The sequence below is a fragment of the Channa argus genome, chromosome 16 (assembly GCF_033026475.1).
Source record: "Channa argus isolate prfri chromosome 16, Channa argus male v1.0, whole genome shotgun sequence".
In the NCBI taxonomy this organism is placed as follows: Eukaryota; Metazoa; Chordata; class Actinopteri; order Anabantiformes; family Channidae; genus Channa; species Channa argus.
In genome coordinates, this window is record NC_090212.1 from 6902416 (window position 1) to 7046594 (window position 144179).

The following is a 144179-nucleotide window of genomic DNA, read 5'->3' on the forward strand; positions in this document are numbered from 1 at the left end:
GCTACTGGCCCTTAAAGTATCAGTGACAATACATCAAGACAGAGAGATATTTGAAGTGTGAGAATAGATGGAGTCAGTGGTTTGACACATGGAAAAAAAACACAATCTGGTAGTAATCACTGGGACATGCAGCCCTTCCTGTTCTGTTGTAAACTATCAGTCTCAATGATTGAGGCAAACAGCACTGAGCTGGGTGAAAATGAGGTAACATTAGGCTTCTTTCTCACACACAGTTTTAGGGTTCCAATTACAGTCAAGTGCTTTACTTGCGTCTTTATGTGGCCCAGGCGAGGCAGGGCACCCGTAGGTGCAACAACCGTTGCACCTGTACCTCCTGGTGAGGTTCCATTATGCTGGCCTCTCCTAAGCAGGGCTGAGCAGCAGGGGAGACAGATGGGAGGAGGGTCAGGTTACCCCTGCTGCTGCTGTTGCTAGCATGACCAGGTCAGGGTCAGAAAGCCCATGGAAACAACACACACACACACACACACACAACACAAAAATCAGAGTTGATGTGGGACTAAAAAGAAAAACCAACAAAGAGACATGTCGAATTTCAAATTGATTTAATGAAATGTTTCAATTTTCACATTTCTAATAAAGATAGCAGGACTCCGGTCATTAAAAACAGTTTGATATGTTGACAAGTAATAATGAAATCTTCAAGCCCCCCCCCCACTCTCTCTCTTATACAAAGATTATATTACAGGCATATATTTATACTCAGAGGTTTCTGAAGCCCTCAAAATTTGACACAATGTACAAAGATTTCTAGTATGAGAAGAAAAAAAATAACACACTAGGACTAACACTAGCTCATTTTCTTCACATATATAAGATACACAATCCTTATCTTGGTCCAAACTAATACCTCGAATGACTAAGCCACCAAAACAGGAGCAAAGACCCCTTATACAGACATCATCTATAAAATACAATCTTTAGATCAACTTCCTGGGTGGTACCTTCAAGTGGCTTTGGGGGGAATAAAAGCAATAGATGTGGTCCCGGTCTACTGTATATACATTCTTAAAAAAACAAACAAACAAACAAAAAAAACACAAACATGGATTTAACTCTCTCAGCCTCCACTTCCCTATTTGGGTTTCCTGTTTTTGTTTAGAGAATAAACAAACAAACAAAGGCAAGGTATAAGAGAAGGAGGAAAAAAATAACAGGAGAGCATGGGGAAAGTAAGGCATAGTAGTGCACCAGATGGGGATAGTGTTGCAGCCTGGGTGGAGCCCTCAGAGGGTGTGAGTGTATAGTGTATGTGTGTGGGGAACACCTGGCTACCATGACAACCCGAGCATGGGAGGTTGAGGAAATGAGAGCACCAGTCTGGCTGTTGCTAGGAGGGCTGTAAAAGAGTCCAGCTCTGGCATGCCACATAAACCGAGCCCCTCCTTCCAACCCTCCCACAAACACTATCCCTCCGTGTGGCCCCAGGAGGGCACACAGGATGAGGATCATGGGAAAGAGAAGGAGGCTGTGCCACTTGATTCCATTCACAGATAAAGATGGAGCAATGCATTACCTATTTTAAAAGACTAAAAACAAGAGAACCCCACAATTCCAAATCCATCTGGTGTTGTTGTTGTGGAAGCACAAGACGCTGACCTTTAGCGACACACGGGAGGAAAGCACTTTGTTTTAGACAGATAATGAGGAGACGTGATGCAGGTCACATGATGAAGAGGAAAAATAAAAATTTGATAACTGGAGGCAGAGGTGGTAGGAGACAGCATCATAGAGGACAGACATTACACAGGCACTATGAGAAGCTCGGTCAGAAACTTGCACACTCTCTCACACTCACGCACAGACCCACACCAGTGCATGCAGTTAAGATTCACTTGAGGCTCTGGCGGTATTTTTCTTTAAATAGCACACTAATACATGAAACATCACAACAGCAAAATAATCCAAACAGTACTATCTGTATACATTTAGCAAACAGACATCAGCAAATCAAACTTAAAGCAATTTACATCGAAGAAGAAAAGAGAAACAATATAGTTAACCAATAACAGCGAGTGCAAAAATGTTGGAATGTTGATGTCTTAGCTTTACAGGACAGTGAAACTGACAGCAGAGGAAAGAGACAGGGACTTATTCAATTACTGGACACAAGCCTATGTTAACAACATCAGAAAACAATTACAAATGCAGTCTTTTCTCATTCCAGGAGTTGCATAAATCAAATCTTGACACAATCCATCAGTATTCATTTAAAAAGGAAAATTAGAGTGATACAAATACAGTCTTTCCATTGTAGGAGGATGGTCCACAAACATGGTCAAAACTGGTGCTATAAGCAGGACAAAAACTTCTGTCACTAACTGGTGTTTTTGACACAGAAAGGTTGTGGTGGGTGCAAAAGGAAGTAAAAACGCAGACGTGTTTATAAATGGAAACCAATTTCTTGTGCAGCTTTAGAATGGTGCCACTTTCGATTGTGTCATTCAGTGCTTTCTTACATTAAGTGTTGACATTGATGAGATAGAGATGCCTCCCATTCCCTTACTACAGTAAAAAGGTTTGTTTCTCAAGTGCATTAAAATTACCAGCAAATTTGAATAAAAATTGAAGTTTCATCACAGGCTGCTTTAAGACTTCAAGTCTTCCTATTTTGCTGATTCTTGAGCTGAAACCACTGGGATGAACATAAATAGCTTAATATGGCGTTAATTTCGATAAACGCAAACACAAATGGAAATGTGTCAATGAAATCATGGACTGCCACTTATATTAAAAATTGCAATATTCTCCAGTTTATATGACACTAAATAAAACACAGCAAAAACAAAATAACTCTTGCAGTCATGGCTGGGTGTGTGAGGTTCTTCAAGAAAAGATTAAAGGCTGCCCTGTGGGTGTGGGTGAGGTGGGTTGAAGAGCTCAGCTGGAGGATTTGCTTATAGCGCTGGCTGATCGACGGAGTTTTCCAGAAACTCTGTTCCTTGTGGCACGGGGCATGTTGGGAGAGACCTGGTCGACAGAGTCCGTCGTTCCTGTTGAAGCACTGATATCTGTGCTCATGCTGCCAGTGAAGGAGCCTGGGACAGAGATGGAGGAATTGTTTGAAGACAGAGAGGGAAGAAAAAGACAAAGTTATGGAGAAAGACAGAGCCGATCATACAAGGAAGAGGTTCATCGGGGTTTGTTTTACTATCGTATATCCCAGCTTGCTGTGTCATGCATGTTGCTGCTCCCCAAACCAAAATTACCCAGGTCATTGATTTTTCACCAACATTGACAAAACTAACAATGCAAACTATATAATAATGAATACAATTGTTAGGATTTGAGTTTGTTCTACCCTTTAAGCCATTAGAATAATAAAGATGAGTGAAAGCGAATAAAATATTTCAGAAATTACATGCTTTTTTCACATGCTGCAGAAAAGCAAAGATTGTTAAAAGACAAGCTGACTTTCTTCCCAGCAAGTGTTCCCAGATGCTTATAATGTATGAAAAAAAGAAGGCTAACCTCCGTAGCTATGGGTAAGAAAATGTATTAAGTTCGCAGTATGAGAGCAGAATGCTTTGAATGAAAATAAAATTACACATTATGCTCTTGTTGGGAACACTGTGGATGCTTCCCATTGTCAAACATTGTCCCTTTTTCAAAAAAACTTCACATCCATCATTACAGGATGGCAAACGGCAATAAGCTGGGAGGTGTGCACGAAATGCTGCTGAGGACAATCAAGTATTGTCAACGCTGCCACTGACTTCCTCAGTGTACCCCTGAACAAGCCCAAACTGCGTGCCCCCCACCCGCCTTTGCCTCATGCCTCGAGTTTAAACAACTTTTCTGCTTTGTCGAGATGGCATCTGGTTGCCTATTTTCTTTCCTATCCTTTTATTTCTTGCCATTTTTCAGAGGCATCTCAAGTTGCAGTGGCTAAAAGGAATGGCAGATGGCTGGAGTAACAGACACTCAGCAGCACAGTGGACACAGGCAGCATCCAGGGCCATGGCTCACTGGGAGACAAGGGCTGGGCTATTGATGAAACATTGGATATGTGCATTGTGAAGGGCTAGGTGGGAGGTGAGGGGGTCCGAACATGCGTTCTCAAATCTGCATATGAATATAAAAAGGATCAAAATGTGGGTTGGCCTTTCTGGGAGAACAAATCCTGCATTCCCGTATTGTTCGACTCATTCCTGCAGTAAACATGTTGTTTTACAAACTGAAATGCATTTGCTGCAAAGCCCAATGATAGACGTGGACGGCAACCACCTATTAAAGCTAATATACACAAACAATAATGTTGTTCAGTTCACCACCCACTCAACATCCCTTTTCGTTTAGCACCCATTAAAACATGCTGCTCTAAACAGTCATAACTCCCACTGTGACACTTGATGACTGTGGCTGCATCAGCTTCTGAAGGATGTTCTTCACTGTATGGCCTTATGTAAGAATTAATTTTCATAGTAAGGTAGACAGAGAAAAAATATCACCAATTCAGAAGAGGCTAATGTGTCATCATTATAACCCAGCATTTCCGCTCCTCACTCAGACCAAGCTGCATTACAGTGTGGTTTGTTTCAGATGGAAAGAAGAAGGGAGAGACCCAGAGAGAAAGAAAAAAAAAAAAAAAAAAAAAGAGTCTTTAAATGCCCCTGCTATCCCATTGGTCCCCTCTGCAGCAGTTCAAACAAGGCTTTAGATGACAAAGACGTCTTCCAGTGCGGCAGGTGTTAGTCTCAAAGTCTGCCCCAGGCAAACAGGCACACTCCAACAGGAGGAAATGAGGGGGGTGGAGGGATTGAGGGAAAAAAGGAAAGACAGAAAAAAAGAGAAGTGTTTGCTGGGGGAAGAGATAAAGGCACGCCACATGCAGAAGCGAGGGCCAGAAGTATAACCGTATTGTACATGCTGCTACTTAGTCAGGTGCTAATTGTCCCCATCGTGCATCACTCTCAATTACCAGCCTGGTCTAAACAGTAAGGCACCCCCCAAATAAACAGTCTGGTTTCTCTGTCCCTTTCCCTTTGTCAGAGCACTCAGTAAATAAAGCTTGGTTAGTACTGAATGAAAGGAGGAGGTGTGTGGCGGGGGAAAACAGCCAGGATGAGTGAAGGGTAGGTAGGCCGCTGGACGGAAACAAGCTTCTGGTCTGACTTAGGGCTTACCTTCGCCATAAACAGTTTTTGGACCTTTAAGATATTTTTAATCTAAAAGGGAAAAACAGAGTAGAGCATCACATGAGAGAGCAGTGAACATACAGTCCGACACCTACCATAACACACTGTAACAGAACAAAAAACAACCCTGCAGAAATGTAGTGGAGTGTGGGGATACTCTCAGGCGGTGTGTGTGCCGTCGTGGTTGGTTTTTACCGGAGAGTTTAGAAGTCAAACAAGGCTAACAGGTTTGGATGATGGGTTAATCTACAAGTTTTTCTGGAGATACACCGAAGGCTATAATGTCTGATGGTACATGATGAATCTCTCCAATTCACAGATTTCAAAAGTAATTATGACAATTTTGAAATCCAAAGCACAAATGGCCAGTTCACATGGCAACCACAGGCTGAGAAACATTTACCACCAATGTTACAAGAGAAGAGGGTTTGGATGAGAGAGTAAAAGATTTTGGGGTCATGGGAGCTTTTGAGTTGTTTTATCCACTAGAGAGAAGTATTGGCTTTCTCATGTGCAGTTATGCATTTGATAAAAAAAGGAACAGACAATAACATAAACATTACAAACTGAGCACAGCAGTGCACGGTAACAGGCAACGCACTGAGGATGAGGGTCCACATGACATAAGGACTAGTTCATGCAGGAAGCCGTGAGGCTGGACTGAGGTTACATGATAAAAGTGAGGTTGCATTAGAGATCATGGAGGATGAGGCTGGGGAGGATACTAACAAGGCAAAAATGTAAATAGATGCATGACTGACAGCAGAGGGTTAAATGCCTTGCAGCAAACTGATGAAACACTGCAGGAGCGCTTCATTTAGCAATTACCATGCAGGATCACCAGCTTAATTCGAGAGCTTTTTGTTTTAACAAAAGGGCTAAATCAAGCGCAACCTTTAGTTTTTTGATGACGGTTGGGTTCACAGTGACCTAAATGAATGAATAATTGGATGCTGGTGGGCTGTTGCTGGGCATCATGCCTAGTGTGAAGGAAGCAGGCAGAATCTTACAGTCCAGTTTGGCCCAGGGGTACTCCATGTCCCAAACCATCCCCGGCCAACGCCTGCACGCTGTCATGAAGCATGGATGACATGTTAGTGGCAGCAATGGGAGCCAGAGCAGGATGCACAGACAGACAAGATAGATAGACAAACTCTCACTCTCTCACACACACACACACACGCACACACACAGACACACACACACACAAACATGAGAGGCCAGTAGCACATTTCACAAAGGTGAGAATGAGGAGCAGTGTCAGCCAGCCATCACTGCCATACTAAAGCTAGTTGATGGGACACAGAGAATCAGGCCGATTACAGTGATAGGCTTATTCAGGTACATTAAATGGAGCCATGTCATGCATATGATCCTAAGAAAAAAATAAAAACAACACTTTGCACAAACTAGCAAGAATACATGAAAACAAATACAACCAGCTATGGTAGTTGAAAGATGTTGTTAGAGAGAAAACATTTAGTCGAGTAATCGATCAGCAGAAAAGTCTGGACAAAAATCTGCAACAATAAGAATAAAAACAAACAAACAAAAAACATGAATGCAAAAATAAATACTGCCTTTTTCCAAATTATTTATTCTGGATACATTCTACATTTTGCCACATTACTTATACTAAAGCTAAACTAGCTATACTAAAGCTTTCTTTATAGCCAGTGTAAACACAAAGAAAGAAACAAGGAATAACTTTTGTTAAAAAAAAAGCCACTAATTATATTATAATATGATACTCCTTCTTTAGGAAACGGCTCGGCAACTTCAAGAAATAATTCACTGTTATAATAGCTAAATGAGTACCATACAATATCCTGTGGGGCAGACCAGTCTAGAGACAAAATGTGAATGGATAGAGCTACACATACACGCTTGGTTTTATTAGTCGAATAATCTATTTACATTTGTAGATTCCGGAGAAATACAAATTGCCATTCAGAAAGAGTTTCCGCAGCAGCGAGGGTGACATAGCAGCCTCACAGACTTCATTATGTTACGACCTCTCACATTAGCCATAGTGTATGTCTCATGCTGTGAAACATTATTCTAAAACCTGGATAACATCTCCATGCCCAGCCACAAAGGAAACCTTCTTCAGACACAAAGCTTTGAGCGCATACAATATTTTTAATCCTCTTAATGCCTCTATATCTTTATCTTTTTTTTTTACTCAGTATTTCTCTATAAAGGATAAAGTCTTTCTATATTATTAATACTTTTAACAATACCCATACAGAGACAAGAACCAAAAAGAATAAGCCTCTATTCGTTGTTAGTGTCTGTCTCTGACCTGGATTAGTTTATTTGTGTGTGGCACAGACCTCCGCTGTTACCTAAATATTACTGAAGACACATAACCCAGGCACAATACTGTACTCGGTCATGTTTCTTTATTATAAAAGGTGTGATCTGAATATCTTTAAAACTGCTGCCCTAAACCTAAGGATTGCCTAACCTTTTTACAGCCTATGAGGTAAGAAATGTGTGCATGTGTAACATTCTCTTCGTTTATAGACTGCTAGCTAAACAATGAAATCTTGAAAAGGGGAAAATCCCAAGACGTATCCGTAAACCTGGCTGGTGGTGATGCTGACAGGAGTTGAGAAGGTCAGTCCTGGTAGACTTTAACAATATGGGAACATAGTTGACCGCCTCATCGTACTGAATATTCCTAACTGCCATTTGCAGACCATATAGTTTTGAAAAATCTGATGGGCAATTTCACATAATAACATATTATTATAATATTACATACATTTTAAAATAAAAGATAATCATCGAAAATTTGGAAAATGGCTAGATATCTATGGTGTGGTATTGTAGAGTGCTTTCCTTGTCAAAACAGAACGTGTCGGGATCCAATAGAGTGGAAAAGTGCAATCCCGTATTGATTTCAGTCTTGTTGCAGATCGATCAAAGCTGGTAAAAGTAGGAAGAACAAGATAAGACACATTTTCCATTCTATTCATCATGGACTTATAAGAGTACTGTGCTGACATCCGTTAGCTGCTGTTTGTCGGTTGGATTGCTTAAGTGTTGGTGAATGAGCTTATGAAGACAACCACACAGATGCGTGCAAGCAAACACACACACTCTCGCACACTCACACACACACACACGCTCAGCAACTGCCATTTAACAAGGCTGCTTATATTCATAGGAAAGTAATTGCATGAAAAGATGCTGTTTGAAACAAGAGATGAACAGTGGTAGTATGAGTGGGGCTTCAAGAAGTCGAGAAGCAGACTGTTTGAAGTCAGACAGATAGTGGGAAGAGCTGAGGGATTGTCGTTTGATATTCATCAGTGAGTGTAGGCGTGGAAGAAGAGTGAGGGATCTGGGGGGTGGAGGAGGAGGCAACAGGGGCAAACAGGTGTTTTTAGAGGAAGAGGAGAGATTGATATGGAGGGAAAAAAAGGTTAGAAATGCCAAAGAAGCATGACGTGGAAAGTGGGGAACTGATGAAGCAGTAGTGAGATGGAAAGACAGAAGGAAATGAAGCGGAAAGAAGATAAAGAAAAAGTGAGGTGCAGTGTGCTTCATTTCTCACCTGTCCCACTCACTGGGTAGCCAGGAGACGGAGAAAAGACCTGAGAGGCAAAGTCTTCAAAGGTCATGACCTCTCTGTGGTTTTGAACAATGGCCTCCAAGTAAAGCGCCCGCTCTTCATAGCTGGTTGGCTGTTGTTAGGGGAAATAATGGCATGATGGAGAAGAAAAACAAGGCAACAAGGTAGATGGCCTTCACTGTACAGTTACCCATCCTAAAACAAAATAATTCAAAATACAATATATCCACAATTTCAAAATACTATAAAAACATCAATTTATGTATGGCACAGGTCAGGTTTTTCCATTCGAGCTTTATAGATTCATAGTACTATGAGAGTGAGAGGGGAAAGTGAGATGGAGCTTTACTGGGCAGGGTGACTCCACCATCAGCAACCCAGCCAGAAGCAAAGATGGAACAATCAGCCATGCCACACTGCCTCAAATAAGAAAGCCGTCTCCAAAACAATCATAAAAAAAGAAAGAAAGAACACATCCATTCTGGCATGATGCTCCAAACCTCTCCTCTCCCCCTTTCTCATCCCTCTTTTTGCTCTAATAGAACCCCTGCTGCAGGCAGCATGTCTAGGACCACCCTCCCCGATGTGCTGCCTACCACTTCTCCGTGCCATCAGGGGGAAAATTGGAGCCATTTGAAATTCAGAGTGACAAGCAGTGACTGCAGCCTGGGCAGCGAGCATGCAGGATGGATGGCCGGGTTTGAAACAGAAAAGCTCAAATAAATAAATATATAAATAAATAAGCCTGCAAAATGGCTGCTGGGTGAGGGTGAAAAACATTCTGATGGCCATTATCATATCATTATGAAAGATATATCGTGCTGTGTCGGTTGTGGAACGGAGACTAGTGCTAGATAAAATATGGTGAAGGGACTATTGGAGTAAAAAGGTCTATCCGATGGCATGCTAGTAAGTGCTCTGAAATTTAACAATGCGTGTGCCTGTTTGACAATGAGTCTGATTATTCTCACTGCTGTCTGTTGTGACCATGTTTCCTTGATTGATGACCCCCTAGAAATTGCTTGACAAACACATGCACTCTCAAACATATACAGATCTAGTCCCTAAATAGTCCCCCCCCTCCCCTCCCCTCCCCCCGATTCCCCCACAACCTCATCTCATTCAGACTGCCAAGGTGGAGTGGCACTGGGCTGTTGCTGAAGCCAAGGCTGAACCAGGACTAGCTGAGATAGACTGGACTGGGCTGAGAGCCTCTGGTCTGGGTTAGATAGATAGGACGAGACAGTCACTGGGCAGGGGGCCTGCTGTGGGCACATGCCGCCACAGCAGGGGCCAAGGCAGCCATGACCAATGGCTTTGAGTGGAAGTGTGGCAAAGTGGGGGTGACGGGCACCTGAGCCGGGACACAACAGAGGGTACAACAACAAATCTGCTCACAGGGACAGACAGAGATGGACAGAGGGCAGAACAAGACAAAGAATAGGGTAAAAGAAAACAATAGGCAGCGTTATGGGTTTTGCTTTGTTCAGTTCCAATTATTCAGTCAGTCTAATATTAGAATTTAATTTATTACTGTAAATGCTATTTTAACATGGAAAGGAAAAAGATGGAGACAAATACTACATACAACATATGAAATAAAAAATGAAAGGTGTCCTTTAAACACTTGACTAGTTTAGTCAAAAATAAATAAATAAAAAGATTGGTCTACTCTCCTCAGTTATTTTGTGACATTTTACTGCAAAAGACGAGTCTTGAATAAACACAGACTTGTCAGGGCAGAACATAAGGAAATCCATTAAAATAAAAGCTCATACTTCCCCCATCACCAAGGAATGGAAAAAAAAAAAAAGGAATTTAAGTAGACCAAAAGAACTGTCAGGTAGTATACGGTATCTAATTCACTATTCTTTACAGGCCCAACATCTCCATTTAAAAGATGCGTAGAAGCATGACTACAAGCAAATATAAGCACTTTTCCATGTGCTCTATATCTGTTTTCTAGTCATAGCCAGACATGCAACGTCACTGTTTTCTGTCACTTGCTGGAAACAGTGTTGGACAAAGAGTGGGCATCCCAGGCTCTGCTGCCATGGTAACTTGGGTCACACCTTTGTGTGGTGGGTCATATCCAGGGTTTTTATGGATAAAAAACATAGAGAAAGATCATTTGTAAAAATAAGAAAAAGTTTCCATATAGGTGACAAATAAAAGACAAAGTATAGGAGAACGAAACACTTGATGAAAAGAAATGAAGGCGGTTGGAAGGAAGCAGATAAATGAAAGACAAGGTTGGGGAGAGGGAATGAGAACCTCGGCACAGCGTGGGTCAACAGAGCCATATGGCTGTCCATTATCCGAGATGCAGATGACTGGAGGCCTGTTATTGAGATTCCTAAAGCAAATATTGACTCCAGCTGGAGCAGACGCTCTCTCTGACTCTGACACACGCCTCTCCTCCACTACTTCCTTCCGCTGCTCTCTATCCAAGTTAGACAAATGGATTGTAGTGGGTGAGAAAAAACTTTAAAGAATAAAATTAAGGTAGATGGTGTAGAATCATCAACAGATGATGGAAAATATATGACAGGCAGTGGAGGAGATGAACATGAGATTGGGGGGGGAACTAATAAACGCTATTTTGCAGATGACTGAAAGCGAGAGGTATAATTAGCTCACGTAAGTAAATGTACGATGCTATCTGTGTGTAAAAAAAAATTGCTGCACAGTAATCAGACCTGATGTACATGAGGGGTAATCTTGCCTTTCTCTCTCTCTTCCACTCCCTCGTCTTTCTGCCTGTCTCTAATTACTAAGCCATGGGCACAGCTTGTTCCCCTGCATATCCCCAGATGCTACTGCCTCCATGCAGTAACTTAATCAAGGGACATGTCCACAACAGTGACGCAAAGACCAACTCTGTGAAATGGACGCCAAATCCGCTGACAATGAGCTACTTTTGCGGAAAAATTAAGCTACCCACTGAACATGGATGCCTGGCAATACTTCATGCTCATTGTAAACTTGTCTGGAAATGTGCAGCACAAAATACAACATTTTACACTTTATGAAAATGGTCTGCGTTATCAAAGACCTTGTGATGAAATCTATCACATAAGGCTCCATTATATTTTGTGCTTTAAAAACATCTCATAAAACAAGGATTGAAATCTAAAAAGAAAAATGCACAGAGATCTACATTTCCACAGATGGACTGCAACCCAAGTCACCCGTGACATAACTGTCATTTACAGCTGAACTAGGTAGACAACCACGACAAGCCAATCAGTGGGAGAAGTGTGTATCACACCACTTTGGGAATTTCCAAGTAACCCCTACGTTCCAAGAGGCTGCATTCCTATTAGGAAGAATAGAGGAAAGCCAATGTAATGTCTATAAAGCGTGGCACCCATTGGATAGTAATACGAAAAATCTCCCAGGTCTGAGTTAATGTAAAACGACTTCAGTTAGTAGACTGATATCTGGTGGTATGGAGGTTGTGGTTAGGGCGTTATGAGAGTGCAGGAATAGTAGCAATAAAGAGAAAAGCACCAATCTTATCTATTAACTGCAAAATTCACACATTTGTGATAATGTGTTTTTCTGGATAACATCCTTATCCACCCCGCCCTCTGCTTGCCCTCTCTTTCTTTTTCACTAGTGGTGAGAAAGACTTACAGCTAGCATGTGGCATATCTGGATAGATGTGTATCCCAAACAAACACAGTATATAGTATAATGAAAATGTACAGATAATTTATACAAAAAAGACATTAAAATGCTTACATGCCAAAAAAATACATGGAGGTGCTGATCAACTGCATAATCTAACAATTTCATACTTGTGAAGGCATATGTGCAAGTATATATATGTGTACATGCATATTTATACGTGGGTGTGTGCACGTACATATGCATGTGTGCTGTCCAGATGGCAGAGGGGTAGCTATGGGGGAATGGTGGGGGTCAAGCATCTTTGTGGATCAAAGCCAAGGTCAGGGCAGCAGCAGTGGCCCATGGTCAAGGTGAATAGAAACCTCAGATGGCTCTTCATTAGCAGGCTGCCCCATCCCTGCTGGACCCCATCGGCAGGCCGCCACCAACCCTCGTCATCATCTTCCTCACTCTGTCCATAGGGACTGGTTCTGAAAATGCTTGTCCACTGGGATCTATTTTGGGCTGTGTCTAACTCCACCCAACACTTGCAGCCATATACACATGCTCACACATAGGAGTGTGTGCATTAAGTACCTGAACACAGACACACTAAATCCGGAAGGAAGGCAGGCAGGCAGGCAGGCAGGCAGGCAGGCAGGCAGGCAGGCAGGCAGGCAGGCAGGCAGGCAGGCGCGCGCATGCGGGCGCACATGCGCACACGCGCACACGCGCACACGCACACACACACACAGTACTCCCTAAAAGAGCCAGTGTTGACCTCTGAACTGGTATCTCTCTGGAGAGCCGCATCCTGACTATCCAATCTCAGTCATTGTGTTCCTCAGTCCCTCTGCTGACAAAAGGCCTCATGCCGACACTGGCCTCTGACACACACTCAACATCTTTTAAACACACAGAGCCAGAAGGGACATCACGACTTCAGAAATCATTCTGTAAACACTTTACATTCAGTGTTGTTTTTTGCCACCTGTATAAGGCCTTTATATGAAATTCAAGTGTTTTAAGCAAACCTGTCTTAAACCTATAAGACAGAAGAGTGATGAGCAAAAAGGTATTATTAGGTTTATTTAAGAACTAGAGAATTACAAGAGCCATGTACGTTCCATCGTAGTGAGATGCATGAAGATTCTTTCTAGACTCTAACTGGTCTTAACAATCAAATATAAAGGCTCATCTGGAGTTTATTGAATGGTGGTTTAAACAAGAGAAAACATTATCTGTCACATATATATTTATATGTGGTAAATAAGATAATGGTAACCTGCACTGGCTGGTGGATTCGGGCAAATTATCTGTATCCTGGCCAAAACTCCAGACCAGTCTTGTTTTCCACTTTTATCATAGACAGCAACTCTACTTTCATTCTTCCTTTAATTTAGCTGCGTGCATCTTATTGTCTGCAGCCTGTTGTTGCACACATGCACAGTTGGAGAAAGCTGTTTAGAAACCAGTTTTCCCCATATACATGGCACTTAAATAACCAGGTTACGGTCGGTTTCTCAGAACACCCGATTTCTTAAGACCATGTAAACGCAGTCAGTCTAAATTTTCTATATTTGAAGCAAATCCAAAACTAAATAAAATGACTGACACAAACAGGGGCAGACCCATAGAGTGCGTTTAAATAGACTTAAGTAACTAATGTCATGTAAACAGTAAAGCTGGTTTCCAAAATGGGGGGGATAAAGGAAACCTGGTTTCCTCAGGTAGATTTCTGTAGGAGAACTTAGAAATCTTTGCCATGTATAAGGGTAACCAGGTTTCTAATCGACTCTCTCCATCTTGGCATGTGTGTAACAAAAGGCTGCAGACAGCAATTTGCAACTGAGTGGAAGGCTGACTGAGGGAAAGATCATTAAGGGGGTGATGCTGCCCTGTTTTTAAAACAAAGTCTGCCTGAAGTCAGAGACAGAACATCTGCCTCTAGTCTAAATAAGCCATTTCCCCCTTAAGGATTTCTTACATTTTGACATTTCCATTGAGGATTAGCTGCATCTCTCCTTTTGTTTCTTTTTTCTCCCCCAGCGCTGTCAATCTGCTGCAATACAGACATACACACACATAAACCCAGGCAAACAAGAAGAAAAGTCAGAAAGCAGCATTTCCTGTCACTATACAGTCGAAATCTGGGAACCAGGCTTCCAAAAAAAGTCTGACATGGAGGAGAAATTAGGTTACTTTTCTGCTGCATGCATACGCAAATTTCCGGTAACCAGGTTTCTTAAGTGCATGTAAACTCCATTTTCCGCTTACCCCAAAAAGCTCATTTCTCAGAGTACCCCGGTTTTAAGTCCCAAATGTTGGAAAACGGGTTCAATGAGGGTATTTGATTGATTTAACTTTCACTTTTGTCAAAGACATCCCTTATCAAGTTGCATGTTAAACTGATCGATTTTAAACCGTTATTTTAAACATGGTAGACAACAGAACTGCATATTTGTTCTTAGTCAGAAAATTGTGACTTGTCTCCTTCTAAATCTTCACAAACTACCACTTTGAGAAAGAAGGAAAACTGATGTCAGTTAAACACGGGTTTTCATTTAACCAGTCCATAAAGCTTTGCATAAACTAGTCTTAGTCATGATGTACTGTAGATGTACATTCTACTGTTAGTGTTCTTATGTTGAGAACAATTCCTCAGGACTCCATGGCAGTAACCAAGGTTAATCCTGTTTGTAGAAGCGCTGGTGGTATAAGGGGGTCTTATAGTGAAGAGGGATAGTTTAGAGATGAGGTGGAGGGTGCCTCAAGGTGCTTGACCCCCTCATCTATTAGCCCCCACATCTTCCCATTAACCTGGGCCAATCAGCTTGACCTTGGTGAGGAGAGAAGCTCAGGAGTAGCTCACAGCACCATTGACTCTGAGCAGTCACATAATTGGCCTGTTAAGGGGAAGGTACTGGGAGTGCTTGGTTTTGCTGGGGTGCCACAGCAATCTGGATAAAAAAGGAGATTTGGTCATTATTACGTTATTACGAGACACTACTCCACCTCATCATACCACGAATGAACTCAAAGCAGTTTCGCTAAATGTCAATGATACTGCTGGTCCATATGATTACATTGGGGGTTAAGTCTCCTACTTAAATGGTGAAGTAAGAAAAAAAACTTTTCAGAATTTAAAATCATGGGTCAAAAAGCCAGGCTACAGAGATCTTCAAATAGCATTCAGGGTTGTTTCCAGCATTATATTAGGTATAAAATAAGGTATGAAAGCTCGTGGGACATGTTTAAGTCAACAGGAAATTGCAGTGCCATCTCCAGGAGCCATTGGTATGGAGAAATGGATTGGACTGGATGAACTGTTACTCATTACAGAAAAGGAGATAAGCAGTAGAAAAATGGCAGACAGGCAGGGAAATGTCTACGGGATACACAGGCAAACATCAAAGGACACAACTATGAAGAAAGAACGGGGACATGGGAAGGAGGGAGGGGATACAATGGAAAAGATAAAGAAAAGAAAGAGGGGTAAAGCAGAGCAGGTGTTGATTGGAGAGAGGCCGGGCGGTGAGTGCCAGTGGTACCTGTTGTCACACTGAGGACTGAGGTGTAAAGCTCGTCTCAGCAGAGGCCCTCAGAGGTGTGAGGTGATTATGGGAAAACGGGGATGAAGACAGAGGCATTTAGATGGAATAAAATGGGAAGGAAAGGAGAGATGGGGACAGAGGGACTGAATGCAGAAATAAAGCTGGCCACAGGAATGATAGCAGAGTGGGAATGAACAACAGATTGAGATGGATAAAGTGATAGCATGCATGACAGAAACTAGCCAGTAGGTTGACTGTATAGTGTCTGTATGTGTGTGTCCCATTTTATGTGGCAGGTACTCAAACTTTGGTGTCTCATTAAACAGCTTTTTGCTGTAGACACAGCAGCAGGACAGAAAACATCTCAATGTGTCAAAGATGCATTATGATGAGTGGAGGTGTTTGCAGGTCTCATTTTCTAGGTGAGCATAGACATACACAACATCCGATGCTCTAGAGAACCGACTGGTTTCAGAGAGTTTTAATAACTAGCCTAATTAGCAGCAGGTCCCAGAAACTGGAACTCAAGAGCCCCAAAGGAGTCGGGTCAAACTGTAAGCCCAGGTTAATGACTCCTCCTGAGGCGTGAGTTTCCCACAGCAAGAGCTTTCTAAGCTCCAACCTCCACACCTCTGTATCGTCCATCTGGCATTCAGACAGCGTGAAGGGAAGTTATGGTTCTGACATTATTCCTAACCTGTGACATCATCACTGCCTATCAGTGACTTCACATGGGTTTGCCACAGCTGCAGACAAAATCTGATGTCTGCTAGCCGACATGACCAGGTTATTTATGAGAGGACTGGAGAAGGTAGTCACCCATTTTCTCAAGTCTCTGGAAGCCCACCATTTCTCCAAGGGACACTAAAAATCGATTTTTGCTCCACAGCAAATCATAAGACCAGCACCTATATCTATGTAAACGTTGACCCTTAACATATGTGAAACTTACTGATTGTTAGGGGTTCTCAGCGAATAAATAATAAAACAAATCATCCTCACACATGCACACCAGAGTCTAAGGATAGCACCAAGATACCTGATGACCTCATAATTTGTTGTTCATCACAACATAACTGTCATAAAAGCCTTCTCAGCTTGTGTATTCAAATAAGCTGAGTCTGTAACCAATCTCATTTTCAAAGGATCCTGGTCTCCATTGATGAGTCCTAACACAGCAGCCTTAGATGTGAAACACAATGGATCGACATGATTAATCAAACACAGGCCCATTATAGTCACACAGACCTCCACCGTGCATTAACAGAAAGTCATAATAAGATGAGCTACAAAAGCGTGATAGGGATGAAGATTACCAGATACAGTTCTGTGACTGGCTGGGTGAGAGTTCTCTCTGAAGGTCTCCTTTGTCACTGCCGATGGCCAGAGTGACATGAATGCCTCAGCCTTCTGGAAACATTATTAGGTTGGGACAAAGGTGGGCATCTTATGAGCTATCTAAGGTGAATATACGTTGCATTTTGCTTTCAGTTCCTGCTATTTTAATTTTTCAGGATCGAGACAGGGAACGAGAGCATCTATCTGATCTCAATTTGAACTTTTAATAAAAAGTCAAAGATGAAACCAGGAAGGGCACGCTGCAGATAGACTTTGACTGAAGTATTATCAGGCTACTGCCTCAAAGTTCTGCTCTGCTCACCTGTACCAATCTCAGAACACAGCATCAATCAAAGTACACCGACATTCTATAATCTACTCTAACTATCTAGACCATCAGTCTGTTCAACCAGTGTGACACTTAAATTGCAAGAGAAGTTTGCCATCTTGGGGTTATGCCAAAGGGCTCTTATTTTAACCCTACAGTAACACTGTTCAGACAAGCATGGATTAAAAATTAAAATGAACAGAAAATTGCTTTTGCAATTTTAATGATGCTTGTGGCATGTGCAATAGAATAACTGTGATGCGTTAATGTTATGCATCTTTGTCTGCTTTCCCGCCAAGAAATGCTGCACATGAAATCTCTTGTTCCTTCTATTCTCCTATCTGTGAAAGGTTCATCAAGCCAATTAGGCTGTTTGGCCTTATGCAAAATGCCAGTTATTTAGCGGGAATGATAATGATTTGTGCTAGGTTACATATGATTACAACTGAGGTGAATGCATAGAGAAAAGGGTTAGTTACTAGGGGACAAGCGTGTATTTCATTTGCCCTCATGTTTTTATTGTAGGCATATTTCAATCAATGCCATTGAGATAACAATGAAATACAAAATTGTCTCTAAAAACTAAATATGCTGTCGTGGGCCCCTCAGATGAATTTGGTTATATCACTTTATCCAAATGGTGATAATAATGATGACTGAATATGTTGTTGTTGAAGGGCTATACTTAAGATGTAAAAATTATTTGCAAGGCAATTACAGTTGCCAAACTTCGCCCTTACTTCCACTCAAATAAGTATGTAATAGTCCTTTTAAGGAAAGAAAACTGTGTATTCGAGTAGGTCTAAAATCCTGACTACATAAAGTCAGATTTAGAAATTGTTTAGCCTCCTTCACAATCTGAAGGCAAGAAGGTGGTATGTCTGGATCTAATGTGCTGGGTAGGTAAGGGGCTGGGCAATAGCCAGAAATTGGGACTGAGCCTTCAATCCAATATAACCGTATGAATGAGTAGGGTGGCAAAGGGAGATATATGTATATGCACACACACACACACACACACAAAAAAAAAACCTTGGGCAAAAAAGAAAATGGACTTCTGTGTTGGCAACAGCTTTTTCCTAATCCTCGCCCCTGGGCTATATTGTGCAGTCAAGCAGGCTATTACATGGCAACAATTAGGGGGGCTGGAGCCCAACACCTGGTCATCTCCTATTCTGGCCCTTCAGTGGCAGCTGACTGTACAGTCTCACAGCCAGGTGGCCCTCCTTCAATGACATTAGCTAGTCACTCCAGGGTTAATCAGGAGCCTGCCATCATCCAGTGGGCATGCATAGAGCTCCATTCAGAGTGTAAGCCTTTATAGGGAAAGGGGTGATAGAGACAATGTTAAAAAAACTTGTTCAACGGAAGACCTCAAATAGAGAGCCCAGATAATTAAATTTAACTTTAGGGAGGGGCTAGGCCCACTTAGATACATGGCCTAAGTTTGGTGCACTGCCTTGATTGGCTCAAGCAGAGCTTGCGGCACGTCAACTGTGCATCCTGCAGATTATAATGGACCCTTTCATGGGTGGGGAAAAACAGATGGAGGAGTGGGAAGTGCTATATATCCACGCAGACGGACGGTGATGTGGGGGGGGGGGGGGGGGAACTGGATTTTGTCAAAGTCGGCATACACAAAAACAAGTGGGCGTAGTTAGAGCGGCCCCCGGTCATATCTGCCGGCACAAAACAGCCCCATTCCAAAGCCCTCTAGCTTGAAGATCTAAGGGTAAACAGCACTCATCAGAATAACAAAGGCTATAGATTTGTACCCAAATCAGCTAGAGTCTCATTAATAGTAATTAGAAGCTATACATAACAAATGAAGATGTGTACACTACATTAAACAAAAGGTACTGTGTGGTGCTGAGTATCTACACACTGTTGGATAAGTGGATGTCTGCAACACAAAGCTTTTCTTACGGTTCATTCACAACAACAGGAATGAACAGTTGAAATAAAACAGAAGTAAGCACCATATGTTGACTGAATTTTCATGCTAACATTATACAAAATGATAAATATACATATCTTTTAATGACCTCACTACTTGAATGTGTTGTGCCTGCCTGAACACCCAACAAAGCTTTGTTTGGCATCAAACAAATATTATTACAGCCTGTTGTACTGAACAGACAGAGAAAGACTACGCCAATATTCCTCGCTGTTTCTCTTTAGCAACAACCACTACTTGACAATGAAACAGAGACTATCAGTATTAACACATCAAAAGACTGCTTTCTGTAGGAAAAGGCAGACAATGCACTGTGACGCATAGTTAAATGTTTTGTTTTTTTATATGGCTTTGTTTGTCTTGCCTTGTCTGTTAATGCAGAAAATTCCATTTAGTGCAAAAATGCAAATGCTGTGAGGCATAAGGACATCCTCTAAAATAGAACAATGGCCAAGAGGCCAGCAGAGGAGCAGACCCTTCCTTTGAACCATTTAAAGAGGCATTAATGTGCAACTTATAAATAATCAACTAATTCCTTCTTAAAAACAGCCAATTAAGACTGTGAAATTAAAAGCAACACGGCCTTATGTAAAGGAAAAAAAGAGCAAGCCTTGTTCAGATCAAAAAAAAAAAAAAGAATTGAAAATCTTATGGACATTTAGGGACAAAGAAACCCAATAATGTCACAAGGTGTCCTCACAAGACTCCCAAAATACCCAAGGCCACAATCAGAGACCAAGAGATTCCAGCAAAGAACGACAATGACATTTCACTGACATTTCCCAGCAGCATTGAATGCAGGGCTGTCTTAAGACGGTAAGAAATATCTATGGATATGCTTGAATGTGACACAGGCGTTGAGGGATGCAGGTTCTTTCAGGGGATGGCCTCAGCTCTGGGGCTTGTGATGAGGAGCCTGGACCCTGGGAGATTGAATGGTAATCACTGGAGCACAGATAATGGATGATTGAAGGCTCTTTCTGCGCCGCTGTTGGATTTCAATATCAGAGAGGCCCTAGAATTGGGATTCTTATCAGGGGCGGTGTGTCAAACAAAGGAGAGCTGAGCGTGAAATATGGGGTCCAACTCAGGCACACGACCCTGGCGATTAGCACAAGGATAAAAAAGGCCGCACAAACAAAAGAGGGCAGCTTGTGATGGACAAAGGGCTGTCCACTGTCTTGTAACAAGAGACATTGAAGGAAGAGGGGACATAAAAGAAGGGAAAGAGTACTTGGTGGTAGAAGGAGGACAAGACAAGAGTTTTGCTGAGATGGCTGGAAGATGAATAGTGACAGAGCCAACTGTTAAAGATTGTTCCAGACTCCCTGCTTCTGATGAGTAATAATGGGCCAGCAGGGATGAAATGCAATATAACCCGCCTCAAACCCATTCATACGCATCCAAACAAACACACATTATCATTCACATACACATTCAAACGCACTAACTCACATGGTGGCACGAGGCTTCACATCTCTGCCAAAACCATCACAAAAAAACAAAACAAAAAAAATAAAAAAATAAAATACAACAAAATTATTTCCATTTATTCCCAGATTTGGAGCGCTCCAGCTTGCCAGGAAAGCTCATTAACCCTCCCTTCAAGAACCCTGAGACAAAAAAAAAAAGGGGAAAACAAAACATAACTAATCAATGAGAATGCACCCATTGAGGAGGGGGGTGGACAAGAGCACGCATTCATTTGGATAACCTGAGAGGGCTAACAGCTTTTGCTTTAGTGTTGTTCTGGCTGGCTACAGGGCGGAGAAAGAAAGTTCATTAATTAAACAAGGCTAGGGGGGAACAGATGGAATTGGTAGCTGGATGCTAATCACTTAAAACAGACAGACAGGTTTTACACTTGAGCTAGAAGCACCACCATCAAACATCAATCACAAAGAACATGTTTTCTTAAAACAGGAATGCAGTCACTGCTAGTCCAATAGTGACACTGGGGTCAGGGTATTCCATCTGATGGACAGAGACCAATGACCTATTAGCAACTTAGTCTTTAGAGCCATTTCATTTGTTGTTGATATTTAGTGGGAACCATTTTTTGGACAATGGTCCACGGCTTAATTGGCAATGTGTCATTAACACCAAAACCAACACAGACAGTTACTTAACAACATATTAGTATCTAATTTGGGATGGTTACTCACTGTAAGAGCTACATATTCAAGTGTATGAGAAACACATTTGAATATGAAAAAAATAAATAAATAAATAAAAATAAACACGATGAAAGCCACGGTAACCTCTGCCCTTTTTAATCTGCAGGAATTTACTCTACTGAGCGTTTGGTGACAGAATATCTCTCTCTTTTGCAGCAGTAAAACAATAGAGCACCATTATTTTGAACACTGACAAAGTAGAGAATTTGAGCAATTGATAATCAATAGCATTATCATCAATTTGTTGTTTCATATATCAAAGTAAAACTACCAATTAAAATTAATTACCCACATAGCATGTATTTAATACTGCATTTGTAAAATGCACATTTTGTGAACTTTATTTTGAAATATACATTTGTGTCAGCAGAAAATGATGCCCAAACAATTTCTCATTTTTACTTCTCATTTTTTGCCAACCACCATTGGCAATTAAAACTTAATTTTTCTATTTACTTTGAATATATTAACTTTTGTGAACTTGTAAATCTTGAAACAATGGTATATTTCAATGAAAATTCTTCAGGAATTTAGATAGGTAGTTAATAAGTTTACAACATAGTGGAAATTAAGTATATCCAATTGCATAAAATATTTACATATCTAATACGGATATGGGTCTAACAACAGTGATAGTGGTGTTTATGGAATTCTACTTGATACACTTAGCCTGAGTTGGGACACAGAATGCAATCCCACACAAAACTGGTGGTGCGGCTGACTTTCAAATTGCCGGTCACAAACAGACAGATGTCAGACACGAAGGCATAACAGACGGAGAAAAGTAAGGGAGGGGCATGAGAGCGGGGGATCAAGTTTAAAAGTACACAGAGCATAACATTCTATGGTTTACAGTGCTATTTGAAAAAAACATAGTATGTTAATGTTTTTGATAATTTCTAAAACTGGCTTGCTTACAATCATGTTTCATGGGTTATTATTGAAACATAATCAAATGTTAGAACACAAATCAAAATTAGAAAAAAATTATATTACCCCGCTGCACTGGGAGGAAGCATTTTGCATAATTAGTCACAAATTAAAAACTAAGACAATCCTTATTTTTTGGAAATGATGTAATACAAACAGAACACATGGTGAACACATAGGTATAAAACACGTGTAAAAAAAACAAATCATAGTATGTTGTCATACCAGAGGCCCAACAAATTAAAGGCAGTTCCTGTCAACATACAAACGGCAACAGGAACAACAGTTTGACACCAGCAGTGTGTGTATGCTTTCCCAGGCGGGGCTCTGGGTCCCTGCTGTTGGCCGTCTGGTTCAACGCCTGCTCTACCTGTGTTTAAAAGGGGCCGCCCCCCATGATGCACAGACCTCAGAGTGCAGGCTAGGTTAGGCAGGGCTGTGCAAGGCTAGGCTGGGCCCCCAGGGGTTTCAGGGTGTGGGTGACATGCAGCGGACGCCTTTTGTTGCGGGGGGGGGGGGGGGGGGGGGGGGAGGAGTAATGCTATGAGTCATTCTACATTACCAGCAGGGGAGAGAGACAGGGAGAGGTGGGGGTGAAGATGGAGAATACTTTTGCATGTTGTATGAAGCTAGACGCCATATGCCATTCGAGCTGGGCAGCCTCCTGAGTCAGGGCTTCTAGTTTGACAGGCCTGTGCTTGCCCCTCTGCACCCCCAAAGCTACCCTTTCTCCCCTAACTAAAACACCCTCCTCCTTCTAACCCTTCCTAGGCTGCAGCGGTAAGTTAGGCAATTGCTTTGGTGCGTGCACTGTGTCTGTGTATTTGTGTGTGTGTGTGTGTGTGTGTGTGTGTGTGTGTGTGTGTGTGTGTGTGTGTGTGTGTGTGTTTTTGGGGGAGGTACTCAGTGATCTAGACACATCGGACATTGTCGTGAGTCCCGGCAGGAACAGCTGGTCAGCTGGAGAATAGAGTGGGAGGGAATAGGGATAAGGAGGGGGAAGAAATGGGAGGCAGTGCGCTACACTGATAATGGGATTAGGTTAAAACATTCAGTGGGGGAAGAGAGCCCTCCTCTCTCTGTAGTACCCCAAAAACTGCGTAAACTCCCAACCGCCCTGGCAAAGCCAATGCCAGCCTCCTCCCAAACCACTCTGGCCAACTCCAAGCAAGACCCTAATCCAATCCTCTGCTACCTTTCAATGCAAGACTTATTTCCAAATAGAAAGACCACTCCCAGCAATTCAAATGCACCACTAAACAGTTATTATATTTTATGTGAAATATAAAGGTACATTTTAAATTTCAAAAGACCAGAAACATGTTTTTAACACCTTTGAGTAGGTCAACCCTGTTTTCCATAAACAGGAAGTTGGCTAGTTATTTTTATATCAGCTCAGACCATTACATGAATCCAGCAAATAATGACTGGCTTGGCATCTCACTGTGCCCAGTCAAGCATTCTGTTCCAGTGATATAGACTGCTGAGTATTATCCATGAGACTGCCGGCAGTTATGGCACAACAGCTGGCAAATTAGACCTATCAACGATGTTAAATAATTCATGTGAGACAACACTAACATGGCAGATCCTATTCATCCCTTGCATGCATGCGGGCGAACTTTTCACTCCTCTAGGTGAGGAACTTACTGTAAATAAAAGAAAAATGTTGATTCAGACAAAGACACAGTAAGGGTGGAGCAATAACTTGCTCAGAAGGGGTGTGAGAATAAGTCACTGTCAATGCACTGACTGTAATAAATAAAATATTGTCTGTAGGGTGCAGCAAATGCATCCAAATTCAGTGGATTCATGATATGCCAAGTATAATACATTTCAGTATACATCCACTGAAATTATGTTCAACTCCTTTTGGCTTTCAGTGAAGCTGGGGTACTGTAGATATGCTCACATGAGCCTCTGAGGGAAACATGACAGACTTCAGCGGGTTTCTGGGTTTTGCTGAAAGGATCAAGCCTCCCTCTCTTCTTTCAGCTACTGCACACAGACAGAGACACACACACACACACAAACACACACACAACCTAAAAGCCTGGCTCGCATGATTGGCGATGGGCAGAAACAGATTATGGCTATTGATCGCTGCCTGGAGATGGATCTGTGTGTATGTGTGTGTGTGTCAGTCAGAGGATGGGACTAAGGGTAGTGTGCAAAAGCTATTGATTCTGTCCAGTAGGGAGGCTATGTCTCCGAATCAAGGTCAGTTCTGCACTGTCTCACCTATCAGAAACATGCTCTCTCTTTCTCTCTCTCACACGCACACACCCACACTTTATCCTCTAACGACATGCCCATCAGAAAGAGTGATGGACAGCACATGAAACTCAAGGGCTTGTTGAAGAGAGAAGTGAATCCCAGCTTTTTGATAAAGACATTATTCTACAGTGACAGTCTGATTTTCATCATACAGTAAATGACAGCAGACACTAAGGCCATGCAGTTACAGACTGGGTCCAGGTGACACAAACAAACTAATCATCTCTTTCCAAAATGACATTATCTTAAACTACTCCGTTGCCTTTCAATCAATAAAAAACCAAGAGTGGTTTAAAAATACTTAACATCTTTTAGATAGAACATTTAGTGGTAGCATACAATCAAAATGCAATTGTGTCACATGGACTAACTATAGACAACACACTTAGAACACACAAAACCATACCAGCTGCACTTTCCATCCAACATATAAATAATAGATGATACATTATGAATTGTCTATGAGAGGCTTGATCAATGTCTATGAGGTCAGAAGAGGCTGACACTAATTCTGACTGACATTGAGATCTGGCCATAGATTTCTCAATCTTTACCAATAAAAGAGGAAGGAAAGGACAAAGGGGGAGCCAAGCAATGTGATGCAGAGAAACACAGAAAGATGGCAAGAAGGGCAGTATGTATAAGAAAATCACTCCTGAAGCCCTATCTATGTGTGTATTTTCTGAAAATGTTGCTGGTGGTCATTTTTCAATATCAAATCCTATTAGCCTGAGAGATCCTGTAAGCGCTGCAGCAGACTGCTGGAGTCCTCTTGAGCCTTGTGACGGAGCGAGAGAGGGGGCCGCAGTGCCACACTGGCCTTTTATCTGGACACACAGGGGTCACATAGCTTCTCTTTGAAGAAATATTCAACTAATTACCTTGGAGAGTGGCCTCACAGGCAGATAGCAGACTGTGGATTGTTAGGGCATTGTGAAGGGGTAAACTAAGGATGAGGATTTTCATCTTGCACAAAAAACACATCCATGAAAAAAGGCTGGGTCATTGTTCCAACCTGTGAAAGATAAAGAGCCACATATCCTGAGAAGATGGAAGAATGATGACTGGAGAGTGGAAGTGCAAAAGGCTGCTATACAACGATAAATCTGTGATGAAAGCATATAAAAGAGTAGGCGTAAAGAGTAAAAACTGTTTTGTTTATTGTCCATGTCTATGCTGGACATTGTATCAGGACATTCTATGATGCCAGTTCTCCTAAAATCTAGCAACTTGATAACCCATTTCACATGGTATACACCAAACTCATTGCTGTGATGACTCAGTTCATACATTGCCTATGTCCTCATAAGCCCCACAAGCTAGATAGATAAACAGCAGACAGACAAACATGCAGATACTCATACTGGCAATGTGCTTTGCCTGGCACTTTCATTCATCTCTTCTCTTGGAGTGCATAAGGCCTGGCTGCTATCAGTGCCAGAACTCCAGAGGCAGTGCTTATCTCCTCTCATAGATCATGCCTTTGTGCTGTCTGCTTCTCTGCTAAGGAATGCCAGGTAAAGCTATTGTAGCTCACCCCCACAGCCCCCCCCCCCCACAACAAACAAACAAACAAAACAAAAACAACACACACACACACACACACAGAAGCTCACAGACGAAGGCAGGCCTGCGGCTGGCCCCCCTCTGGCACTGACAGTCACACACTGGGCTAATTCACTTGGCGTCATGTAACGGACATCTGTCACTCAGGATGCCCTCAGGGACACACAGACCATCCTGATATAGGGGTGGGCCAGGAGATGTGATGCGCTGTGAAATGCATACTGGCTGACACATACTTACACACAACCAACTGTAAACATTCTACGCACATTGTGTTGTAGAATAAGGAGCAAAAGCCTTTGTTGTAACATAAAATCACACAGAGTTGATAATGGCTCAAAAACAACTTTAGAAAGCGTCAGTGTCCTAAACAATAGTTGCATCCAACTTCCATCCAAAATAAAACATCCCTGGGGGGAGGTTTCTATAGCAACTGCCAGAGGGGCAGCCTAGTTCTGGTAAGACGGCACTGTATATGTTGTCTGAAGAGGAATGGGGTATTGGGGGAGATCAGGTTTCCCCCTCCAGGGGCCATTCCGACTCTGCCCCTTTCACCCCCTAACTCTGTGCTGCTGGCATTCACATGCTAATTCATTTCCATTCGTGATCACACTTCCTTTAAACCAACTGACAACTACAGCTGGAGTAAGGCTCTTAACGGCACACTGTTCGATGGATGGTTGAAGGGATGACAGCGAGTGTGTGTGTGTATGTACTAGAATGCATTTATTGATAGTGCTCTTATTTGAGCTCTCCTTGTGCTTCATAAAATGGTAGTGATAGATAATGACACATTATCTGTGCTCCTACCCAAAACAATCTCCCATGTTGCTCCAGGCTGTGAAACAGCCTCGACCTAATAGCTATATGTAAATCAGCCAGCCCATAAAGATCAATGTCAGAACTCAGCTGTGTACGCTGTCTGACGTGACAAGCACGCCACATGTCTCTATGAATTTACCCAAATGAGCTGCTGGTGGTGCTTAAAATTTAAGCTCAGTGGAGTTAAAAATCTTATGAAATCATCATAAAAACATTACTAAATGTATGCTCATAACAGTAATAATCTCAGCTATATGGGTAATCAAAGTCAGAGTTTTTTTTTTTAAATGTTGCATTCCTCTGAGGAGCCATTACTGAATGGGATGGTAAACAATAAATGAAGCAGAAGACACAAACAGTAAAGGATACAAGCTCTGGTAGAGAGTCAGCCGGGACTTGACCGCTCTGCTGGCATTGATACAGGTGGCCCGCACCAAGCTTGGCAGTAGTGTCCCTGTGATGATTGCGCCATTAAACAGAGGCCCAAAGAAAGGAACCTGATGAAGTTAAAGGAGAATAAAGGAAAAGTAGGTATTACTAATCCAAAGTGTAATTTAGTTAATCACCTGAATGCAAATGCTTAAAATGATTTGATTGCATTAAAAATGTTCTTCTTTTAACCGTTTCTCCATCTGTTTTGGGCCCGGGTTCAAGTTGAAACAGGATTTTACTTTTGCATGACAACCACACATACCTAATGGGAATCAATGTTAGGTAAATGAAATTAAAATGACAATCAATACTTAACAATACCCTCGTATTGAGCCGCCGAACAAATACAAAGGGCCAATATGCATTTTAGTAGCAGCAAGAGAGTGTGTGGTTACACGTGTCTGCTCATGCATATTGGAAGGGGGCCCTTAATCACTGAAGCTCAATGGTAGTTGACCTGGAAGCTGACATGAATGTCAAAGTCTCTTCAAAAGGCCCTGCTGTCTACAAATAGACAGTCCAGCAAGTATAATAACTTGACAAATTAAAAAATAAATGGAATTTAAACTGACCAATTAACTTAATCACAAGCTAGAAATTAAGCTAGCATTTGATATCAGGAACCTGACTAGGTTTCTTAGTAGTTTCTTAAGCCTGTTTCACATATGAACTCCTGACAATGTCAGGAGAAAACAGCTTAGGACATCGACATCAGTGTGCACAGGAGGCACAACATAATAGAAAAACTTGTAACTGTGGGAAACAGTGTTTTGTTTACAGCACTTCGGAGCCATGCATCTAACAAAAAAAAAAAAAAGGTTCCTACACTCGACTGGAACCCCAATGGAGTGACAAAAACGTCATCAACATGCCCATTCGCTCAGTTTAAATCCTCCCGAGAATTTTGGACAGAACTGCATGCTATATGCACAAGCTCACGCACATACAGTAATTCCGACATTGTATAAGGGGGCTCGAAGTATAAAGTCTGGATAATTTCGATAGCGTCTCACTAGGACCTTTACGTTAAACAAACCCCAACCTGACAAAGTCAGGAGAAGGTCAAAATTCCAGTGCCTTTTCAGGACTTTATGCTTGTAACGAAATCGTGTAAACACTTCCCGCGACCGCTGTGTGTTACACATGTATATCAAGGCTAATTTTTCCTAACATTGTTCGGAGTTCATATTTGAAACAGGCTTAAGTTATAGTGTATGCATAACAGTACAATGATTAACTATCATCATTAAAAATAAATAGATGGATGAAGAGGAAATATTGTAATATAGATTGAACAAAGTACTCATTTTAAAAACATAGGAAACACTGTGGGAACACAACAGTCCTTACTCAACATGGATCATAGGTCTTTGAGGACCTACTATGTGTTTTTCACCAACGTTACCCCATGTCATTTGAAACTTATTTATCTCGGGAAACACGATGACAATTAACTCTAACTGCCCATTCCCATCCTCAGCTGTAGAGTGCCGGTCCAAGCCCGATAGAAATTGGGGAGGGTTGTGTCAGGAAGGGCATCTGGCATAAAAACTGCGCCAAATCAACATGCGGACAATGATCCGCTGTGGCGACCCTGAACTCACGGGATAAGCCGAAAGAACAACTGTCCAGTCCATCCAGTCATCTCGCCATATTGGACCATGAGTTGGTGCTGGTACTGGTGAGATGACTCGATTGCACTATGTTGATTGCAGTGATCTGCTGTGCTTTTATACATGTGGTTCGTAATTTGTTGCTGTTGCCGTTTACACTGTTTACACTGTAGACTGGACTCATAATGGCTGCTCTTCTAATAAATGTGGCTTGCCAAGTGGTGCGGTTGTTGTGCCAGTATTAACCCAAACCTGTTTCACCCAAGATGTGTTTCCTGATACATAATGGAAATTGTATTTGTATTCCAAAGTGGGCAAAAAAAAAAAAAAAATGTAGATCTGTGAAAGTCATTATTCATAACTACTATAATATCGTCTAACCAACATTGGCAACACCTTTCTATGAACTTAAATCATAAACATAATAAATTAAAAGCACTGGCATCAGTTAATGGAAAGCCTCTATATTCAAATTTTGGCAGTTATGAACAATAGTTATAAACCTGCATTCTTGTGTTAACCTTTTTAGATATCCTTCTAAACCACTACTCAGCATTTAAAAGCATTCTTAGTGTGTTTTTAAAAGCAAAACATAGGGGAAGCATCTCAATAGTGGAACAGACTTTCAGAACAAACAGAACAGGCCATGTTTACATGGACTTAAGTAACGGGGTTACAGTCGGCTTTTTCAGGAAAGCTGATTTCTAAACTGTATACCTCAAACCTGGTTACCGAAATCGTAGTAGGAATAGGAGAGATATATTTCTCTGCCCCTTTATTTGCGTATTTGGTTTCTATCTCCCACTGCGCATGTGTGTAACAATAGTAAGTTGCACGCAGCTGACTGAAAGAAAGCTACACAGTAAATACCCACTTTCTTTAATGCAATTGTAGACTGTTATGCACAGATCAGGGTAAGGCAAAAGAAAACTCATCTATGTCCATAAGTTTGTCTTAAAATGTATGTATTAGAATATCAAACCACAGCAGCCTCATGGCAGAGGTTGTTTGTCCCTGCCATATATAGTAGAGCCAAAAAGTGACATATCCAACATGGCCAAACCAAGCTGTGCTTAATCCCTGAAAAACAACTTCAATATTTCAAAAGATCAATGGCTTTCGGCTTGTACCTTTAGGTGGAACATGTACCACTGCATGTACCACTGCACGTTGATTTGGCATGACCTTTTACGCCAGATGCCCTTCCTGCCACATATTTATATTATTTATATTTTTTATTTGGCATCGGGAATGGGGCCAAAGTGGCTGTGGTGGCTGGGCAAGGCCACACCTGGTGGGGTGTGCTGGTAGATCAGTCTTAGAGCATGGGGTTGGGATTAACCTGTGGCCTCCTGCATGCAAACTAAATGCTCTACCACTGATCTACCCCCCCCAGAACTTCAATAATTAAAACTAAGAATAAAAAACAAAACAAAACTAAATTGTAGAATTCTTTTAAATCTGAATGTTTATTAGAAATAATGGAAGGTATTGTGACTATAGCTGAATATCTGAAGCCAGCTATCTTGGGGAGGAAGAGATAAATCACTATCCCGTAAAAGCCTTCACATGGAGCGCAGTACTATGGAGTATCCAAGATTAAAGTCAGCCAAGAAAGGTTAGTAACCATCTCTGAGAGCACATACCCACAGTGTGGGTAATAATGCACTGCTGGAGTACAAGCTTTCTGAAAGAAACCACAACAGAGGAAAGAACCTAGAAAACACCCAGCAAAGTCTTAATACGAAGCAAGCACATGGGACTTCGTTAAGTTGTGAATGGAGACTGTTGTCATCTTAGTATAAAAAAGCAGCTAATTAAATGCAGTTATATGCAATACAATGTGTATTGTTGACAATGGTCATTGACTGTAGCTGGTTACCTGTGGTTTCTTCATGATCTGTATGAAAAACATTTGGTTCTTCATTGGGTAGATAATAATGAGCACGTCTCCAAAGTCAGTTGGGATGATGCCACGTCTGTAATCCCTGGTGTGCTCTGACCAGACTATGTGCACCTCATCATTTCCCAGGTGACGCAGCTGCCAAAGAAACAAAATCAGTCTAATCAAGTGCCTGGTGAGGGTAGGTAATTTTCATCCCTATGGTGATGAGAGCAGAGCACAAAGATAGTGAGATTAGGGCATGTCACTGGGTTTATCTAGTTGACACCTTATGTTCACTTCAGCTCAAGAAGGCAGGAGTGAACTGAGGGTATGAATGATAATAAAACGTTATTTAGTGGTTTAGGTCAGCAGAGGTTACATAAACAAAGAGCTGTAACAACCTTTTACCAATGTATAAAGCAATAATTAATGTAATGATTTATTCCATTAGGAACTAGAACAGTTAAAAAATGGTAAAATGGTATAACCTAAACATACAAACAAAAATGTAGCAGGTGCAAGAGCAAGGTGACCACTTACAGCTAATTCACAAACTTTGTTTGAAAACAATGGTTTAAATAGGGGTCTGGGCTATGGTTTTGACTTTTTATAGCTTTTCTTTTTATTACAAATTCAAATTGCAAACACAAAATGCACAAAATTGAGCATTTTAAAGCCAAATAATTCAAATCCAATTAACTTTCTCCATCAGAGATTAAATTGCTTCCCATTTCCACTCTATTCACAAACACAAATGAAAACTGGGCTGGACGAAAACATACACTTAAATGTCAGGAAATTGACCAATGTTAGTTTGAAAGAGGTAAACTGTTTTCCCCTTTCCAAAGCAAAACAGAAAGACACAGCTACATTATCTTTTCTGACAAGTGTAGATGACTTATTAGCTGGTAGTCCAGTGATGTTGGATCAAGCTGTCCTTACCCCATTCTAAGGTATCATGGACACAGAAAAGTGAGACTCTGCTTAGAAGAAAACATCTGCCAATGTACTGTAGGCCTAATGAGCCATTAAGAAACATGCCCTTGCCACCAAAAATGCAATTAGCACATTCTATTATAAGCCCTTAATTATGCTAATATGGTAATCTTAAACAAATCCACGGCATGCTGATTACTGGAGCTTGCCAGTTCAGTCTGTCTCTCCAAGGATCAGCAGGTACCAACCAGGTCAGTCACTGGGACAATTTCAGAGAAAATGTTGAATATGCATTTGCAATAGACAATCAACACTGAGATGTTAATTTGGGTTAAGATATTAGCATTTGGATGAGTTGAATCACAACTTTAATGAGGATGCTTATGGTCTAGTCAATCGTTTTCTGCAGCAATCTATTTACTCCCTTGTTAATCATATCCAAATGTTTGAGACTTCTTTAATGAAATGTGATTTGAGTCAAAGGCTCTTGTCCAATTAGCCCTCTTTGACCTCCCACCCAGCCAATGGGCTTCACACACATGGAGGCAGCCGACCAGTGGACCTCAGAACACAAGGGGCTCCTTATAAAAACAACCTGCAGCAGTCTAGTTAAGCTGCAGTGCCTCAGGGTGAGAGTAATAGCAAAGGCACTTGTCTGTCTCCCTCTGTTACACACAGACCCCCCCACCCCAACCACATACACACACAGAACATGGCCTGACCCCAACCCTGCAGGTCACTTCTATAACCACATTACTGAAGCCAGCTGCTGCTGCCTGCACGGCCCTAAAACCGACAATTGGATTGAGGAATTCATGGTTTTCTCTCTTTCCTTTTTTGCTTTAGCTGTTTCCCCCCCTCCATTGTCTTCAAACAGGCGATCTGCCCATCATACGCTTTGCCCACAGTATGCCTGTACATTCACAACCAGTAAAGTGGGTGACTGTTGGACTGTTATTTTTAAATTGACAGGGAAACATCCTACTTGGAAACAGACAAAACCTGTTTCTCATTCCAATTCTTCATACCACTTTCTCTCTCTCTGCCCCCATCATCTTTTTCTAAAGCATCCGCACATTGAGGCAGCTTGCCAATTTCTGCTGGGCCTGCGGCTGGTGTGGAGGGACCTGTGCAAGGTGAACACTTGAACACACGCAATTACACAAGTTCCTGGTGAAATGAATGGAAGTGACAGTGGCAGCAACATCCACTCTGGGAACAGCCGCGCTTCCAGCGCCTCACTCTGGCCAGCTAAACTCAAAATCTTTACTCAGTCCTAACTAATATCTTTGGTCACTAAGCACAGGTTCAGGATGGGTTTGAAATGGGTAGGGGGTTATTTGTGAAACTGAGAGGGGGAGCTCTGTGGAAGACTAGAGGAGGGTTGGATATAAGAAGAGCCTGATGAATTTCCCTTCTCAGCAGGGTACTGTATGAGAAGATTGGCAGCACGGGCAGGGGCCTTGCGGCTCATTTCTTTGTGCTAACTGCTACTGGCGCACTACAACTCAGAATCCCACTGCAGAACCCAATCGATCGCTCCTGTGGCGGCAGCAGGAATTGGATAAAAGGATCCTGCCGGCATCCGGCCGGCGCCTGCCCTAGCAGGGAGAGCTAATGGCTGAATCCAGGCCCTGGTCACACCACACAGGGAGGGGGGCAGGGGCTAGCAGAATCATAGTCATTACCACAGCGGCACATGCCCTCTCACTCACGCGCCTATGACTTTCTACTCCTCAGGCCTGCCTGGCCAGGGTCACTAATCAATGCCCGCACTCTGGAGTCACACCTCCTGATCACAGCTTAACACAGAGCTGAAGGCTACAACAACATATTGCTCTGCTCTGGGCATGAAGGACTGTGTAGCCATTTCACTGTATCAGAAGAGAAAAGCCCTAAATCTTCTTTTTTCTTAACATACTCTGGTGGCACATAAATTAAATATATGTTAATACAAGACAATTTAAATGTCACATGAAGGACTTAATGTTTACCTGTGTTGTGATAAATATAAGAGGACTCATTACCTTTTTTGTTAAGCAGTCATCAGAATCAGATGGCATACGTGTGGAGACATGGAAGATGGCCTCCACAGTGGAGGTGGCATAGTAAGGAGCTGTTAGACCTGTACTGCCATTCCTCTGCAGGCCACCCATAAAGCCACAATGTGTGGCCAGGTCCACCTAGAAGATATATGTTCAGTTTAAAGTTTCAAGTGTGCTTGTACATCTCCCTGTATATATTTTGGCTATATCTATGGATACAGTAGATGTGTCGATTTAAAAGGTGTGGTTATCTGCACCTCCCATCCCAGTCCAGACACAAAGTCTTCATAGGCCTGACTGCCTGCGCAGTTTGACAAGATGGAGCACTTGTCTTCTTGGCCCTCACCAATGTAGAACACAGCAATCTTGTGTGTCTCTCGACTATAGAACAAAACATATAGTAGCCAATATTGAAAGAACTACATAATAGGCAAATTTTACTAATGCAACAGAACTTGAAAAACTACTCCAGCCACTTCAGGTGAAAATACTTTGAAATGAGAATCCAGTGACTTACACTCTCAACATTGCTTATCAAGGCAAATGATGTGTCTATGTCTAATTGAATTTTTGAATAAAATCAGCACGGGAGAAAAAAAAAAAAAAAAGATAAAAAATAAATAAAGACACAAATAAAGACAAGCTAATCGGCAAATTCTTTGCCACTATCACTAACTGTGGTGGCAGAGCCCCTTCACTACTTTCCCTGTTGTCATGGTACTATGATTTGCTGTGGTGAATTTAGGGCATTTTGCATGCCTGCACACAGGTTGTTATTGCCCAACCAAAGCTGGCATTTGGGCAAATGAGGTCCAATCCTGAGGGCATTCTTTAATAAGCGCCTATCATTAGCAATGTGTGAAGTACTTATTGATTGAACTAAGGGGGACACTGAAGCAAGATTGGTAGTGGGAGACTTCCAGGGTTGTGATCAGCAGGAGAAGGTACAAATTTAGAAAGTCATGGGAAAGGGTGAGGACACAATTAAGCTGCTTTTACCAACTTAATTATTTATTATAAGAGTGTTCATTTGACTTATGTATAGACTAGTTTAGTAGTTTTGCTGTGGGGTAGTTACATGATTGACTGGGGACACTAAATAGTAAGTAATTACTTGTGTTCATCTGAGCCTAGTTTCAACAAGATACGTCATTCAATTAATTTTTCTTACCACTGCCTGGAATCCAAGTTCTTCAGTTCCCTTAAGAGCTTTGAATTTTTCTTCAGCAAATGGAAGCTTTTCCTGTTTGGTAAAGGCATAGTTGATGAGATATGACATTTTAAATTTTATATAAAAGCACCATTCAGAAACCTGCCATGATAGCACTGTTTTGCACTCAAGATTAACAAAGGCAAAAAAGGCACAGGTGCAAACAGAAATCTCCTACTAGCTGTGTGCACGCTGCACCATCACCATTAAGAGGTGTAAGCTTTTAATTTACGAGGAAGGACTGCAAATATGTGGCTCTGCAAGGTAGTCCTTAGTGAAAACAGCTGGGCACTTTTACCCTGTGGAGAGGAGATTAAAACACTGCAGACTCCAGTGTGCTTTTAACTTTGTGCTTTCTCTCTTGAGTAACGAGCCAACAGCTGAGTGACTTTGATGATAAAGGAAGTGACTGAGGTAAAAAAATATATATTATTCAACTGTCGAGGTTATACTTAACATAGTTTTTTGTTTAATTTCTAAATGCATATATTTAAGCTGTATTTTGTAGACTTATTGACAAAGAAATAAGAGAAATAGCAGACCCCTATGTGTCTTCTTATAAGCCCTTTTTCTTCGATTTTCTTATTTCTTCCTCTAATACAGCGTAAAGTAGCCAAATGATTATACCCACTTTTAAGTGGTAGTATACCTGCGATCCCAAGAGTTCATGCCAAGGTCATTAAGCAGCAGTCGGCAGAAGTAGAAGGGAGCTTTAGGTTCCTGATGGGATGGTTCCCTCTGGCATGTGGCCCGAAAGCTTACATCAGCATCCCACCTCCTCACTTGTTTCTCCTCCTGCTGAGTCTGACGGAGAATGGCCTCCAAAATGGCATTCTCTTGCTCTAGGTTCATGCCATGGGGTGGGGGAGCAGGTTGGTTGAGTTGGAGTTGTGGTTGGGGAAGGCATTCAGGGCTGCTGTAGCCAAGGTCCTCCAACAGCTTATTCAGAACATCTACCTCCTCCTCCTCCTCCTCCTCCTCACAAAAGTCAGAGAGAGACTCAGATACTGAGCAATGATTTTTGTATGGTCCCTGTATTGGTGAGGATGAATTATTTCTTCTGTAACTGACTGTAGTGGTACTAGAAAGACAATGATCCATGGTGTTAAAAACACCCCCATTAGCACAGTCGTCCTGGCTGGTGCAGTAGAGGATTGCGCCATCCCACGAGTATTTGCCCGAGATGTCCCGTACAATGACTCGCACTTGTGAGGAAGGTTGAGGGGGCTGTCCAGCTGTGGGAGTCTCTGCAGGAATCTGCAGGTAGGACACCAGCGTGCTTTCATTAAAGACAAAGAGCTGCAGGTTTGGACTTTTAAAGACCTCAGAGGACAGCTCGGACGACTCCACGTACGGATTGTCATGATTTTCGCTCACTAGGCTGTGCAGAAGAGCAGGGCCACCGCTTAGTGGATGATGGCCCAGATGGTTGACCAAGTGTGTCATGACCATCCGTGCTGTCAGAGGTATCAGCTCCATGTTTCGTCTTCGCTTTTCTGGTGAGAGAATTAGGAGAGAAGGATAAACATACTGAGACCACCTCTTTAGAAAGATTTGATGAATGGCAGAAAGCCGCAGATGGGCTTAGAATAAAGCTCATAAATCATTATTAATATGTCCAAAACAGACCTTTCTAACAATATTTCAAAAGCCCCACATTTGTGTGCAGACATGCTATCATCTGTGTTAGCTCTTTTACACAAAGCCAAATCTCATTTATGATTACTAATAGGGGTATTTTATTCGTTTCTCACAATAGCTTAGACAGCACACCTCTAAGTAGGCAGCATCTAATCATGAGAGACAACTTTGAAAAGCCCATTGAGTCTTCTTACAATGGACAAGCGTTGATACTGGTCGAGTGCTAATGAGAACTACCGTCTTTGCAGGCTGCTGAATAGGCCTCTACTTAGTGAATTGCATTTATGTAAATGCACAGGTTTTTACTCCCAAGTGAAAGGCATGCCATCCTTTATTCTACAGTGATGTGGGAAAAACAAGAAGATGCACTCTTGCATTGTGACAGTGCTATCAATACCATCACCCCTCCATCAAAGTGGAGAAAGCTCTTTAGAAAGCAGGACAAGCTGCATTAGAGATGCACTGGCCCCTTTGATGTGACTTGATCAATATGATGTGGGGGCATGAATATAACTAGGCCGGCACTCTTTGGTTTGCCCTTTTGATAGTGTTTTGTTATTTCTACTAAGACACAGTGTAGTTGAGATGTATCTGAAAAAGATGAGGTGTGGTGAAATTTTTGCTATTTGTTCAAATTTCTTACATTGTTTCAGTAGATATATGCCATGTGTATTTTTGATTAAAGGACTTTTTCAAAGTTGAGGACATGCTGGAAAGAGACAAATACTTTGCCTAATGGAATCACAAGGTCACAAAGAAGAAGAAAAAAAAAATCACATTTTTATCTAAACCCCATAATGGGTCTTCTCTCTAGGGCTGAGCACTAATGCGGACATTCCATTCCCTGTGATGGTTGATTTCCTTTTCATACTTTTAATAAGATATTGACATTTAATGGAGAGGTTTCCAAATGGATGGTCTACTCAGAGTTTTCTTTTCACTGTAATCTTGGATTTTTGGGGAAAAGAATATAGGTCTCTGTGGTCTCTAAGAATTACAGCATGGCACTGAAGGGAAGTAGTGTGTACAACGTGATTACAGACAGCCATACACACATACTATACATTCAATCGATTCTGCTGACTTCTTAAAACACAGCCAGTAGCCCTAAAGGGCATGAGGGTGGCTTCGACCTCACCACTGTTGGTACAGACACACCACGCCTATGAGTCCTTACCTTCAGCTACGGTGAGCAGGTTGCTGACTTCGGTGGCAGTAGTCTGGGAGGGTGGCGGTTCAAAGTTCTTTACCTGACCCAACATGAGGTCATAATCAGGGGGCAAGTCTGACAGACTGAGGAGGTAGTGGCTCTGTTGGGTGTACAGGTTGGATCCGGAAACACAGCAGTGCAGCACCTTCAGAATAGGAGAAAATGGGTTAGAGGAAGTGTGCATCCTTACAAATTCTATAGTAGGACAGTGAGATGCACTTTGATTAACTTTAACTTTGTAAAACTTTGTGTACATTCACTGTCCTATTAGATTTGATGGCATTTGACAGGATGTTGTAATGTGAAGTTCCTGCAGAACTGCTCTAGATGATCCAGGAGCATATGAAGGTGGAATGTATAGTCAATTTACATCATAAAGCAATAATGGGAGGCAGGGACAGAGGGCGAGAAAGGAGGGTCTTTATTGCCACTAATCCATTTCTCTGGTGATGCGAGTGTATCGATCTACATAACAGATGGCAGAGCATCCGTTGGTAGGGCTAGATAAGGCGCACTGGGGCAGTTGATTACAGCCATTGGACAGGTTTACACTGTTTGATTTAATTAAGACGTTATCCTTGAGCTCAGCTCCCACCACAAACATGCACACTAAGCTACACACTTATGCACATTAACACACAAATACACCTGTATACTGTATAATCTGAGAGAAGGTAAGGCGGTGCATATGAGGGAATAAACCATATGCCTAATGTATGTAAATGAGGGGGCCTCTCATTCAGAATGGTGCAACTTGTGTAAAGCCATGCAAAGGCTAATCCCATTCAGCACACGCATACGCTCACACTTGGCTGAGAGACGCTCAGAGAGGCAGGCTGGCCCTGCCATCTGAAACAGTATTGTGTGAGGCAATGAAGACAGTATGTGGATGATTCTACAGAGCAGACCTCTGGGTGCATGGGGGAGGGATTGGAGGCTTGATGCTGAAAAGACCTGAACCAAACAGCTGCTACACTAAAGCCCCAAAGAGCTTCCTCTGAGGAGAGGTGGAGAGACAGAAAAAAAAAAAAAGGGGGGGGGGGTGCTGCTGGCTGTACTTGACAACTAAGTGACTACACCTCACATAGCAACAGTTCCTGGAAGATAACACATAGTGAAACAAGCATACTGTTGTCAAAGGCACATATAGATGAGAATACCACAATACATACATAAACCAAATAACAAAAATGCAAACCGATACATACAGGTGTGAATATGCTGTATATACCTAACCCTACTCTCTCCCTAATTAAACACAGACACAGACACAGACACACACACAGGGGGTGCAGCTGGCTGCTGAGGCTGAGAGAGCAGATGGAGAGGCTTGAGCAGAACTCCAATAAGAACCAATAAGGTCTAGTGCAATGTTGCTTTTTACATCGATCTGCATGCTGTCAGTGACCAGAAACTTTTTCACAGTTTTCTCTTGATCTCATGATGAAGAGTGTGTCAAGCTTTTCATTATCGGTGTAAATGCACTGTGCTAGTATTTCATGGCTTAGGTAAAGAAATGATTTTAGGCTTTTCAAAATATTAAACATTAATTAAAAGATTGTGAAGCATGAAAAATAAATTAGATACTCAACTACATTGTCAATGTCACATTCTGGTCAGTGATAGAATAAAAGGCAGGTGTTTATTATTAGGGAAGCTATTTTGTGCTTGGTATAGAGAATAATTAGCAGCAAGCGTGTCTATGGAAATGTATAGATTACATTCTTGATATTGCATTAATATTGTCAAACCTTGTGACGCCTTATTTAATATATTATTTCCAATGAAACCCAGAGGGGCCATGTCTTTTGTGCGCTGATGGACAACCAATCATGCCTAATTGTCTTTGCTTTCATAGCAGCTGCAGTCGCTCTCATATTAAGACATATTCCATTCAAATCTCCAGGACAAGCGTTTATAGCCTGTGCTTATCAAGTGGACAAAGGGTCCTGTTTGAATAATTGGACCATTTCTTATCAGGGGTGACATCCTTACAAAGATCTGCCGTTGACCGCATCTGCCCAGACAGGAGGGAATGAATAATATCTCATTCATTTGTGCATGAAGCCTGGCCCTCATCCTCAGGGTCAGACCATAAAATTAGGGGTTAGAGGCACAAATACTGAAAAATAGATTGAAAACTGAAAATTTTGCCTATTTAAAGAAATGCAGAATATGCTGCCGCAAAAGAAAAGTGTTCCTGCATAAGATAAATACTACCTGCATACATCAGCTATAGTGGGTGCTTATATAATGTTAAATGAGGCATAGTCATATGGTCAAAGACAAGCCCATGTGGGGGGGGTTAGTTGTTGTGTCCCTGGACAAATGGTATAAGTGGTCCACAAGAAGTTACTGGAGAGTTGTTAGTGGTAAAGTCCCTTCTGATGACTAGTGAGGCTACCCACCCTGTAGATATAATCCAGCAGTGGGGCCTCGTGAGATGCGCGGCCCTCCATGGAAGGCAAGATGATAGGTTCCAGCAGCAGACTTAAGGGAACAGCCATGCACCAGTCCAACAGGCAAAGGAGCAATGACACCATCAACTGAGGAAGGAAAAAGGGATGAGTTTATTTTTAAGTTTGGTCAACAACCCCAAAAATAAAAGAATATGATATTATTGAAGCACAAATCTGTTTCAGGAAAAAAAAGATAACAGAATAGAGCTGCAAAGGGAAAAAAGACAGAGAGGTAAAGAAAACAAATCACATCAGTCAAAACATTCCTCTGCAAATGCACCATTCCAACATGATAGATCAAGGGCCTTTAGATCTCAGCCATTTCATGTCCCCTCCTCTCCAACGTGTACCTTTTTGTCTGCTTCCACTGTTGAGTGCTCTGCGCTCGGCAACAAAAAGGCTATTGTGGCCACAAAGATCTGTGTTGGGGCAAAACAAGGAGAAAGATAATTGGATGACACACTCCCATTCATCAGTTGTCCGCTAAAATGGATGTGATGCCACAGGATAGATGTAGAGTATGCATATGCATTAGTAATGCTAAGACATGCATTTTGAAAGCAAAAGTGACTTGACAGGAATTTTTTATAGTATTTACAATAAGTTTTAATTAATCACTAATTGCTACACTAAATTTAACTGTGTGTGCATAGTCTGTACCTCAATGATTTTCTTCGGCAGAGAGGGCTCCAACCTTTGGAGATGTTCCCAATGAGAAATTAACAGCTGAAACACATCACAGGCTACTTGAGCCACTGCTTTGTTCCCAAACTGGATAAACAAACAGGAGAACAGAACAAGACCTGATTAAAAATGTAGAGGACCTGGCTACTCTACAAACAAGCAACAGCATCTTGGAAAAAAGTGTAGATACAGTAAGAAGCCAAAATTATTTAGTTATAAATGTACAATTTTGAACTAGAAAAATGTTTTCTTTTTCATTACCTGAACATTTTTGCACATTGTGAGCAAAAGAACAATTCACTGGAAATCCATTCATGCCAGTTGGCTGAGTGAAGATATTCCTTACTCAACTTTCTGTGGTTACACTGAAAATAAATTTGATTCAACAGATCTAACATGTCCATGTCTTCCGTGTTGAATCAGTGCGAGCGAAATACCTACAGTAAATTTCCAAAAGTCAGAGGGAAATTGCTGGTTGAAGATGGATTTGGAAAAGTTTAGGCAAACACACTGACTGAGGCAGAATCCAGAGTAATTTCCCTTAAATTTAGCTTTTCACATACTCTTCAGATAATCAGCATAATTTCATTTCCACTTCAAACCATGGCTCATTTTCTCCAGACTCACTGAAGGAAAGAACTGAGCTGTTGACAATTTTCTTTCAAATGTGGATTTCTTCAGTGATTTGAAATTCTTTGTGGCGAAATAGAATTTCCCATTTCTTCCAGCTGAATGCCTCTCAACATGTAACAAGGGCAGACAATGTGGGGAGTGCAGAAATGGCCAAACACAAAAAGGGGTCCTGAGAGTTCAGCACCTGCTTTTAGAATAGAGACTCTCAGTGGCACTCTTCCCCCTAGATCCCCCACCCAGCATATACCCGCTATTTTGGGGCTGGCTGAGCCTCTGTGTCAAGTTGTACAGGGGAGTGATTACTGCTCCATTAGAGAAGGGGGGAGGGGGGGGGGGTTGCTTGAACAGGAAGCTGGGAGATGTAGCTGCTTAAATTGGCCCACATCTACTGAGAGCGAGCAGCCTGGAAATTACACCACCGCCCAAACCCTTTTCCATGGAAAAATAAATAAATAAATAAAAAAACAGCCTCTACTTGTTCTCTGAATCTCTTTACTCAGAGAGAAAGAGGGCTCTTCCAAAATATACCCATGAGTCACATCACTGCACAGGTTTTATTTTCACACTTTTTCTCCCCTCGCTATGGTGAAATTGTTCTGCAGTACTTTTATGTAATCACATATCATTTCTGTTAGAACTAAACACGGTAGGGCCTAAAACAAAAAAGTGTGTTGAAATCCTGCCATCATTTTGATTTATTCTGTATTATCACTGGTTATGATGGTTAATGCCGCCTATAATGCACTTGTATAGTATACATCAGATTGTACACCTAATTAGGTATGAAACCTACAAAGCTTATTCTGTGTCTCACTGACCTTTAGTGTTACTCCCAAGATGTTGATGGCACCTTTGACTTGCTCGTGAATGTTTTCTCGCATTAGCTCCTCACACACCCACACACCCAGACTGCACACAGCAATACACCTAAAGACAGGAACAGAGAAACACTTTAGGTAAATTTAATCTGAGGTTCGAAATGGGTTCTAAAAGTGTTGCATAGAATGATGTAAAAGATCTATGTAAAAGCACTTTCTAGATTACTAATCCTACCTGGCACTTTCACAGTGTTCCTTCGTTGCAGTTTCAAGCAAGATGTGGACTAGATAATCCTAAACAGCAAAAACAATAAATCTGATCACTACATGCTCTCAAGCACAATCTTATCTATTCTCTTTATTTAATGTTTGGAACAATCTAATGCCATTTATAGAAACAACAGACTGGAAATTGAAATGAATCATTTATGTTCCCATTTTAGGTGATATGTGTAAAACTCTGTTTTAATAATAATAATAATGATGATAACAGCATTGTGAGATTTATCTTCATGCTGCAGATGACCAACTGACATACACTACAGTATGTTTTTGTTTTAATATGCAATTAGTGTAGTTCCAGTATGACACATTACTATTTACCTTAACATCCTCATGGACCACAACAAAGTCTTCAGAGCCAGACAGATGCTGCAGTACAGGAATCTGGTGATAAAGGTTGGGGAAACACACAAGGGAGCCCAGGATTGTCTGAGCTTCCATCCTCGGAGCCTGGCAGTAATGAGACATGCTATCATTAATTCCCTAAAGCTACATGAAAACGACTTACTTCCAGCAAAACAGGAAATGTGCTACCTGGGGAAAAAGGATTGAAGAGATCCAACATAATTAATTTTGTCTTTATTCAGGACTCTGCTGAACACCAGCAGAATCTCTTGACACATGGTAGGTGTTGGATAACAAAATGACTGATTAAATGCACCATGGATGCAGCTCTACAATAGACTGTACATGTTGTTGGACCTAATCCTGTGTCATTACCCTGAAAACAGATTGATCTGAAAACCAAAGCCACAAAAACAAAGTAAAACACATGATCAAAAAAAACAATCTTTTTTAAAAATCTCATGGACAGTCTGTCTTACTTGTCTGTCAACAAAGTCTCAAATTATTGCCCTTAATCAAGTAACAATCATGGGTATTCGCCAGTACACACGTCTAAAAGATGGAGTATAGGATTTCCTTCAATCACCTATTTGCATTTGATGGCCAGAAGCAACACATTTGCTTTTTATGGTAACTTGTTAAGTAATAATGTCCAAACAATCTCCAAATAATCATGCAGGCTTTTGATTCAAACATTTCACAAACACAAACAACATTTTGTTCTCAAAGATAAATAAAAAGGGCATTGTGGTGCTGGACTGGATAGGGCTAGTGCTATGCAGCTAGAAGGTCCCGGGCAAACCATGGAGTTTGTATGTTCTCCCCATGCTTGGGTGGGTTTTCTCTGGGTAGTCTGGTTTCCTTCCACATTCCAGAGACATGCATGTAAGGTTAACTGGTGACTCTAAATTGCCCGTAGGTGTGAATGTCAGTGTTAAGGGATGTCTGACTGTGTATGTCTTTCTGTGTTGGTCCTGAAATAGACTGGCAACCTGTCCACGGAGTACCATGCCTCTTGCCCAGTGACAGCTGGGAGAGGCTTCAGCCTCCTGTAACTCTGAACAGGATAAACTGTTACAGATAATGGATGGATGGAAGATTTTCCAGAAGAAATGGAAGAATTCCCAATGACTAATTAAAATAAAATAAAATAAAATGGCAAAATTGAGCGCAGTTTTTTTTTGTTTTGAATGCGATCGCCCAGTCCTACAATAGGTAAAGGAGGCATGAAGCTTGGTAAGATTTTCCCGACTTGAAGACTGCATTTACGTCAAACAAATGAAAGAAATTTCAAACATCGTATTTTTCGTATTTTTTAAATTCCCTAGATATTGTTTTATGACAACTAGAATTCAGAAGCAATTTGAACTCTTTAATGTCAAAAAGCCAGAAAAGTGAAGAAAATTGTTAGAGGGACACCTTGTTATTTATAGAGCTGTGAGTCGTAAGAGAATGAAACAATGTGAGTTACTAAAAAACAGCAGACATGAGATGGAACGAATGTTGTCGAAGTTTCTGCTATTCTGTGCTCCACAAGTTCTATGCATCTTTAAACACTGGTTCTGAAAGATTTGTAACCTTCCTAAGTTGTTTTCAAGGTGTACAACACTGGAAACATTTCAAGATACCAGTTTGACTCACATAATATCTCTTAATGTTGTGTGTTTGTACCTCTGAGGAGTCATTGCTGAGAATGCGGGCAGCAGCAGTGATGAAATCTCCCACCAGCATGGTGAAGCCCGGGAGGCCGAGGAAGAAGAATCTAGGTGAGCAGCAGCGGATGATGGTGTTTAAAACATCCTGATGATAAACAAGCACATAGACAAATAAATAAATTAAAAATATATTGGATAGAAGAGATGTCCACAATATTTCTTCTTTACTGCACAACAACAATAACAGACTTCATCCGATGTAGCAATAAACCAATCAGCAGTTCTAAAACTGATTTTCTTAACATTTCTCTAGTATGTTTATATATTCAGTGGCTTCAGAGAGTACCCACTCCTCTTGTTGCCCAATCAATCAATCTACACTTATTAGGCAACACTGACAAAGTGAAAACAAAAATCCTAAACTGAAATGTATAATTTACAACAATATTCAGTGTTTTACTTCATTCCTAGGATAAACCTCTTTTGAGCAATTACAGCTTTGAGCCTTTTCAGCTTAAGGACAGCCAGAGACTTATCCCAAAGTCACTCTGGCTTTGACCGTATGGTTTGGACCATTGTAGAACCTTCATCTCAGGTCTCATGCATTCTGGAGCAAGTTTTATTCAAGGACCTGTCTGTATTAAGCTTCATTTAGCCTTCTCTTAACTCTGACCAGTCTCCCTGTTACTGCCACTGAGATGCCCTTATAGTATGATGCTGACACCACCAAGTACACAGTACTGACAGAATTCGGCAGGCGATAGCCAGGCAATAACTGGTGTTTAATAGACCATGCTTAAGTTCTGGCTATAGACTTCAATTTTTCATGAATTTAAAGAATATTCCCCTCTTGCCCTCAGAGTCCTTTAAATGCTGTTTGGCAAGCTCTAAGATTTCATAAGTCCTTTAACTCAAAGTGAGTCCATCAGGCCTGACTGATGGAGTGCTGGTGAGATGGTCGTCGTTTCAGCAGGTTCTCCCATCTCTGCAGAGGACTTCTGAAGCATTACAGGAGTGACAGCTGGAAACAAAATTTACAACAGAGCCATGTATGAAAAAAGTGAAAGGGTCTGAATACTTTCTGAAGCTACTGTAGATGGGATTTTTGCATTTAGTATGAGTGTGGGGGAGTGGTAACAGACATATTTTGTAAATGGGCCAACATAAGAGAGACATGGCAGGGAGAAAGCTTTTTCCTCCAACAGGTAGGCTAAGCATTTTATGTGTGTTGAGGAGAGTAGGGCACTAAACAACACATGTCACTAAAAGACAGAAAAAAAACGAACTGAAATACAGAGGAGAGAGAGGTAGCAGATGGATTGTTCACAGAGGATAAAAGGGAGAACAAAAGACCTCAACTTTCATGAGTCACATATATATATACACACTCACACAAACCTGTAATTAAAGCCAGAGACCAGGCATTGTTTTGGGAGGTACAGGCAGCTTATTGGTAGATGCATGCTCTTTCAACACTAGCATACACTGTACTGCAGAGACCCCTGTGCAAACTGCTCAAGTATGTACAAAATAATACCATTCTAGACAAGAGCATACAAAGCCTTTCACCAGTTATCTATGCTATGTTTATACAGTAAATCAGGAGCAAAGAGGTTAATATAGTTACACTTTACTAGTAGAAGGAAATACGCATTCTGAGGAACAACAGAAAGGACAAACAAACAAACATAAACACACACACACAGCTATGAGAATCCAGCATCTTAATAAGGCAGAAAAATCATTGTGCTTCTTATCTAATACCTGCGCGTGTCTATTTGTATGCTAAGGCAAGGTCCAGGCTGAAAACACCTGGCTTCTTGGCCATAAACTTGTGTAAATCGTACAGTTCAAACAACAGCCTGTTTCTGGCTGAAACAAAGGGCACTTTAGCAAACACGCAACCACACAATCTAGCAAGCAAACACACACGCACGAACACACACACACTCTCTATGACATTAATCACCTAAAGCTTTGGTAAACAGTAAATGCAGGTGAACAAAAGAGGAGTAGAATAAGAGGCAATAAGAAGAAGTCAAACCAACACGATGCACTGCATGCAGAAAATTGGTGGGAGGGGCTTAAGGATTGAGGGCCCATTTTACCCTCATTTTGTTGGTAATTGACCTCTGAAACATAATGTGCAGTGCAGTCAAAGGTAATTAGCATGCAACAAACTGTTGCTTGATTGCCTGAAATGAGCATTTTAGAGGAAGCCACAAAAGTAGAATGCAAAGTGTTTTCCATTGTATGTGTAAGTAGAGGGAACCTCATTTGAGCTGTGTGCGTAGAAATGGGAATTGAGCTCCGCATGTGGCTCTGGAATGGCCGCTACATCAACAAAAGGTGCATTAATGTAACTCTGAATAGGCCAACCTCCTGCCTTTTCATTTGGCCTCGTCTCCAGGAAAGCACACGCTGTCCACCTGCTGGTCCCTGGGGTGACAGGGTTCACTCTAGCATTACATCACTTTGCACAACATTGGGAAATTTTTGTCTCATTTACTTACCATTGACATTTATAGTGTAGTATGGGAACAATTCAATGATGCATTTCAAAACCAATATCATTACTACTGTGTATGGGGTTTTCCCATCACCTACTGCATAACTATTAGGTGAGAGGGTTCAAAACAGGGCACGTTTGTGGCTCTTGGATCAATTGGCACATTTCAATTTGGCAGAACAGAAACCTACAACACTGCTTTTTATCAGTTGTAAGGAAAATTAAGATATGCTGCTGTGAACGCACAAGAAGAGCAAAAAGAATAAAAGAAGAAAAAATGAATATTAAGGAAAAAAGCAATATTTGTGTGCACTTCACTTTACAAAAAATACTGTTGAACACCGCACTCCAGGGAGACCTATTAGATGGATTACTGCCATTGTGCCATGGTGCTATGTGGTGCATCGTTGTGACACCAGAAGACCAGAGAATGACAGACAATCAGGACAAATGGGCCTGAATTTGTCACCTGGAAAAAGAATCGCTTTTTAAAGATTTAGCGGTTTTAACTGTGAGTTGATTTACACTGGGATTCCTGAGAAGATTGCTGTTTAAGACAGATTTTATAACCCTGCAGTTTAATGAAGATGTCCGGTAAGCTGAGGGGTATCTTAAATTGCATATGTACAGTATGTTATCTGTAGGTGTTGGTGTATGCACTGCACAATTATATTAGATGATTTAGTAGACTGGTGTGTAATGATGACTATTTTAATGATGTAACCAAAACTGGACAAAACATACATATTTAGATTTAATACGTTTATGTTTTTTGCCATTGTTTTTTAAAAGAGTGGGGTGAAGACAGGAGGAAGGAAAGGGTGTGGGGCTGTAAGAGCCACTTTCTTATGTTAAGCAGGCGTGCGGCTGTCCCCTATTGTGTGGCGTGAGGACTCTTTTCTCTGGCCAATTTGAGCATGCTTCAGTGGCCAGCCTGGCTCTGGACCCCTGACGCATTATACAGAGCCACAACAAAAGCTGGAGAATGTTGCCTCATCCCTCTGTGTGCCCCCCTCATTGCTTTACTCTACACTACGTTCCCCAGGCTCCTCTCCCGCTCCTTTACACACACTTGCATACACACAGACAGGCACGCCAGCCTACTCTGGGCCCCTGGCTGACATGTCAGTCTAACGGAGCGAGACAGACGTCAATCCTTAATTAATCACGTATACACGGCAGGGGCTCAAAACATTATTTAACGACATGTAAAACATTCTAATAAGCTTGTCGCACTGCCAGGGCACAACAGAAACCCAGCCAGGAGGGCATATATACACATACACATATGCACACAATCTAGCAGCCAAAATACCCCACGTTCACACAGACTTTTGTTCGTGCCTGTCCTTTGTTTTAAGGGACTCCATTCATCTCGACTCAGCTTCATCTGGAAGTAATGGAGCAAGGCCAGATTTAAATGTGAGAAAGGGTGTGGCTACATGATGTGAAAGATGCCAAAACACAGCAGCATTCTTCATCTCCACAACAATATACTCACTCCTGTTTGTAACAGTCCTCAGTACTGAAACATGATTTGGCATAGACACGCAATGATAAGTCTAGTGTTTGCCCGAATAACACAAAAATACAACAGGTATACAAGAATCACTGAGTCATGATAAAATGACACATCACATAGGGGAAAGTAGATGGCAAATGGAAACTTCATACAATTTTTATTCAGGGTATGACAGGAGTTTGACTGGTGTGCCATCTAGTGCTGAATACAAAAAACAAAAAACAAACCCCCCCAAAAAAAACTGTACAGTAGTTCCACCTACTGGCCATACCTGGTCACTGCTTGTGAAGCCCTTGTGCATGATGTGGTACAGGTGCATCAAGAAATCACTGCTGGGGAGGACATCCTGATGCCTGGTCATTATCTCACAGATCAGCTTGTAGGCTTGCAACTTGCCAGCCTTGTACTCTGCCGGCAGCATTGTAGCCTGAAAAATAGAAAGATATACTGATGTCCGTACACCTAAGATAAGTAAAAGATTTTGCAATGTTTAAAATCTATCGTAATGCAGTTGTAATCCACAGCTACAGGAAGCACTTACTTTATGTTATTGCTATCAAATGTGGTTTAACCAGTTCTTAAAACACTGTTGTAATTACTTTTTAGAGCTTGTAATTACTTTTTTTGGTTTGTGTTTTGCCAGCTGAAAATGTGCGCTTGTCGATCATTGTGTTTTCTGTGAAGATCAGATCACATTCATGCAGAAAACCAGGAATTTGCAAACAATGTCATTACTTTGTCTTATGACTATAATTTGTTGTAACATGTCAGATGATTAAACTGGGAAATTTTACCATTTCATGGAAATTATTAGCTCATTTTAGATTTGATGGCAGCAACACATCTCTAAAAAGTTGGAACATGGGCAACAAAAGGGTGGAAAAGTTATTGCCGCAAAAATGTGGAGGAGCATTTGACAACTAATTAGGTTAATTAGCAACAGGTCAGTAACTTGACTGGGTATAAAAGGAGCATTTTAGAGAGGGAGAGCCTCTCGAATGTAATGATGCGCAGTGGTTCACCAATCTGTGAAAAACTGGGTCTATAATTTGTAGAACAATTTCAGAAAAGTTTTCGTCAATGCAAAATTAGCCTGAAGACTGAAGATTCCACCATCTACAGTATATAATATCATCAAAAGATTCAGAGAATCAGGAGGAACCAAGGCCGAAGGTAAAAAATGGATGTGCATGATCTTCAGGCCCTCACTGCATCAAGAACAAGTCTGATTCTCTACTGGACATCACTGCATAGGCTGAGGAACACTTCCAGAAATCACTGTCTGTAAACACAGTTTGACATGCAATCTACAAATGTAAGTTTATGTGAAAATGATCCAGATAAATTGTCGTGTTCTCTGGGTCAAAGCTCATTTAAAATGGTCTGAGGCAAAATGGAAAGTTTCGAAATGTGATATGTTGTTTATGTTCTATTATGAATAAAATATGGGTTGATGAGATTTACAAATCATTGCATTCTGTTTTTATTTCGGTTTTACACATCAACCTAACTTCTTTGGAATTGATTGGAATGATTAAATTGTCTCCTGAACATTTGAGGATTCTCTTGAGGAAATGTTAACCAGATATTGTTTGCATCAGCTGATCAATTTTGGTGAAATTGTGATAATTACAAGCTGTTATTATTTTGAAGACACAACATATTCTGCATATGATGTACCTACTGGAAGATAACAATACACTTCTTGCTGCTCATGTTTTGTTTTAAAGTAACAAATAAATGTGTTTTATAAATGCTATTTTGTAAATGTTGTCTACTGTTGTTGATACCCTGAAAAGCCAAGAGGCAAGCATTCGAAGAGGAGGGATGAAGGCAGGTTGGGGAGGAGATTTCTGGTTGTCCACACTGATCCCAAGATTGTCCCGAATCTGTAAACACACACAAATCTAACTTTAGTCTCATTTAACAAAACTGTGATATGTATTGGTCTTAGAATTCATAGAATGGCAAGAGTACAGGATAAAGTGTACGTGAGGGTAAAGTTCATTAAGAAAGTTGTCAGACCCCATTTACATTGCAGCCTGATAATACAATCAGTCAAATGAATTTTTTTTCTCATTGATCTACACTCAGTACCCCACAGTAAAGTGATAACAGAATTTTAAAAATGTCTGTAAAATTAGTATTCAGACCCTTTGCAACAAAAGGAAATTAATAACTCAGGTGCCTCCTATTTCGCTTGATAATTGCTAAGATGTTTCTACACCTTGAGTGGAGTTCATTTGAGGTAAATTAAAATGATTAGACATGATTTTGAAAGAAACACCATCATAGAAGGTCTCACAGCTGAAAATGCAAACTGTATCAGAACAAAAGACATGAGGTCAAAGAAAGTGCCTGCAGTGCAGCAGAACTTTTTGTAGCCTTTCCCAGATCTGTGTCTTACAATAATCCTGTTTCTGAACTCTGCTGGTGCTTCCTTCGACCTCATGGCTTTTGTTCTGATACAGGATTATTGTAAGGCACAGATCTGGGAAAGAATCCAAAAAAGGTTCTGCTGCACTGCAGGCTCCCAAGAGTATATTGGTCTCCATAATTCTCAAATGGAAGAAGTTTGGCAAAATCTAGACTCTTCCAAGAGCTGATCAACCAGCTAAACTGAACAATATGGGGAGCAGGGCCTCAGTAAAAGAGGTGACCAAGAACTCAATAGTCACTCTGGATGAGCTCTAGAGATCCTGTGTGGAGATAGGACATCATTACAGAAGGACAACCATCACTGCAAAGTTCTAGGATTTATGGCATTGGCTAGAGGGAAGCCTCTCCTCACTGCAATAAACACAAAAGCCTGCGTGGAGTTTGCAAAAAAAGCTCCTGAAGGACTCTCACAATGTGAGGAACAAGATACCATGGTCTGATGAAACCAAGATTGAACTTTGAGGCCGCAATTCTGAATGTTATATTTGGATGAAACCTGGCAGTGGTCATCACTTGCCCAAAACCATCCCTACAGTGAAGCATGGTGGTGAAAGCATCATGCTGTGGAGGTGTTTTTCTTTAGCAGGGACTGGGAGACTGGTGGGTTGATGAAAAGCCGAATGGAATAAAGAACAGAGATATCCTCAATGAAAACCTGCGCCACAGCGCTCAGGACCTCAATTGTAGTATTGGGATGCAACATAACAAAATTGAAAAAGTGAAGCGGCTTTGAAAACTTTCTGAATGTACTGTATCTGCTCATAAATGCTACACTAAGTAAGATTCTGATGACTTAAATAAAAAGGCAATATTTCATCAACATACGTAGATTCCCAAATCTGTTGTTATGCAAAGAGCACTTAAAATCAATTAAGATTTTAGAGTAAGGTATTGCATATTTTGATATAATCCAATTATCTCTTTGGGTAAGTGGGTACATGTCTATTTTTTTTGCCTAATAATCTTACCTTGGCCAGCTTGTGCCAGAGCTCATATAGATAAGAGAAAACCTTGGCATGGATTTTGGGACAGCAGATGTTGTTGACATCTCCTAGGATACCCAATATCCTCCTCCAAAGGACGAAAGCCGAATCAGGATGCCAACCAGTCAGGGTCCCACCAGCAATGATGCTGACATCATCAGCCAAACACTCATTGCTATCTGCATGGTCAGAGGGAGAATTGGGAGTTTCATTAAAAAAATAAAAAAAAATAAACAATTTTTAAGTAACCACCATATGTGCAGCTGCTGGTACCTAATAAGTTAACCTAGTTTAATTTTCCTGAGGATGTGGGATTCAGTCAACAAATGCATAACCTTTTTTAAAAAGCTATTTACATTTTGAGATGTGTTTACAGTATAAAACATTAACAACAAAAAATATCAATAAACCAGAAAAGCAGGTCTGTCACAGAGCAATTGTTGACCAAATCCTTAGTCACTGTTTTCCCAAATGCATCAAAGCACAAAAATCTCTGTCCAATACAACTGATCTAAGTACTGAGCTACTTTTGGGAAAAGACACAAGGTACATGCATCATCCAATTGACGTCAGGTTGAGGACAGTGCCACCTAGTGGGCAGCGGAAGAAGAAGTAAAGGCCTAGAAAAGAAAATGAAATGATTTGTGTAGTAGAGCTGAGGTAATTTTGACCTATTTCAGCGTGATGTTAAAATTAAAATAAAAAAGAACGGGAATGTGTAAATGTGAGACTGAAAAAAGTTGTGGAAATATAGATGGGACTATAAGTATAGAGAAATATTGAACATGGAGAGTCAATGGTAAATGAGAAATCTACTTAATGAGCAGCAGCTAAGTAGCAGTACCCAAGTGGTGTGGCATGTGTAAGACAGACTGATGCATGGTGTCATCCAGGGGGTAGTCCCGTGGGCACTCTGTGTGCACCAGCAGGGCTGGTGAAGCAGGGGGGTTCTGGGGATAGTGGTAGTGGTTGTGGTAGGACAGGTGTGCTGAGTGGTAAGGGAGGGCACACTCAGGACCTAAAAATGACAAGGGATAAGGGATAAAACTGGGTTTGAAGAAGGGGAAGCACAGGGACAAAGGAAAAGTGGACACAATGTAGGACATTACAAACAAAGGTTTATGTGCAAGGGTGGGAGGAAAATAAGGGCAACAACAATCTCACCATTGACGGTGATGGAGGGGGAGAAAGTAGGTAAATAACAATCTGAAGGGTCAAAAGCTGAAGAAATGTTTCTATTTTTTTGTAATGATGTACAGTGTTTAACTGCCTCTAACAAAGGTTACATTTCAGTCTGAATGAAACTTTGGACTTTCTCTAAATTCCCAATTCAAACACACAAGCCGTCAAGCAGCTTTAAAAAGATTAACTGGCTTAGCTAAAAAGATGCTGTGGCAGATATAGACAAGCAGGTTGAGCTTCCTGACAGAGTCATTCTACCTGCCCATGACTAATCCATTAAGGTTGAGGTTATTGCAGAAACCAAAACCCCATCTGGACAAGGGACACACAAAACCAGGAGAAGTGCTGAAATCTTGCAACTCAAATTTCCTCTGTGCTGAATGTTTACATAAGATTTTCTTGCACAATTCAGCACCTTTAAAAAGAAGACAACTCCAGACAGCCTATAGTTACCACAGACACACACACAGACATTTAAATATTATATCTGGAAGAAATACAAGGTGGTATTAGGTGCTCAAGGTGAAATTATAGCAGATACAGTACCTGCTAGAGCCTCATTGTGGCTGAGTAACAGACTCCCCTGGTTCTGGGGGTCAGTTGTTACATCCATGTGGGCCGACTGTGTGGACTGAGTGTCAGTCTCCTCATCAAACACCTGCCAGGTTATCTCAGCTTCATTGAGGTAGCCGTTGGACATATCGCTGCTTATACTCTCGCCTAAGTAGGGTGGTTGAGGTGAATAAAGTATATAAAAAGTGTAAGAATTTTATACAGAGAAGTATGAAAAACCCAATGTGGCATCTACATTACATTTTCACATTATAGTAATAATTTAAAATTAATAATTTGCAAATAATTTCTAACTTTTTTCTCTGATCTTAGGCCTGGTGTAGTGTGTGTGTCCCTCAGCACTGCATTCCGTCTCAGTTGGACTGCTGCTCTGCCGGATGAGAATCTAGGAACAAAGGAATATGCGTTAGAGAAGAGACACTTGTATGAGTAAAATCTATTACATTAACTTGACATAATACTAATGTATAAGATATTTCTTCTCACCACTGGTGGTTCACTGCCCTCTCTCCTCCCCTCAGATGTCTTGCTATCAGAACCACAGGAAGTAGGGGAGTGCTCTCTCTTCTGGGCTGCAGTGCAACACGGGATGTCAGAAATAGGCAGAGAGACCAAAATGTAATTATATTAAAAAGCTTTCAGTGTTTAACTACTGCATTTCTGTCCTTTAGTATAATAAGATTTTTTTTTTTAAGGTTCCCTTTCAATATCCGGCCAGTGACAGTGAATCAGAGTTATTGCATAGTTGAGCAATGTATGCAATAATGAGCAATGTCCGTCACAAATACTAATGGTACAGATATAGTAATGCACCTCAAATGCCTGCTAACCCCATATTTTCTATTATGCCTCATTGTTTTTACACTAAATCTTTGTAGCGTTTAAGTAATACAGGGAAGTACTATGTAGCGTGAACCAGATGTGGATCATTAGACATTGCCCGCTGAGTCTTATTTATTACACAAAGTGTAGCACACACACCTCGTGATGATTTCTTAGTATGTAAAATAAAATACCTTGTGGGCAATAACATCTCTCGTGTTTGTATACCTGGTAAAGCATCAGCGAGTTGTTGGGTGATGTCTGATGTGCTGCTGCTACGTGGCAGAGGGCTGTCCTCACCTCCCAGCTCCTCCTCTACCCCACATTCTGACAACTGACATTCCTCCACATCTACCAAGAAAAAAGGAAATATAGTTAGGGAGAGCCACAAGCGGTCAAACACAGGTGCGTGCTTTGTTATTTTAAGGATTCTTTAGACACTGTATAGATAAAGATTCACAAGGACACTGCAAGACATTAGGACATGTGCACATGAAGTGGTGATGCAGACATATGCTTGTTACTGTGTGACTAAGCCACTATAGAGGGTTTCTCATTTTTAAACTATCAGGCACAAAATACTTCATACATAACTACTTGCTGTAAATACTGCCAGAGACTGGTAGTGTATGACAGATAGACAGATGGATGGCAGAGTGATGATAGAGGTCACAAACACACAAATGCATGCACCTCTCAGCATACACTTTACCTGAGAGTCTGTGAGAGCAAGCAGAGTTACCAGAAGAGATACCAGGCAAGAAAGAGCTCACAGTGTGAAGCAGTAGAGGAACACTTTTAGTAGTGGGCAAAGCCTCGTATAGATGGACACAGTTGCTGATGGACTGACTTCGCTTAGCTTCCATCACGGAGAGCGAAAGAAGTAGTAAAGGAACAGAGAAAGAGACAGTGGAAACAGAAAAGAGGTAAAGACAAGAAGATAGTATTCAGAATTCTAGATAGGTGCATATATTAACACATCAATTATCAATCAGGAGCGCAGAGAAAATGAAGCACTACATCAATGCTCGTCTGTCTCACTGGGTCCCTTTGATAGACTGGTAAAAGACTGGCAATCAGCTGTTTACATAAACACTGCAGCGGTCAAGCCAAAGTGGTTTTATAGAAACCTGAAATGTGCTATGCCCTGCTTACCTTGAGTACTCTACATGGGAGAACCATATTTACCATGTCTTAACACAAAATATGTGTAAAGGTGCACATAATTACCATCCCAGCAATGGCAGTGTGAGAGCTGGGATAATAATAAATAATAATAATAAAACATCCACTTTTTTCCGTCTCTCATGAAAACAAGATCTCAGAACAGAATTAGTTTGTATTTGGATAAGTATAGTTTTGACTGTTGTCAATGCTGAGGCATTGCCATTGTGTATGGATAGCACTTAAGGCCTAATTTCAAGGAGAGCAATCAAAGTGGACTGTTCTATTCTCTGCTTTCAGCACACTTTAATTATTCTTTTCAGTTCAGAGAGCTACATCGTCTCTGCGACAGCCCACAATGGCTTCCCATTTATGCATATTAATAAGCATTAATTACACTCTTAATGAAACTATCAACAAAAAAAATGCTGTGCAATTGATGTGTGGACCTTCTCTTGAGGAGCAGGGAGGAGGGCTGTTTGGCCTTTGAAAATCAATGTGGGAGAAATCCAATTAGGCCAAAGAAAGGGAAGAGAATTTGAAGCGGTAGTGTTTTATGTCCATCTTTGCTTGCATGCAGAACATACTAACAGAAAAGGTGCATCAACATGCTCGTGATACACACATAATAGACGTGTCTGTGTACACGCCATCACACAACGTCCAATACTTCATCCTTAAGGCACAAATACATCTGTTGCTAGCTGAACAAGCTCATCATTTCTGTACACGGATGGTAATTGGGGAAGCAGAAGGCCAGGAGATGAAAAAGGATCATCTCTGTCTTTTGTCCTCCACATTAAGATTCCGTCTAGACAAAATTAACAAACGTAAGACGGGCACTGCAGCTAGTTACTGCTCTACTGCCTTTCAGCTTAACTTATAATTAGCCTGCCACATTCCTATCAGATAGGAGTGTTTGCTCTGTCTGAATTGAGCTAATGACAATGAGTGTCCAAAACTGGCCTTTGACATGCCATCGGGGGGACTGTGTTGGATGTCTGCAATTAAGCTGACATGTACACGTTTACATTGGCCAGTGACATGTGAGGGGAACAATGAGGGCCATCTGTTGGCCTCTTTGTCTTTGGTGTTGGGCCTTTCAACGGCACCTGGGCTGGTATACACATGCACCTGCCTAGAGGCTTTTACACGCAGTAAATACATTTGATAAACCCTATGGTCTGAGGTTAGGGTTCAGAAGCTTATCAGTATTGTGTTGTTGGCCCACACAAAGCCAAATGAATAGTACAGCATAGTCTAAGAATAGCGTATACATGCAGAGGGGGCTTACAACAAGTTCCCCTTTGTGTTTTAGTTTTGCCTGCTTTGATGGATTAGTAATATACAGCTACTATAACAATACTGTTATCACTAGTATTAAGAGTACTTACCAGAGGCCTTCTGTCGGACATTGTTCCGGGCCTTCTCTACACCAGGTGCTCCTGACGTAGTTGCAGAGCGAATCCTCATGGGCTCCTGAACGCCTGATCCCCCTTGCTCCGCCTGGTTCCTCCAACTCAGTGAGAACGAGCGTGCCACAGCTGCTTTCTGGGAGTCCTGGATAGCTCCTTACATACAAAATACAAATATCTGTTAAAATCTGAGGTGTCAATGTACGATTAATTATCAGCCTTATGTTAGGATACTTCTCTGTGGCTTTAGGCAATACAGTGTTTAGACCATGATGGTATTTCAGACCTTAAAAAACCTTTTGAAAACTTTGAATATACCACCCCCAACTATTATGCACCTTTCCTAAAACCTGCAGGTAGTAAGTATTATCTCAACTGATCGACACCCAGATGATAGATAGGAGCTGGGTGGTGCTTACAGTAGGTGCAGCTTTTATTTCTCTATTTATGCATAAAGTACATATGACCTAAATCTTGATTTGATTTTTAAAATCAAGATTTACTAAAACTAGATAAAGGAAACATAATTAAACAAGACAAAAGAGAGTTTAGAGTTTGAAGTCCAGATTATGATTATGTAAAAATGGAGAAGATTCACCATTGACCAATAAAGACCACACCAGAAGCAAGTCATGTAAAAATGAGGGAGGTCACAAGGAACCCCAAAGTATCACTAATCAGAAAAACAGTGAACAAAAATACTTTGCACGGCTGAACTGCGAGGAGGAAGTCACTACTCTCCAAAAACGATCAAAAAAAATTTTCATTTATAGTTTGCTAACTGCCAACTGGACAAGTCAGACGTCAATTGGAAAAGAATTGTGTCGATACTTGAAACAAAAGTTGAATATTTAGTCTGTGTTTATTTGTTATGATAAGTGAGGTGACAAACAGCACAAAAAGTTAATGCCTATACAAAACATGGTGATGGAAGTGCCATGGACCTGGATGGCTTAAAATCACTGACAGAGCTATGAATTCTGAGATGTAAAAGCAACTTCTACAATTAAACATTAAGTTACCCATCTCTAAACTGAACGTCAACAAATGCTTAAAGCAGAAGCAGTGTATTGTTATGACCAGTCAAAAGCCTTGACCTTATCCCTAGAAAATGCTAATGAAAAGGAAAGCTTTAGTTAAAGATAATGCTGCAAAAGAGGGATCACACCAGTTACTGAAGGCACAGTACAAATGATAAATGGTCTGCACTTATATAGTGCTTTTCTACCAACTGGCAGTCAAAGCGCTTTACACTGCTTCTTATTCACCTATTTGCACTCACACTCACACACCGATGGGGGAGCTGCTATGCCACTGGCCAACACTCACCGGGAGCAACTAAGTTGGGGTTGCTTAAGTAAACGGAGGAGCCGGGGATCGAACCAACAACTGTGGGATTGGCGGATGACCCCTCGACCTTCGTGCGCCACAGTCACTCAAATATTTAAGATTGGATGATTTTCCACAATAGTTGTCTCATTTGTTTAACATTGTTCATTTTGTTTAGTTTTAGGACTTTCCCTTGCTTCCTCTATTTGACAAAAATCTGATCACATTTATTTTTTCAGAAAGGGTTCATAAACTTGCATTTTCATTTTAGCATTGTCATTTTATTGTACCGACAGGCAGAAGTAGAAGATATATAATTCACAAATCAAAAGAAACCAATCACTTTGTGTGGGGAAAATAATTGTTTGATCCGCTGCTGATCCGCTCTCCCCCCCCCATTTCCCACATTCTCCCATTTCTCCCCCTTACCACGTCCTCTCTGTTTCTTCTCCTTCTGTTCGCTGAGTTTGTCCAGAGGCAGGCTGGCCATGTCCAGGCCATACACGGAGCGTGCCAGCACAGCCGTTAGTGAGTCCATGATGCTGGCCCACTCAGTCACCAACTCCTCCCAGCAGGTGAGAGAGGACAGTACTGCCAGCAGCTCGTCCCATAGCTCCCGGGAGATAAATACGCACAGGTTGGCTCGGACCCATGCCACAATGATGGTCTGAATGCAAGATGAGACAACATGAAATGAATTAGCACTGACACAGCGTGGCAGCAAAATATTTCAACCCCTGATACAATGTGACAACACGAGTCTTTCCTTGCCTTGTTTTCAACAAACCTAAACAAGACACAAATATAATGTAAATATACAGACGATTTCCAAGCAGCATATGTTCCACAAATCTGCGTATGTTTGATACTGTTAAAGTAAAAGCATACTTAGAGTAGCCATGATGATTAAGCTTACCCTAAAAAGTATCGATGCCAAACTTTCTGCAAAGCTGTCTTTTCTTTGGTTTTCATGTGGCCTCTTCATCACTGCCTCAGTGATCCTCAACAGTACCTGCAGCATCTGCTCCCTGCAGAACAAAGACGGTAAAAAAAATCAACTGAAATTACAGTTAGTCATTTAGCTGATGCTTTTGTCCGAAGCGACAAAACCGTAAGTAAGTAGAAGACACTAAGGGCAACTTTGGCGTTCAGTGTCTTGCCCAGGAACGTAGCCAGGAGGAACTAGGAGTCAAGCCACTGACCCCGTGGATGACTGCTCTACCAACTGAGCTACAGTCAAGCCTCGCTTATATCTACTGCATTACCGACTTAATATTGAATTATTTATAACTGGGATTCAAGAGTTGTTAACGGATGACTCAGAAAACCTGGGAAATCTTTTAATTTATATCTGAATGTCTTACTGACCATGTTTGTGTATTCATTGTGTGCTCCATGATCATGTGGCGGTAGATGCTAAGCACACCCTTGCACACGTCAACCTGGTTTTCCAGGAGTTTTGGTACATCCTGGCATGGCTCCAACAGAAAAACATTGGATGAGTTGGTCAGGAACACCTACAAAGTTAAGTAGAATCAGACAGAGTGCATACATAAACCTATTACTTGTAGTAATTCTCACTAAATGCTGTGATCTCAGGATAAAAACAAACTCTAAACATATACACACACCTGTAGTGTGGGCTGAATCCCAGCCTTGACATCCCTGTTCTGTTCTTCGGTGAGAAAGCCCCGATTGATGGCGCTGCTGAATGAGTAGGTCCTACCCCAGCTGGATGTCCGTCTGTGACCATGACTCTCCAACACCTGGTAGAAGTCAAGGAAGGTTAGTCGATAAGATACTCACAAGGTACAAACCCACAATAGAGAAGATTTTACATTTTTTTTAAAAAAACTATTGTATATGTACTACTTGTAACCTACCATATTGATTTTAGTCTGACACAAAATTTAACAACTAATAAATAAAACATTGTAACTAATAGCTACAAACTGTTATACATACAATTGCATGTGCTCCTGTGTTATGAACCAATGATAAGTCATACTTTTTTCAGCTTAGACTTAATAATATAGGTTGCAGTAAGTAACATTAAACTAATGTCTCTTACAATTAATCTAAAATATAAAAAGACAAACAAAAGGGGCATACATACTATGGAATACCTCTACAATGTACTACCACCTTTGACCACAATATTTGTGCAATTCCTATTGGGAAAGTTATAGTTGAGAATAATGTATCAGTGTCTGTATAACAGTTTTTACCTGTGTGTGTATGCTGTTTGTCTCTGTGCTGAGTATCTGTTCAGAACTGTCGTCCACTTCATCTCCCTGGGTAGTTGTTTCAGGCTCTGTCATGAAGCTGGGCTTCTCCTGCAGGATCCACTTTCGGTACACTTTGATCACTTTCCTGGTTGCTGATGCCTCACAGGATGGCAGCAAGAAAGCCTTAGGAGGAAGAATATAGACTTTTTATTTCTACAAATACATTGTTTTCACTTAATTATAATAGTGGCCAGTTAGCTGAAAGAATAATCAGGTTGTTTTAACAATTGACCAGCAGAGGGCAACATGGTATCACCATGTTGCAGAGGACATGGTATAAATATTGTATCACAATATTTACAGCATTTATATTTTTAACATTAAAATTATTATTTACAAATTAATATTTATAACATTTATTTAGTATTTACACATAAAGGCATATTTTTTAGTGACCCAGAGCACCTGGTGGAAGACCTCGTTGACAAAATTCACATTGTCTCTGGTGGACAGCAGGATGTTTTGCACCATGTCATAGACGTAGCGGTGCTCCTCCTCAATGCTACACAAACTGGAATCACTGGGTCGTCGATCTGAAAGAGTACTGCTATTGGAGTGGCTCTTGTCAGGCTCCCCCACTGGCCCATTGGTATCTCCATCTGTTTTATCCTTCTCCTTTTCCTGGCTGCTACTGCCTGCAGTAACAGTCTGGCCACCACAGAGAAATAGTAAGAAATAAGATTGCCTTACAATGTTACATGGCCTCTTACGTAGTTAAATAAATGGTCGCTTGAGTATCATTGACCAGAAATATGTTGATAAATGTGTTCCTCAATGACATCTCTGACAAACCAATAAATGGGTACTAAGGCACTCACCTGGATGAGTTTGGGAATGACCTCAGTGCCATTTCTGGCGCTCTGCACCGCTGAAGCACTGCTGATATACTTCTTCTCCAGGAAGAAGATGACCAGCCAGTTAATGAAGGCCACGCGGGGTGCCAGGTACTGGTCCCTGGTGCAGAAGGTGCTTTCATTGTTACGTGTTACTGGCACATACAAGGGTTTTGGTCTGTGGTGGGGGAGGTCTGGTGGAGTGTAAGAATGAACCAAGAGTAAAAAAGTGCAAAGGAAGAAGAGCAAGACAGATCAAACATTACCTTCTCATGTCAGCAAGGTTTTCCACACTGAGCAGTATTCAGTGGGGTCATTAAACATTTTCTTTCTTTGACCTAACGTGCCTCCAGAACAAACTGTACATACTTTATGTACATGTGGGCATTCATACATTTTATACCAGCTTACCTAACAAAGGCTTGTAGAGGTTTGTGAGCTTGGTGAAAGAGGGGAAAATATGTGGAAGGTAGTACTTCTTGAACAGGTTAAAGAGAAACCTGAAGCCTGTGTCCTGGTTCTCTTTGTTCTTCCATTCCAAACTGGATGCCTGGCAGAGAGACAGCACAAAGGCAGACAAGGTCACGCTACAGAGAGAGGAGATGGTTCCAGCATCACTCAAGACAGTGAAAGCACATTGTTTGCAACACAATACTCTGAAGGTTCCTCTAGGGAAAAGTATACAAAGGGAAAATGGCTTTAGGCTATGCAGAGATGTAACAGTCTCTAACTTTACAAAGTTAATAACAGTTATACGTTTTTTTGATCTTACTGTTGTATAATTCAATGATTACATACTACCTCAACACTCATGTCAATGCCCCCCTTTTTTTTGTCCATTCGACTTATCCCATGAGTTTATTTTTATTTTACTTTTTTAAAAATACCGAATGCGCTTCCCGACACAACCATCCCCAATTTCTACCGGGCTTGAGCCGGCACTGCACAGTGATGTCTTGCCCAGAGACACTGAACATATAGCTGAGACCGGGGTTCGTACCACTGACCCTGTGGTCCGTGGACGACTGAGGTACAGCCGCCCCAGCCACAAAGGTATGCATACCCTTATTGTTAAATGGCAAAAACAAAGTAACAAAGTAAAACTAAAAAATATATATTTCATCAACATATTAATTGATATACACTGAGCTAGTACAAATGTTTCCTTCATCAGAAATTAAAATATATTTTTCATTTTAATTTATCAATGGGGATACCAACTTTTTCACAGATACAATTTTAATCTATAACATTTTACTATAACATTTTTTTTTATTCTGATGATGAAAAAACATTAGCACTAGCTAAAGGTGTGTTATGTTAGCTTTAAGTGTGTATCCTCTTACATTGAAATGGCATGAAAGGAGTTGTTTTGCACCTTAACGTAACGGTAGAATATTACAAAGATGATACATTTGTTCAGACCTATTCTCCTTTAAGGTAAGATAATGTTAAGGCATTTTGAGGAAGAACCTCCCAACAAGCGTGACGAACAGGATAAAAAAAATAAATCAATTTTCAATTTCAAATTTAAATTGAGCCACATGGTATAAAAATCCCTACAAATAATTACAGCAAGGGGGAAAAAATCCCATACCTGTATGACCATGTACTTAAGCAGAGTATCTAGAATGAAACAGGTCTGGTCATCTGCAACTTTTTCTCCCACAACAGCTGGAACCAGTGGGGTAATCTCCTCAGGCACCACCTTTGCTGCTCAGATTGATAGATACAAAGACCTTAGTTAGGTGTGTGAAAACAAACGTTCTACAAGAAAAAGGACGTCAACCAACGTCAATGTTCACGTTGCTGTGTGTCTGCCCTGCCTCACCATCAGGGGGGTTGGAGAAGGGGTTGTAAATTATGGTGTCAAGGGTGCATGGCCCTCTGGTGGAGGGCACAGCAGGAAATCCTGGCACTACACAGGCAAAGATAAGGAACTGCTCCTCAGCACAATTATCCCTCAGGGCTTGAAGCCAAAGCAGGAAGAGGCGGATCCCCTCACAGCGGATCTAGACAGGAGGAGATTGGGCCATATTAATGAATACACAAAAGGAGGTAACTTTTACTAGCTAGTTAACATGAAAAATTTAAGCCTGAAACTGACTTACTGTACCCTTAATATATGAAAACCCCACAATATTGGTGTTCAGCTGGCCCTTGATTATCCCTTTGTCAATTTACATTGAATTAAGAAATGATACCCCTAAGGGGCATTAATCCAATTCGTGTCCAATTGTAATCATTATTGCACTATACAAGATCCATGACATTACATTCAGTCATTTAGCAATCGTTTTTATCCAAAGCGACTTGAATGTGAGGTACAAGGCAAGTAAAAATGTAAGTCAAGGAGAAAACATCAAAGCAAAGTCCTATCATGTTTCATGAGATGCAAGTGTAAGAAAGAGCAGAAAGTAGTTTTTTTTTCCTTTGAAAAAAGATTTAAGTGCATAGGATGGTGTGGAAGAGTCCTGTACAACTACTAAACTACATGACTTTGCTTGAGTCTGAATCAATTTTCCATGTTTCCTAAGGAAATGTCTCAAAATTAAACAGGAGCAAAAACCCCAGCTACCACTACCTCTGGTGGCACCTCAGAGCAGGGTTAAAGCCCCCTCATGGCATTTTGCTGCCTTACATACAGAATGGTAACATAAAGTATAAATGCTGTCAGTGTTTAAGGAGTGGCTAACCTATGCATGCAACATTCACATTAGAGACATTGCATCATATCTCTAGATGAAAGACTTTTTATATATAAAGCATTACCATAGCATATTACCTTAAATGAATTTCCAGTGTGTAAAAGCTTCTTCAGAATAGAACCTGGAAAAGAAAAAAAAAAAAAAAAAAACTGTCAAAAACTTGTTTAGCTCAAATATTTAACGGATGTTTCTTGCACAACAAGCAGAGACATCACAAACAGCAAAAAACTGACAGGGAGGAACCTGCTTGTCATCTTTACTGAGGCAAATTGACCTTGATGGGTGGTCCTGACAAACTAGAGGGGAGAGTGGCAAGGCTTCACATTTTCCTGATGAAAATTAACATCAGTTGGCAGCAATGAAGGCAATCTGGTTCCGCTTTAATCAAATGAGACACTGCTCTGATTGCTAAATACCTTGACTGGATGAGGTCTGCGTGTGCGAGGTAGGACATACACTTGACAGCTTGCAGAAAGCACTTATGAGGGCATTTGCAGACTGTGAAGAAATTCATGCTGGTCCTAGCAGTGATTTTGTGAAAGAAAATATAATCCTTGAAGATCTGTTAGAAGTAAGGTATGATGAAAAAGTATTTAGCTACCAAAAGACTTCAAAGCAGAAGTCAGCGACACCACAGCATCTTGACCACTGACACATGACCTGATAAGTGGAAAAAAATGTGTGAGGTCAGAAAAAGAAAAAAAAAAAAGCCCAAACCAGAAGGAAGATTTTAACTGTTGATGATTTGTTATCCAACGACGGACGAAACTGTGAAGTTATCCCAGGCATCCAAACCCAGGTGGGACTTGATATTTGGGATTATAAGCCTGGGGGGAGGCCATTCTTCCCCACTGTTACAGAACCAAACTATTTAGCTGCCAGCGACTAACAAACAACAGTTATTATCTTTGTTATCGCTTCTTGCATTTTTGGGGGGGAGGTTGGAAAGACTGAAATCATGCCAGCATAATTCAATTACTTATTTGAATTTCAAATGAAGTACTCATTTGCATTTCACATTTACACCCCCTTCTAAGACTGATTATTTTCTCTTCATTATAGAAAGTTTGGCCATGGTTCTGCTGACATTATTTTCCTAAAGACCATGTTAAAGACTGCAGAAGCATGAGTAACAACACACGCACAGTAAAGAAGTACAGGGGCTGAACATTTTTATCACCCATACATCCCATACAGTATCAGCTATTATGCTTCTTCTTGACAGGCATTGACCTATTAGATGACATTCACAACTGACAGTGGGCAATTATTTAGTGGCTTTTGTTGTGGCTTGTTGTTCCACAAAAATAATCTGCTGAGCCTTCTAATATTTACCTATACTGTAGCAACCCAACAGAGTCTAATTTTTTGCCTTATGCAGACTTCTTTAAAATGGGCAAATTCTTCTTTCCTGGTAGAGATGCATGCAGCACACGGACATGCTGAACCACTCTGTGCCCTGCCCTCTCTTTCCCTGTCCCACTCCGTTTCACACACTTATAGAAGATTAGGTCTGTGTGTGCCTGACGCTGCCAGTGGTGGTAACCCAACTCTTCTAATAAGTTAGTAACAAGGCTCATGTTTGCTAACATGCTTATGTTTGCCAATAAGTATAACTAAAATAATGTTACAGTTGGGTTCATTAGGTTATTATGTGGTATATCTGCGCGTCAACGTCAAGTGCTTGTCCATGTGGGTAACGTTAATGTCAATTCTGTCATTACGCTGAATGTCTGGTTCTTAATCCATGGGATATTGAAAAAGAAAAAGGCTCATCCTGATGAAGTCCAATCACCTTTTTGCTAAGTTATAGACAAATACATATGGGAAAGCTGAACAGTTGCCCGGAATTCTATATGAACCAATCAGGTGTGAGAGAGCCAAAGCAGTCATTCAATGAAATACGGCTGGTAAAAGAAAAATGGTAATACATACCTATACTGTGAAACTGCCATCGGTTGTAGATTTTCTCAGGCAGAAGTTGTAGAATTTTCTGATCAAAAATAGAAAAAAAAGCATACCACTTGATAAATTGGGAGAATTATGAAAGAAAGAAAAGGAAGAAAAGAATGAAAATAAGTACTGACCCAATGCAGGATTGCTGTTGTATTATATATGCATAAATTATACTAAATTAGATATTTTCTTTAAAACCAAAACAATTTGATTTGATGCTTCACGAACAATTAATTAAAACAATTAAGACAATTGTAATTTGAACACCTTAGGCATTTGAAGCATTTGTTTGACAAAACATAAAGTATGAATCAAGGTATTACAGTTAACTAAAACTAAAGCTGAAATAAAATAATAATTTAATAAATAATTGTATAAACAGAAAGCAAACATTAAATCGAATATACTGTTAAGACTAAAACGACAAAAAAAGGGTTATACAATGACACAAAAATACCTGGAAGAGATCAAATGTGACGTTGAAATAAAGCCATCAGTCCATTTCTAAAGAACATAGGAGGCTGTTTATTTCAATTTAATCCCTCTTGCACTTCTCTTGGTGTGTGCCTCTACTTACCAAGCTTGTGCAGAATGAATGTACACAAAAGATATTTAGATTTAAAAATACATATTAAAATTAGAATTATAAAAAGAAAAAATATTTCAATAAACTAAAATTAATTAAGTAGGTTACTTTAAAAACCTAAAACTAATCTGAAACTGGTAAACCCATTTCAAAAAATTAAAAACAATTATGACTAAAATAAAACAGAAAAGCCGAAACTATATCACAACTGGATTGGGTTTAGGGAACTTGGTATAAACTATTTTCTGATTTTTTTTTTTTACAGGAAGTAATTATTTAAGTATTCTCAAGATTAAACAAAGCAGAAAACAGCTGACTTTGCTTGGTAAGTGCACTAAAAAGCCTTTGTCCTTGTCCTTTATCTCTACTTAACTAAGTATGTCTGCCGATCTGTGTACCACAGAACAGCACTGAGAAATGTCTTCACCTCGCCAACAGGACCGCCCTAACCTTTCAACAGCCTATCATTATTCTTGAATGCAGGAGCAGGTTAACTGGGTCCCTTTGGAGAGATCAAAAAAGGGCTGGAGGACGGTAGATGTGTGTGCTTGTGCACACAAGGATAGTTAATAGTCAGTGCATTATGAGCAACTGATGCCCAAATGACTCATTTCTCATCAAATCCTAATCACTGACCCAAATGAGACTTCATGATTGCAATGTAGAGGTCAAGTCAGTCCTTTTCTGCTTTATGGGTGCAGCTCTGACCAATTTATCTAGACAACCAACTCTGGTCGGAATGATAAAAAGCTCATGTGCCCTGGAACGTGAGAAACAAAGGCAAAAGAAAAATACAGAGCACAACAATAAATGTGCATGCAAGAGCTAAAAAGATTAAGACCTCTAATGCCATAGATGCAAAGTGCTATGGCAGTGTCTGAGTGGGACAAAAGTGAGAAAGATAAAAATAATAATTATAATAAAGACAAAAGTGAGAAAGCTATAAAAACTATATTATGGCAGTTAGACATGATGAAATTATTTTATAAATAACCCTGAATTTGATACATTTAAGTAAATGCACACCTGGGAAGGTTATAAGAAGAAATCTGTCATTTCCAGTATTTGCTTGTTTCTACTGTTTTGGACAATAAAATCATAATTTGTATTGCTTTAATGTAAAATCATTACATTATATCAAAGGCAGAGAGCTGTGGTGGTTCAGAAAGTGAGCTCATGTTTTGAGAGTCTAAGTTTGTCAACAGCTTCCTTCTCCACTTGTCATCCCAGATCTTTAACTTTCCCTTCTTGTCCTCTGATACTAAATCCCTGTTCTTATCAGTGACAGTAGAGACGAAAGACGGAAAGACATCATGCTGGATGACGAGTTATGCTGCTCAACTTCTTGCTGATCCTCAAACGTGTTGATACGTGTATACAAGCGTATGGCTGCACCTTGCTATTGATCCCACATGGGATTATCACATCTCTGTACTGGCCTCCTTCACTCTGTCTCCTTGGGGCAGCCGACACATTATGCTAGGTGGCAACACAGCAGGGTAGCCTGCTTAAGCCCTCCTGTGTGTGTGTATGCGGACACAATAACACCATCATTCTCTCTCCATACAGAACGCCAGGAAGGGAGAGTGGGAATGAGATGGAGATACTAGCTCAGAAAGACTCCCCGTGGAGCTGGAATGGCAGCAGCAACAATGAGGAATTTACTGGCTGATATGAGGCGAATGCAGAGTCTGTCAGACTGGAGGTTGGTGGAGTTACTCTAATCTGCAGCAATACTCCAGCATAAAGATAGGGGCATTACTGTGCTACAACTGCAGCCTTAACATATTTGCATGATCCGCACTTAGGTTTCCAGCCACAGGGCCTGAACATGACACAGAATACACTTCTCCCAGAGGTGGCCTACAAGAGGTGTTTAGATAGCAGATTGAGTTACACAGCAATCTCAGACAAAATTTAGCAATATACATATATACACAGAGTTTTGGTACAGCTTTGAGATATTGTACCATCTAAGGGCTGTAAAATCTCCAGAGTAACAAAGACACGAAGTACTAACCTACACAAACACATCAAAAGTAAGGATACATGTACATGTAATAGGCAGAGAATGACCAGTGTGTCAATCACCTAAAAAGCCCTGCAGTATGATCCCAGACAGCCAGAGTGCTTATTTACATGCTAAGCAAATTCCATAGCTTGCCCACACATTTAAAAGTAAAAGGCTTTTAAGCCAGCAATGCATGTTTTATAAAATATAGTTAAAGTCTAAAGCACTCTTTGTGTGTGTGTGTTTTTTTTAAGGGAAATACCCAGTACTATTTATACAGTTGTTAAAATAAGTTTTCATTCTCCTCTGCAGCCAGTGGGAGGCAGCAGCAGAGTGCAATTCAAATTTGCCTCAGGCTTCTCCAAGGGAGTTAACCCTTTCTGTTTCAGGTTCTTTTTTGCAGGTTTACTCTTACATCTTGAAATTATTTACATGGTTAAGCACAAATACTTTGAACAATGGAGTCAGGAAAAGCTACGTGTCAACATTTCTAAACCTCGCAAAAGACAAAAATATTTATCTGGAAAATTGATGACAGAAATCCAGCAGTTCAGGTTTGAAGGCTAAAAAGAAGGTAAGATCACAGCCTGAGACTTTAAGACAACTTTACACACACTATGCCATTAGCAGAACTGAACTGTGTGGCAATAAATGAGCATTCATCTCTGTCATGGGAATGGCAGCATAACAACAATAATAAGCCTTATTCCTCTTTTGTTTAGGTTTGTGACTTAACAGAATATTGGCATGATTGCAGTCCTTCCTTTTTCCCATTGTTCAGTTTTAGTTTCTGGTGCTTCTGCTGTTGATATTATATTATCAATTGGTCACTGGGTAAATACAGTAAATGTAAATCAGACAAAAGCCTTTTTATTTTCCACAGCTTTCTAGAAGAAAACTGTTTTATATTACTTTTGAGCTGGGTTAAGTTCAAAGTTTTGCATCTAAAATAAAGTCAACTAGATTTTATAGTGGCATTTAACTTAAGGCTAAACAGAAAGAACATTTTCTGATGTAAATTTGGGGTGTAGACGGGATCGTAGGGAGGATGGCAAGAGGAACTTAGAATGCTGAGTCAGGTCCGGATGAATGATAACAGGTCATGTTGGAGGTCATGTCCTGGAGAGAAAGACTTCCCTGTGAGTTTTGCTGGTCCCAGTGCTGTCTGTTAAACTGTGCCACAACCTCTGTGGCACCAGGATTGAAGCGCTTTTAAAAAGAGAGTAGCCAGTTATGTGGGAGGGTAAACAAACTGGATTCCACTGAGGCCCGGGAAGCTAAATCTGGTCTTGTTGCAGCCTCAAATCCCATACAACAGAAAGTTGTCTTTCTTGCTGCATAATTAGTATTAATAATTGTTTGCCAGCTTTTCTGTACCTTTCATACTCCAATTCACATGTTCTTGATTACATGCAGGTCCATACTGTCCACTTCAGGAAATATTATTCTTCTAAGTTGCAGCTCTGTTGCACAAAGTAGATGTTTTTTCTTCCCGAATTGAACCCTATACTTTCACAAACCTACCAGGATCTGTTGTAGTATTGCATTCCTACAGTGCAATTCTAAGATGACCAGCTAATCCACTTGCCAGGCAGATAGAGAAATGGATGTATTGATCAACTCATAGTGCAACTCAGCCATGAACCCTTTTAGCTCTGCCAATCTGGGCTGCATTAGCTCTTTCACAATTGGCCTCACACTCACACTAGTTCCAAAACATTTACAGTAAAATCATTTCAACTTTCAATTATTGCTTTTATAAGCTAAGTAATATTGAGCACCTTGGAAGGTTTTTCATAAATCTTCTCAATTACCTTGTTGCTCATTTAACTGCATTCCCCCTTGGTACAATGAATTGACTATTAACAAGCAGTTGTACATACAAGTGTATAAAACAATCACTTGTCACACCTTTATTAGACACACAGGTCTTCGCTGAACTTGTTGTGTGACTTCTAAAACCATTTTGTCAGACCAGTAATGATTTAGGTGTGTCAGTGTAAAAAGTGAGAATACTTAAGCAAGACAGTATTTTGGCATCTGGGCCAATGGGACTGAAGTTTTTATGAAAAAACAAACACTAATGCTATACAGTTCAAAGATAATATGTTATTAACACTGAACGTTAACAAAGGTGCTTTAACAAAAAATATATAAATAAAAATCAGATTCTTAATTGTTGTTTTAAGTGTTTAAATATAACACCTTAATCTAAAATATAAGGAAAAGGTGAGGTCAGGAATTACAGACTTGTATATCCATCATCTTCAGCAGTGTTGTTACATTCTCACAGAGAAAAGGTCTCTCATCTATCAGTTCTGGTCCAGCACCACAAGCTGTGGTGGATGCCACTGTGGCAGCAGACACAAAGAAACCTGGAAAGCAATGGCGAAGTCTGCTGGTGTTAGTGGGGGTGGGGTAGAGTTTAGGGGGAGGGACAAAAGATTACCCCCTCTAGATATCTATTACTCAAACAGGCTCAGAGTGGGGGATCATACTCCCACACAGCAAACAACAGAAAAGGGGTCACATACCTCATCCTGACAGCAAAGTAATCTCCACAAAGACTGCTCAAACAAACATACACACACACACACACACACACACACACACACACACACACACACACACACTGTTTATATGTCCGTCATATTTAATGCAGTGACAGACTCAGGTGATGGAGTGTGTGGGGAATCATATTTTTCATCTGTCTGAAGAGATAGCCACAATGTCAAGCTGTGCTGCTCTCTTTAAACTGTCGTACACTATTAAAATGGGCTGCAAAGCACAGAGCTTTGGTCCTAACTGCCACTTCACTCATATCTCTATACACTGTTCTGAGACTGTTGAGGCTTACATTGCATTTCATTGACTTCTGTTTCTAAAATAAATGATACACATTTACAATAAGCTTCATCCTAAAAGGAAAATTTTGAAATGTAGAACATTTTTTGCCCTTATTGATTATGGCAGGTACAGGTACAGGTGCTGGCCTATAAATATCATACAATTAATTTTTATTTGATATGGAGCAGAGCATATTGGAGTCCAAATGTATCCACTGATATTGTATTCATGACCACATATGATCCAACATGCCTAATTTAATATGCAGTAGAAGAGAAAGTGCAACAGAGCTCAGGATCAAAGCAAGCATGTATCTGTCGGGTACACACCACTCAAGCAAGCTTATCTTTCAGGACATGGGTAAAAGCACACGTTGTCACAGGCAGGGGCTAAAAGGGGACAAATTAGAGCTAAGCTGCTTTCAATATTAGTTCTTTTGAAAAGATGGCCCTATAAATATGTAGGAGGCATGAATCCAGGCTTTATTTACAGGTCAGATGACTGGATGTGTGCAGAGAGGCAGGGTGGCTTTCTTAGTGAGGAGTGGAGAAAACTAATAATCTAGTCTGTTACCTTAATTCAAAATTTAGCTCCAATCCAGACAGTTGTTTTAATGTTAATTATGAACCCATGTATTTTACAAAGAACAAACATCGAAAACCATAAATGTCAGCATTAATAATGACATAAATTCAACCAAAGCTTGAATGCCTGAATAACTACCATCAAACAATCTAGCACATTGTGCCATGTACATGATTCTTCTACTAAATAACTGTCAACTATTGGGAAAAAGCACAATCTACACAGCTGGAAAAACAACCGGTGAAGATGGTGTTGCATTTTGCATTTAATTCTGTAAATACTAACTGCTATTTTAGTATCATCCTTATTACTATACTTATTTGGGTGTGTACTATTATAGATGTCAGTAGTGACGGACCTGATCACACATTTTTTTCCCAACCCCATGCAGCTTGGGCTTATTTCCAAAACGTGTGTGACTGGCCGCTATTACATCAATGTACAACCAGCAGCAGCAGTTTTGATCTCCAATATGGTGCGTGAACTGGGTGCCATAGGTGAGAATGGCAAGTACAAACCAAGTTTTATCTGTGTCTAACAAATCCATAACTTTAGAGATGCTACAGCAATGTCTGGCCCGATGCTACCGTGAACTCATCTATTTGTCAGTAGGCCTGAATACAAAAAGATGAACGGTCTTCTATGCCATTCTGGGACTAATGCAAGGAACACTCCTAGGATAAGACAAACTATACAAAGAAGGCCTAACCACCAACAGGTGCCCATCCCTCTTTTCGATTTGCTGCCATCCTTACAACCCTGCCCTGAGCAAATGTAACTGGAGAGATGACTGTTTGTATTGGAAACTACAGCAGGCGTGCCTTCTCTGATTTGCATAAACACCTGGGTTTTTAAAACAAGGAATGAACAAAAGCTCTTCCTAAACTTGCCGAGGGCCTGAAAATAAGTGAGTTAATGTTTTTTTTAATCAGAACAATCTCCAACTGATTTCCAAGCTATTTGAGACAAATTGAGGAAGTAGCTAAAGTTGCAGTATTGCACCATGGAAACTGTGGTTCCACCCCAGATTTCAGCAGTACACAGGCTAAGGCTTAGTGGAAATCAGAGATGGAGACATGATCACAGAAAAAGACAAATCTCTTACTTCAAAAATAAAGAGGATGGAGTCCAGCTCCTCCCTCTGTGATTTGTTCCCTGAAATACAAATAAAGGTGTTAGGTTTTTAAACACATAACCGGAAACTACGGTGGATCAGCTTTAGTAATACTTTAACAATAATATAGGAAATTTTGTGAGCATTATTGTAAAGGTGTAACCATAAATGCAGACTGCTTATGGGAATGATTCCCCTACCTATTATACTGGTTACAATGGACATATACTATTAATGCCTATTGCCATTACACATTGCATGAAGAACATAGAGATGGTAAATTATTAAACTACCATCAAGGTTGATGGAATCAATATAACTAGTGTACAGTATTTAAAACATATATACTCACCTTTTTGTTTTAAGTTGCTTTCCAGTGTAATGAAATTTTCATAGAAGATAAAATAAATCTGAGAACAATTGCTCTCGAAGAACACCTTCAGTTCACTCTTGTCAATGATGTCTGTGGAAAAAATGAAAAGACTGTTAATAAAAGTAATTATCTGATTTCATTGATATTATACAGCTGCACTGAGATTTATGACTTTTTGATTTGTGTCCTCACTTGTCAAATATTGTCAGCAAAACTGGCATTTATTTGATTTTTTTTTAAATATTTTAGATACCTAAAGGTTTCCAAATACTCCTGTTCATAAATGCAAAGTTCAAAGTGTTATTGCATAACCTCACTGTTATATAAATTAATTTCCACCTCTTCCTCTATTAAATCTGTTTTACATCAAAGGCCAATTGTTTTACTTATTAACCCTGTAATCATACTGGAAAGAAGACAGAGGTGACGGGAAACAACTTTGCTTCCAAAGGGATCATTTCACAACTTTGTATAAATGCAGTGATTTCAGAAACATTACTTATTTAACTTATATTTGATTAGATTTAAAAGGAAAAGATGTTCAGCTGTTCTAACGAGGAGATTCCACTGCACTGCTCTAAAGTGACTACTTTTACACATACTTACTACAAGTGACCAATTCTCAGCTGATTAGCAAATGAGTTTACATACAATGCAGTACCTGGTTGCTGTCAGTCTGTGTACACATGGAGGAGATAAGTAATATGATTTCTCGTCTACCTGTGCCTTATTGTAGAATCATGCATCGCAGATTTTAACAGTAGTGACAGAAAATGCAGCTTCTGGACTTTCCAGACAGCAGGGAGAGAGAGAGAAAGAAAGGCAGGCAGACATGTATACTTCAACGCAGCTCCTTTTTCCATTTTTAATACCTTACACTAGTGATGGAAACCAGATTTTCTTTTGAATGGTATTTAGTAAACCAGCCTACTCCAGAAAGCTGACTGTGATCATTTAAGTGTACAAATGCTGACCCATATTGAGTATAGCAAAGTTTTTAAATTCAAAAGATTTCCTTAATTTTTTTTCCTGTATTTAATAAATAAACTTTTTCCTGAAAAGCTTTCTAATTCTGTATCTAGTGTGGTTATTTGATAATGGATAAATGTGGTCTGACCGAACCGAGGCCAGGTTGAAGTATAGTGATGACCATGGTTACTCAGATTTAATAGTTAATAAAGGACATAGGTGGTATGCACAGTCAAAGCCACACTGACAAATTCCTAAGCTCATGAAATAAACCCCCATCATTTGACACATTTTTAAAGCCATGACAATAAGATAGGCCTAGCCTGAATAATCAAATACAGGCCACGAGGAGTCCTGGCACACTAACAGCAATTAAGGTTCACCTTCTGTTGCAATTTTTCCTGTACCACATGGCAAGCTGGAAGCATCCCAGAAACAGTTTAGCTCAAATGGAGTGCTGGAATGACACACATAGTGTAAGACAAACACTCAGAGCAATTACCTTTGCCATGATGTTAAAGCAAAGATAATGATGATGCAATATAGAAGCATAAAGTCAGCAACCTGACTAACTTTTGGCTTGCCGCTTGAAAAACTAGCAAGGCATCATCTGAGGATTTTAAGAGGCTGACTGGCTCATTAAAAGGTAAGTGGCCTATTGTGTGTCAAAACCAAAGCAGATGTGCTTTGAAACAATAATTATAAACATAAAATCTGTTCCAAAACTGACAGCTACGCCAATTCCTAAATTAAAAACGTAGGAGGCATTTCCCTATATTTTTAAATTTTTTTCCATTGTGACTTGCACATAGATAATTTTCAAAGTTCTCCTCTCACTTAAGGCATCACTACATTAAATGTCCCTTGCTTCTGGCATTAGGCCATCTTCTAAATTCAAATTTAAAACCAAAAATCAACAGGTGAGTGTGGCCCATCAGGAAAACTTTATTAATGGGAATAATGATTGTCCATGCATTGGTTTATTCTCATAGCCACAGAAATGGGCATACAGTAATACCCCAGTCTGGTGTTGAACTGCCAACACTAGAGAATGTGGATGGTGTCTACTTGTGAGAAGTGAGGTAAAACTGTTGTGGCTGTTCTCTGACTAGTTCTTGGCTGAAAATATGCAATTCACAGGTATGAACCAGTCACTGTATATTGTATTTAGTTATTAAGAAAAAAAAAAGGAATATATTGGTTTCTCCTATAAACAGCTATAATAATTAACTGCTCTGCTGTACCAAAACAAAACTATATATAGCGTGTGTGTGTGTGTGTGTGTCCACAAAAGTCCACTCCAAGGAACATTAAGTGTCATTTGAGCTTTGCCAAAGAACACCTGGAAGATTCTGGGGCTAAATGGAAAAAGCTGTTATGGTCAGCTAATACCAAAACTGAACTCTTTGGACTTGTGCAAAGACAATAAAAGTCACCATCCAAAGAACAACCAACCATCAGCATCCTGCTGTCAGGATGTTGCCCTTTAGCATCGACTGTGGAATAAAACAGGAAAATGGAAACAGTAAATTACTGCCAATTCTTGAGGAGAACTTGCTACCCTAAGGTTTACCTTTCAACGTGAAAATATTGATTGACCAGACAGTGGCTGAAGCAGAAAAAGTTAAATGTCCTTAACACTGGTGGTCCTAATAATGTAATAGAGGAAAGGTCAGCATGGCCACTCTTAGCAGTCCACAGCTACACAGCACCATACCCAGCAAAGCGTGATACACTTTGCAAAGATGGCAGAAGTACACAAACTTACAGCACAATTACAAGTGCAAGTAGCACCCTGAAAGAATTTTCCACTACAAGTATCACTTCAAGTCTTTTACTCAAGTATTTATAAGAAGTAGATTGTTTACATTTTCTTAAAGTGCAAAAGTAGGAGTATACTAAGAAAACATTGCATTTTAAATAATACTGATTATTGCAATTACGGCAAAACATGTACATTAGTTAATAAACAATTAGGGTTAAAAATCACTGTTGGTAGAGGTGGAAGTGAATTTAAACACCTTTTTGCAGACAGATGGTAAACCCATGCTGATATTTAATTTATTAGTTCATAAATGTTTTTTTTTTTAAGTTTTAAATATTTTTATATTAAAACCACAAGGTATTGTTAATGTTTTAGCTGATCGGTGTATACAAAAGAGTAACAAAGAAAGGACAGGACATTTTGTAATAATTAACTCCTATTTAAGAGGAGGTGGGTGAATTTAATAAGTCATGATACAGGTCACCGTTCCATAAGTGCCTGTCATCCTCTGCTCTCCAGCCTTCAGACTTAGTGTTCCCATCTGCTAAAATACCCATAATCAGTCACTGGAGAAAGATGGTATGAAAGGCCTTAAGGGGAGAAAAGGAATTTGTATAAAAATAAAGGAGCATGGGACTTCTGAGAGCAAGCAAGAACCTGAGCTGGACACTAACCCTTTTAGAAAAGGTTGACAAGATTCTGATCAACCTCAAAATAGTAAAGTTCAAAGATAGTTGAGCTCTGTGATTTAAAGCGGTTAAAGATACACTGTTTGGCTGGCTATGGAAAACCTCATAAAGCAGAGAGTTATTCATAACAATTCTACATAGTTTGTCAGTTTCATGTGTCAGTGTCATATCTATGTTATTAATGATTTACAGGCTAAGTGGAGGTTTTCTTTTTTTATGATCTCTGATTTAGGACTTTGTTTTTGTAAAGGACGTACATGGCTAACAGGATGAAGCTGTACAATGGTTGTCAGCATTTTAAGTGTTGTTAGGTTTCACTGACTTCTCAGGTGACAACATGTGGTCCAAAAGAGAGAGAACCTGCTCTCCAGGACCTCAGAATGCGGGGGATGTTATAACGATCCCCCTGACTCCAACAAGATAATAGTGTCCTAAAGCTGAAACCCCTACTCCTGCAAAACTCCCCTGTCAAAAACAGGAAAACACTGTTGGATGAACAGCAGATGTAGAGAGATTGAATCATACAGGGCTGTTATGGTGGGAGGAAACCCTGTGCCCTAATAGTGCTGAACGAAGCTGAATGGCTATTTGAAGAAGCACAGTTAAAGCCAACAATCAATGATCTGATTCAAACATAATGGCACTTCTAGTAGAAGGAAGAGTGCTGAAGAACTAACAAAAGGGAAAAGAAAAGGAATGGAGGGGCGATAGAAAGCACAGCCAAGTTCAATAACATACGCATATCAGGAGCCAAATGCTATCTTTTGTTTCTTATTGAGTGAGGCCATATACACTGCTCTCTAAACTACAGTAAGCTGACTATACTGCAAGGGTATTATTAAGTCAGCCTCATCTAACTGACTAAATATTGTGTGAACAACGGTCTCGATACTACTGACAATGACAAATTAATGATGCAGAGACCTGCAATCTTCTACAGTGCAATTAATAAACACATACCAAACAGACCAGCCATGGCTGGTTTGGGTTGGATGACACTGCCTTCTATTGTGATATGTTTCCTGTTAACTGTCAGCGAAGGGCAGATGTTCCACCCTCATGTCAGAGGACCAGATGGAAAATAATCAGGTGCAGAGCTAGGCGATATAATGTAATATTTTAAAGGGCATAAAAACACATCTACACAAAAAGTTGAATGGGAGTGAATTACAGTTCACTGTAATTTCCACAAGTCATCACATGTCATCACTGTGACACCTTGGGCAAGGTGTGAAAATAGGTGGACTGAACTAATATTAGAGAATCCTATGGCCTGCCTTTGGTGCGCAAAAACTCCACATAATGTAACTATGGAAAAAGCTGACCATCCATCTCATGGGTAAAGAAGCATCATTTTAAGCTTCACTGAACAATTACTGTCTGGATGTTGCTTGCTATTGTGAACTGACGTTATTCCCAGCAAGCATTTAGAGAGTGCATACAGCAGCAAGCATACTGGTATTGTTAGAAAAAATAGGTCTTGATACCACTTTTTCCCAGACTGAGTACAAGTACTTATGTTTTGCTTCTAGTATGGGCTGGACAGTAAAATCTTCATCAGTGATGACTTCACCGTTAGTAACTAGATCTTGAGACTTTAGCACAGCAGAGTAGAGATTAAAGTGGTATCAGGTGTAGTATCGTAAGTTTTAGTAGTGCAAGTATAAGTAGGCAAAGGCAGGATCAGACCTAAAGTCTGATACTGGTATCTGCATAATGACATCCCTTAGTAAAACAGATGAAGGTCATGCAGTCTGTTAAGGCGTATGGTATACTGTATTTATACAATCAAAACCAAATGCAAGGCTACGTTACTCACAGCTCACGGTTCAAACATAATTAGCACACAACAAAGTAAAAAAGGAACTCACATTCATTGTTGACAAACCACAGTTAATCCTTTGGGCAACTTACAAGATGTCATTTATTCCACCTGAAGCTGAATCATTAATATGCAATGTCATGCTCAAGTATTCTAATCAGGCCTTTCAGCAGACATACACTCATATGTATTAGCTCTGGGCTGGCTAACCCTGCAGGTGCATTACATTCTTGCCAGAAATGAAAAGAGGACAAATAAAGACTGATATGTTTCTGTGGCAGTATGCTCTGATCAGACACACAGGACTCTTTAAAAGGCCCAGCAGAGGGATGCCTGGAGGGTGCCAAAACAGGGACAAAATACTCACATAGCAGCTAATGTGGAAGCTGAAGGATGCACCATGGATGGCATTTCCCTTACTTTATTTTTTTATTTTTATTTTTTGTCCTTTTCGGCTTATACCGTGAGTTCAGGGTCGCCACAGCGAACCACTGTCCGCATGTTGATTTGGCACAGTTTTTATGCCGGATGCCCTTCCTGACGCAACCCTCCCCAATTTCTACCGGGCTTGGGACCCGCACTGCACAGCTGGGGATGGGAATGGGCTGTTAGGGGTTCAGTGTCTTGCCCAGAGACACTTCAACATATAGCCAGGGCCGGGGATCGAACCACTGACCCTGATTTCCCTTACTCAATGGTTGTCATAAACAAAGGTTTATCATGACAAAGATAAAGAAAATGCAGACTTTTTATCTTTACAAAGATTTTTGATTGTTGTTCTTTTGTCATTACATTTAGGGGAACCTAACTAAACTAAAAAACTAAAAACAACAAAAAAAAATAAAACCGACAGCTCTTAAATAATTTATGAGTTGTTTAAAAAAACTATTTCTATGTCACTGATCGAAGATCAGTATCAAGATCTGATCGAAGATCTGTATCAAGTTGATACAGTTCCTTGACTATAATCGTTTTGAATACAAGGGACACAATTGTTCTTTTTATGTATATTGCATTTTATGTGTTGTCATCTGTTTTTAAAAAGCAATGCCCAAAGAGAAAAAAAAAAGTGAAGTGGGGAAAAGCTACACCAGATCAGATCCACATAACACACTGTGACCGACAGGCAGATCAAGAGGTTGATATTTGACCCTAAAGGGGGTTAATCATAAATCTATTGTAACCAGCAAAGGATGACAAAGTCTGTCACATGATGCCGTCTACACAGCAACAATAGGTAGCAGACCTTTATAAAAAAAATAAAAAACAGCTGCTTCTATGATTGCTGAATATGCTCCAAACTGTGACTTTCTTGAGATCTCATAATTCAGCACTCAATGTGCCAAACTAATGTCCCAATAAGTGTGTTGATTGCAGCCAATTTACAACATTTTCTCTCTCAGTACTGAAAAAGAGTATCATCTTCTCAAGAGTGGTTTAGCCCATAAAGCTTTCAGCCTGCAAAATATTGACGTTATGGACTTGGGCTAGCCGATGGTGCACAACCTTTACTACTAAGAGGAAAATATTAATAACTGGTTTAGTCAAGCCATGTATTATCTTCTGAGCAGTGTTTTCAGAAAAAATGATCACCAAACTGCCAGGTTACTTCAGACTCAGTCCGAGGTTTACTTGGTTGATTCATATTCTGTCTGAGGTTAGCTTGATTGTACTTGCACAACAGAGTTTGGTGCCTTAGTCCATTTGTGTAGCTTAAGGCACAGGCTCTGGGTAGATTCAATGCAAAAGCATAGATCAAGCTTTAGCTTTAGATTATGGATAGAGTTGAGCACCATAACACACAGCTGGTTGGGCTTTTTAAAAAGCAGCTGACAACCTTCTTCTGGTGCCTTAATCCAACCACTTGAACATCATAAAAGTCCTTTATGAGTCCCCATTCCTCCTCCAGGGTAGCATTATGAATGATCACTCAAATATGTTGCTCACCAAATCAATGTGAACATGATCATTAACAATAGACCACAACTTGAATTTGAATCATACTTTAAATGCAGTTTATGCTCCAACGTACATGGGTGGCTCTACCAGAAAAAACAATGTTACCGCTTTCTTTATATACAAACAGTGACTGGATTTACGTGGACTTAAGTAACGAGGGCACTTGAAATATGCATATACATGCAGTGGCAGAGTAACCTGATTGCTCCTCCACCTTAAACCTATTCTGGAAGCCTGGCTCAAAGACTTTATAATATATAAGACTTTATAATATGATATAATATGATATAATATTTTTTTTAGTTTAGTTTTTTTCACCTCTCTCCTAACGCTTCTTTCAGACCTTGGTATTTCTCCAGTTTTTTTCGTCCTTCCATCCTGATGTTGCTAGCACTTGGGATTGCTACATTTTTGACTACTGTCTCCTTCTTCTGTTTGTCTATGTCAGTGTGTATCTGGACGTCCCACAGGATCTTAGCTTAGTCATTCTCAGCCAACTTCGGAGATGGAGTCCCAAAGTCAAAATGTAATATATTGCACCACTGGGGTTCAAATTCTTAGGTATTATCCAGGTAATACAGCAATTTGGTAATACTGTGAGCCAAAGTTAAGTGTTTATTTTACTTGGCTTTACATCTAGGAATCCACAGGAGATTAGCAAGAGCTTGGGCATTCAGACAGGCAACATACATTGTAAATACCCTTGGAGATCACATCTTGACCAAATCTGCTGCCACAGTAAGCCACTGTTCTTGGGATAGGGTTGGCTATTATAAAAGCAGGACAGGTAAACAATGTAACTATACAAACTGGTTTTTCAAGTGCGGTGCAAAACTTGCAGCTATATCATCCACCACAGGACACAAGCACTGGGGCTTTCCTATCTCTATCTCTACAGCATGCCAGCAGCTAAAAGAAAAAAGCCTTTCATTCAACACCATGTGATTTACATCATATTTAAAATTGGAGTTAAAAACAACTTTGAAAGACAGGAATATTATAGACAGGAAAAAAAGGCTTGGAACAGTGGCAAAGCTGTATACGTACATGTAGAGATATAATACATCCTATAGGTGAAATAGTTTATATTTAGAAATCATGGGTTACAACACATTTACTAATAAAAACACATTATAATTAACTAGTTTTAAACCAGATGTTAGCTAGACATATATAAACAAGTGTTTTGCAGCAAAACAAATAAAAAATAAAAATGGTGCATGGAAACTGATAACAAATTATTCAGCTGGCCTTCTAGAGCTTTGCAAAACAAATAGCATGGTAATCCTTAACTTATGACCCATAACAACATCCCTGCAAAACTGGTTAACTGATGAAACCTGTTAATGATCTGACAAATAGCTATTAATGTGGCATAAATGAAGAGTGGTATGTACAAACTGTTAGCACAGACCTACCAGACTCTATGGGGGGTGGAAATCTATCCCCAGTAATAAATATAATGTGCAATGGCAAACCACTCTGTTTCATCATATCACAGTTTGCAATTCTAATGACCCAGGGACTGAGGCACAGGACTCCTTTATATTGCCAGTGCTTATCTTGACTCTGCCACAAGGCTTGAGGTAGCCACACATGTTTACAAAGAGTGAAGATCAACTGAAGCTCTAAATAATGGAAAGCAATTGTCCCTTATGTAGAACCATTTAATAGTTTTACTGAAATTTCTTGAGTATTTCTATTACTAAAAATGTATTGTAAAACTTCCAGATTTTTTTTTTTAAAACCGCCTGGCAGCAGTGCAGAGAGATTCCTTTCTAAAGGTTTCTAAGAGAGGCTCATTCCTCTAATCAATCAGAAAGAAAATTGAGCCTTAGATTTTGATATGATAAGGAAACCCTAAATTGTCATTTCAAGTAAACAGCTATTGGCAGTCTGATATAATTCGCTGGTCCCCAGTGGCAACACTGGGATACTGTATATGGTTTAGGATTGGGTGATGAATTTGGTCTTGGTAAATTAGTGCATTATACTGCACCATTTATTACAATCAATCTGAAATTCCCTATTTAGGATTCTATCAAGCTATTTACAATTGCATCAAAAACCTAAGTACCCTATATTGTTTTACAATTTAAGTGCATCTCTGCAGATCCAAGGCCATGGAGCAAAGTGCTAAGATGCTAAATGCAAGAACCATTATGACAGAAGCTGTTATAGTAATAAGAACCCCTGATAAAGGCCTGGTAATAGCTGTCTATTGTTGCCTAACAACAGCAGACAACCCTGCTCAAATAGCTATTAACAGAGTTACTGACAAAGAACTAAATAATGATTTGTTTGCCCTGTACTTAGAAAGAAAACCTAACTCTGTTTCAAAAGCTCTGTTTATCTATCAGCCGGCGTTGTCCTAGATTTTGGCCAATGGCATAGTTTAAAAGTCAACCAGTACAGATTTATTTTCACTTTGAGCCAAAGGAATATGTCAAAAAGCTCATTAATCCACACAATTCCACAAATCTTCAAATCAACTTGTGGCTGGCTGGCTGGTGGATTTGGGAAGGGAACACTCAACATTCACCACCATGGCAAGTGTCACACAATTGTTACCGTCTTATTGTGAAACAAAATCTGTCGAAGTCTTTTGCAACACAAAAACCTATATTATACAGACTTCAACAAATTTTAGTGTGTTAAAAAATATACTAGATGTATCAAGACCCTAAAAAGTGACTATTTACTGTGTTAGGTATACAACTCCTGAAGAACATGCTAATATCATGTCTACATAGTGCAGGATCAAGGATGACGAGAGGCTGAAGTTATTCCAAAGTCTAACTTGAGTGTTTTACAAAAGAGCAGGAGGAGAAGTCGAGTGATCTAAGCTTTCAGCCACACAGAGGACCTTGTCGAGAGCCCTTCCAGTGTTGTGCTCGTTGTTTTCTCTGCGGCTCCACTTCTTATTGCAGCGGCGCTCTCAGTTGACCCTGACTCCAGCAACAATTGGAGAAAAGTAAAGTGTAATGACACTGCACACCCTTTCTTCTGAAGATCTTTGTTAAAAAAGCATCACCTCTGTAAACTCAGATTTATACTCATATACAAACATACATGACAGTTATGACTCACAAAACTTGCACACATCTACTGTTATTCCAGTGCATCTCTACAACAGGTTCAAATTGTTAAAAGACAGTTAAAAGTTTTTAACAGTCTTTTTTTTAAAGAGTTTTTCCCAATTCAGTTAATTTGGTGGTATTATCTGTCCTTCAACTCTATGCTTAAGTCCTCAAAACTGCAAAGCATATTTGAGTTAGACATCGGATCACTGATATCTCCTGCAGCACTGACTGGTGTACAGCTGGCCTCGTTGTAAAGGGATCAGGTGAAATAAGAAAACCTTTTGTGATCCAACGAGTATTCCTGTAGACAAAGACCTCTGTGTACAGCCAAATTTGGAGAGGATTTCCTACACTGACACTAGCATTTTGATCAACACTTTCTGGCTTATTTTAGTAGATAATATTGCAGTTAATGCAAGCTATGTTGCAGGGGATGACTTTGAGCAGGAAACAGAAATGGCTGTTTATGCCTCCACTAAGACAAGGATTGGGTAATCCGGTGGTTTACTGGGCTACTTTAACTATAACCTCAGCCAGATTCCAGCCAGGCATGACCAGCAAATTAACATGCAGAACCTTTCACACTCTATCCCACAGATCTGCTCAGTGAGCAGAAAACCAATACAGGGACACTCTGAAAATAGCCCACATGGCAGATTGTCCTTTTAACCACAATATTACCAATACTTCAACTAGATTCAACAACCTGACTTAACAAATATCAGGTTCTGGTTTTCCAAAGTAATAGATACAAATAATAAGTATGAACTTATGCAGTGTCAAAATAAGGAAAAAAAATATTATAATTGAAAGACAATGAATTTGAAGAGTTATAAGTTAATCAGCTATCTAAACTCCTAAAATTAATCATTATCTTGATATTTTATTAATAAGTAAGTGAAATAATTGCATTTGCTACTGACCATTTATAAAACTAACCACCCACGGCAAAAAGTTGAGCAAATATTCTGCTGTCACTGACTATTAGTCATATAGTGAAAATATTTAGAAACACTGGCAAAGCTGATGTTTCACAATGATCATTTAACTTTTCATTTAGGATTAAAGTTTCTCTTGCTAACATTATTCATAATAAAATTCACAAAAATACTCTGTAAAAAATAAAATGAGGCCAGCTTTACTCTCCCAAGTCTCTGTCCTTCACAGCTCCCCATCTCTCATCACTCCTTCCTGTCTACACAGGAACCCACAGCACCATGAGGAAGTCCTTCTGTAGCTGAAAGCAGAGTGAAATCAGGGAGGCTGAGGGACATCAACATGTAGGCTCTACTATCAGCTGTTGAACAAACAGTGCAGCCTTATCTATAACTGCACAAGAGGCAAAGAAAAAAAACAGAGAGAGTGCAGAGCTCTGTGCTGACCTCCACTTTTGGTTGTATTAGTCTTGACATTGAAGGTGTGCTATGATAGCCGAAAGATCTAGCTTTTGCATCATAAAGCAAAAACAACATAAAATATGACCCAAGCAAGCATGTATTGTTCAAACCTGAACATTTCCTTTCCACTGACTCTTACAGCTAATGTGGATCTCTCTTAACTGATGTTTCATAGCTTTAATGTCTTAATGAGTACAAGTTAAATGTTATCAAAATCATCTAGTGTTAGATCTCAAAAGGGTTGGAATACATAAATTTATACTATACTATGAACCATAATATTTTCAATATTAGGGATAAAGCGATAATAGATAAAGCAAAGAGATAAAGCTATAATAATCGTTACAATATAAATATCACCTAATGACACTGCAGGATTTACAGATGCTATTTTTCAGCTATTCTGGATTTATAAATTTTGGAAATTCTGTAACATTAAATATACGATGAGTAAAATTATTAGTATTAGTAGAGGTCCTTGTTTAAAAGACACAAACACTAGTGTAAAAAAGCAACACCTAAGCATAAGAGACCAACACTGATGAATATTATAGACATTTATACACAATATGCTGTAGTGATAATTAATCCACTGCAGTTTTCCTCCCTACTTTACAATAGCCTGTTGACAGCTTTCTTCTTTTCCACAATTGCCCAATGTGCCTTCTTGTCTGTGTGCCAAGAATAGTATTACAGCAAACATACTATACTGTTGCGACAAGGGTCATTTTGGTGGTAACAGACTAGGACTTCTTTAGTGAGAAACAATGAAATAAATATATCTGCATATCTAAAATACAACTGAAGTTAACCTATGGACTTGCAACCACTCAACTGTTTTGTTTAAATTGGTTTTGTTTGTAAGTTGTGTGCACTAGGGTTCAAAAAACCTGAGTAGACACAAACCGGCATCTCCATCTGCATTTTTTTTAAATGTTCGGCAAAGTAGACATATCATTTAGACTCACAAGGGACAAGAAAATCCACAATATGGACTCTTTGGAGCATTAACACAGTTGACCTACGAGTAAAACATTGACAGTGGACTGGAAGTAGATTCCATTATGTATAATAAAAAACAATCTACCCGCAGGCCACTACAGAGCAAATTCATTTCTTTTGATTATCACAGGAAAGGAAGACAGGGTTTGAAGAGCAGCTATAGGAGCTTGTGAGATAAATACTGTCATAAATCCTTAACGTCCTTGTTCAATTAAACACACACACACACACACACACACACAGGAGTAACCAGTATGGCACATTTGCATTTTTAAAATTAATTTTTAAATCACATATCTGTAGGAGTAGAGTAACTTGATAGCTAATCAAATATGCAACCAGCTGGAGGAGAACCTTACTGACACCAGCTATAGTATCGCCTCTAAAAAACGGTGACATGTGTTACTCAGTTTTGAGCTACAGAGTATTGCGTTTTACGACATTTAGGGTGACACAATAATACATGACAATAATGGTTGTGGTCGGCATCTGCTTCTACACAACAACACTGACAAGGCAGCATCAGTTAGCATTGACTGGCTAGTTAGCTGCAAGAAGAGCTAGCATACATCAACTAGCATCCATGCTTTAGGACGGTGTCTCTTGTCTGATGTTAAAACGTCCGGGTAAAAAAAATCAGTGAGCACAGGTGGTGAGTGGCGACGGTTCATTTTGAAATTATAGTTTCTTTGCCATTGTGTGAATTTATGCTGCATGTCAGATAGCCTGTAAACTCGCCTCAGTTGACAGCCAGCCAGCTAAACCTGATGCCGTGTGTGACGTTAGCTGTCGGCTGATGCCAGCTAGTTAGCTACCTAGCTGTGTTAGCCGAGCCTCGGGGATGGAGCATCAAAAGCCCGGTGACATTTCACTCACCCAACAGTGACCGAAGGTGCTTGAGTCTTGTCAGTACATCCTTCTTTGGGTCCAGAACTTTCTGTGTAGATTTCTTGACGTCTCCATGCCCCCTTCGAGTGAACATTCCGCTGTAAAATGCAACCGTGGAAGCAGAAATCACCTGTGTTTTACCATCCACTAAACCTCCAGTGTGACTGTCACTTTGCACACCACCACTCTATGCTTGCTCGGTAAACATTCACCCGACGGCCGCTAGAGTCCGTTTTTTTTTTTTTTTTGTGGGTGTGTAAACACGGAAGCAAAGTCTGACAGAGAGGAGCGGTCGGATGATTTGAATACGCCTCCTTGTTTATGACCGGTCCACCTTGCACTTCGAGTCGTGTTTTAAAGTGTTATTCTAAAGTTAAATTCTAGACAAAGTCATGCTTTGAAATGCGCAGAGGGACTGGTTTCATTTTGTTCATGTCACACGCCTGTAGTAAGACTAGAAAACGAACTTCAAACTGTCCTGACTAAAGCAGTATATTTTATTACTGAGGACTAGCACTAAGCTTCAGTCTAGAATTGGAATTTACAATGACCACGTTGTTAGGCGTAACAGAGGATGCTGAGTTCTAATTCTAATGGCCTCCGGCGCCCTCTGCTGCCTGAAAATGGTCAAAGCACTAGAGACGAGGGTGGTGGTAATGAGTTGTATATTGAAAAATAATATTAATAATGTAGGCGTAAAACCGCATATGTTTAGGCCTAAATTGGATTATCTGTATGTGTAAGTTAACTGTTTTTGTGTTCAACGTCAGTGTAAAAAAGATCTATCACAAATTCCCAAAGTTCAAACCGGCATTTTCAAATGTTTAAGGTAGTCTGTTCAGTAGTTCAAATACAAAATATATATATATATATATATATATATATATATATATATATATATATATATTATCTTTTAATCAAAATAGAGAACACTAAATATGAAAATAAAAGCAAATATTCACATTTGAGAAGGAAGAATCCATTTTTTTTCTCATCATTCAGTTTTCTGTCAATACAAGTTTTCCAGAAGCTTCAGCAGAAGGTATTTATGAAACCATGAATTTATTTTAGCTAATAATATTGTGAACGAAAATGAAATGCAAACAATTATGATATTATAGCTTTCTGTGAAATTATAATGCATGATTTAAAATACTCAAACAGAAGAATGTTCTGTTTATTTTGGTGTATGTATTGTAGAGTGGATGCATTTGTCTGCATATTTGAAACTAACAACAGATTGGATAATGTCATTGTGGCATTTTTATAATAAAAAAAAAACACTATTATAAATGTAAAAGTACAGCTTAATTTATAATTTTTGTGATCAAGACATTGGCAGCAACATGACAGTTTTCGCTAAAGATGCATAATAAGCGAAGATGTAATTAAACCATGCTTATGTTTCATTACGTTGTTTCAGTTCTAGGGCTTTGGGGTCATATGTGCTACCATAGCCTATATGTCGTATTCCTATTGATTACACACATGCTTTTAAAGTGTCTGCCTTGATTATATGCAGGTGTTCTAGCTGAAATATATGCTGTTGTATAGGTGTTTCATTTTTACTTTGTTTTGTTTCTCATGTTACATAAATGCATCTCTACATCTTATTATGTTTAATGGCTGCTCAGTCACACGCCCATAGTGAAATATTGTTCTTACAACTAAATGCACCCATTGTACCAATAAAGTTATGAATGAGCCAGGGAACCTAACTTCCAGATGAAAGAAGCCTATATTTTTGGATATTCACATCCCACTGCTTTGACACTTAAAAAGATTTTTTTTTAAAGGCAGAACAGCTTCACTACTCATTCAAGCTGGTGCTACTTGACACTTTAAACTGGAGGTTTTAGTGCTTTAATATAATAATACACAGGATTTTTTTAAATGAAAGAGCTCTCCTGCAGTTAAAGTAAGGTTAGGATTTTGCTTGAACACATTTTGATGTGTTCATGTCATTAATGGATTTTCAGAATAATTTGTTCCACTAGATTGTGCAGACTGCAAATACCATCTTGGAAAAAAAAGTGTTTATGAGATGAATCCTGCGTTGGGAGAAATTGGATGCATCTTTTAATCAACCCAAATAAACTGAAATTCCATGCAAGCGCACACTTTCGCTTGTCTGAACCTATCTATCTTATTTTGGAGGCAATTAATTTTGTGGCTAAGCTGGGAAGATTGTTTTATTTACACATTTGATGACAGAGCATAGACTGCAGAGTTAAAATATAATGGCAATATTATATAGAATATACTTTTCCAAAGTAAGGCATTAGTATATGCACCTTTGTCCTTAATTTTGTTAATAATACAATATCTAATAATGTAAGATAATTTCTGATTAGATATTGTCAGATAATGTACTCCTATAAATAATTAAATAGACATATTGGCTATTAATTTAAGTCAAAAACTGTAAGAATGACCTAACGCATGAATGTTCTGGGATGAACAAAGCTACCAGGAGATGGCGCCTAAATCAATGGCAGGGAGATAAGAATCAATTAAAAAAAGCATTTGATGTTAGAAATATTGTTTTATGGAATATAAAGCTCATATGCCATATGCACAGCCTACAAATAATAGCTGAAGATAAAAGTGAGAAAACAAATGCAGTGCCAACAGGGGAATAAACTGAAACCTAATTAAGAAAAGTCTCTTAAAGGAGTATGTTTTTTTTTCTTCCATAAGTAAACTCTGAAAGAAATTTAAATGCATTGAACATCTTTAGGTTAGGAGTCAGCTCTGAAGGTTCCAAAATTCTTTAATAACGAATTTGTGTTTATTTCATCTCACACTTCCACATGTTGAGCAATGGCAATGTTAAGAGAGTGTTTGTCTCTCTTTTTCAAGGTTCTTCACAAAGGAAGTCTTGAATAATAGGAGAAGGAACAAGGCTATGGAGAGCGAAGACGAAAGAGGAGGAGTAAAAAGAGGAGTAAAATCAGCCTTTGCCCTGCAGTTTGGTATGACACTCATTATCTGAAGTGGGCCATTCTGAGAAAGGAGGAGGATGCCTGTCACAACAGATGTTGATTACACAAAACAGGGTAGTTTGGAAGGTCTAGTGAATAAAACACAAGCTCTCTCTCTCTGTGTCACACACACACACACACACACACACACACACACACACACACACACACACACACACTCACACAAACAGGGTTATTGTTGGTGCTTTGTCATCAGTTCTAATTGATTGTAATCACCATTCCTTCTTGGCAAACCTCGCCTGTTCTTGAAGTGCAGGTTATTGCTCATTATCTAAGATGGCATGGACCTACAATAATCTATCAACAATAACAGTGGGACTGGATGTTTTCATCCCTCTCTAATACTGCACCTGGAAGTATTTTGGGTCCGGCTCTTTTTTCATATTTTAAAAATAATGTACCGTTTGCTAAGACAATTCATCTTTATAATATGCTGCCGAGCCTTGCCCTGCTTTCTCAAACATAGTTCATGTTGGGTTAGACAATTACCGTCCCAACTGTGACATTATTGTTGAATGAGATCATTTGTTTCAAAATGGGATTTCCAGAGTATAAACCAGTATCATTTATTATTTTTTATACAGGCCTAAAATTGCCAATCAGTAGGCCCTGACAGGGACATGAAGGCCTCTTCATGACCAAATGGTGGCACTATAGCCTTACAAATGCACACCAGCCTTCTCACAGCCAGGCTGTCGAACTGATTCCAATCCAAGGTTTGAAAAGCACTTGTATGCTCTAAATTGTTCTTATAAAGAGCTTGGAAATACTTGACTTTTCTCCTTATGTGGTTATGGATTTCCTTTTGTACAATTAAGTACCATTAAAAGCTAATGTATCCTGTTAAGCCACATTAAGGTGTTGGGGTGGACAGTGACAGAGTTATCCATTCCCATTTTGCAAAGAGAAGCCTGGTCTCTGGGCATTTTTGAAAGCTATATCTGACCATTCAGAGACTTCAGGAGGAAAGGGATCAAAAGGTTCCGGTCCACCGTACTGCTGATTTTCTGGCAGTCAAACTGTTCACTGCGGCTTGATGAGCTGTGGAGCAATGAAATAAAATACACCCACATTATGTTTATCATGTATTTATTGTAAACACCATCTATATTGGTGTGCACCATTTTTGTGTTAGAATATTTAAGGGAGTGCTTCTTTAAAAGAGAAAAAAATCAAAGTTATACTAATATAATTAATAAAACAATTTCATTGTATTTTATTTCCAGTGTTCCATGATAGTAGCAACAGATTGGATGGATTTATTCTATTAACACCATTAATGCTATTCGTAAACAGCAGGTTCTACAGATATGGCACTGAAAAGCCTGTAATTTGAGACTGTGGGTCCCACCAGGGGTCGTCAAAGTGCCCTTAGGAACCAAGGTTGTCTCACAGTTCTACAAATTCAAAGGACAAAATCCTGTTGGCTGTTGTGGGGCACAAAACCATCTGTTTCTTTTATTTAAAACATCTGAAAAACTGTATATCTCCCTAAGAACAAAATGAGGAATGAGGTCTTGTGCTCATGCATTGAATTATTCACAACGTATTTTGTTTTAAATAACAGTACAAATATGAAGTTGTGTGTATGGATATAAGGAATTTCTGAGTCTAGTGTTTGTAATGCATGCTGTAGTTTGGAGCACATCTCCATAGAGGTTAATGAGGGGGCACTCTGAAGTAATTAAAACAAAAGCATTATAAGGCAGCAGTTTCACATAAGGTACTCATAGCAACATACCCCATACTTAATTAAAACTCTTCCCTGACAGCATTTTGTATCTTCTCAGGTAATCTACTGTGAAATTAATAAGGAAGAAGAATTAAATGACTAATGTTGGCAAAGAATAGCTTTTTTTTTTTTGCTTTTCTGCAGTATGCATGACAGGGGTCTCTATCTGGAATGCATGATCATTATTGCGCTGAAAAATACTTCTTCAGGTTCTCCCCGTAATCTGATTCCAATTTCACTTGTGGTGTGACACTGTAGCGAGCAGCCAGGGGCACGTTTAATTGAAATGTCCATGCTTTTAATTGGATTCTGTTAAGATTGAAATTACCTCCTGAATTACATTCTTGCACCTTTAAATGCTGATACAGAATGGTTTCCAGCAGTGATCAGTTAAGGAGCTGAAATAATGCCTCCATTCAGCAGCACGTCACTGTGCAGAGGCAAAAGAACATTGTCACATTTAAAGAGGAACTTCTTAAATTTAAACAGAAACTGTCTTGAGGCCTTGCATTTCAAAGACAGACATTTATCTAGTGAAATGAATTGTTGTTTTTCACAGACTAGTGCTTGAGACACAAAGAAATAATTAAGCATGCTCTCATGATACCAGACAAGGAATTCAAGGGATTTCTTAACAATTCTGGTGCGATTTCTCCATCAAACTCTAACATTTCACAGTCACAGTATCGCTGCTCTTTATCATGATACTGTATTTAGAGCCACAAATGCCCATTACCAATAATACAGTGGCTGCCAGATATCCATTGCAAGGGAAGTGATCCCAGCATTCACATATCATAGTTAAGCTGAAGGGGTTAGCATCATACTCTGAAATGTTCAGGTAATGTGTGGGTGGTAGGCAGCAAAGCTTCCTTCACCTTCTTAAGGGTTGTGCTCTTCCAACCTCCTACATTGAGATTTGTGAATTTTCCAATTCTAGGGCCTGTGTCACCCTGCTGTGGCTGTGCAAAACATACCTGCTCTCCCACTGCTGCCTCCTCCACCTACATCCATGACCCCTTCTGATAAGCATGGAGTTCATCCCTTTCACTGATTAGTTTGCTGGCAGACTGAATGCCCATGTCTACAGACCTGTGTCCCCCAGGCTGGCTCTACCTGTGTGTATTTGGATCAGCAAGTGGCTGGCACACTGTCCAGCATGATACTGAAACCATTATTTACCCGTAACAGTTCTCTGTGTGATCACGAAAGCCATATTTTCCACCTCAGAGAGAATATATGGAGGATAGATGACATCCTTAGTTATTAGAAATATAGATTATACCTCTTTTTATGCTAGAGATGTACTATACTGCAATAACTTGCAGAAATGTTGGGATTCATTATTTGGTGTAAGGATCCTGAAAATGTGAGGTCATTAGTAACTTCTCTGCCAAAATCCCTTCTCCACAGCACACTGTGTGTGTCTGTGTGTGTCAGTCGTTTGCGTGAATTCACGTGTTTGTTTGTTTACCGCGCCACTGCTGGCCCAAGTCAGAGCCACAGGAGTGTGAAATAACAAGCACAAGAGGGATTTCACGCCTTTACAGAGCTAAAAAGATATGTTTTTGTCCAACAACTCAGTCCATTTCCATCCCAGTCCAACTTTGTTTACTTCCCACTACTCACAGGCTCCTATTTCTTACCCTCCCCCACCATACAATTAAATGGTATCATTATATATGGGTTCCCACGGGTATGGTAGGTCCAGGTTTGCTTATGCTACAACCCCTGGCTTGTTTTATCTCTGTTATCAACGGCATGTGGTGCATCATTAGAAAAAGACAAACAGCACTGTTTCTTTTTTGGGGGCAGATACACTGACAGAAAATCAATGCTCAGTTTCCCATGAGCACCTAATTAGCTGGACACTTGTGCACTGTTGAAACACGGACCTGATTTCTTTGTCTGCTGAGTCGATCAGGTGAAATACATGAGAGACACCTTCACAGCTGATAAAGTGTTGGGGAGGTGAGGAGTAAACACGTAAGTGACACTTATGGTCTAGCACGGTTCACACCCACTATATCCTTTGGCAGACTTGATTTGAACTTTATCGTCCAGGTCACACAAGCGTTTCACGCTGAGGGCAATTTATGTTTATCAAGTAAGGTTTCTTATCTCGCCTCAAAATATACTTATAATGTACTGAAAGGGAAATAGAATTGGTAAAAAACATTTTAAAGTCTGACATTTCATTCAGTTGGCTATGGCACAGGGTCAGCGAACAAGTGCTGAATGTGGATTTTTTTACTTGAGTGCCAGTTTTCTAAAATGGCTCTGACTCAATTCTCACTGAAAATTCAAAACATTCTAAACATTCAATAAAAAAGGGAAGAGGTGGGTAAAAAAAAAAAACGAAAAATGTGCAATCCTATTCTATAACTTGTTAGAGTGACACTTGCGAATTCCCACTATGGACAAGGTGGCAGTACAAACGCAGATAGACGAATGGGAATAAAAGGGCCTTCTCATGACAAACTTTCTGGAAATGTCAGCCTTTCATGCTGTTGAGAAGACCTATTTCATATCTATTACAGCAGGCATTCTGTGTCCGATATTTCAGATTTCAGTCCTCCCCGCACTGCAAATCCTCTGCCAATCTTCTGCCCTTAAGAATCTCTGCCAGCCCTGATGCATTATTCCCCCTACCTCCTCTCTCCCCCCCTTTTGATGTGACAGAACAAACCACGACCTATTAGGATTAAGGCTTTGAAAAGATCTTTGAAGCCGCTCAAGGTTCCTTTAAACTGGGGAATGACAATATGAGCTGTGTGGCAGCAGATACTGAATGGAGTGATTGCTAGTCCTCCTCTGCGAGGTCTGCTGTCACATGGCACACACGCATACAAACACTCACAGAAGCGTGTGAATCATTTCATACACACACAAACACACACACTCACAAGCAAGCTGCAGCATCCACCCTTTACCCAAAGCACTGCAGTTGTCTTTTAAAGAACATGTATTGTGCTCACAAATGCAGATTTACTTCACCCCTTTCCATTTTATTGCAGTGTTTTGCAGTGACTTTGGCTCTGAGCAGTTGCTGTATCTGAACTGCTGCCCAGGATGAAAACAAACAAACATGACAATCCTTTTCATTTTCTCCTTTAATGATGTGTTTCGGTTTAGGACACAGTCATAGCAAAAGCATCATCGGAGGCAGGGTGCTGTAGTGTGAAGGACGGGGGTAAACACGGAAGGATGTGGGCCGACATGAAAGAGAGAAGTCGTAACCCACTTGTGTGTGTTAGCGACGGATGTATGAATGCCTGCAAATGAGAATTTTGTCTCCTTAAAATATAATAGTATGCTGTGGAAGTGGTTTATCCAGCTGGAAATTAAAGGAGTTCAAGGTGTCTCATAGTTTAGTGTGAAGAATTTGAAAAGCCCCGAAGAATTTTCATTTTATCTTTTTTTTTTATGAAGCCTTAACACTGACAGTATGTCTGATGATGCTGGAATGATGGAAAGGCGCAGTGATGCAAAGGAGAGCAAATTAAGTAAAAATGACATACTGAATACTACCTATACACTTTACTTCAGTCACACAGACATGGCAGAGTGCAAATACCATTGCTATGCATCTCCCACAATCATAAAAGAATTAGCTTTCTTTTATCTAATCATTCCTCTGAATATCCCTTATCATACCTGCCTCGCCCCCTGAGGTAGCCAAGGACAGATGCGATATCAAATATTCAAACTGGGTGATTCCTAGAGAGATTTATCATGGCAAATTTCACAGGCGATCCTATTTAGATATTCACTTTCTGTTTTGCGTGGTGTCTGGGGTTAAACATGCCCCGCTGTGAGGTGTCACCGAGAGACAGTCACTACAGATAGCTGGTCGGTGGAGAAATGAAGCCATGGGGCAGGCAGGGTAAAGGCTTTTCAGTGCAGAGAGACAAGTTCTCAGGGAGCTGCCACCATAGAGCACATATTGATCTGCCATTGCATCTTATCTTTGTGACTCTAGATTAAAATGCTCAACATTGGCTCCCCCCCCCCTCTGCCAGGCAGAAGGCCTTTCTATATCCCTGAGTGGAGGGGCTCTAATCTCTCCATGAAGTAGTGGGAGCCTATCACTGGCAGAAAAACGCAGTTCTCACTGCAGAAAGAGAGGAGCTGAGAAATTAACGGGCTTAAAGTGTTCCATCTAGCTTGAATGATAATCAGGTTTGATCTATGTCTTTTGATGCTGGCAGTTGTTTTTTCTTTACGGAATTTTTCAGGCACTGAGATTGTCTGACTTTTTCTCCCCTCTTTCTTCTTCCTCAGCCACTGTTGTCATAATCCAAACAATTGGCTGTTGTAACTGTATGTACTGCTCTTGTGGGAAATGGCGGGGAATCAGATCCTCTTGGGTCTTGTTTAATGTCTTTTCCAAATGAGCAGGGAAGAGTTGATGCTCTGACAAAAATGGGCAGGAATGAAAGGGCAAAAGTCTGGGCAGACAGACAGATGAGCCCCAGGCTCCAGGGCTTTGACTTTGGCCAAACAAACGTTTGTTTTTCAAAGTGTTTTTATAGTAGGACGGATTAGGCGGATGTGAACCAAAGCCCCCTGCCACCCCTGCCCATTCGTAGTCTTGTCAAATGGTGCATTGAGAAGAGGGGTCGCACCTGTTAGGGCAGCCCAGAGGAGCAGGACCAGGATGATATTGAGCAGGGCTTTGTGGGTATCAGAGTCAAAAACAAAGCTGTCAGCCAGGGCTCATTCATCTTTGATGTTCATTGATGAGGAAACTGGTGGGCCTCAACAGGGCATTGTTTCCTCTAAGTGGTGCCCATTGATAGCCAGAAAGCCACGTTTGTTTTTAGTCTCTGACGGGAGGAGCTCATTTTAAAAGGCTTAATGGTGCATTTAACCAGTCCAAAACACAGTGCTTTGGAGCCCTCCTTGCACCATTGGCCCAGGGTTGTCTTTCTGCTTCCTAAATAGCCTAGAAACAATAATAAAATGCTAATCATGTGTGAATGGCCAACATCGGTGGGCATGTATCGCCAAATCCTGGGCTCTTCTAAATGCCTGCTGTGACAAATCAAGATCCAGAAATGAGGGCAGTTGACTGCCACTGTGTCTGCTTCCTGGCCCATTCTCCACCTCTCCACCGTCTTTGTCATGAAAACCCGGATAGCCTTCATAAAGTGCATTTCTCATGCTATTGTTCAGCTAATCACATCCTCTCCAACAATTTCAGGATGTGACAAGATAAGATAAGGAATATTAATGCCACATCGCCTCATCTCAAATTATGAATATGTGTTGATGGGGGGAGGGCATCTCGAAGGGAAATAGAAATCAATTTGTAGCACTTCCATTTTGTATACTGCCTTGAAAAGAAAACTGTAATTTTCCATGTTATCTACCTCAAATCCTATTAGAATCAGGTTAATTTAGTGGCAACAATTTCAAACGTTATCATATCATCCTATCAGCTGATGTCTTTGAGTGCTCTCTGTTTGTAAGGTGTAACTGTTCAAATTTATTATCATGTTGGATACCATATCTGGCTAATGCGTGATCTTGGATATCACTTGCAGAATGGTGAAGCAGGAACATCATATTAATTAAATGTTCAATTGTAATGAGATTACCATGTGGTCTGGCTTTCCATACAATGAACATAACACACCACAGTTGAAAATCCTTCCTTATTCTTCAGTAAAGTTTCAAGCTATTTACCATTCAACGTGTAGACTGACCTTAAATGCCTTTTTAAAGCTTTCTTGGTCCTCATACCTCTCTATTTTACATTGTTATATAACGTTGCTATATTCAATTGAATTAACGAGATATTCCACCTTGCCTATACCGTACACTCTAGCATTGTACAATACAATATGTATTCTTTACACTAACCCTACATGATTTTGTTTTTAAAATGGTTTGCAAGTTTCAAATATTCCGCCCCTCATGAAAGCCGTCTTCGAGCCTAATGCTCAGAATTTACCACTATAGATCGTTAATTCATGAATATGAATGTGCCTTTCTCAAGAGCTGGCCCCTATTGTTGTTAGAAATCAAGGACTCTTGCCTTGTTTCAGTGCAGAGGTGTATCAAGGATGCAGAGCCACATCTTACCTTAAATAAGGGTCTCTGTTTACACCTTCAAAGCACTGGAACAACAACCTCTCACAGAGTTTCTTTTCCTCTCCCTCCTGATTGTTTGCAAGTTTGATTCGCTTGAATTCTTAAATGACAGGCTCATATAGAGTCCCCGACTTTGTTTACGTGGTTGCATTTTGGTTGGCTGGCTCCTTAAGCGTGAGGAGATATGCAAGAGCAATCAAATATTTCTATGGCTCATATAAATGGTGAACGGCGGAGGAAGTTTGAAAATTTCACTCCTCATTTGTAGTTCAATTGCCAGAGTGTCTATTGCCTGTTTTTCTGGAAAGAAAATAGATGGCTTTGTCACTCAGTATGCATACGACTGTTTGTTGTAAGCTGTCAGCATAAATGATAGCAATTCCATTTGTCTTATGAGAAAGACATTGTTACAAAGTCGGAATAGTCGTTTTCGTGAAAGGGATTGTTTGTCCATTCTGAAGTTATTTTCCTGAAACATCACATATCTACACGAACCATTTCAATTGTTGAAACTGCTGTCACAATGTGATATGTTAAGAGGAAAACAGAAAAAGAAACTTATTTTTGTATACACACACACCTCCATTATTATTGACTGAGCACAGTTTGACATGCTGTCCTCTTCTTTCTGCATATAGCATTCAGAATTCAGAGGTAGTATCAAGCAAAAACTTGATGCAAGTGCTGGTAATTATGTGCTACTCATCCAACACTAATAGTACACCACGAAGATCACAATTTGTCTCTTTATCTAAAATGACAGACTGTCATACATACAGCCCATTCGCATCTACCTTGCAGTCTCATATCATTCGGCACTTGAACCAAACGTATATTTCTATCAAGGCACAAGAGAATAGCATCCTCAGTTTGGTGCAGAGGAGGTGTGTCCCCTTCTATCTTCATGAGAGAGGGAGAGAGAAAGGAGGGGGGGAGGGGGGGGAGCGGGTACCTCTCTTTTGTTCACTCCCCTCTCTAACTGGTAGCGTTTGACTTCCCCCAGCCAGGAGTGGGTAATTCTGGAGCCCTGTGTGAGGTTGTTAGATCACTGAGGCCCAAGACAGCACCATTCTTTGCAGACCCTTGACAGCAAATATGTGGTAATGACATTGTCTCCTGCTGGGTAATAACACACAATTCAGTCTGCCACATACTGTAGTCACCAGGGAAGAAATGGAGGGGAGAGAAAAAAAAGAATTACACTGGAGTACTGGAGGAAAATGACAGGAGAAATGTCTTCAACCTGAAGTGCTATATTGAAAAGATTCACTCCTGCAGGACACTGCAGTGTGAACAACTGTTTTATTCTGTATTCTCAGAGTGATGTGGCACAGAATGCAACCGCCACTACCCCTCTGGGACAGAAACAAGATGGTTTCCTAGTGCAAATACCTAAAATTCCTATCGGGATTTTAATGAGAAATAGCAACGTTTTCAGTAGTGCCTAAATACTGTGGTAAGCAATTCTGCCTGTTAAACAAAACCCATGGCTTCAAATGACTAAAGCCCTTTGTGCCCAGCACAGAGCATAGTTAGCGTTTAGTACAAACAGCATTTTCCTACCATAGAGACCTTCTATTGTTAACTAGACCACACTGGCAGATTCAACCTTGACCTTTGTGTTGCTCCACTTGGTACTTGGCTTGTAACTGTCAACACCACCCATCACAGGCCAATCAGGGTCTGGGATGGGGGCTGTTCTCCCTGCTGTACTGTGAAATTGTGGCATGTGATCCTTAATGTGCGTGAAGTAGACAAGACCCTGACACAATGCATCAAGCTTTAGGGGGGCTCCTCTGAGCAAGTCTATTAGACTCCTGCTGTGCCCCTGGCTGCCTGGACTCATTCCTTGGGATAAGTTGGGATAATAGTGTTATGTCTGCATGCCTCCAAAAACTAGCCATAGCTCTGCTCTGGGCTAGGACTGACTGTCATTCAGAGCCATGAGCAGTTAGGCAGGGTGTCATATAGCCTGCACGTCTGCCAACACCAGCAAACTACAGATACAATACCAAAGATGTTCTTCTCTTTTTATTAAGAAAATGTAGACAGTGGACATTTGGGCAATCCTCAGCTCTCACTTTATTAAATTCATCTTCTCTGGTCTTTACTGCCAATGTCCATGATCTTAGATACAGACCTTGCCTCTCTGTAGAGCCTGAGAGAGAGAAAGAGAGAGAGTGTGTGACTCCCTCCTCTTATTCATACATTTGACTGCCAGAGTAGCATTGTGCAATGGGCTAAAATAAATGAGAGCAGCATGTAAAAAGGTAGCCTTGATACCACGCTACTGGGTGAAAAAGGGAAGGCACACTGAAATGGAAGAATTCATGTTTTCTATCAGCCTCTCTGCTCACAAGTTGAACCAGGTATTCAAATGGGTTCATTCTCAGACGCTCAGATTTGCATAACACAGACAGATGAACTCAAGTGATTGAATTGGGCTAGGTGGAGTGGAAAAAACGAAAAGAAAATGAATTTCCAGGCGAATTAGGAAATGATGGAAACGGCAAAGGGTACATTATTTATTTTTCACACTGAAATAATTAGGAAATTAACCTTTTCTTCCACTGTGACAGCCCTATAAACCCTCTTTATCACAATGAATTTGATGTATTGGGAAAAACTTGACTTTTTTCCCAAATAAGACGGCATTTGCTATTATCTCCGCAGGCACTCTTTCCTCTCATCACCACACCTGTATCTATTTCCCTATTGGTCTGTGTTTGTCAGCTGCTCTGCCTTGGACAAGCAAGCTCCACCATGTTTTGTTGTCTATTAGTGATGTAACACTAATGCCTGTGCACCTTCCCCGAGACTGGCAGTGACCACTATAGCACCAGAACACTGCAGGAGGGAAAAAGCAATTTAATGGTTCACTCTGTGGTTAATGTGCTGCTGTAATCTTTAAAGAGGCCTGTCTTTTTTGTTTAAGTTTCATAGAATAAAGGGTTGGACTATCGTAAACTCAGGCCAATTAATCACTGGGCTAAAAGGTGGTGGGAAGCCATGCACTAGAAATGGGCCATGGGGAAAGTGTGTGTCTATTTGTATGTGTGTGTGTGATGGTTTTCATTCTTTCAAAAGGTGTCAGTCTTTTATTTTGTTGGAGTATGTGCTGAGATCAGCTGGTGTGTACGTATTTACCTGTGTGTGGAGTGTGAGCTTTTTTGAACGGGGGTGTACTTTACTGAGTGTACCTTTGTGTGTGTATGTGCTTGTGTGCTCACACAGTCAGGTAAGCCCCTCTAATTGCTGCAAGGTACATTAGCACTCAGCCACCTCTCTCCCTCTCCCCATGTCTTTGTTTTTCCTCTCAGTGCCAGTCTGTGGGCCAGAAGACAATCAGACCAGAAGGGTCATTTTCTGCAAGAGCTCACCTCCCTCCTCCAAGCCTCAGCGCTGACAGGCTCACGCTCGGCAGGAGACCTAAATTAACACTTGACGTCTGCAAGGCTCAGCCCTGATGAGGCCGCAAAGAGAGAGACAAAATGTCAGAAAACAAACACTCCATCATTTTTGCTTCATTTCCTCCACTGCTGGTGAAACACACTCACCTGGAGTGCTGGAGAGAGCTGCGGTGACATTCACCTCCTCCCATCTGTTGCTGTAGATCTGCCCTGGTGCCTATTGGCCTAGGTGAAAGGTGAAACCAAAAAAAAGGCTGGAGAGATTCTGAGCAGGAACATGTGGTTAGGTAGAAGCTATGAAGAAGGAACTAGAGTGAAAACTGTTTGGCACATCTTTAGATGAGTTAGAAATTAGAAATAGGATGGGGGGAGCAAGCAAAAATTTATTTTTCATGTCAAAGTGTTTGAAATACAAATACTTTTTTGCTTTTGAAATTTTGGGGAAAAAATGTATTTCCCTGCGTTGGGATTGCATTTATCTCCATTCTGCTATTACAAAGTAAATGATTTGTTTTCCTGAGCGTCAACAACAACCCTTGTAATTATTCCTCACTGGGGATGTGCACAACACTAGGACTCAACACTGTAGAGTAGTATGATACTATTTGAAGCCTACTTCAAACACAGTGCCCCCAGCGAGTTCCGATAGCGCCAGTGTCTATTTTATTATTTGCTTTATCTCTTTGTTGCGTGAGAGTTTATTTGTTTACATGAGAGGGATTGGAGGTTTGGTGATCTGAGCAAATTGCAGCAGAAAGTACTTCAGATGGGAATGACTGTAATTAGCATGCTCTTAAATGTGGAACGCTCTCCTAATGTTTTTGTTTACGTGGGGCAGCTGATCTGTGACTCTGTGTGGGGGCGGCCCACAGGCAGGTTAAAATCACTTGTTGTGCCAGAGATCATCATTATGAGCTTACAATTGGTCAGTGTTGAGGAACAATCAATGCAGCACCAGGTAGACACTCTACAACCAGCCTAGGCTGTGAGATTTTGGGTGTAATATTGTATTTATAGTTGTGTTTTTCAGAGTGGATAATTTGAAAATATGAGTGTGCTTATGCGTGTATGATTGTATGTGGTCATATGTTTTGGCTCATTTTTTTTCCTACGCTTACTGAACTGTCTTTCTTTAATCTCTAAATCTGCTAGGAATCAGATGTTCCATAACACTCATTAAGAGTCAATTAAGAATTTGCCTGCTGCCCAGTTATTCAGCTAGTGATTATATTTCACTGGAGGATAATATCCAGGTAAATTAAGATTTCCATTTAACTCATCCCTGGTCGACGCTGGATCTCCATTTCACATCATGGAACAATTGAGATCTTATCTTGGATTAAAGTGGGGGATATTACACCTAATTTAAAATATGCACATCTATGGCTGCATGCCCAGCTTAAGCATCTGCCTTGATATCTTGAAAAAATTAATAATAAATAAAAAAAATAAAAGAGTGAAACAATTAAGTGCCTTACCCACAAAACTCAAAAGGCTATGAGATACAAATCACCAAGTTAGCAAAGGAATTCAGGGCAGAAACACCACCTTAAAGAGTTCTTGAGAGAGATGAAGAGAGCCAGCTAGAGAGAAGAAGAGAAGAAAGGAGCAAAGAGGAGACAGGAAGTTGGAAAACACTGAAAAATGAGTGCCATGGTTGTCAGGTGACAGTGTGACAAAGTTGTGTTTGTTTAAAAATCTTTTCAGCCTTCCTCCCTCTTGCCCTCTCTCCCTCCCTCAACCCCCAGAGAGCCCACTGTGAACACTAAGCTCTAGCGTCTGAAGTGGCAACACTTGAGATGGTGAAAGTGACAACATCTTAACATAAGCTGAGGGGCTAAAGTGAAAGTCAGAGCGAACCCCCAACCAACCTCACTTTCCACCCACATCCTTCACTCCCACTTTGTCATCTCTCTTAACCCCACCCAACCCCGGGCTTGGGCCACACAGTATCCATGCTGTGGCTGCTCGCATCCATCCATGCCTTCTACAACGGATGATAATGCAGGCACAGAGTTGGAAGTTGACAACTCATGCTTCACAAAAGTGAATGTAAAAGGTAAAAGGTTGAGAAGCAAGTGGACTTTTCTCCCCATCTGTGTTTCACTGTCATCATTGAGTAGTTGTTCCTTCCTCTTCCAGTCACAGGTGCCTCTAGACAGAACTGGAAACATGTAATCCGGCCAAATCCAGCCTCTTCCGTGGAGTGTAAAACCATGAATGTTCTGTGGGGGTCACTGGATTAGACAGAATTCGTGGTGGTAGCTTGGCTTGAGAGGCAGAATTAGAGGAGTAGGGAAAAGGGAGAGGAGACTGAACTGGTTTTGTATTAAAATGAGCTTACCAGGTGGTCTCCCTCCCAAAAGTGGACACAGTGTGTCAAGTAATCTGAAAAGCCCCCGGGTGTTTGTTGCTCATTGGCCAGAGGCCTGGTAAAAAGAGAGAGCGAGGGACTGGGAGAAAGAAGAGGGGGGCTGGCTAGGGAGGTGGCACTGATGTGGCCATTGAGGCCTCAGTGAAATGTCTGTCAGGCTTGGTTTACCACAATCACAGCAGTGATTAGGCCCCTTTTGATGACAGGTTTAGTTTTCTGTCCATTGGCAAGAAAGTGAGAATGGACAAGAGAGGGGGTGGGGGAGTGGGGTTGGGTTGCATTGGAAGGCTTTAGGGGTGGAGGCTGGGTTTGGGGGGGGTATATTAATGTCTTGCACCAGGGAGCTCCTACGTAATTTCCCAGCGGGTCGTGGGGTCAGGTTTGTATTTAGTTAGTTGTAATGATCTCGTTAGGGATCTGAATGGACCACCGTCTAAGCCCATTGAGGACTGCGAGTGTGCCTCCCCATCCCCCAGCTCTGTCTGCCTTGTGTGGGCTTACACAGCCCGTGAACTGTGATTAATGGACTTCCAGGGCTTAATAACTTGCAAAACAGTATTAAACAAGGGAGGCCCTGGGACAATCGGAGAGAGGCTACCCAGGCGGAGTAGGAGGTGGCTGTAAACAGTGCCCGGCAACAATTGCAATGCATGGAATTAACTGAGATGGGCCACTCACAATGCCACAGCTGGCTAGTGGCAGGGAGCCAGGCCTGGGAGAAAGCTTCACTGGTGCTTCCAGGTGGCCCAGACCAGGCCAGGCCTTTTCAGTTTTGTAAGTGTTAAAAAATAGAAGGGGAGAAAGGCTACATTTGTGATGGGGAGACAGTGAGAGGAAGCCATTGAGCACAGACAAGAAAGAGATTAAAGAGCACAGAGAGTGATAAGCAGATAATGGGGGGACACATTCAATGGAACAAGTAATCCTTGACATGCAAACACAAATATGAAGCCTTTTGTATCTTGTGTCTAATTCGAGCCAGAATGCGTAAAGTGGCAAAGCAAGAATAGTGATCCACATAAACAAGTAGACAGAGACAGATAAAACACACTTATCAGTCCAAGTGCACACACACATACACATACACAAACACACATATTTCTTCACCAACTCCCAACCCACATCTCCTGGCTGTCTTATCCTCTTTGTATTTCCCACCCTTGTGCCCTCTTGTCTGGAAACAAATGATCCCAGCATGGAGTCATGAGTATTGATGTGTTCAGACCACCCTCCACTCTTCTTCTCTTTTCTCCCAAGCATTGGTGTGCATTTTATGCCAGTATAATGTATCTTAAATTTGTAAATATGAGCAACTGAGGCCACTACAGACGTAAAAGCAATTTTTAAATGAACATGAAAACCTCATAGATCTGTTTTTTGTAAAATGCTGCTGTTTTAAATGTCTTTAATCAAATAAGTACAATTTACATTTGAAAAAAAAAAAAAGTTTGGTTCATGATAAGTAATAGTTACATTAAAATTTGTTTTTCGATGAATACAATTGAAACATTTCTTTTTCACTTGTAATGTTGTCCAAGAAAAATAATTGGTGGAGGTATGTTTGAAAATAAATACCAGAGTTAACAGTTATTGCCATTGTTGAGACAAACACAATGCCAGCATGATTTCAATAACTGCAGAAAATAGATACTGGCATGAAACAGCAAAATTGCACAGTGTGTGTTCAATTATGGGCAATTATGAAACAATTTGGAAAGCATTTGATTAAAACACGAACAGGTACTTTCTCCCATCATGAAGCATGAGAGATAAATGTTTTTGTTAAACACAATGCAACCGTTGTTTTTCTTCCTTAATCGCTTTAAAATATATTTGGTTACAATATTATACAGTTAAAAAAACATGCTTGGTTGAAATTATTATTTAATTATAATGCATTAGAGAAAAGTCTAAATTATCTTAACTGCGAATAAAAAAGATCGAATTCTATCATCCTTTTCTGAGGAGAGGAGTAGGAATTTGTACTTGTGCTTAAGAACCGGCAGCAAATAGACAAACCTTAGCTGTTGCTTCAGTTTGACATTCTCTTCTCTACTGTGACTCATCTCCAAATGAGTGACACTAGGGTCATCCTAATCTGCTTTTCTTGGAGATCAGAGACGACTTGGACAAAAGCTAATTTTTCCATTCACACTGGTATAGGACTCCAATATGTCGCCAAAATATTTGCCCAAACCCTTTACTTAATCAGCAGCTGAGAGGTTATTCAGCAACACCGGCCGATGCTCCTTCTAGGTTTCTAATGTGTGCGTGTGCGGACATTTGCTCACAAAATGAGTGTTTGCAGCAAAAACACTTGTACTTCGGCAGCATTTTAAATCAGTGTTAATTGATTCTGCCATACTTAATATTTATGTAAATGCTGAACATTTGTGATATAAACATGTTTCTACAATTAGATGAAATTTTGACATTTTGTTTATGTGTAAATAAATTATGTTGCATTCTCTCTCTATCTCCCTCTCTCACCTCACAGCTGTCACCCGTACTCCCCCACTCCGCTCACCCTCTCTTACATCAGGGTGTGGGTGCAGCAGGGACCTTGGCCCTGATGAGGCCGAGGAGGGATCCACTGCTGTGCTAAGCCTCTGGCTCCCTGCTCTCTCCCTGCTTCCTCATATCATGAATAATGGAACAGAGAAATACATTTATCTTTTAATAGCACCGGCCCCCTGGCTGAGATTGTTCAGTCTGGCTGAAACCACCATAGCACAGGGCTGAGGTTTGTGAACCCCCCACATGCATGCCACACCACCCATGATTGTCTCTGCTCCTTTTGAAGTTGGGTGTCTTAGTGTCCTAGAGATGGGTAATCAGGCTTGATTTTGGAAGGGGTCAGGAAATCTTTTGAAGGGACGGTCATCTCCAAGTTTGACCGAGGATGACTGTGCTCGTGGACTGGGCAAGAATTACTGTAATTGCATATTCACTGCCCAATTTTGAATTTAAGCTCACAAAACTCAAAAAAAGTTAATGAGAGCAAAAGAGAGCATCTTTGTCGTGCTATGAATACTGTACCAGGATTGTGTAAGGACATTGTATAATACAAATCACCAACTTTAGGGTAACTGTGAGGTAAAAACCATTCTGTTTATTTTAATTGAACTGCAATGGTGAAACAGTGGCTGTGTTATTGATTCAGCTGTGAAGCCTTAAGACAAAAAAAAAAATAAAAAGTCAATATAAACCAATAAAAATGAAAATATTTATGAATGAAATCTGAGACAGTGTGATTGTGTACTTAATACAGTATTTTGCAGTGCAATAAATATTTACCTTTTTAAACTGCCTGCCTCCAAATTTAATATCCCCTTGTCTGTTTTTTATGTATTTCGAGGTTAAATCATTTTTAAAATTATATATTTTTTACAGTATAAAACTCACAAAGGCACTAAGAGATTGATGCATTTAAACATAAGACTCTTTACATTACTGTTATTAGTAGTGAAACTTGATATTTCTACTATTTCTACTAAGACAAAATAATTTCAAACCAGACATGCCTTTAATGCCCTACATATTGATGCACCATAATGTGGGAATAACACCGTCTTTCTCTATTTATCTAGGATCAGGGAGATTTCCGACCAGCCTCCTCATCTTCATTGCTCACACATCTGTATGTGTGGGCACTGGGGAAGGCAAGTGTAGCTGGATGCCTTAACCCTCTGTTTGTCTTCACTGATTTAAGGTTCAAATGGTCCTTACTGTGACACCTGCCATAAAAGAAACAGGAGAAACAGAATGAGCCTGCAGTGGCTTTGACATTATGTGTTTACACTGTGTAGTTATTTTATAAAATAATTATCTGCACAATAACTGATTCTTTTTGCTTTATTGTTTTCTATTTCTATTGCAGTGAAGCACTTGACTTGCTAACTTTCTATGAAATTTCATTAACAAAATAATAATTAAAGGACAAAATGTTCTCACATAAATAAATGCATTTTAAAATACGCTTTAAAATAAATAATAACAAACAAACACAGTTTGCAGTTTTTTAAAAAGGTTTTATTGTGACAATTTTTTAGAAATCTGCTTTATTTATTGTATATAATGTTAATTTAATGTTACTGATATGTGTAAATGTATAAAAAATATTTTATATTGCAACAATTTAAATCTTTTTCATCCTTTTATTTTATAAAAGTTTTAAAATATGACATATTACTTCATGGCTTATTAGATGATAATTACTTTTACAGCAAGTTTTAAGAAAGTCATCTACAGTACATTTTGGAATATTTTAAGTTAGATATTTTATGTCGATAACTTGTGATCAGATTATCATATACCAAAAAAATACAGAGAACAAAACACACTTGAGAAACACTGAAGCTGACATCAATTTTTCAGCCAACAATAACAAGTTCAAGCACATACTTCTTCCCAACATGCCCCCTCCTCTCCCCTCTCCCAACACAAACACACACACACACACATGCACACGCACACACCAAAACCTAAATCTCTTTTCTCTATATCCCCACACACAACCCATACAACACCAAACTCCTCTTACCCACCACTCCCCTGCACCCAAAGCCTTCAAGCAGCCCTGGGCTTCTGTAGTCATGTGTCAGTAGCTCAGCGTTAGGGATGAGGCCTTGCTAGCTGTGGCTGTAGCTGGGTCCTAGCCAGCAACTCCTCAGCTCCCTGCTCTGCTCTATGGAAGGCAGAGAAGCTGAAAGCACCATTTATCATCACTTGTGTGGGCAGCATCACCACGGCAACGCTCAGGCTGGCAAATGCCACCGCTGTGAATACAAATGAGGCTCTTGGCAGGCCTGTGTTGGCGTCAATGGGGCCAGGGTTGTACTTTACGTGTATGTGTGTGTGCGTGTGTTTGTGTGTGCATGCGTGCGAGCGGGTGCTGGGCTCTAGGAGGGCTACAGTAGAGGTAAACAGTCCAAAGGAAATCAATTAAGTGTTTCCACAGTGTTTGGCAAGCCCTCTAATCTTCAGCGCCACATTTTAAAATAAGGGCGAAATCTGCCTTTAATACCTCCTCTGCTTTCTGCATGACAATAAACAAGCAGGCAACAATAAACAGCAAGGCACAGTGGAGCATGACTAAGTCCTCCGGGCTGTACTTTGAGAAAACACAAGTGAAGTCAGTATTTCAGCACTCTTTAGCTTTCTTCCCCATGCCGTATGTCTGTTCTTACAACTGAAAATTGTGTCATGAAACTACATCACAGCAATTGTTTGGCCTTTCATATTTTATGAACAAAATGTTCATATATGTGTGTATTATGTAAATGGTTTAAACCAGTAGTTGAAAACTGAAACTCTGCGCAGAGCCTGGCAGGCCTCTGAGCTAATGTAATAAAGTACCAGCAGTGCACTGACATAAACTGGGACACACCTGCCTTTCTGCCAGTGACACCAGCTTTTAGTTTCAAGGGGGCCTTCACACTTTCACCTGTCGGAGATGCTCTCTCTCTCTCTGTGTGTTCCTCTGACTCTTATGTTAGAGTGATGATGTGAATAAATTTGGCTGGAGCATGTCTGTTCCGCTCTTTATTGATTCAGGCACTTTGATTGAGCCGGGATCTAATCAATGGCAGTGAGAAGCCAGAGTAAAATTATTCTTGGGCAAACCCTTCAAATGACTTGTCATTAATTTCCCTCTTTACTGGCACTTGTTTGCTGGGAACGAGATGTGTTTGGGGCTTTCTCTGTCTATTAGTGGGATTGTGCTCCTGGGACTTTCATGGGTTGCTAAGCTTAGGGGGTGAAGAGAGAATGTGCGCGTTTGTGTTTTGTGTATAAATCTGTTTATGCCTATTTGAACTGAGGGTGACTGGGCACACTATGCTTGCTCATCCTTACAGAGTGACTTATTAGTGCTAATTGGGAAGGACAGTTCAAACAAGCACAGAGGAGTGGTTGTCACACAAGCGTGACTTGAGTGTAGAGAGGCAGGCAGTACCGGGTGCTCTTCCCAGCTTCAGCCCTCCCTTTTCCCAAATTAAGCCCTCCCTGCGTCCCCGCTTCCCCGGACCCCCCTCCTAGTTGTCCCTGGCCCCTGGCCTGGCCCCGCAGAGTGGCCACAGAGTGAGCTCTTTGTCTGGACACGGCCATTAGCAGTCAGCGGACTTCAGAAATGTGAGCGGGACAAGGCAGTGGACAGAGGCGCAGACAGAAACATGGCTGTCTGAGACACTTAGGAAGTCAACAGCTGACGGAAGGGCCAACACAAAGCAGGGGCTGCTGAAGAATGGGGAGCGTGATCTGCATAGAATATAGGCCTTGCTCGCTACAACTGTGCACTTAATGGCAAACACGCGCTCATGCAATGAGCTTCATGCACCTACGCACGCACATAATTCACGTAAACATGTCGGATTCACTAGCGAAAAGGCCACACTCACACACAAACGGACAAGACTGCACACAGATGTGAATGTGCTCCATCGGTGCCTCCATTAGCTAGTACAGAAGATGCACTGACACCACAATATGAGAGGAAAGGCATTCCCTCTGCCCTGAACTCTCTAGTTAATGATGAATCAACCGGCGTTGTATCGACACTGAGACCTCTTCCTGGAAAATGCTCCATACTTCTATTTAGCAGGGGGGGTTTTTTTGCTAAAAGATGCTAATTCCAATGATTATTTAGTACCATAATAGCTGCAATTATATTCTGCACAAACTGATATAAGGTATAAGCACCAATTAGTAACTGGTCATTATCTTAAGCATTTGGTGCAGAGAGAGTGAAGTAATAGGCAACCATTCAGTAACCCTTGCTCAGAGAAATGACTGTATAGTGCCTCAGTAATTAGTGAAGCCTGTTTGCCTTTAGTCTTGAAAGTAGGTTGTATATTCACTAACCTGGATAATACTGCCTATTAATCACATTTTGCTATTATAGGTACGGCATCGATATTAATGGGTAACATGGCAGTGGCATATTTAATTATTTTGATGAGAGAGCTATTAATAAAGCATCTTTTCTCTGAAAATACTCGGTATTTTCATGTACCTGTATATTTGTTGTTTATTTCTTTAGTTATTTCAGGTATGGACACAAGAGATGAAACCGAACATTGATGTAAGGATGGCAACAAAATGGACCTAATAGGCAAACACCCATACAAACACATATTTATATTGCCCAGCTGAAAGACGACAATAATAATGGAAAATTCTGGTATATATAAAAAGCTCTGTGTTCAAATAGTATGTAATGGTGATGGCCTCGGCTGTGTGTTGTGTGTGTGCTTTCTCAAAGTCACGAGAGTGAGGATCACAAGAGCCGTATCAAAGAACTCGGCCACCATGCGAAATGTCTTCTCACAGCAGGGGTTTGCGGGATTGTTGTCGGCATCCCAACTCTCTTTGAATGTCAGCCTCACTAACAGGGCAGCTGGCCTGCATGACACTGCTGACAACACAGCTACAGTACACTTTCAACTTTTATTCTTTAATTCTTTCCTCCCCTTATGTTTCTTGCGCAGCACAGCACCTCTCGGTGGCAAAAACATGACAAACACATGCGCTGTTCTGTACCAGATTTACACTGTCCTTGTGGAAGACACATTGCATGTGTAGGTGGACATGTGTTGAGGTGAACACCAGGTCAGTGTTTGTTATTTAAGGCGACGTATGCCGTGGGATTGTTTTGTTCACAGTGACACATACAGGACTTGTGGAACATGCAGCCCAATACGGTGCTGAGTATCACGACAGCTGAACACAACAGCTTTGCACTTAAATCAAGCGCACCCCACTGGGCCTGCCTAATAGATGTTTAACTAAACCCCCTCATTTCAAACAGTTTGACCCCAGTTCGCTAAAAAACAATGTGAAAACTCCCCAAGGATTAGGCCCTGACCTTGCAGGGAATGGAGGGAATGGCCCACACTGGCTATAAAGGACGCTGCTATTGTGCTGTCCAGGCATGGGGGAGGACAGTGTGAGGGAGATACATGCCAGTGGGTGGAGATAGACTTGTCGTAACGACATCTTGATGGAGCATCTTTCCCACCCACCGCAGTAGCACCAGCTCTGTATGTATTTTAATGAGGCTTTGTGTCTACCCACATATAGCCCCTTTTCTGACAGGGAACGTGTTAGCAACATGCTCACCCTTTGTCAAAGCACCCAATCACATAATCGACTGGTAGATTTATTGGCACCTAGATTTATTCCCTTGACTCTATGTATGTGTGTGTGTGTGTCCATATGTGCAGGGACGTAAATAGTAAGAATGACCTTTACCAGACACTGCGCTGCATAGTTAGCAAAGGTTGTAAAGCTGCTGGGGTGAACTACAAAACAAGCATTACAAACCTTGTATGTCTGTATGCAGGCACGATGTAACCTAAATAGAAAACTTGAAATTTTAACAAATCCATCATTTGCAAGCATCACTGTGATGACAGAAGTACTTTGCAAAATGCTTGTCCTGAGGATGAAAATAACTTCCATATTGTAAGATCCAAATAATAATTTTTACTTTTGAAGCACAGTCTTTTCATTCCAAAGTGCCCCTATTGAGAACACAGTGAATGTGTTTATCATGTTGGGAGGAGGGTGAGGGGGGGGTGGTAATTTTATATATTTTTTAAGCGGGGATATGGCAGGGCTGGAGGGTGCAATTGTGCGCCAGGATGCAATTCTGATTTTATTTTCTTAGTTACTGACCTTGATCGGGGGAACTGCAGGGTCAGAGCCTCTCCAGTCTCTATTGTAGGCTCGAATAGAATGTTAATGAATTGGTGCACAGAATATTAAAATGCAGACCCGCTTTCAGCACCCAGTCAGACTGCTGTGGCATGTTGAGTGTTTTGGCGGCTAAACACGCTGCCTCGCTCACAGTCTGCTGCTGACTGGAGAAAGGGTGGGTGGGGATACCGAAGCCATTACATCCATTTTTAGTGGGGTAAGTTTTTTCTCCTTTCCACAAAAATATAATCAAGTCTCACTCACCAGAAGAGGGAAAATGAATAGAGAAACAGGGTTGGTATGGGTGAAGTTAAATATGAGATTTGTAGGTATAGGTGTCACACGGCCCACAATTGGGTGCTGTGTGATCTTGGAGGATTTTCTGGGAGAGTACAATGGTTCATTTAGGGTGCACTCAGTGCCCCAGTGCTCCTCACTAGCCCCGGAAGTTCTTCATTTTGTTTGGAGGACAGCTGCACAGCTCTGTTTGTCTTCCTCTGCCTTTTGATTGGCCTGGCATGCTTTAGAGGGGCACGAGTACTGATTGTTTCAAACAGAACCTGGCATGCTATCAGCTGGGCGGATTGTTTATTGGGGGAGAGGCAGTACAAAGTCAACAAAGAGAGCCAGGAGCCAACAGTGGCTTTGGAGACATCCAGAAACAGTCTTCTAAGAAAACAAACATGTATACAGCATCCCCAAGCCATGTGAAATATTAAAAATGGCAACATAATGTTTCCACCTAAATGAGTGGCTTTGGTTGTCAGGTATTAGCCCCCCTGATCCAGAATGTGCTCCATATATTAAGGGGCCATCAAAGGATGGAGCACATGTAGAGAATTATGAATGTTAAATATTACATAAGCAGTCACTTAGTCATAATTGAGGTGTACATGGCTGTAGTCACGACTAGGGGCTACCGTGTTTTCAAAACACTGTTGGTAGTACAGTATGTATGCTGTCTTAAATAGAAATGTGAAGAAGAATGTGGCTGAATGATAGTAAGCAGTCAAGGACAAATATTATCGGTATATTTACGCCAAATCAACAAAGGCAAACAAAAGAAAAAAAGGTGGTGATAAAAAGTATGCTGAGAATGGGGAGGTAGGACAATTTTAAACTAGAACACTCATGAACACATAACCAATTCAACAGCAGCCGTAATTTGAATAATTCTAATTAGTTGTTAGAGGCTCTGGCTACTATTTACCTATCAAAGGAAGCGGCATATTAAATGTCACCTAACTGACAAGTTGAGTTGAGTTTCACCTTGCAGTTGGTATCTAAATGGATAAAAAGGGTTATCCTTTTTGAGTTTGGCTGAATAGAACAGATCCCAGAATTCATTTGGCCATGCCTATTTCTTTTTCACGGCCCTGCACTGAATCCCTCTATACAAGGATGAGTGAGCTGTGGCCTCGTTCTAGCCTCCATCTCCCTGAAAGAGGAAAGGGAGAAAAGGCAGCAAATAAACAAAAACGTGTCTTGGAGTTGCTTTTCCTTGCCTCTCCATCCTACTCATTTTGAAGCAGCTGTGCAAAAAATGTCAAAAATTCAGAGTGTCCTCTTTTTATATACCTTTCTGTCAAGTATTTCTTTTTTCCCTCAGGTTCAGATGGAAACCAATGTCTGATGACACATCTAAGGTACTCTAAAACGACCCGAAGAGAAAGGGAGAGCAGGAGCAAGAAAAAAAAAAAAAGAGGAAGGGTATGAGTGTGTCTGTTTGTTTCCCTCCGTGCACGTGTGCATTACTGTGCATCTCTGAGTGCATGAGCATGACTGTTTTGCTAACATACACCATCTGAAGATGGTGCAGATGTCCATGCTGTGGCTGGTCTCGCACACTGTTCAGCATGCCTCAAAAAGAAGGGATTTTCCCTTTGTTTCAAATTTCACAGGCCATCCAAATGGGCACAGACATGGCTCCAAAATAAATAGATAAATGGATGTATCAGTGGCCAACATCTGCAGATTATGATTAGCATTTGGAAATTACGTTCTTGAATGAGATTTGGATGTTGACTGTCAGTCTTCTTTTATGAGTGAGACTCCTATTCTGTGGAACTAGAGGGTACCGCTTTGTCCTTAAATTGGCTACAATTTGGAGGGAGAAAGAAATCCTCTTCTTTCTCTTCCCCTCTGCCCGTTATGATGTGCCGTCTGAACAAGAAAGAGACACTATTAATTGTGTTGAATATGAATAGCTGTATTTGGTTAACCAGTTTCAAAGGAAATCGCCCAAAGGAACTTCTTTTCCTCTTCTTCCCCCTACTGTCTGTCTCTGCTTTTTCTTCTCTCTTTATCAAGATTTTTTCTTCCCTCTCTAATTTTACACTGAGCGAGCTGGCTGCTTTAGTACAGCTGCATTATCTTATGTATTCAGCTTTCAGCTCCTCTCCCTCTCCCGATGAGGCGAGGCTTAATTGGGCTCCGGCTTTAAAGTCTGTAGAGCTCTCCACTTGCTCATAGAAACACATTCAGGGGCTGCTCATTCACTTCGAGTATGTGTTAGATGTACAAATATTATTTACTTTTATACTCCAAATCAAAAGCCACACACTTCCTGCCTCTCTATACAGAGTCCGTGCAGAAGAATTCGCAGTTAAATTCACTTCAGGGTATTTTATTTTTCATTCCTTCATTAAAAGCATCACAACAAAAGTATAATTTAAAAGCACTGGTTTATTATAATGTAGTAGTATTGTTAATACGAAAATATATTTTAAAAACAACTTTAGGGCATTAATTATAACACTACCAGAAATTAGATGAGCTACATTTTAATTTAAATAACAAAAATATAATCAATTTTTACCTCTGCTCCGCTTTTATATTGCAACTAATGCTATGTAAAAGTAGCCTTTTAATGCTGGTTTTGTAATACATAAATTAAAATGTATTCAGTAAAATTTCAGAAACACACTATTTTACCACGAATATCTCCTTAAAACGACAGAAAAATATAATAGTAGAATCAAATCAACAGTCAGGCGTACTCTTTAATTATTTTCTATTCTCTGTGCAGAGAAACACACAATCTGACACATAAAAAAATAAAAATAGACACAAATGGTTGAAGTGGAAAATTGAGGTTTCACCTCTTCGAGATCAGGCAAAGGGAACAGCTTTATATAAACACACACACGCACGCATGCACGCACAGACACACACACACACACACACACGCCTACTGCATTCCTCACAACTAAACAACCTGAGCAATTAGCTGCACCATTAGAGCCTGGAGAAGGGAAAAGGAGCTGTTAAGAAAGCTGTGTTAGAGCGATGAGGAGAGAGGGAGACAGAGTCAGACACAGAGAAACTTCGTAGCTCTTGTTCTATAGCGAGCTACTGTGTTGTTATGTGGAGTGTCTCTGTGCTGCACGAGGCCATTTCAGGCAGACACTGATGAACTGCAGATGAACAATTTCGCACTTCCCTTAGACCTGAGCTTACATACAAACTACTCCTCATTAGTTTTTGTCACTTGCTTGGGTGCCAGGCACAGGAATAAATGAGACCACTATCAGCTGCTGCCTTGATAAGCTGCCTTATCTCATTAGGTTCCACATCAAAGTTAATCAGAGATGGGAATAGTAATTGGCCGACTAGACAATGCCACAGATCATGGGGCTTTTGTAGTGTATGTCATCTCCAAAACATCAGCAGGCTGGGGCTGCAAGATAGGGTGCATCTGCTGAAGAGAGAACGAAAGAGGAGTGTGTGTAGAGGAAGGGGGGGGGAGTGGGAGTGAGATCTGGGAGTGAGTGTGCATGATGAAGAGCAGGGGGTGAGAGGGACTGAGAGAGAGAGAGAGAGAGAGAGAGAAAGAGAAAGAGAAAGAGAGAGAGGGGATGAGAGGGGAAAGGAGTAATGGCAGAGGCATAACAAGCAAGCTGCTCAGAATTAATGAGCTTACTCAATAAGAAAAGAATAACCAATCAGTGTGTGTTGGGCAAATATAATTTGGGAATAATTGCTTGATTGCTTTTCTATAGTAGGCTGATTTGACCACACACAAGAACTCAGAATTAAGATGTCAAGACAAGAATTAATTTGGCAAGCGAGGGCACACAAATGTTCCTCTCGCTCCCCACTCAGGCGGCTTGGGAGGCAGCAGAGCCGTGAGTTGGAGCGTACTAATGACGAAAACACAGTAGTAGATTGCGTATTCATTTCCCTGACTCTATTTTACATAAAGAGAGCCTTGGCTAATGCCACAGATGTTGGGATATCATACAAAAAAAAAAACTGTGTCTATGCTAACACATTTAATTGGCATTTTTGCATATTCCACTCCATTGTTGATAGATAGTTGCAGCTGATTGTTCAGTTTTTGTCCTCATTGATTTCATTGGAAGGGTAACTGTCTGGGGATAGTAATTGGTGCATTTTGACGCTACCCATCCCCAAACAGTGCTTATTTCTGAAGTCTTCTCTCCTCTCTCAATTGCCAATTCGCGAAGGCTTAGTGTGTGTCTTTCATTACTCGCTACCTGCTTTGAGAAATCAGTCTCGACCTCACTCACATGCACTTGTGTGAGAGGCAATGAGGAAATGTTTTTGTCCTCTAACAAAGTGCCGGTGGTCAGAGTAACACATTAGAGAAAAACCGACAGGAAGATAGTGAGGAGAAGAGCAAAACAACACCCACCCTAGGACCTTAATGGCCAGCTGCCCCCTGCTAATGATACACATAAACGCACGCAAATGCACACACACGCACACACACGCACAAACATGCACACTAAGCCTCAGTGCTTTATTTCTATTACACTGCACTGTATATAGTCTCCAATGTACACATGGCAGGAGCTTATTAATAGTAATCATGGGGCATGATGCAGGATACAATCCAACATTAGTGCTACATTTGCAATGGATTCAGCCAAACCCCATTCAATTTAGATTTGAATAAGTAATATAGCCCAACCTGACCACATGCATATGAATCGCCACATATATTTGCTCCCACGTGTGTCTGGTACTTAGTTCCAATTAGGCTGAAAACACTGCTGCTGTGACAGAGGCTGCTCACACCGTCTCAGTTATCACTTCTCTGCAGGTTCCACGGCTAAGGCTATTCATTTTCAAATGTGTGTGTGTGTGTGTGTGTGTGTGTGTGTGCATGTGTGTGTCAGGGTGTGTATTCCGGTGTGCATGTGTGCATTGACATTATTTGAGCAGTGAGGTAAGTAAAGGGAATAAATAACCAGGCAGAGGTTCTGTCATGATGATGTTATTGCCGCCCTGGGTTTGCCTGTGGCATTATGAAGACAAGCATACTGCCATATCCCTCACTGTCACACACACAAACGCACACTTGCACACATACATATGCCTGCATGCTGGGGATGTAGGGCACGTGCTCTAGATAAATTTGCTTTGATCCACATTGCACCTAATTGAGTCACAGGCAATGTCTCTATTCCCACATCAAGGAATTTGAAAATGTTAGAATATTTCACTTGGGGATTAAACCTAATTTTCGTGTGTTACGCATTAACCTATTAAGTATGTTCATCTGCATTGCTAATGCCCACAGTGCAGACAGCTGTCACAACCCTAAAAAAAAACCATGATCATGCAATCCTTGAATGAGTGATCCCTGCACCGATTAGTGGCAGTGAACTTCGCTGAGCCCAAGTGATAAGGCTGGAAAATTCCCAAGTTGCCAATAGCTCCGAAAATTATCAGACTGTAGGCAAAGGAGAAATTGTGCCTTCCGGCTCAGGGGCTTCAATCCAGGGTTTGCCCAGATTGACATTATTTAAAGCTATGGAAATGGGCTCTGGCTATCTGGAGGATTGCTAAAATAAGAAAATTTCCAGCAACATTTATGAATATGCTGACAGGAGAGCATAGGGGCAAAAAAGAAAAAATAAATATATTAATATAAATGTGTGTGTATGTATATAGACACACACACACACACACACACACACACACACACACATAAACAAGAACAAGACATTCATGTACAAGAGATGAGAATAGGAAGTTATTGGAATTTATTGGAATGCTACTAAACAAGTAACCCTAGCGTGAGGGGTTACATGCAGAGGATGTGGGACCTATGGATACTTCAAAACCCAACATGTCGACTAACACTGAAATAACTAGTAGCTTAGTGTTTTAATATCTGCAATAAATACCTGCTATCACAACTAGAGATTGACAAGGTACAACACAAATGCTACAGCAAGGGGGAGCATGGAATACAAATCAGGGGAAGATATTATCACCTATCGGAGATTGGGTTCCAAGCCCCTATAACAACAGACGAGCTTAAGAACAGCTGACCTGAGATTGAAGATGGACACCTAGAAACTCCGTGAGCAGTTACTAAGAATATGTGAAGTGCCTTTTGAAAATTTACCAGAGGATGTGAATGCAGCACTATGAACAATCCCAACTACAACGACCACTGAGACCAACAAGCTGATATACACCACGGCAACTGTGGTCCTTTAGATGTTTGGCTATAAGATCAACATAAGGCATAAGGTGCATTATCCTCCATGGAAACGGAGGTTGGAGGCAGAGGCAACATCAAGGCAAAACGGAGGTATTACAGAAAGGCATGATGATGAAGAAGTACGAGAAGTACAACAAACTGAGTACTAAATACCTGAGGCCTTGGATACTGCCAAGCAAAGGGTCAAAGCCCTGGCCAACCAGCTGAAGGAGTACACCAGAGAAGTTGAAACCAGGACAATAAACAGGATGTTCACCACTGAGCCATCCAAGGTGTACTCCCAGTGACAGGCTAATAACATGAGAGCAGAACCACGTGGAGTCGGAAAAATATTGGAAAAGCATATGGGAGAAGGAAGCATTGCATGACATCAATCCCCAGTGGGTAATGGAATTAAGAGCAGACCACTAGACCCTTCCTGAACAAGATCCAGCAACCATCACAATGACAGACATCCAAGAGAGGGTCTCAAGTATGGAGCGCTGGCCCTGACATGATCGATGCCTACTGGTTAAAGTAGCTAACCTCACTCCATGAGGACTATTGGCCATCAGTCACCTCCTCTACATAGATGACATCAAGCAGTATGCCAGGAGTTAACGAGACGTCGAGTCACTGTTCCATCCCACCAGGATATGGAGCCAGGGCATCAGAATGTCATTCAGACAGGATAAGTGTGGTCGGATGGTAACAAGTACAGGAAAGATAGTCAGAACTGAGGGGATGGTACTACCAGAAGCCAAGATTAACACCTACACCCTCCCGGTCATCAGGTACTCCGCTGGCATAATAAGCTGGCCAAAAGAGGAGTTGCAGATCACTTACATCAAGAGGAGGAAGCCCCTTACAATACATGAAGGGTTTCACCCTAATCCAGCATATTGAGACTGTACACTAAGCGGAAGAAGGGGGGCGAGGATTAGTGAGCGTCAGAGTCACTATCCAGGATAATACAATCAAGATCTATTAATACATCTGGAAGATGGCTCCATGTAATAAAGTGCTTAGTGAATACTTCAGGCAGCAGGTGTGTGTGTGTGTGTTTGCTGGGCAAAGATCCCCCTGAGACAATCCAGCACATAGCAGAGGGGTGCAAGATGCTAACAGGCAGGCCATACATGGAACACCATAACCAATTAGCTGGCATAGTGTACCAAAACATCTGTGCCAAGTACAGGCTGGAAGTCCCAAAGTCAAAATGGGACACACCTCCAAAGATGGTTGAGAATGACGGAGCTAAGATCCTGTAGGACTTCCAGATATAGACTAACAACCTGTTAATGGCCAACCAAGCCAACATAGTGGTTGTGGACAAACACAAGAACAATGCTGTGGTGGTAGATGTAGCAATCCCAAGTGATAGCAACATCATGAAGAAGGAACGTGCGAAGCTCGAGAAATATTAACGGCTGAAAGTGTTAGAAAAGATGTGGAAGGTGAAGGCTCAAGTGGTACCTGTGGTATTAGGGACACTGGTGGCTGTGAACACCAAACTGGGACAGTAGCTCCAGCAGATTCCAGAAGCAACATTTAAGATCTCTGTTCAGAAGTGTGCAGTCCTAGGATTGGAGAATACAGTGGGCAGGATCCTCAATCTCCCAAGCCTCTGGTAGAGGACACGAGCTTGAAGGAAGGAAGAAGACTGGCCCAAAAAGAAGGAGCCAGTGGGGAAATTATTTATATGTATATCCTGTGTGCATTGTCAAAAAAGCAATATTATGGTTATTTCCTGATTTTATGATAGAATTTAGGTAAATAAAGAAATAGATATGTGTAGAGGGAAACCCCATATGGCTGTAATATTCTTAAAAGACCTTAAAAAATATGTGAAGGACGCAGGGTGAACCGCGACTCCTGAGTATGTATTCAAATAAACACAAACATCAACTGCCGCTCAGCCCCTCATGTTCCCAGCCTTGGAGGGTGGCACTGTAGTAGTCACGCACATACTCCGCCCGTGATGCATCTGTTCTGTTTTAATGGCAGGCAGAATATTAATCTTGTGCTGATATTTATTGTGTTTTTTTCAATAATCAGTTTTCACTTTTGTTTAAGCGCTATGCAAATGAGGCATATGCATGTCTCATGGCTGTGTGAATTCAGTACTGGACACTTCAACATGCCTAATGGATACAACTTCATTGGATGTGGTCATTATCATGGCTGTTCAAGAGCGATGTGACCTCACATTATCACAATAGATTCCCTACTATTCTCATCCCCTGTCTAATTATGTATGGGTCCTGGGCATGGTGCACTATATCCACAATAACCACCTTGCCAAGGCTGAATGGATTTTACCATACCTTGCTGACTGATTTTTTTCTGTTTAATAAAACTCTGTGGCTTTAGATGACAAGCCCAAGTGCAGTATTTGGGCTTAGAACACAAGCCCAAACACTGCACTTGATGCTAATGTTAACTTTAGGTTAAGTGTTTATTCCGTAATTCAAGCTGAAATGTAGGTCTAAGCCTAGTATAAAAGCTAGTGTGGAGCTAACTTTAAACATTGCTTATCGTTAACCCAGTGGCTGTAGCCTGAATGTGGGGAGTTGTGGAGCACAAAGGCTAATCAATGTCAGGGTGAAAGCGGAGAATCCCCTGGCCCACCCTATTTGACTTAACTGCTCCGTTTGTGCTCCTACTGATCCTGTGGTCTTTGTGTACATTGTAATGAGTGCTGACATAATCCTCTGGATTTTCCTGGAGGCCAAACCCTTGCCACCCCCATCAGGCCTGGGGTTTCTCCTACGCTGCCAGAGGGGGTAAAGACGGAACCACAATGCCCCCCCGACCCCCATGAGATACTTACATTTAGGGATGGTTTGAAGCTCTGTGTGATTGAGCTAGTAACCCATTTTAATCCTATTAACACCAGCCAAAAAAAGCTAAATCTGTGGCAGGACAGGCAGGGCTGGTGCATCGAGGCTGGGCTGAGTATAGAGACTGGGGGCTGAGACCAGAGGGAGATACTGTGAAAGCATAAAAATTATGTAGAAAGGGAATACAAAACATGCGGAATTGAAAAGCCTGCCCTTAAGGGTACTTCTTTAAGAAAAAGAGAGAGAGAGAGGGAAAGAGAGAGATGGGGAAGCAGGAAACAAAGGACAACAAGAAGTACACAAGGGAAAGACAGAAAAACCGAGAACAAAAAGCTCCTTTGTGCCAAGTCAGCCTCAAAGAGGTGGACCACCAATAGCCACTGTCAAATATATACAAGGTTAACTTATTCAGCAAACATCTATCTTGGCACATGAAGGACATGTTATTGGCAAAGCAGGCTAATAAATGTACAGCAGAGTGTAATACAGGAAGTGAGTCCAGTACCTTGTGGGTGTTAGTAACACGAGGTCGAGGAACAAAAGCTGGGGAGACTGTCAATGCACTTCTGTTTTGGGTGCATCGCGGGGCAAAGGGGCCAAGTATGCTGGTGGTCCCTGCCCTAGCCCCACCAGAGAGGGAAAGGCTTTACACATCTAGTGTGGCAGCTTAAAACCCCCTGTTGTAGGAAACAAGAGGGGAGTGACAGCATCCATACAGACAGAAAGTGTTCTTTGGCCAAACAGGGCAGGATATGACTCTTTAAGGGGTGAGGGGGTGAATGAACAATAACCTGCATGAAGAATGAAACCCTGTGTAAGAAACACTGATACTTCAGTTCCTCACTGCTTGAACATATTCCCCTGCTCGTTTTCTCTTCTACTGCCCAGCTCCTTCTCCTACCTCCACGTCTCTCATCACCATACCAATTTGTCATAATAGTGGCCTGATCTATCAGCAAAAGCTATATATGATTATAATTGTCAGTGTGGGGGTCTAAGTGATGAGCTATGATATGTCATTACAACTGTGCAGGGGAGTCTTTGACATGGGTCATTAGAGACAGGAGCCTTCAACAGAGATGCGACAGGCCATGAACCAAAACTCCAAGGGGAATAGTGGGCACCACTGTTCATGGCTCCAACCTTATTATTTAGACATGAAAATGTATAAAACTCAACTTCTTCACCCCCTTTCCCTGTAGAGTATCTCCAGTGTGGTCTGGGAAGTATGCATAATCAGTGAAGTGAGACACAGGATTGGCTGACTGGTTAAGACAGACAGTCAGCCCCTGTGAACCTCCTGTGAGGTCTGCCCTTCTCTCTTCCCAGGGCGAAGTCCTTTAAGTATCCTGAGATCCTTCTCTGAGACGGGCTACGCTCAAACTAGCCCAGTATACATTTATGTATGGGTCTGACCTTTTCTATAATGAGTTCACATCATAACCATTGACCTAAAACGAATTCACAAATGATCTCCACTGCTGAGGTACGCTTGAAAAATGAAAAGTGTGAGAAAGAAAGTAGGATTTAGCAAGAAAATTAAAAATTATATCAAAGAGTGTGATAGTTGTTGTTATTGTGTAATGTTCCATTTAATAAGCATGTTAACTAATTGGTAAATAGACAACACCTCATGAGCATAAAATATGTGTGTGTCAAAGAGCCTGCTACTTACTTGTAATGTTTACTGCTCTGAAAATAAAACACTCTTAGCACACAAAGAAAGTTTTCTGGTGATTTATATGATTTGCTATTTGAATTAGTGTTTACTTTTTATTGAAAAAATGTGTCCATTTAGATGTTAGGTCTAATGGGTTTTCCTAGCTGTTTAGCTAGCTTTCTTTAGCTGTTGTTACATAAACTGAAATGAATCACATATCAATTTTATGGCCAGGCAAGGTAGAAAGACATTTATGGAGAGGTGGAAATATTGTCATACTCGGAAATCATGGGTGCACTGGTAAGATATAAATATATAAAAGTCCCAATTAAGAAATACCAAAAGATATGTTCTACAATGTTTGTTAGGATATTATAATAGTCATTATTTAAAAACCAAAACACAATACAGTTTAATTACGGACATCAGAATTATGCATTATTTCTCTAAGTTGATTTTCCATCCTCCATAAACCCAGTTGCTTACACGCTTTAGATTATCACTAAAAGTTTGAGATTTTTCTTGCAGAGCACACACAGCCCACTACAGAAAATAATACTATTTAATCTCCAGGGAGAGAGAAGCTGTATCATATCAAATTCTAATATCTAAAACTGATTCCAGTAAGCCAGCAATGTGTGTAAAATAATATGTGTGTACAATGTGTCTCTGTGTATATGAGTGTAAGACACAGAGAGAATAAATAGCTTCTGTGGGACACAGTGAATATGGGTCTCTGAGAGAATACCTTGACAACCCAGTGTGTGCCCTGTTCACAATAGAAGGGACCACCCTACCAGTTAAGATTGCAAATGCAACCAGAGAGAGTGGCCTTGGAGGAATTGCTTGGCTATATTGAATATGACCTCCTGGCTACAGGTATATGATAAACACTTATCTGCTTGCACTAACCAAGCACATGCATTCAGAAGCTTCCTTCCTTCCTACTGGAGTATTCCTTCGATATTTCTTCCATGTAGTGTATACACTATCCAGTGTTACACACATATACGCACAGGGAAAAACACAAAAATGCAGCCCAAATGTTTACATCCCGGAAATAATATCTCCGTACAATGGAAAGAAAGGCAGAAAAATAAGTAGCTGCCCACCCTACTCCTCACCCCGGCTCATCCCTCTCATAATTAGCTCTCTTGTGCCGTTGTGAGCCGCACACAGCCGCCACAAAACAAGTGCTTCATGGGAGGAAGTATTTATCAACATTTCCATTTACTGTGTACAAAAAGGACATAAGCAGCACATTCTCCTCAGTTCATGGACAAACTCTTTTAATTCAGCGAGGAAGCGAGCGGGTTTTCAGCACACACGGCTAGACAAGCGTATCACAAATAGTGCCAGGCGGGCAGATAGGGGCTCATAACAAGAGATCATCAGTAATTTTCAAAAGTACTGAGTTCCGCCACGAACGGCGTTCAGTAGGTCAGAAAGTGTACTTGACAGGAAATATGCATACTGAGTGGATCCTACTCCCCTGCTTTTCATTTGCATTGTGTATTGATTTTTTTGGTCCCATTTAATACAATATTATGTGTGGGTCTACGGCGGCTTTTAGGTGTCTCTGGAGTGGACCGGTTCCATTGGAGGCTTAATGATAATTGCAGCTGGTAGAGGAAAGCTCAGGCAGATTTCATTGCGGGGCCATCAGGGCCCTCTCGCCCACCTCTACTTCCATTCCCATACCCCCTCCTTATGTTACACATACTCAGATACACACACACACCATCACACTAGAAACAGTGGAGGAAGAAGGAATGTATCAAGAGTTTTAAAGCAATCCCCTTTGACTAGTTGTCATCATACTGTGCATAACTACCACGATATTTTGTATCTTGAGGACGGTGGACAAAACCCTTTAGGTTGCTTTAGTTTTTTTCTACCATTATCCCCTTCTACATCGCGCACTGGGAGTCTATTCGATGCATATACAAATATATTAACAGAGAGCTGCCAGCTGCTGCAATGCAAATCACCTTTCTCCTCCTCCCTGGAGAGCCTGATTAATGCCATTATTGTAATACCATTGGCTACAATGTGGCTTCCTTTGAGAAAAATAAAGGCAAATATGTAACTCCCTAATAACATGATACTTATCACTGGTCTGGCTTATAAAACTGTTAAAGCATGACACCAAAATACACAAATCATATTAAGGTCCCGGTCACGCTCCCCAGTTCCATCTTGCGAACGCCCACACTGAGGTTAGCGATTATTAAGATGTCACAGACAGTGGGTGTGATAAGGGGCTATTTGGTCTACAAATTAGACATAATTAAGGAGACATGTTGCCAAACAGAGCTGCTGATATCTTCATCTGGCCAAAATATGACAGCACCCCAATCCTATGTCTGGATTTACAGAGACAAATCGAACTGGGCATGAACTCAGGTGTGAGGGAGCAGATAGTAATGCCTGTATGCTTTTCTCTTGCTCTGTGTCTAACTGGCTTAAACGAAGCAGACCAAAGTTTTATATCTAGGGAAGGAGCCGGTGGCGTCGATGACGGCTCTCTCTTTTTTTAAGGGCTTAATGCTCATCCCTTGTTTATATCTACAGGCACCAACAGACATGCACAAACATTAATGAGATTAAGAGGAAGCGCTGTGCAATATTTATTAGGCTCGACAAACACTTCTGGGCTTTAGTGTGCTGGGAACAGGGCTCTCTCCAGGGGCCAGCGTTGGCACAGGCTACCCAGGCAGGAGAGGCAGATGTCTTGAATTGCCAAGAGGATCTGCCTGCCACCCTCAAGATTGCTGCTCCACTTCTCCACACAACTTTAAAATACACTTGATGTCTATGTGTGCATGTGTGTGCATGCATTTCTATGTGTGCCCAACAAATTCCCTCCCTCCTTCTCGCTCCTCTTCATTTCTGCAAGTCACCACCTCTGTAATTTTTTATTTTCTCTGTGACCGCTTTTATAACTTAAAAATGCAAATGTGTGGATTGTTGTGATCATTGATGAGGACCTCTTTGTATTGTGTGTTAACCTCCATTAGGCAGGATTACAGGGACAGGGGCACACTGGCATTTGGTCAGTGTCACAGTGACAGCACTTGCTGCTGGAATGCCCGGCTGTCACAGTCTGCTTTATCACTGGGCTTTCTATCCTCCGAGTGTGGACTAATAAGCCTAGAAATTACAATTGCCTCCCTGCTGAATCCCTGATAGGCGGAAATAATGATATCAGTGCCCTGCTAATCTTCTTGGCTTGCCGCATGGCATCAGCCTATTGAGGCACCTGTCATACTTACGTCTGATGAGATGAATTTAATCTCTCTGTCCGTAATGACAATAGGGGCCATTTTAATGTTATGGATGATATTTGTCAAGGCTCTGTCTTAGGCTGGCTTTTTGCAACCCTTCTTCCTTTCTAGCACATACTCTATTTGAGATATTGTGTCAAAGTATCAGGACACTTAGACATTAGCTAAACCAGAAACAGATAGGAAGACTTTCTTGATTTTCTCATTTTATTACAAGAAGAAAAACAAGTTAGAACATTGTTGTAGTTTTTGAAATTAAATAGATACTACACAGGATGTTCCTCAGTGTAATAGGATGTTGAAAGCACTGATAGAGCTAAGCAGATGCAACTTGTCAAATAAATACTTTAATTTCTTTGCTGCTAGCTATTACCCACTGTTACTGCATCATTCAGTGAGCCACAATGCCCTTGAACTCATTATAATCCCAAATACATTTGACAATGTTCAGCATTTTTGCTATAGCAATGCATTTCATTACGGGGGATATATATCATTATTAACGCATTTGTGTTTCCTCTACCTGTCATACATTTTTCTGAGGGACAAGAAACAATTCCAAGGGTGGACAAATTTGTGGAGAAAGGATAAATCTATATTAAATGCAGATCTTAGACAATTCATCCAAGGACACTTTTCCTAGATACTCCTATTAATTTCTTTCTGTTCTCAATTACGTAAAACCACATAGCTATTGTTGTGATCCATCAAGGTCATATGACAACCATGAGTTCATGGTGGCCGGTGCAGATCATTTTGTTAGCATGTTCATTTGGTACAGTTTTTATGCCGGATGCACTTCCTGACGCAACCCTCCCCAATTTCTACCGGGCTTTGGACTGGCACTGCACGGCTGGGGAAGGGGATGTGCTGTTCGGGGTTCAGTGTCTTGCCCAGGGACACTTTGACATGTGGTCAGGAAGAGCGGGGCACGAAACCTCCAACCCTATGGTTTGTAGGCGGTCACTCTACCAACTGAGCCACTAAGTTACAAGAAAGAAACTGTGAGAATTTAGCAAAATGCTTTGAATAGTACAAGGATAGGGAAATTTCGGACTTAATTTACAGATATGTGTTAAATATAATGTGAACTGCTTAACTAATTCCCCATATTTTCTCTCCAGCAGCCCAAAGCCTCCAGCCTCCTTAAACTGGAAAACTGTCACCATTAATTTGTTTGCTTTTTTTTTTTTGAACAGAAATGCTATTTGAAATGACTGAAAAGAGGACTACCCCAATGAAAAGGACCTACCTACCTACATTAACATAGAAATAATTATTTATTTAAATATGTTTTCATACTACCCAGACCAATATTAAAATGATGCCACATATTTAGTATATGTTTTAGTAAAATTTGGAATTTTCAATGTGATGATTTTCAGTATTTCTAACTACAAACTTTTGAACTTTTACAATGATGTACAGCGCAAATCCCCTTGATAATATACAAAAAAAGCATATGCTTGTACTTGTTGCCTTTTACAGTGAGCCTTTAAAAGATCCACCTGCTTTAGAAAATTTCAAGAATGTAGATGTTTGACAATTCCGAGCCAATATAAATGTTAAATTTTTTACATCTTTTGGATATCTGTACAAATGTGAAATGCTGTGCATTCTACCGACGAAGTTAAGACCAAAGAATGTGCAGTGCAACTTTGTGGCAGCTTAAGAATGCTATTAAAGTAATACCTTTACAGACAAAGAAGCACATCACTACAAAGCATCTCTATCTGTTCCCTGAATGTGGTTTACTGTGTTCAACTATCACAGCCAGTGGCAAATGTTTCCCCCCCCCACCACTACAAACACACACACACACACACACACGCCCACACTCACACACACCAGGCTGCAAGAGGATCGATTGTTGTCATAGAAACTCTGTCATTAGATAAATGACTGCTTCCCCGAGCTGTCAGATTAACTTTGACAGAACAATCAACACTATGTTATTTATGCCTGGCTGACAAAGAATCGTTTTGGCTTGGCGAGAACTGAACAATCCCACTGTGTCCCTAGTTGTTCTATTCAGGAAAGTACGCCATGACAAGGGTTGAGTTATGGAACGTTGGACTTCCTTTACTGTCTGTTTATAGGCAAACATTAGAATCGCTCTCCTATGTAATGGAAATTAGGCCTTAGTTATTCATTGGCATCTTGTTGAAATTGACTTCCTGTCAAGCTGTGAGCCCGAAGCTTACATTTTTAAATTAGACAAACAAAGAAAATACAGTTATATATCATCCTGTATACAAAATAGCACCAACTGTTTTCTGTCACCTTGTGGTGCCAATTATTTCAGCAGGAAAAACACAGCAGATGCGTATTGATGTACACATATATACAAGTGTGAAATGACAAACAGTAGGCAAACAATAATTATGATTGCGATTTGATGCATTTGGCTTCAACTACATGCACATCATGGAGGCAGGTACTCAACATTTGCTGCAGCAAGTAGTTGTATAGGATTATATTTTCCAATAGATGCCTTTCATGTGTTAGTTATCATCAAAAAATATCAAAAATGAAAAGGTTGCACCAATGACCCCGGCCAGATGTTCAGTTACTTTAAAATAGAGCTAGTGTACACAAATTTACATGTGTGGGAACTAAATATCACCACACCGTCTGCTTTGTTTCCATCCTCTGTGTTTTTCCAAACTGATTGCCTCTCTTTTTTATGCTCTAATTTAAAATCTGTTTGGCTTTCCTGGAGGAGAGTATTGTTCTTTCCTGCACTGTGCTGTTAATGAGTATTGTTAAGAACATCATTATTTTTTAAGTATCATTTGGGTGTTCACAGTGGGTGATCTCAACAATAATCTGTTTTCTTGTTTCATATCCAGAGTGACAGCAGTGGGTGCCTCTTTAATACCCAGAAAATCATTAGTGCTGAGAACCTCTGGTATGCTGGAGAGAAAGAGAGAGAGAGAGAGAGAGAGAGAGAGAGAGAGAGAGAAAGAAGGAAATTGCAATGAAGACGTATTAACTACGGGTAATTTGGTTGTTCTTCAGCTCGAGTTTCCCTTCGCTCTGCTAGCTGGTTTTATTTGCATTGATGTCTCCTCAGAAGTAGTTTGCTTCTTGAACAAAGGGGCTGGCGTATGTTAAGTGCTTTTGAAATCACAAGCGTTCCAGCGACAAGGGCCGGGTCTGATGAAAGGGTGTGAAATACAATGTGGAAATCGATTTCACTATCTTCCCATTCGGCCTTGCCAAAGCACAGTTTTATGTCAAAGCAGCAGACATAGCGGCTGTCTGCATGTGTGTACATTTAACACACTTCGTGATTTGAAAGACTAAAAATACGCAGCTTTGCTTGAGGCCTGAAAAATTCATGCAAATTCAAGCTATGTTAAGGACAGAATTCATTAAAGCTGTTTAGACTTGAGATGAGGGCTCAATAATTATGGAAAAATAAAGAGAGAAGGAAGCCATGAAAGGATGCTACAGAACCACGAGTCTGAAGGCCACTACAGCTAACACTAAGCCACTTATAAGATACAAAGGTCAAATATTTGATTTTCATTTCCTCAACAACCGACACAATCGTATTACAGTCACATTACAGCGAATGCTGTCATACAAAAACAATGATGGGTGGAAAAAGGGGCAAGTCACAGGAAGTCAGGGTGTCCTTAAATAGAGTCTGCACTTCATTATATTCAATCCAATCTTTCAGAGCTGAACCAAGCTAGCATCATCAATTTCTTTCCTTTCACATAAAAAACTGCTTCTTGTTTTTCCAAATAGCAACGTTGTTCCCACGACTGAGGTCATTCATCCAACTGACTGACTATCCATCCCGAGTGTATGTGTCCAGTAGATGTAAATGACAGCTCAATGTCTATATTGTTACAAAAGGACCACAGAAAGCGAGGGGAGATGGAACAACAGTGTGAGAGCTCCTCTGTGGAAAGCTAGCAGTACCATCTGTGGGGATGGGTAAACAGGAAACACACACAATAAAATTATAGGGCTTTCTCTTTCCACGCTTTTGTGATTAATGGCAGTGATATCCGTCAGGCCAATTCACCATATTTAACACTGCTGCAGCAGTTTACAGCTGTTTTATTTTTTTCCACTACAGGAAGAAAGCATGAAACACAGACAGAGAGAGAGAGAGAGAGAAAGAGAGAGAGGGAACACAATGTGGGAGCAGCTCAGTCAAAATATCTGTCCATTCCTTTAGCACCTTAACTCACATAAAAACAAAAAAGTGAACCCAATAACAAGATCTTTTGATACAAAACCACCCAAAGCAAGTTGAACAAACACATTGCTTTAAGCTTTGCCCTGTGAGACGAGGCCTCTTATTGGTTGGGTGGGATCACTGAGATGCCAGGTCAGGCAATGAGCTAGGGGAGTCAATTAAAGGAGCTCCATCTTAATAGGGCTGTGATGTGGAGCCATAACAGCATTATCTTGGCTTTCGCTCGAGGTGGCCAGATCTCTTTTGTGACATGAGCCAAGTAAATAAATAGCCAAATGAGGGCACACAAAAGCGTCTGCAATATCCCAGGGCACCTATTATACACGGGGCAGGAGAAATTATGCCCACAACAAATTGCTAATGATGAGCCAGTGATGTCTTGTTAAGCGACATTGTTTTCCCTCAGATCCCTTTGTGTCTGTGCCGTGTTCTCCATTTAACGAGACACAAAAAAGCAGCCAAGCGGATCTGCGATATTTTCCCTTTCTTCTCTATCCTTCTTTTCTTTTCCTTCGCTCCCCTTTCCTTCCTCCTCCTCCTCTTCATCACTCCTTTGCTGTTAACTTGTGTCTGCGCCTCTGTTTTTCCATCCCTTCACATCCACTGCCACTCAGAGGGCCTGATTTGGCGCATGAGAACATGGTAGAGTGGGCCTGCTCAGCAGGGAAGGGCCTTTTGATGCAGACCCCCCTGGGATCCATCCACTGAACCAGCAGTACGTATCACAGATGTGACAGCTTTCATCTAACAGTTAACTTTTCCTAATTAAAGTCCCAAGTCTAATTACACACCAGCCTATCTGATATTTCTGAGATGGTCATAGCAGTTCTGGGGGCAGAGCCCATCAAAGTTCTGATGATTGGGTGGGTGGGTGTTTTTGGAAGGAAACTGAGCCTTGCTTGTGCCCTGTGTGGGCTGTGGGCTCACCTGGGTGTGGGGGGACGTGAACGCCAAATGGCAGGGCCTCATCTCATTTGCAAAGATGCTGCCCCTGAATGTGGATGTCCAATTATAAATAGGGGAGAAAAAAACGGTTACAAGAAAAAAATATTCTATAATTAGCAAGGCAACTCCAAGCACAAGCAATGGAAATTAGTCCTGGTGTAATAAATTAGCCTGTGCATATATTACATGAGATAAACACCCTTGGGGCCTCGTATTAGCACTTTTGGCCGTGCACTCTTACGTATTTAAATAAAGCAGTCATTGTGAGTCCAGTAACAGACATTTCTCATCAAAACCTCAATTTTTTACAACTCATCCCCAAAGTGTCAGCTGGGTGTGGTCTCTTTGTCTCTGTGATACCACATGGGCTATTGCATCCTGCAGCATCGATTCTCTATGCAGTCTGCCAGCCTTCGTGGATTTGTAATCACTGGATATTTTGTGTTCTATTTTACATTGATTAGAGTTACCCATTTCTCCCTAGCTATTTTCTCTAGCTCTGATAAACAAATGTGAAATTACAACCAGTTGAGATGAGCTGGGAGGAAATTTGCATCAAAATAATACAGTGTGTTGCTAACAAACTAAAATCAAATAGCAGTAACAAAAGATGGCAAATTGCAAATTAAAAGGCATGATTTAAATGGTATTTTGTCATTAAGCTTTAGCAGCCATTTTGATGACATGGGGCTGGCGGTGGTGGTGGGAGGAGCTCATGCTGCTGCCTGTGATAAGTCTTATCCAGAGCGATTATTCATACTTGTCCTTCTGCTTGAATTAAAGTAAGAGTGCTGGAGCCAGTTAAAGCCAAATACTTGAATGGCTAGTGAACTCTCACCTTCACGTGCATCCATTTAGCTCACAAATGAAAGCCAAGTACAGTCAGTGGAAAAACATAATGGGTCTTTCTTTTTGCAGAGTGTAGCTATTACATACTAATTTCTCCTGGAGGCTCTTCAGGAATTTAAACACTTGGCTGGAGCTGCTGAGTCTTGTGCTAAGGCGAGCAGACCCAACAATGCCAATGCACAAGGTGTTTGTGCTGGTCACACTCATGTCGACCGACCACTATTGTGCTAAATTGAAGGGCTGCAGCATGTTGGTTTTTTTGGGGATAAAGGGCCTTTTTATGATTCTGATTGCTTTTTGTAGTTTTAAATTTGTTTATTCAACCTTGAGACTCTTAAACTCAAAGTGTCATTTTCTTTTAAATAAACAATGTCAAAAAATGAAACTTAATTTTTTAAGAAATGCTTGAATAATGTTTTCATTCAGACTATTCATCAGCAAGTGGAATTTTCTGTAGAGAAATAAAAATGTCTACACAGAAAAAAAACATCTTATCGAGTTGAAATGGAGTGTACTGAATTTTGCATAATTATAAAGCAGAAAATACGGTCATACTAATTTTAAATAGTTGCACAAATGCAGGGATACATTGGCAAGATTATGTCATTCTATACTCTAAATATAAACCAAATCTCTACCCAATGTCAACCAGTTCATATCAGAATAGTGTAAAAACTGACCATAACCTATTGTATATATAGTATATTTACATAGCAAGTTGTCCTTAGCGGGTCCTAGTCATCCATTACCATTATCAACCAGCCCACATTGTTGATGAGAGGTATTTTTGCACCAGATTACCCACTACACATCAGTAGCACCCAGGAGGCAGTGATTTAATTATGCAGTTAGTGTGGTGGATGATGAAATGGCTTAATTAATAGAGGCAGATTGGGAATTTGGCTAGACTTGACAATATTTAGCCAGCTCACTAGTTTGTGTGGATCTTTCAATAATTGGTCTTTAGCTCTTTTGTTCAGTGTAATGCATTGGTATGATGAGTGTGATGATGGCAAGACAGCTATTGAAAGACTTTAATGCTCAACAACAGTTGCATTTGTTTGGCAATTATGAATTTCAACACAGCTTTACACAACAATGCCTAGTATTTTTGGTAGTGACTTGTTAACTATAGCTAATGACTCCACTCAGTGAATCAATAAATATCTATCACTGCAACAGTGTTACTTGCTTCATCTCTAGGCTCAGCTGTTTCCAGGAAAGCAGGATTTCACACTTCATGCCTGCTTTTGAGTCATTAGATTTCTCTGTTTCCAGCTTTCCTCCTGTGGTTTGAGACTGGATCTTCAGACAGGATTTTTCTCAGGTCGGGGCTTTTGTTGTATTTACTGGATTAGTTCAGCTCTGAGCTCCCTAACACAGCGTAGTGCACACTTGTCCATTTGATTGACGGCCTGCAGGGACAGAGTGGGAGAGTTATTTACTGCTCGTTTGTTTGCTTTTGCGCCGAGATATCCAGAGATACCAGATTCTGAGGTAAAATCAGTGGTGAGTTACATGGGCCTTTGTCAATCACAAATAGTTGTGGCAAATACACAATCATTGGAGCATGTCGTCTCCTGAGTTGAGCAGTGCTTGCTGTAAGTGCATATTGTTTGCAGCACTTGACACTAGAGCGTGAGGCAGAGGGAAACTGCTCACTGGCCCTCAGAAGCGTGACGTTGTCTTGCATGCAGAGAAAGTCGACCCTATCGACTAGGATGCTACTCAACATAATTGCCACCAGTGTATAGCAATTTGTGTTATTTCTTCTTTGACATTGTGGCAAGCATTTCACTAAAGATAGTATTTTTTTTTTTTTTTACTGCTATCTGGAGTGGTGCTTTAATGTTTCGTATTCGCACAATTTGAAAAGAAACATTGTGATAGAAGCCAATAGTTGTCTTTTTAATGGTTTAACCCTTGTTACACTGTAAATGCTATGAGCAAGTTGAACTTTCAGCTCCACTGGGTAAGTCCTTTTCATGGATCAATTTAGCAAATAGAACATTTTATTATTTTATTGCTGTACATGGTATTGTGTCCAGTCAATCAAACTGCCAATACAGTATGTCTTGTTCAGTGCATGAATGCAATACAGTAGATATAATTACACTATTTTAATCACACATACTCAGCAGTCATAATCAAATGGAATAATTACTAAGTGCAATTTCCATTTGTCTGTACAGACTTGCACTAATAGAGGCATTAAAGCTGGATACAATTATTTGCTTTTCATCTTGCACAGTTACATTATCCCTCTCTATTTTGAGCTTTCTCTCTGTTGAAGGGTAGCCAGGCATAGAGTTTTACACATCCATATTCAATAAAATACAGCATCTCGTTTAATAAATATCAAGTTCTATACTGATAAGTTGGGTTCATTTGTGGTCCCTATGTTTTAATTGTAGCAATGTTTAGCACTGTGTTTGTTTTTTGTGGAGGTGCAATCAAAAGGAGTTGCCCCTATCAGATTTTTTTTATATTTCTGTATTCATTGTTTCCTTTATTCAGAGTTGTAATATTTATGTTTACTTATGTATATTTTTTTATTCAAAGGTCTGTGCAGACATTAAGTTAAACGTACAGACTGATTGAAATATCTGCAAGAGTAGCGCATTTATCTTCAATTTTGTGAATCCTATGTTTATGTAAAATCAGGGCTGTTTGCATCTGCCACCCCCTCACAAATGTATTCAGTGGAAAAATCAAAAATGTAGTATGCAAGTCAATATGTTGATTTCCTTCCTTTTCTACACATAACAGTTAAAAAAAAAAACACTTACTCAAGCTAACTAAATAATAATAGTAGAACCACTAGTTTTTGGGGTTTTTTTTTCAACCTAGAACCACTAGGTTGAGCAAAAAACTGTTCTGAATTGTGGAAAGAATTGCAATTAAAAAAAGGTGATATTTTAATCAAACTACAAGACTACAATAACAATTGGAGTAAAATGGCATGAAAACTGATGTTTATGTATAATGCATTATTATAGATACACACATCAAACTGTAGTGTAGTGACTCACCTGTTGTTTTTTCGAGTATAAAAAAGGTCAAACAAACCTCAACGCACACACACACCCTTGTACAAACAGGTTGCAGCTTCCCTATGCTGCTGTCTCTGTCAGTAGCCTGTCAGTCTGCCATGCTGTGATTGAGACATCAACCTAATCCATGTTTACACTATCCTGCACGTGTCACGCATAGCCGTTAACCACACAGAATTAGGCCGTGTTTGACACCTCCGGCAACCAGCCACTTGAACCCATCATTGACTTCAGACACCAAAGCAGTTCCAGTGCTTCCTGTAAGCAGTTACTACATTGCCGAGAAAGCAAAAATAAAACAGGAGGCTACAAGGGGATCATGGGTTGGCTACTGGGGTGAAAGGAGAAATGATGGCTGGCTATGGGAAAGTGCCACTCCTTGATTATCCTCCCTCTGTCCTTCATTCCCCTCATGTCTCTCCCTCTCCCATCTCCCTCCCTCATTCTCTCTATCTTTCTCTGCCTTCCTCTCTCTGCTGCTTACTTAGAGAAGCTGCCAGTGTTTGCTTCTCCTTATCCAGGTTTCTAATCCGCCGCCAGTGAAAGAGTCCACTAAATAGGTGATGTCGAAAAAGAGGGTGAGGGACAGGCAGAACCATTAGAGAAGAGTTTATCAGAGTCGTTCAATCTGTTATCACTCCTGTCCCTCTGTCCCTCCCGCCAGCCTCCACCTCCCTCCCTTGTCACAGAGCTACTGATTATAGCCTCTACCAGTACACACACAAACAAGCACACACAGAGCCCATCTCTGAGTATGTTTACGCATGTCTGTTCAACGGCTTTTTTGGTGTGCCTTGCCGTAAGTGAGTGTGTATGGTATTGTGTACTAGTGTCCATCAATTTCTGCAACACCTGAAAATGGCTGCAGCCAAGGATAAATAAAAGCCTCTCTCTTTTCATTAAGGGTGTACTCTCAGTTAACTTCCTGTACCTCATCACAAAGGGCCCGAGAAATAACATCAAATGTGGAGTATTTCACTAGAATCCAGAGAGGAGACACTGAGTGTCCCTGAGGGCACTTTGAGGTGTGAAGCGCGTGCTCTAAAATATGCCTGCGCCGTTCTGTTGGCACGGGTGCCACTGAGACTGAGAGGGGAGGGCTAGAGTTTACCTAAAGGATAAATGTCAGAGGATCAGCTAAATTAGAACCTGCCTGTATTAAGACATCAACTACTGGTGAAGTGTGTATGGTGTATGTGTGTGCTTTATGTTCTGGTGTATGGACACTGCAGTCTAGGCTAAAATGAAGCTCAAAATTGAAATGGCAGAATAAGCTGTTTCCTAGAATTCTGTCTAGTGCAGAACAAACCACTGAAGAGGAATAGTCCTCATCTCTTTTGTCATATTGTTCCGTTATTTAGGTTCGATTAAACTACACTATTTCTAAGAAGAGTTAAACATTTTAATAGGATCAATTTTTAATAATGCACAGTGGTATGCTGTTTCTTCTGTATGAAACCTGTGGGATTGAACAGCATTGAAAAAAACAATCAACACTGTTCAAACTACATCTAATACTTCATTGCAGTAACTTTTAAGACTCTTCATGTAGTGATATTAAGTGCATCAGAGCTCCTTGACCACTATAGCTGCAGGCGTCCCAGTCCTATCTTCATTTGGCGTGCGGGTTATATAGGTGTATACGGTTTAAGTAGTGCTGTGCCCCTAGTGTGGGGAACAGAAAGCAGTTTGTGTCTTCTACCCGAGGCCTTAAATGTAGTAAGTAAGCATGCTGATTACGCTGTTGCAGGGCTTTGCGAGCTTCAGCTGTCATCACATCTACAAATACCACATTTGTTCCTACATCCTCTACCCAGAACACAGCCTGAAAAACATGCTGGCTATGAATTTTATGTGAAAATACAGACGGGAAATGACTGCATTTGGATACAGTTTCTGTGGGCAATTTGCTGTGAAAACATTACCACAGGCTTTATTAGAATGTGTGTTTTTCAAATTTTGATGTCTCCATCTTAGTTTATGGGACAGTGGAGCGCAGCACAAGGCAACAACAGGAAAATGGCTGGTGGAGAGTGACATTTTTGCCACTCCGTCCATGTTCCGTCATTTAGAAGTAATGGCTGTGACCATTGCCTCCGTGTTTACATAGCAGAGGGCTCACAGCACCCAGCCTGTGACAAATTATAAAAGCTGGGCCTCTGTAGCCAGGCTGCATTTCATTAAACTTTAACTTCCCTTATCTGCAGTGACAGAGGATGGAATAATAAAGGCTGACAGGTATCTAAAGATGTATGTTTGGACTAGGGGACAGGAACAGCATGAGTACCTTACCCAGCTTTGTCACCAAAGAACGGACATATGTTGTGGGCTATAAAAACTGAAGGCAGATGTTGCTGTTTTACTGAAACTGGGAGAGGCTGTAGACGCTGATGGTGTTTCGCACATATGTCCACCATGAATAGCTGTCAGCAATGCTCCCTGCTGCATATAAAAAGAAAAAAAATACAGGTGTATTTGCTATCCGATCTAATACAAACATAATATTCATAAAATATCAGCTCACCACTGAACTAAATCATTATTGTGTCTGTGTGTTGTACTTGTATGTACTGTACTGTTATATTTGAAATATTTCATCCTATATTGGAATAAAATATTCTGTTGGTGAAATATTGTTGAATTGAAATATATAATTATGAATGAAAAACATGAATTTTATATAATAGCTATGCACTCTTATTACAGTATTTTTGTGGAAAATTGAATATAAATTAACGATGACTGATTTAAAGTTTTTTCATTGACTGTAATGAATGAACGAAAAAAAAAACTTGAGGTATGCTGTCATTCATTATTAGTGAGAATAATATGCCTTAGCTGTGCTTGTCTTTCTGGTTGTGTTTCTCTACACACTGAGGCCTCTCTGAAATCCACTCTACACAAAAAGACCCCTCAGAAAAGAAACTTGGATCTCAGGCGTAAGTTGGATGAGGTTTATATCTCAAAAGGACAATGTGGCAAGGCCAACATTAAACCATGTTAAGATCTTCTGAGAGAAGCAGTTGATTGATTCCATAGAACCTTGTTCATCAAGGCCACCAGGTCTGAACCAAAGATATTTGGAATGTGAGGAAGAAAGAGGTAGTTACGGCAACAAAAAGCCGCTGAAGCGGCCTTTGTGAGTATCTGAAAGGACCTATCTACAGCTTGCTAGGCTCTCCCGTTGAGCAGACGAAAGACTACCATGTAAATAAAAGCCAAGGGTGAGCTCACAACTTTGCCTGCATGAATAAAAATGGCCACAATAACATTACAGATGCATACAAAAAATAAAGCCGGCCATTCATTTCCTCATAATACTCAGCAGGCACTTACTCTTCATACTGTGCTGCAAAAGTACACCCTTTCTCACCCTGTACTATCCAGATTTAACACCAGCTAGGCTTTGTACACTTTTAAGTGCTGCAGATTTTGTGATTTTCCTCTACTTCCTATGAAAGGTTGTCTTCCCTGGCATTACCGATGTGTGTTGATGGACAGCTGTGGAGATGCAGAGATGAGGTCAAATATGGACTTCCCCTGTGTGTGGGGGGGTGGTGGTAGAGGGTATCAGCGAGCCTGAGGACTGGACTAGGTGGCTGAGATAGCCTCCTCCTGCAGGCGAGCAGGTCTGGAGTGCTGCTGCTGCTCTCTCCCCCCCAGCAGCCATGTCCTGTTGGAGTGAGCCCCTTCACTAAAGCTTTGTCTGAGAAGAGAGTAGCCGAAAGGGCCCTCTGACATACTGGACAAGACCCTTCAATATACAAGCGCCACCTCCACGGCTTCATAACCAACCTCGACAACACACACACACACACACACACACTCTGCACACTCTGCATACGATCATGTGTGGCATCAACAGGAGTGCCAATGTTGTTTTATCTACTGTTTTTTGTAGGATTCTAGAGTTTAAACAGAGTGCTAAGCTCAAACACAAACACAGAGCTGGAGGCGAGAGCAGCACCATCTGCCCCGTTCACGGCCTATCAGGCTTTCACTGCCCATTTCCAATGAGAAAACCTCTGAATTCATTGCAAACCAGGGGAGAGAAATGAAAAAAGATAGGGTTGTACACTGTTTGAGTAAGTTTTAAATAGTGCTTTATCTACAGTGTTTTTGACTGTTTCACTGGAAGGAGAAATAGAGATATAATCAATAATGAACAACCTTGAAAATGTCTGTAAACAGATGGCCTATTGAAAAGACGCATGCTTTCACCTTCGCTACCTTCCCCCCATATTTGTGTTTTTTAATTTGCAATCAAAAAGAAGTTTTCTCCAACGCTATGCCTCTGACTGGAAAACAGATTGCAAATCTTCCAGTCAATGCTGGCACACATTTGTCTTTAATGTTATCATAAATAATAACCTGCCTTCGCTTGGCTCTCAGCAGACATTTCCTAAGTCTCCACAGATAACTCACACTATGTGTCACAAGGCGTAGCAAAGCCCACAGTGTGACATATCTAGACCAACATAGGAAACTTAGTGATGGTGAAGGAAGAAAGAAGAAAGGAAAAGAGCAGTGAGCAAAGTGTTAAAGAGGAATGTAGTATAATGTATAGTGGTTTTTGTGCAGGTAACTGTTGGCTCAAATGCGGCTGTGACGTGTTTGAAATTGGTCCTGGCCTGCCCACAAAGACGGACCGAGGCGCTGCAAGCGCTAACCAATCCATACTCTCCAGACACCTGCTCGGCGTGGAGAATCCTCAGATATTGACCTTCAATTCAGCTGGCATTCAGAGTTGATGAAAAGAGATAAGCACTCTAATCTGTCCGTCGTCTTTGCGCTCCCATTTATTGACTAACTGACACAGACTTATTTTAGCTCTGGCTGCATGCTGTCTCCACACGCCAATATGATACATAAACCTAATAGATGTTTATTTGAAAGAGGCTAATATGAAAATTGCCGCTAAAGACACATGAATCAATTTTCAAAAGCAAACGTAATTGGATATTCCAGGACACTTATTAAATGTGAATTGGCCTGGGTCTTCTTGTCTGTCAGAGAATTCTGCTTTTCTCCCCCTTCTGTGCTACGTTTCCTTGTGCGACATGTTATTATGCTCCGTTTCCCTCTGTCAGTTGTAGCCATTTAACAGATTGCCTGCCACGGAAACTCCAGTAAAATTTCAATAGACAAGTGTGTGTGTGTGTGTGTGTGTGTGTGTGTGTGTGTGTGTGTGTGTGTGTGTGTGTGTGTGTGTGTGTGTGTGTGTGTGTGTGTGTGTGTGCGTGTGTTTGTGTGTGTGTGTGTGTGTGTGTGTGTGTGTAAAATCAATGTGTTCAGTGTAGGCTTTTATATATGTGTTTGTGTGCATTGATAAACACGTTGTACTTTTCTTACCATTCCCACTATGGCCCTACATTTTCACATGACAGTGGTAGGCTGTATGTTAGGGGCACTTGACAATGAGTGCAGGAGTAGGAGGATGTGCTTACTGAGAGCTTCTGTAGAGGATAGTGATGCCTGCATGCTGTCTGTGTCACAAACTTGTCATTACTGCGACCATGTGGACAGACATCTGTGGAGATTCTCAGTCATCCAGGTCACAGTTATCCCATGTGGAAGATACAGACACACAGACACAAACACATTTAATCAGACATCTGCCAGCACACAGATTATTGAAGAGATTCACACACAGCGAATCACGCATAGTCTTGCACCCCATATCAGAGAGACATCCGGTCATTTTCATATTCATATTTACATGTATATGAGAGCCAGCACATCCCAGGAATACAGATTTATTTAAATTTAGACTGAATCCATAAATACCCATCGCCAGAGAGCCAAGAGAGGGGTAGAGAGAGCGGGGTAGAGGTAGAGAGAGAGAGAGAGAAAACGAGGCCAGTATATTTATTTGAGTGACATTGTCTAAATTGAAGTTTGACACTCTTCACCACTCTAACCTTTATGCAAATGTGAAAACATCTATATGTGATGGACAGAATTCAATTAACTGAGATGACAGAAAATAATCTAGTGAACTGAATACATCATGCAGTTGAAAGGTAACAAAATCATCCTGGTGAGAAAGAGTTGGGAGGGGTGGGGTGGTAGGGGGTGGTAGGGGGTGGTGGCAGAGAGACAGCGAAAAAGAGAGGACAGGAGAGAGAGGAGAGGAAGAGGAAGGGGGGGGTTGTGAAGGAAGCAGAAGATAGAGCCCATTTCTCCTCCGTCTTATCGAATGGCACAAGCTCTATTTCTCCAAAGCGGAGTCTTCAGTCCACTAAACTCTTGATCTCAAATGAGAGACCCTGGAACACTGTTGCTAAGCAATTAGGGGGGCTGATTGAGCAGCTGATTCCCACTGCTCGGTGTCCATCATTACAATTTTTCCTCACCTCATAGACTTCCATACTGATGAACAGCAGCCAGCGCCCAGTGACCACGCACAAGAAAATGGGCTGCAAAGACTGCAAATTACATCACGGAACACCAACCTCTTTATTTAATCCAATATACTAAGGTTAGGTGCAACATTATGGTCCAAATATAATTTCATAACTAATAAATTCCACTGTATAAATACTAATTATTACAAATCTAAAATTGTTTAAATTACCTGATATGTACATGTAAAATTGGTATAGGTAGTTAAAAACGAACTATCTATTGTCTGACAATTGGCCTCCACAATAGAAATCAGCTGGGTGGAAGGTTGTAAAGGGGCAACCCAAACGGCCTCATGATGTCTGTGAACGCAATTGTGAGCTGTTGGCCAGATGGGGGCACCCTTAACCAAGATATGAGAAATCTTGCTTATTGAGGCAGCTTGCCAAAATGAAACAATGATGATAATAGGACTGGTAATATTTTTTGTTATGCTTGATTCTAATTCAAAAGTTAAAATATATTATTTTACACTGTTCATCACCAGTGCTATAAATACATACACTTCCTGTATGATGTCCTGCATGTTCTCCAAACTCAGGCGAGCTAAAAGTAGAAAGGATACTCTTGAAAATCGTTACACACATATGCCAATACATTCTGCATATTTTCTGGTCGTTCAGTGACAGCAGTGAAGGATGTGAGGCCACCAGAAACGTCTACTGTGTGTTGAGTACTAACACTAGGTGGCTCTATGCTCTGTCAGAGGTCCCACAGAGCCTGATTCAGTCTTACGAGTTTTGTCTTGTTTTTACATACTGTAAATTTCCCTTCTGCTCTAACAGTCACACTGACTCTGAAATGAAAAATGTGTATTTTTATATGTAAAACTCCAGGTTAAATCCCTATTATTGATTAATGCCAGGCATATAGTGCATTAAAAACAGATATTATTCTAATAAAGTGTAGCAAGGAAGATAACTTGTATTCATCAGTGAAACCTTTGCAAAAGGAAATTCTCAACTAAATTGTATTAGAATGCTGATTTAATCCCCATCATTTCCACATAGCTAGAAAACTGTGAAACAGAACTGAAACTGCAGTCGTAATGGATGGTTAAGTGACTCCTCACCAGATCGCTTACATATAATATAAATTCCATTAGCCTCGAAATGGCTACTGTATGGCATTTAATTAAATATAGCCTTTCAAAGAAACCCACAGAAAGCAATTT

General features: G+C 40.7%; 1 protein-coding gene across 8 annotated transcripts; it reads right to left on the reverse strand.

The window, feature by feature from the left end:
• Positions 1 to 549: 549 nt before the first annotated feature.
• ralgapa2 (Ral GTPase activating protein catalytic subunit alpha 2) lies at positions 550 to 88193 on the reverse strand. Of its 8 annotated transcripts, XM_067480052.1 has the most exons (43): positions 87956 to 88193; positions 74373 to 74483; positions 74012 to 74061; positions 66857 to 66914; positions 64999 to 65042; positions 64045 to 64225; positions 63811 to 63926; positions 62625 to 62763; positions 62199 to 62407; positions 61786 to 62028; positions 61321 to 61503; positions 60724 to 60858; positions 60461 to 60609; positions 60009 to 60120; positions 59522 to 59759; positions 57743 to 57919; positions 55897 to 56043; positions 55413 to 55535; positions 54849 to 54934; positions 54657 to 54747; positions 54336 to 54509; positions 53452 to 53625; positions 52593 to 52786; positions 50976 to 51074; positions 49457 to 49612; positions 45171 to 45299; positions 43476 to 43604; positions 43108 to 43166; positions 42873 to 42981; positions 41398 to 41508; positions 41088 to 41156; positions 40687 to 40824; positions 38246 to 38423; positions 36077 to 36923; positions 35389 to 35460; positions 34475 to 34598; positions 34200 to 34355; positions 31234 to 31392; positions 27676 to 27803; positions 8725 to 8846; positions 6170 to 6229; positions 5148 to 5189; positions 2921 to 3059 (listed from the first exon to the last, which is right to left on the reverse strand). In XM_067480052.1, the coding sequence occupies exons 1-42, from the start codon at positions 88059 to 88061 to the stop codon at positions 5185 to 5187; spliced, it is 6090 nt and encodes a 2029-aa protein (XP_067336153.1). In that variant the 5' UTR covers positions 88062 to 88193; the 3' UTR covers positions 2921 to 3059; positions 5148 to 5184. The 8 variants fall into 8 exon arrangements, with proteins under 8 accessions (XP_067336148.1, XP_067336154.1, XP_067336151.1 ...); XM_067480047.1 differs by lacking the exon at positions 5148 to 5189 and having other exon boundaries at positions 550 to 3059; positions 87956 to 88192; XM_067480055.1 differs by lacking the exon at positions 6170 to 6229.
• Between the last annotated feature and the right edge of the window lie 55986 nt (positions 88194 to 144179).

Bases quoted from the DNA above. Each gene is read 5' to 3' on its own strand.
- ralgapa2 (XM_067480047.1), bottom strand. From the start codon at position 88,061: ATGTTCACTCGAAGGGGGCATGGAGACGTCAAGAAATCTACACAGAAA. The intron at 62,029-62,198 runs GTGAGTGCCTTA...TGTGGTGGCCAG, and splicing joins TCATTCCCAAACTCATCCAG to ACTGTTACTGCAGGCAGTAG. The intron at 27,804-31,233 runs GTAACCAGCTAC...TAACTTCATCAG, and splicing joins AGATCATGAAGAAACCACAG to GTTCCTTTCTTTGGGCCTCT.